General features: G+C 41.0%; 2 protein-coding genes, 3 long non-coding RNA genes and 1 pseudogene across 6 annotated transcripts; 2 read left to right on the top strand and 4 right to left on the bottom strand.

Moving 5' to 3' along the window:
- Positions 1–17,369: 17,369 nt before the first annotated feature.
- On the top strand, positions 17,370–75,645 carry LOC143854973 (protein HOMOLOG OF MAMMALIAN LYST-INTERACTING PROTEIN 5-like). Of its 2 annotated transcripts, XM_077365125.1 has the most exons (8): positions 17,370–17,529; positions 17,712–17,812; positions 69,724–69,833; positions 69,966–70,041; positions 70,245–70,385; positions 73,909–73,980; positions 74,237–74,308; positions 74,565–75,645. In XM_077365125.1, the coding sequence occupies exons 1-8, from the start codon at positions 17,436–17,438 to the stop codon at positions 75,375–75,377; spliced, it is 1,479 nt and encodes a 492-aa protein (XP_077221240.1). In that variant the 5' UTR covers positions 17,370–17,435; the 3' UTR covers positions 75,378–75,645. The 2 variants fall into 2 exon arrangements, with proteins under 2 accessions (XP_077221240.1, XP_077221248.1); XM_077365133.1 differs by lacking the exon at positions 74,237–74,308 and having other exon boundaries at positions 17,371–17,529.
- LOC143854987 (uncharacterized) lies at positions 17,821–30,609 on the top strand. The gene is made up of 3 exons (XR_013237648.1): positions 17,821–27,020; positions 28,156–28,283; positions 30,098–30,609. It is a non-coding gene; the product is annotated as an uncharacterized LOC143854987 (long non-coding RNA).
- LOC143862535 (uncharacterized) lies at positions 39,917–40,828 on the bottom strand. The gene is made up of 3 exons (XR_013240352.1): positions 40,719–40,828; positions 40,359–40,635; positions 39,917–40,279 (listed from the first exon to the last, which is right to left on the bottom strand). It is a non-coding gene; the product is annotated as an uncharacterized LOC143862535 (long non-coding RNA).
- Positions 40,918–41,493, bottom strand: LOC143862541 (uncharacterized). The gene is made up of 3 exons (XR_013240355.1): positions 41,407–41,493; positions 41,207–41,302; positions 40,918–41,125 (listed from the first exon to the last, which is right to left on the bottom strand). It is a non-coding gene; the product is annotated as an uncharacterized LOC143862541 (long non-coding RNA).
- Positions 75,646–76,554: 909 nt separating the features above from the next.
- On the bottom strand, positions 76,555–95,225 carry LOC143869827 (uncharacterized). Its single transcript, XM_077376385.1, has 6 exons — positions 94,947–95,225; positions 94,155–94,490; positions 89,082–91,653; positions 87,193–89,039; positions 83,757–83,887; positions 76,555–76,954 (listed from the first exon to the last, which is right to left on the bottom strand). The coding sequence occupies exons 1-6, from the start codon at positions 95,223–95,225 to the stop codon at positions 76,555–76,557; spliced, it is 5,565 nt and encodes a 1,854-aa protein (XP_077232500.1).
- Positions 95,226–116,357: 21,132 nt separating this feature from the next.
- LOC143862549 (indole-3-acetate O-methyltransferase 1-like) lies at positions 116,358–117,611 on the bottom strand (annotated as a pseudogene).
- Between the last annotated feature and the right edge of the window lie 14,183 nt (positions 117,612–131,794).

Raw genomic sequence — 131,794 nt, forward strand, 5'->3', positions numbered from 1 at the left:
AGGGACTCCTCAAAAAAGAAAGGTGGCCTAGAAAAAAAATACCCTAAAGAAAGAGAATGGGGGGCCTAAACAAAAGGAAGGAGGCCCTAGAAAAAAATACCCTGAAAAAAGAGAAAGGGGGGCCTAAAAAAAGAAAGGAGGCCCAGGAAAAAAATACCCTAAAAAATGAGAAAGGGCGGCCTAAAAAAATGAGGCCTGGGAAAAATACCAAGAAAAAAAAAGAAAGGCTTAGAAAGAGAAAGATGGCAAAAAAGGTTGTCTAAAAAATACTATTAGGTTCGAACTTCTTAGAATCCTTGATAGAGAATTGAAAAATATAGCTCGACCCCCGTGTGCGCCTGTGGGACCCGATCCCGCGAGAGGGGAATGGCCTGTGAGCCGCCTCCCTCTCTCTTGGTCTCTCGTACCCACGCGATCGGCGCATGTCTTTTATTAGTTTTATTATTGATTACCCAACCAAGCCGACAACAACCAAGCCAACAACAACCAAGCCATAGGGTGCAGACAAACGTGCAACCTAGTACCCATAAGGGCAGGGGTAAGCCGCCGAGCCTAGTAAGGTGTGATTTAATTCATCATTTCCGTGAACTTGGGTTCACTAAAAGAATCTGAATTTCACACAAAGGAGAACAACAGAGTCGCCACCTAGACGAGGGATCTAGGACCCGTAAATAACCAGAAATCTAGACTCCTTACCTGGTTACGAGAATGGAAGGTATGTGGAGTTATCACCACATGCACCATCCTCGCCCGATAATCCGGTATTCAATTCTAAAAGTTAACTCTCTTGAATTTCTTTTAAATGACGCATTTAACTCTTATTGAAGTGCGAACTACGTGACATGTATCCTAAAATTTATTTTTAATGTAACTCCTAAATGTGTATCTTGATTTTCTTAATTTGATTGAATTCAATCTAAGTGAAAGTTCTCCTAAAATTCTAATTTCATGAAAAGTTCTAAGTGATTGAATTACTTTTAAGTTAAGAATTAATATACAAAACCCCACCACTTATGTTTGGAGCTAACTCGGGCTTGGTATGCCACTCAAGTATCCAAGTTGCTTATGTATCCCAGCCTCACTGGAATCAGAGTCGATCGTAGTTCGGTGCACCTGAACTAAGCTACTTATGTCTAACTCATCTAGGACACCGATCTAGACTGGATTGACTGTTTTAACAGTATAAGAGAAATTATTTAATTCAAGTTGAAGATTTTATTATCCTAGGACTTCATCTAAGATGCTATATGGTCCTATCTAAGTGCAAGTCGTCCCTTAGACTAATGCAGGTTAATATACATCCTAGGTAACTAGGTTTGTCCTAGGAAAAAATTTGGTGACTAGTGTAACTAGATCTATGGCACGGTTGCTATCCATAGCAAACGACCGTGATGAGGCTGGACTCCTAACTCTAGGACTCCCAAAAACCTAGGACACAACGTGACGTAAGTGTTCCTAAGGGGCCCTAAAAGGTTCCTACGATGGGAGACCGCAATCCAACGGCTCCGAAGACTTTGATTAAGTTAATTCAATTTGTTAATATTGGTAATTTTTAGATTGAATGTTTTTTATTTTCAATGATTTTCGATTCCTAAATATCTAAGGGATACCAAAGGTTCCATCATTGGCCAGTTTCGGCCTCGAATCGTAACCATGGATGGGAATCGTGCTCTCAACCCTTGTATAATTTAGCACGTAAGTTATAGTATCTTATTGCATGGCATGTTTCTCAGGATTTTTGTGGACAGTGGACCTCGGAGCCAATATCATACTATAATTTACCCACTCCAATTATGCAGGATTAATCGCAATTAGTATACGATTGTGGTTGCGATCTCGGCACTTAGACTATCGTGGTATATAGAATTTACATGGGTGATCTATGAACCCTAAGGTTTCTGTTTCAAACAAGTTGAGGATTAAATTCATGATGTAAAGTTAAGATTTGTTGAATGTTTTTACTGACTTTTGTGTTGATTTGCTATTAAATTATGATTTATTAACATTAGGACCAGATTGCTAGGATTACACAGAAACCCTAAGCAATCGAACTCCAAATCAGTTGAAACTTTTTCAGTAACAAGATATGGATGATTGTGGCTTACTGAAAAAATTTCATGAATTGTCATTAAGATTTGATATCAGTTTTTTATTTCTCAAAATTCAAATCAGTTCATAGATTAACATAGTAACTATAGCATATCAATTTGAAATTAATCAAAACTTTCACAAAATAAAGATATAGATTATTATAGCTTACTGGAAAATGTTCATGAATCATCATTACGGTTTGATATCAATTTCTGATATTTTAAAATTCAAATCAGATTATAGATTAATACAGTAACCTATAGCATATCAATTTTAAATTGACTCAAACACTTATAGTATAAAGATAATCATGAGATTAGGCTACTGCATGACTTTCATGAATTTTTATTACGATTTGATACAAATTAAAATTCACACAAAAATCAGATGAAACCAAAGAATTACTTAAAAAGCAAATCTAATGCTATCCTAAAATCAAATAAAAAATTTCAGTAGATATATAATAGATTATAAAATTTTCTATCAAAATTTCAAAACTTAGAAATTAAATATCCTCCATAAAATCAATTTTTAAATAGAAAAGGAGAATTTGTTTCCAACGAATTGAAACCCGTTTATAAAAATAAATTACAAAACCATATTAAAACTTTGCAAAACCAATTGAAAATTTTTATCTAACATTCCAATAACCTAAGTTACTGGTTTGTAAAGAAAAATTTCAAAAATTTACTAATTTAATACGAAAAAGAATTACGGCACGTAAACCGAAGAATCGATTAGAAAATAGTAAAGAAATTTTTTTTTTCAAAATTGTATTTCATGAAAACTTCAATTTATAATTAAACATGAGTTCTGGAAAGTTTCAGCAATTTTTAAAATCGTTTGATATTTATTAAAAATAAACCAAAATTAAAATAAATTAAAACCAGATTAAAATTTTCCAAAAATTCCAAAAAGTTTATGGTGAATTGAAAATCCAAAAATCGGTTTGGACCGAAAGTTTCATGAAATTTAGACTTGATTTGACCCATTTTCCATTTTATTCTTCAAGAAATAACCCTTTGCCGGGTTATCTTTCGAGGAAAACTAATATTGAAGTTTAGACTTGAATTTAAACTCATATTGAAGAAGAAAGAAAGAAAATTAATATTTATATGGAGGAAAACTAATTTTTTGTTGAAATTTTAGATTTTGAAAGCCTTTAATCTATACTATAACATTCTAGAATTTCAAAAGAAAACTCATTGATTTGATATTTCAAAAATAAAATCCTAACATGCTTGTTCTAATTCGCAAAGAAGAGAGATCCTTACCGTTGATCGCGATCCTTGTCTCTAAGGTTGGTGATCCGAGATATACACTTGTCCCCTTTTATACGCTCAAAAAGATCCAAAGAACACTCCTATAATCCTTGATTATATGATGCCTTGGAGAAGAAGAAGTTCAAGAACCCCTTTTGTGAAGAATACTTGAGAGAGAGATGAACACATTTGAAGAGAGGAATGAATTCCAATAAGGAAGAGAGAGAGGGATGAATTTTCTAGAGTCCGGCCAAAGGTTGTGCTTGCTTTGTTTTTATAGTAAAAGTTAGGGTTAGATTGGATTTGGAAGTTTGCAAAGTGAGGACTCCTACCTTTAGTTAGTTTCTAATTCTCACCTATGGCTTGCTTTTTCCTTACCTTCTAAATTGTATTTACTTCTAATATTGATTTCTTGCAAGCCAAGCAATGCTAAATTACACAATGGAGATCTTTCAAGCTCAATCTAGAAGCCTTCTCACATAGGAAACTAGGTTTTATGAATGATTTTCGTCCAAAAAGGGCTGCCCGACGTTTGAGCTCATGTTTGACTTATTTAGAAGCTGATTCAGGAAAAGTCATAAACTAAAAAGTTGTAGATCTTTTCGAAACGTTCGGAAAAAGTATAATAAAAAAAATTTAGACAAAAAGGTAAAAAGTTATGATAGTTTTAGTAACCTGACCATACAAGTCATTTCTAATTATAACTCTTCCTTTCTTTATTATTTTTCTAAAACAAATATGATGTCACCAACCACCTCATCCCATGTTGGACGTTTTTGCATGTGGCCTCCTCATGTGGGGCGCTCACTTATGTGGCTGACCCACATGGGTAGGTCCACACGGACCCCACCTTGTGGGCTTTAGCCCAATAAGCCTTATGACATGTATTTTGGGGTTTTTTTTCAATGAAAATTCAATAAAATCTTTTAAATTTAAAATTTTTATTGATGAACCCAACACATATGATATTTATAGTGCACCTCTAACACGTGACCGAACCATCTTTTTTGGAAAAATAACTTTTCGGACCAAAATGCCCCTATTTGACCATTACACATCCAAATGCGACCAAAATACCCTCAAATTGGTTCACCCCTAAAGGGAAAAATATAAAAATGGAAAGTCGTTGTGGTCAAACTTCAAAAATAGAAACTTTTAAAGTTGGGTCCTTTCGGTGAGCAATATCAAACAGGATCATTTGGTATCCCCTGAAAATACCTAAAATGCCATCAACACTCAGAATTTTCAAATTAAACGAAACCCCTGAGAAATTCTAAATTTAGCAGGTTTTTCAAAATTCAGAAAATCATTCATAATCTCTCAGACACCTTTCGGGGATCAAAAGAATTACACAGGAAAATACCAAATTACCCCGAGGTGCAAGAATTTGGCGAGACTAGGGAAAACCCTGAGAAATTCCAAAAATAGCAGATTTCCAAAAATTTATGAACAGACTCAAGATTTCTTAGACACAACTTAGGGACCAAATATGACATGTTGAAAATGTCTAAAATATCCCCGAAGTGCAAGACTACGAGAAAACCTTGAAAGGTCTAAATTTAGCAGGTTTCCCAAATCTTACGAAATTACTCCTAATTCATCAGTCGTACCCTCAAGATGGTTCTGGATATATGAGAAATGATTGAAATATCCATAAGATGATGAAAATGTGGAAGCCCCATGAGTTTCTAAAAATAGCAGCTTTTTCAAAATTTGTAAAATCACTCAAGATTTCTCAAATATAACTCAGGGTCAGACGAGATACATCGGGAATGACCAAATACCCCTGTAGTGTAAAAATGGGCAAAATGAGGGAACCCCGAAAATTCTAAAAATAGCAGATTTTTTCACTTGCTTAGAAACTTGAATTTTCATTTTCTAGATATCATTGGAACACCCTAGAAACCTTTAGGATCACGAATCAACTTCAGAATTCCTTCAACGAGGTGAAATCTACCATAAAATGCACAGATGCCTAATCCTAGGTGGAATACGGACTCGAAACTTGATAAACTACCGAATCTTTTACTTTTTTAAAGTGTGGCAAAATGGGAGGCCTAGAAAAGGGGGGCAAAAAAAAGAATAGTGACCTAGGAGAGATGTTTAGTCCTAACTCCTGTGGACCCCGATCCGAGAGAGGCGGGGGACGAGCCCCCACACAAAGTCTCAAGATCATCCACGTGAATGAAGAGCTCTACCAAGGAACTCTCGAAAGAAGTGCCCCTCACAGCATGAGTGGCGATACAAAGGGAGATACCTCTCGATTCGGGGACTAACCCAGATTCGAGGCGTACCTTAAACAAAGAAGAGTCGCCATCCAAGGAAGTGGGCACAGGATCCCATACTATGCTCTGTTGCAACGGATAACCAGAGATATAAAAGAAGGTTCGTGCCTGGTTACGAATTTGGAAGGTCCGAAGAGCACCTCATCCGCCAAAGTGCAAATACCTGGTCTCTTATGCCATTTACTTATTGATTTTAAAGAGTTTTGGGCAAAAGTCATATGAAATGGGAACGAATATCTCCGAGAAGACGTTTATCTAATCATGCATGTCTCGGAGATGAATAATAAGCACACATAAAAGAAATGAAAGTAGTGTCGCCTAAAAATAGCTAGGTTATAAGTGTCATACCTAATTGATGTCTAAATTCTGGTGTGCAAACACATGCATGCTACAGCTAAAGGTATAGGATCTGTACATGAAAGTAAGAAAACACAGCAAAACATACAACACAAATCAATTCTATACATGACTGGACAAGATGAATCCTAAAACTCTAATGCAGGACTTGACTCAAACCAAGATGGCCGTCCATCCCAGCTGCTCTACGTATCCCAGCCTCGGGAAGAATCGGAGTCAACGTAGTTTGATGACCTTTTCTAACTACGATGCCTAACTATCTAGAACCGCTATCCTAGACTCGATCCACTAGACTCGACTGATTTTTAAAGTTTTTGCACAATTTACTTAAGTTCAAATGAATTGTAATTTTTAGGACTCTGTATATGCCCTAACTAATGCAAGTTGGTTAGCCTTAAGCTAATGCAGATGGGCCCTATACCCTATGTGTATCTAGGCTGTGCATTCTAAGGAAAACCATGGGCTGACTATATGCTTCCTAGTCTAGCCATCGATTCGACTAAATGTCTAACCGATCAACTTGAGGCCTCCTAACTCTAGGGACACTCACACGACAGGACACACCATATCAATACAAATCAGGACAATCTCCTAACTCTAAAACACCACAAACATCTAGGACAGATTCCTAACTCTAGGGAAGATCTTTTTTAAAAGGTTTTGAAGATTTTTGTATTTTTTGGAAATTTTGAAATGTTTATTTTTAAAGGTTTGGCTGGACTTGCGATATGAATCACAAGCTGCACTACGTACCTCGTGGAAGAGGATCAAGCCAACGTAGTTCGAAACAGAATTTCCTAACTACTCCTAATGACTCTTGATTTTTGAGATTTTTGGTTTTTAGATGTTTTTGAATTTTCAATTATTTTTTAATCAAAACGACAAATTTCTATCATCATAAGAGTATGACAGACTCCTGATATCCCGCAAAGGTTGGACAGCATCCTATGCTTTGCGGGGGGAAATGACAGAATCACGACTCCGCAAGGGTTGGACAGCATCCTATACCTTGCAAGAGCGGATAAAAATCACATGACTTGATGAGACGTTGGATGGAATCCTAACCCTTATGATGATAGGACAGACTCCTGAAAGAAGGACTGACTCTGAGAAGGGCTCTAATGAGACATGACATGTCTCCTAAAACAAAATGATAAGTAGGGCCAATGAGACAAAGCCTGTCTCCAAAAGGTTTGATTTTCTGCCGAGACATAGCTTGTCTCCTAAAAGAGGGCTCTAGATAGCTCTTTCATTGCCCTTGCCATGAATGGGTTTCTAATGTTCAAGGGTACATATCTAAAAAGACTGGGCAAGTCTTCTAAATGAGAGGGGAATGCTATCGAAACTAAGTAAGTCCCCTAAGGATGGGCTTGGGCTAGCGCCTTCATCGCCCTAATAAGAAGTAATTATTTTCTAGCATATGACATAACCTCTCTTTCCAACAATGCTTTGGAATAATTTTTTTATAACGCCAAGGATAACTTCCAATTCAGAAGAAGATCTTGAAACCACAACAATTGACTTGGCACCCCGCTGTCTTTTATTCTCTTTGTTCTCAAAATCTGATACATTCAAATTTTTCTTGGCATGGTCTAATGCCCTAAAGAAACATTTCTTGCAAAAAATTTCTTCGGCAAGTCTACTGCTGTAGACACCCCATTTTGACCGGACCATTTTCCCTAAAATCGAATAAATTCTCAAAATCGAATAAAATCCCAATCCCGAAGTTGAGTCGAAATCTCGAACCGAATCCCAGAATTCCTGAAGAGGGTGGGCCCTAAGTGCAGAGAAAACTCAAAAGTGTACCCTCCCACTGCAGTGCAAAGTCCCTAAGAGGCTGCTAATATCCCTAGGAGTGCATTTATCAAAGCGGGCGTGTGTTAAATCACTTTCCCATGTTAAGCAGGAGGGGAGTGAATTAGCCAGCTTGGGGTTGCTTAGAGAAGAGAGAGGGAATAATATACCATCCCTTTTAAGAGAAGAAAAGCCAAATAGAGTATAGTGGCAAGAAGGTAAAATTGCCTTCTCCTTGGGGTATTTAGTAAAATGAACATTTTCTTCCTTTGCAAGCAACAGGCATGGGCCATTGGATCAAGGAGGTGAAGTGTAGGGCTTAGATCAATTAGAATGTTCTAGGTTTTAGGGTTTCTAAGGGGGCATTAAGGCTAAAGAAGAGAGATGGATGGCTGAGATGAGAAGGGATGAAATGGATGGCTGAGATTAGAGGACGATGATAACCCTACCTATAAAAATAGCAAGTCTCGTGAGAGGCAGGGGAGGGGTTTTTTTTTTTTTTCTAAAAAAAAGAAGAAGAGAGAATACACAGGGAGAGAGAGGGAAGAAGAGAGCTTGGTCTCGGTTTCCATCGCCACCTCCAACCCCTCCATCGGCCGTCGCCTCTATCACCATTTGCACTACCTCCTCCAAACCCATCTCTGCCCTTGAAACCCATTTCTTCCGCAACCACCATGGATTCCGGCCACCCAGACTTATAAAACCCGAACCCATTTCATTTGCACCTTCTTCTCCACCCAAACCAGCCACCAACTACCACCACCATCCTCAAATCAGGCATCGCCACCACCACCTCCATTGAAATCCCTCCACCATACCCATTTTCGGCACAAACCCATCTCAAACCCTCTCTGTCACCGCCACCGACAATCACCACCACCATCACCGCTCGACCCCACCTCACCTTCAAAACCTATTTTATTCCCCCATACCCACCACCATCTCCACCCAAACCCACATCAGCCGGCCACCTCTGCAAATCTCACCACCAGCCACCGACTACCATTAACCCCATTTCGCCTAAACCCTCTTCCATCTCACCATCTCTACCCTCATTCCCGCCGGCCGGCCGGCCATCATCTCTGCCACCACTGTCATCCACCAACAACCCAAACCCTCTTTCTCTTCCACCCTTCTCCGACCAAATCTCCACCTCCGGCCAACATCACCACCCAACCTCCACTTCCTCTGCCAGGTGATTTCACAAACCCATTCCCATCTAGTCCGGTGGCCCTTCCTAAATCCGGCATCCCTGCCTAAAATTCGGAACCTGAACTTACCTCTATAGCTCACAACAAACATTCGAAGCAAAACCATCCCAATAAACCCCATTGCATCTTCTCTGGTCCCAATTTCCATACCTCTGCCAACCATTTGCCTCTCGTTTCTCAAATCTGACCCCAGCCGGTGAAGGTCTCGCCAGAATTTGTCTTCCCCAAGGTAAAAGGGAGTTGGAGAATTTCGAACTATTGAAGAGAAGGAGAAAAGGGAAAAGCACAAAGAGACCTCCCCCCCCCCTCTGATCTATATATTCAGGTAATCTTCCTTTTATTTCATTTAGTCCTTCATTTCTAAGGAGTTCTGTCTGTTTTGTTCGAATGGCTCCTAATACTTGCATGATGGTCATTCTTTCATTAATCTTAGATTAGTGGTAATTTCATGAGTTCCATCCTCGATTGGATTGTATTATTGTTTTGATGGTCATACTTCCAGTGATTGGGTTGCATAGCTGATATATTTGTTTTTTTTTTCCACTGGTTCTAGCTTGTTGAAGATTTTACAGATATTTCATTAAGGGTTGAGTTATGTGATGGTTATGATGGTTGTTCTTTCATTAATTTTGGGTTTATTGTTGATTCTATAAGTAGTACTCATCATTGATTAAGCTATATTGTGAGCATAATGGTCATTTTGTCATTGGTCTTAGCCTATTATATATTTCGTGTGCGCTAGTATCAATTGAGTAGTAACAACATTGATCTGATAGTTATACATTTGTCCTTTTCAGAAGTGCCATTTTTACTATTTTCAGTAGGCAAATAAGCTTAGTGAGATGCTGATTTTCATAATGAATCAATGCAAATATTGAACTTAACGATCTAACGATGGTGAGGCAATAAATTGATAGAGGAGTTATTGTACAGGTTGATGAAGAGAATGTTTTAAGAATAATTGCCTTTGTTGATTCACTAACCCAATATTTTTGCTTGATTATGGTTGATGGATTGATGAATTATGGTTGGCATATTGTACAAGGGAAGGTGTTCCAATATGTGGTGTTCAATTGTCCCATCAATGAGCTCCAAGTATGAAGTAATCGTTGATAACTACCGCTCGTTATTTGTATGGCTTGAGCAGTACGCAACTCACCCATTAGTTGTTGATACTGCTGCACTCTCCCTGTCCTGTCTCTGCCTCTCTTTACTGGGTTCTAAGTCAAGACCTAGATTACATCTTTCATTCTAAGGATTTTCTCCCATTTTGAGAATCTTCATTAGAATTTGGGTTATCATTTGTGTCCGACGTTCACACCCCCTCTCAGTCAAGGCGATGACAGAATGTTTCTTGAGCCACCCCTTTGCCCTTCATGTCCCTCCTCCTATCTCATTATTTCTTACAGGGTCTAAGGGTTTTCTTGTCTTCTTTCGGGACTACTCCCCTCATGTTCCTAGGGATCCTACTCGAGCTTCGAGATTCTTTCGACTATAGGGACATTCTCTTGGGTTTCTTTTTCATTCAGAGTCATTCTCCTTATGTTCCTCGGGATCCTTTTCGAGCTTCAGGGTTCCATCGATTACGGGAACATTCGTCGGGTTTAGGCGATGACGGGCGGCAACCTCTTGAGCCAAAAACCCCCTTTCAATCAAAAGGGATAAAAACAACTAAAAACAATAAAAATCCAAAAACAATAAAAATTCAAAAACACTCAAAACGTATTTCGAAATGCTGGGTCGAACTACGTTGGCTTGATCCCTTTTCACAGGGTACGTAGGCAGCTTGGGATCGTCATCCCAAGTTCAGTCAAACTTTTCAATAAAATCATTTAAACCCTTCAAAAAAAAATTATTTCAGCATCCAAAAATATCTTTCAAGCTTTTCTCAACAATACAAAAACCAAAATAGGCAAGGATGGTGATTGCCAGGTCACTCAGAGCCTTCTTTTTATCTCATTACCGGTTTTGATTGTGGTTTGCCGGTTTTATCGGTTTTCCGACGTTTTATCGGGTTTTGGGACGGGCGACGACGTAGCGTGGCCCCTTTACAGGGATTGTCCTCGCTGAGCCCAACGATAGGCTATGACGATCGCGAGACTTGTCCGATTTTAGCGGATCAGGATCACTGAGCTCGATTCCTTTAGAATCGCTCCCTGAGTCTATCGTATGTCCCATTTTCTTTTCCCTGGCATCCTGGGTTTGCGCATACCGTCTATTTTCTGATTCCTTTCCTTCCTCGCATCTTTTAGCTTATCATGTGTTTGTCTTTGGTTCCGTGTGTGTTTACTTTCAGCTTGCTTGTTCCTTGTGCATTTAGTTTCACCTGCTTATTTACTTGCTTAGCTGTGACATTTATTGGCTTACTTATCATGATCATATGCTTATTTACCGCTTTTCTGCTTATCATATCTGCTATTACTTGCTTAGCTGTAGTTGTGCATGCGGATGTTATTGCTTTCCTAGATGTGATGGGTTAGGATTAGATGCGGTGAGTTAGGATTTGGATGTTTATTTTCTTCTGCCCATCCCCGGGTCATGCATGCATAGATAGACGTTTTCTCGGGGATACTCGTTCCCATTTCACATGATTTTAGCCCAAAACTCTTCAAAATTAATTAAAAATGGCATAAGAGACCAGGTGTTTGCACTTGGGCGAATTGGGGGCGCTTAATACCTTCCCCATTCGTTATCAGGCACAGACTTTTGTATCTCTAGTTATCCGTTGCAACAGAGTATTTCATGGGATCCAGGGCCTCTTTCCTTGGATGGCGACTCTTATTTGTTATAGGTACATCTTGGTTCCGGGCTAGTCCTTGAATCGAGAGGTATCTCATTTATATCGCCACCCATGCTGTGAGTGGCACAATTTCGAGAGTTCCTTGGTAGAGCTCTCCTTCACATTGTGGAGATCTTAGAGAATCGGCGTGGGATCTCGTGTCCCTCGCCCATTCGTCCTCGAGATCGGGGTCCACAACTGCTTCTTCAGCTGATGAAATCATCTCTCCATTATGTCCTTTTCCCTTTTATCTAATGATCTTATCAGAGAATAATTCTACAAAGACACCTCTTCTTTTAGTGATGTCGGAATGCTATTCTTATTCCTAAAAGACTCATGGTCTAATGAAAATAACCAACCCTGTGTAAATAATTACACCAAGAATGACCAACATGCATGTATTGTTAATTCAAAGTTCTGTTGTGTCACTCCCAAATAAATAAACAACCATACGTGTGTTTATAAACATATGGAGCACCATTAGTTTATCAATTATCCAAAATGTAGTTTATCCAGCTACAATAATCCAAGAGTAATAATTCATCGAAAAACATGTAATTGCATATCTACCTAAGAGAGGTACAAGTCTAACAGTGACAACAAATGACTATGTGAGGCTGCATTCAACCTGAACTATTTTATTTCCTGTGTTAATCCATTCAACAAAGTTGAGAGCAACTACTTATTCAAATTCTCCGACACATCCTTGATAGGTATAACATTCACAACTCCAGTCATTAGTGTAAAATCCGTGTGATAAGTAAGAAAAAAAATCTACAATCATGACTGAAATTTTATAACTTCCAGACAAACATCATGGTTTCCTTATAATGCAAACAACTCAACATATGAACTGATTTAATAAAATGATGCTCATTTGATTGCAGATTATGTCCAGGAATCATATTTTTGCCTAAATAATTTTTCATACAAAACTTTAAGAAGTATTCTTAAAACAAAGACTCTAATTGTCTCAGAAAGAACTGGCCAGCTTCATATATTCGCTAAGAAAACCATCAAGATATTTTATACCATTTCGATCATATTAAATTAACTTTGCAAATAGCATTACATACACCTAAAAAAATGACCTTCAAGAATTGATTACAAAAAACATGACAGTGAAAAGTGATTCCTGTCATCAAAATATAGCAACATAGGTATCAGCCCATTTTATCTATATTTAAGAAAATGTCAAGCACATTCCTAATGGACTAAATGAGGACAAGATGTGTTCAGGTGTTTATTCATTAACAGGACAGTTAGAGAGCTTATTTTGAGAAAAATTGAAGCACATACAGGTTAGTGGAAACAAAATCTAACGAATATGGAGATGCAATGATACCACCAGAGTCTTGAACTAGGTACAATCTTACTCAATATGCATAATATTTTTAAACTAATTATTAATTACACATTCATTTTCAGACACAATAGAAATCTCAACTACATACAAACTAAATGTAAGAATCATGGGATTATGTTTCATCAGAGAATCTGTACACCAACCATATGATGTAAAATTGAGGAATTCAAACTGAAATAAGCATTAACAAAGAAAGAGGATCATGGCATAGAATATAATTAACCTGAAATGTGAAGAATATGATATGATCTATATCTCTATCTCACATAAATCCACCACTAGAACACTATATAACAGTGTAAGATACATGAAAATCATACAACAACTCATCATTTTACCAAAGAAAATCAGAAACAATCCATGTAATCCTCAGGAAATGAATGTAAACCTGAGAAAAGAAAAGAAACTCAAAAATTTAACAAGCACACAAACACATTCATACTCTGAAAAATAAAATACCTGATTTGCTAACAAAACAGAGCTTGAAAGATCTTCCTTCCTTTTTATACTTAATGAACTTTGATTGAATCAAATGCCCAAACTGAAATAGAGCTTTAGCAGATCTATCTTTCTCCTCTTTATTCTTCTTTAAATTGCACTTGAGAATCTCCAAATCTTGTCTAAGACAGATCTAAGATCGGAAGAAAAAGGAGGATCGAAGCTAGGTGATTTCTTGATCGGAAAATAAAAGTTGTAGGCTAGGGTTAGAGATCACAGATCTAAGGTCTAGGAGTATAGATCTAGGGCTTAAGGATAAAATCTAAGGTCTAAGATGGAAAAAGAATGAATGAGATCTAAGATTTGAGACTACAAAAGACAGATCTAAGGTTTTGAACAAGATAGAGGTGAAAATAAATGATCAGAGCACCGGCGAGTCTTGCCGGAGAAGATGATTGATAGAAAATAGGGAAGAAGAGGCTAGGGTTTTGAAATTTCTAGATAGAATATCGAATAATGAAAGGAAGAAAATGAGTAAATCTGAGGCTGAATCTCAGATACTCTAACTAGAATTTAGCTAGATCTGACCAGAGCCTAACCTTGCCGGAGTTCCGATCGGCTGAGAATTGGCCGGAACAAATGATCTTTTGTCGGAAGCTGCAGAGATCGATCGGAGAAGACAAAGATCGGCAAGATCTACTTCCTCTCACTAAAAAGGGATTTTCCTTTTTCTTTCTCTCTCTCTCTCTCTCTCTCTCTTTCTTTCTTTCTGCAAGATCGTTGTGACGATGTAGTCGGAGTCTTGACGGAGATCACCGGAGAAGATAAGCGGATTTGGCCGGAGAAGAGGGGAAAAAACAAAAGAGGGTTTGAGATCTAGATCGGCTTTCTCTCTCTATCTCTGCGAATTTTTTTTTTCTTAAGCTTTGATTTTCATATTTATAGAAAATTCTGGGAAATGATATTGGCACTACTAACTTGATGAGCGCGCGGTTGCGCAAAGAAAATGATAGGCGCGCGGTTTTGCGCGTCCTATATGGCTAAGTTCAACCCTCCCCAGGATAAACTCACCCCCCTTTTCTGGTTTATACTATGGCATTCTCTCATCTCGTTCGCTAAGCAAACGCGCTCGGAATTCGATGAAATTTTGTAGGGAGCTAAATGGGACCCTAACCTAGCTTAGGATGAAGTTTGGGACCCTAACTCAATGATTTGATGGGGGGTTTGCACAAAATTGGATGGTTTAGGGCACGGTCAAAATGGGGTGTCTACAACTCCAACCAGGAACATTTTAAGTCAATAAATAACTAGAATGTCATATCTCTCCTCGTCATGTTTGATTACTCCTAGTCATTATGCTCTTCAAAATAGAGGTTTCTTCAAAATACAGGTTTCTTTGACTGAAAAGTTGAAGTGTCCCATGGACGACACCAATTTTGTTGGTGCCAAAATCTGCTCCGTCTGAGGAGCTTGAATAGTACATTGATCCGTGCATGTCCTGTGCTCAGAGAACACACGATAGAGGTCCCGAAGTTTGGACTTTGGGAAGCCCCTCTGATGCTTAAGGCAGAAATCAGCATAGATAGGATAAATTCGAATAGCCAAGGAGCAAAGTAACTATATGCTAGAGATCATAGTTACTTTGAGAGTGGGGTTCTTTTTATAGATCCAAAGTCCTCTGCAGTTTCGAATATGAATACTTTCCTTATTGGTTGACTTCCCTAAGGAGTCGGTTTCTATGTTTATCTTGTCCTCTATTCCTTTCTCCTACTTCGGTGGAAAAAGAAAAGGAAAATGCTCCTTTTTTCCTAAGACACAAAAATTCGGTCATTTAGTTGTGTTACTTAAGGGAAGGAGCAACTGACGTGAAATCTCTGTCGGGTGGCATGGATTCTTTGTCGGCTCCCTTTTCAGTTTTCGTTTTCCATCTGTGAGGAATGAATTTTGGCATTTTCCATTAGAACACACAACACAAAATCTCTCTCTCTCTCTCTCTCTCTCTCTCTCTCTCTCCTGCAAAGATCATTACAGAATATCATCATCCAACTGAACCTGCTGGATGAAGATCATACAAGAAGAAAACCATTTCTTTTCATCACCGGAGATCCTCTCTCTCTCTCTCTCTAGCCTGAAGAACACAAGAACTTTCTCTCTCTTTCTTTCCATCACCGGAAATCATCATACGAGAAGGATCCCGCTTTTTCCCAGAAACCTGTGGAGTTATCAACACTAGAAGAGATGGGTTTAGAGATCACCTATGGAGCAGAAACAATCCTATGTTGCTAGTTATAAGGAGAAAACGTTGATTTTTCCTTAACCTTGACTTCTCTATGTTGCTGGCAATGAGAAGAGCAAAAGGCCCATTTCTCCCCTTCTTCCCATTACCAGAGATCATCATATGCACCTGGATCTTGCCCTAACCCGGTTTTGCCCTGACCAACGCCTGTAGTCGTCTGCCCTAACCCTAATTTTGCTTGGAGTTATGCATAGCCCGTGCATTGCAAGACAATTTTTATCTGAATCTTGTCGATTAGGTATTTGTGTTTATCTCTGGAATGAGTGCAGCGATAAATTTTTATCTACACCAGCACCTGCAGAAGCTTCTTTGCTGTTATGAGATAAGAACGAAGAAGAACGAATAAAAGGCCATTTCCATTTTCCCAATAAGAAAACACATATTTTCCTCTTTTTTCCTCGCTTTTCTTTTTCTTTTCTTTTTTCCTTTTGCCCGTCATTTCCACTTATTTTCAAAAAGAGGAATGCGACTAAACGGTGAGATATTCAAGTTTCCTAGTGGAGCTCAGTTTCAATTTATACGCCCGAACTTGTAGGAAGGTTGCCATGTGATGTTCGGATCTCCTACAAGGCGCTTTCCTATTTGTTTGGAATCACTTTTGATGGAGAGTGGGAGAATGACTTCCTTGCCCTCATTCTATAAGTGGCAAGTTGGGTTGATGCTACATGTCATTCGCTAGTCGGAGGACAAAATTTACACCTACCATAGGGTTCCACTAAGAAGCTAAGCCGTTGATTTGTTTTAAGGCCCAAATCTAGGATGAGCCTTTATGCATGAGACCAGAACCATGATGATCATCTTTGATCGGTAGGAGCGATCCAAACGCATTCGGCCCCCACACTCTTTTAACTTTGAAAAGGGAAATGATATATTAGGCTCTCTTTCTTCCTTCCTTCCTCCCTTCCTCAACCCCATTGTAGTGTAAAATGGTAGTCATACACATGGTTTTAAATTTCGGCACCAACTGAAACGAAATTCACATGAAGTCGTTTCTTTATAAGATTTTGCAGAAATTTTACCCAAATTTCGAAATTTCGTCGAAATGTCCTAGAAATTTTGGTTCAAATTTCATTTTTGGATTTTTTACAAATTTCCACTGAAATTAAAAAAATGTAAACCGAAATGTTATAATTTCCACCAAAATTTAAGAAATTTCCACCGAAATAGCCAAAATTTCAACTGAAATCGCTGAAATTGGCACCAAAATTTTAGACATTTCGGTCAAAATTAAAAAAATAAATGAAATCATAATCATATTTTTACATGATTTCGGCCGAACCGAATTTCGGTTTCGGTGGTGGCCAAAACTGACACCGAAACCGAAATTCAAAACCTTGGTCATAAATACACCAAATGGGTTGGCCAGGGAAAAAAGGGGACGGAAATATGACTTAACAAAACTTTTGGAAGTCATCAACAACAAGAAGGAATATATACTGTATCTTTCCGTGTAAGTCCCTCACTCTATCAACTTTTTAATACCCGTGAAAAAAGAATGGGAGTATATATACGGTATTCCTCCTCTTCAGTCTGTACGTTTTGAAAATAGGATCGAGATGGGGAGCGAGAACGAGCCAGCAAAGCTCCTCCTTCCGTACCTTCAGAGAGCCGATGAATTACAGAAACACGAGCCGCTCGTAGCCTATTACTGTAATCACCCTCCTTCAGAATTCCAAATTATTCAAAACCCTAACCCTAGCTTTCAACCCCACCTTCACTTTTCTTCTTTCACACCTTCCATAACTTTTCTTCTCCTTCTGCGCTTTTGATTTTATTGTTCATCTGCTGTAGTTCTTTTTTGTTTTCATTTTTATATTTTGTTTCCTTTTTAGGCCGATTATACGCAATGGAACGAGGGCTGATTATTCCTCAGAAGGAGCGCACGAAGACGACGAATTCACTCCTTATCTCGCTCATGAAGCAGCTTGAAAAGGTCCCAATTCTCAATTTCATATATATATTTTTTCTTTTTTTGGAATTGAATTTCATTTTTTTGGATTTTCTTCTTCTTTTTATTATTATTTGAAATTATGCTTCTAATGCAAAAATCTCTAGTGCAAATGGAGGGCAAAATTACCACTAGAACTGTTACTTCAATCTCTTATAACAACCCTTGTTAACACATGGAGGAGAGAAATTTGGTATTTTGGGCCTGCCCAGATGCCCAAATTGTAAAAAAAAGTAAAGAATCTACTATGGGCAATTCATCTTGTTCCATTATAACCGAGGCCACTACTTCTCTTCTATTACTACAGTTTTGAACTTTCAGCCAACACTTATTTTTGGCATTGACAATTCTCCATCAGTATTTTCTTAAAGGGAGGTTTTAAAGAGCTGATTTTTAAGTTATGGGTGTTCGAGTTGGAATTGGAATGTTGAATGAGATTGGGGTTGGCAGTTTGTTGATTTATCAACTTGTCATGACTTCCTGATGTTAGGATTGCAGCAATGGAGACAGGTGAAAGCATATTCAAGATATAAGGGTGAAGGCTCAACTGGAAGATGTTTTCTGCTGCAACATTGGGCAGTGCATTTGATTTTTTTTAATGGTAATGAATTTTGTTAGATAATGACATTATGTTGATAGGGAGCAATGACGGCGTCTTCTTCGGGGGGCTGTCGAGTGCAGGGAGCGCCGGAATGTTGTCAAGGTGCCACCTATAGTGGTGGTATCCCAGCCGGTTTAGGAGGAAGTGTTGTGGAGATCGAAGGTCCGGACGAAAACGAAATTTTAAGGGATGAAAGTAGGTGGGAAGTAGCTTGAGGAAGACGGGGGAGGAGATATGTAAGAGCTGCAAGCCTAATAAAAGATGGCAGAATGGGGGATTGGATATGTTCAAAATGTAGGTAGTTAACTTCAAAAAGGTTGGAATGTTGGAGATGCAAGAAGCTCTGGTCATCGTGTGAACAGAATATCCCTCTGGGAGGTCAGAGTAGGAGGATTCAACCAAACAGGGTCAAGCTTCGGAAGGAACCAATCTCCCGCCTCTAGCTCGAGACCACCACCAGGAAGGGTTGGAGGAACCATTTGCTGGAAATGCAGAAGAGCTTTCAGAGCTTCAGAAGGGTTGAAATCCAGGCGAGATTACCCTTCTTCTATCAATTCCAAATGCGAAGAGCGGCATCTGGGGAAAACTTGTTGCAAACTGGATGGAATCTCTTACGTCAACAGAGAGATGGCTTCACAGAGGAGGGTTTCAGGGAGACCATCTTTACCAACTTGACTTGAAAGAGGTTCTAATCATCCCTCTGAATGCAAATATGGATTAATTGAAACAAATATGGACATCTAGCGAGGGATCTCCGTTTGAGGAGTTATCACCTTCGTATATCAAATTTGCCTTCGCCATCATGGGCCCTGGCAACCTGGTGGGATATCAGCAAAGTTCCACCACATGCGTGGTGTGGGAGCAATTTCAGGAGGATCGGGTTCAAAGTTGGAACGGTGTTGGTGGTGGATTCATCGTGCATGGCGGGATACAGTTACGATAAAGGAGAGATCAACGGAGTTCCACACTTCCACCGCATGCGTGATGTGAGAGCAATTTTAGGAGGATTGGGTTCTAAGTTGGCAGGGTCTTGACGGCGGTTGCATCGTGCATGGAGGGATACATTTACGATAAAGGTACATTGCTGATACAGACTCCAGTTGTTCACTTAGTGTATCGGTGCCAAATTGCCAATGGTTGTAGATGGCTTTGTGTTCTGGGCGGAGGCGAGGCTTTCTCGTTCAATTGGAGAATGATCAACAATCAGCTTAGAAATTGATGCTGCTGGGGGTGGGGATACCTCCTCCGCAGGGAGGAGATGGTTTGGGGGCAGGGATTTCATGAGAGGTGGTGAGGAGAGAAGATTCTCGCCCAGTGGTGGAGTTCAATCGCTATAGACAGAGGAGCCCAACTAGACGGTCACCGAAGCTCAGGCAAACATTAGTGGGGAGGGCAGAGTTGTAAATTTTGAAATTCAAAATTTATTGTGCGCTGCTGTAGACTCATCGCATGCAGGGCAGGATCAAAGAAGGGCTGTGTCAGGATGGGGTCTTCGCCCCCGCGTAGGCGGCTGGACCCAGCGGAATAACTCTTTGCCTTTTTCTGTGGGGGATTTCCAAGAACCCATGGCCAAGCAGTAGGTTCGAGGGTGGTTTCAGTGTCTAGGGTTGATGATCGTAAAAGTTCGAAGCGGAGTGAAGGCTTTTACTCTCCCAGAGACTCGTTTCCATATTCAGGTACGCTATCCAGATTTCCAGCTAATGTACATGGTTTGCCCATCATCCCATGTGTTTGGCAGGATGCAGGATGCAGGATGCAGGGTCAGGACCTTAGCCGGTAGAGGATGAGACTCCCCCTCCTCCCTCCCCCGGGAGGGAGTTACCCATGATCCAAACCCTTTGGAAACCGACCTTGAGCAGTTTGAGGAAAGTCAATAAGTGTCTAAAGATCAGGAAGTTATCTCATGGTGACAAGCAAGGCTCTGGGGCTTTCTTATGTGGGCTTGGAGTCGAATTTGTGATGAATGTTCCACCTGCCAGAAATAAGGGACCAAAGTTACAAGATCAAGGAGAATGATCAGCGAGCTCGTCAGATTACAGTCTTTGATTAATTATGAAAGCACATAGGGCAGTAGATTAAGAGGCTGAGGAAGAGGTAGAACGGGTGGGATACAATCTTAGGGAGGGCGATCAAGTCAGATTGGTGTGTAATGGAGATCATGGTAAGGAATGTAAGAGGTCTGGGAAGACTTGATAAAAAATGCCCATATTAAGCAGCTGATGCGTAAGAATAAACAGTATATCCTGTGTCTGCAAGAGACTAAGATGAAATGCATGCATAGAACTGTTTTGAAAGCATTGGGTTGCCGGTCTTCTTGGGACTTCTCGACTATTGATGCAGTGGGCAACACTGGGCGAGTTTTAATGGCCTGGGATACAGTCGAAGTAGAGATGGTTGATAATTATATTGGGAGATTCTCCATATCTATTGTCATGAAGATATCCGACTACTTTTCCATGGGGCCTAAAGAGCAGATCTGCTACGTGATTGGTGGGAGTATTTTTTCTATATAGCTTCCTTCAAATTTAAAGCAGCTACATTCATCTCTTATTCATTTGGGGTCTCCATTTAAAAGAAAAAAGGGTATCCGACCAATCAAAGTGGATCTTTCCGGGTGTATACGGGCCAATCTCAAGAGCCGATAGGAGGTTGTTGTGGCAAGAACTTGACGAGATCAGGCTGCAATGGGCCTTTCCTTGGTGCATAGGAGGTGATTTCAATGTCATTAGATTGGTGGAGGAAAGAGCAGGTTGCAGCAGAACGACTCAATGCTTGGCTGCTTTTGCCGATTTCATAGGTAGACATGAGCTAGTGGATTTTCCGCTTAACGGGGTTTAATTCACTTGGGTGGGAAATGAGAATCGGTGTTGAATATATAGATTCCTTATTTGCCCTCGATGATTGTCTTCATTCTCAGATGTATAACGGAAGGGCGCTGCCTAATACGATCTCTAGATCACGTCCCCCTTTTACTCAACCCCAGGCTACAGTCTTGGGGTCATAACCCATTCCGTTTTTTAGTTAGTGTGCCTTCAGTCTCCCAAGATGGAGGAAAGGTTGCGAGGGTGGTGGAGCGAGGCCTCAGTTTCAGGTCCAGTAGATGTAAGAATAAGAAAAAAGCTACGCTATAAAAGGAAAGCTGAAGGAGTGGAATCAAAAGTTCAAGCGTGAGGGAGAGCAAAGAAAAAACAGGTTTCTCTGTTGGATCTAGGAAATCGCTATGGCAGATGAAGGTGGTCTCGATAGTCAAGAGGAGGTGGAGGAGATGGGTTTCTTGAAAGAGTAATTCAACCGGTTGGTGCTCCAAGAGGAAATTCTTTGGAGACAGAGATCTATAGCCCTATGGCTTAAGGAGTGAGATAAAAAAATTATGTACTTTCACGGAATAACAAGTGCTAGGAGGCGGGCTGATCGTATAAACTCATTGATGGTTGATGGGATACTTTGGGAGGAAAATGAAGTTATCATCAAGGAGATAGTGGATTTTTACTCGAGGCTATATTCATCATATCATGTAACCCGGCTAAAACTGGATGGGTTTCCTTTTGACAGGCTTGGGGAGAGAGACAATGCTTCTGGAAAACCCTTTTGAGGAGGAAGTGGTGAGATCGAGTCTCTGGGCTCTAGGTTAGGACAAAGCTCCTGGGCCTAACGAATGTTGCATCGCTTTCTTCCAAAACTGTTGGGATTTTGTGAAAGATGATGTCCAATTCTTTTCGGAATTCTATGAAGTCTTGGAGTTAGCCAGAGGAATTGGAGCCACATTCATAACACTTAACCCCAAGATAAAGGGTGCAGTGAGCCTTGGGGATTTTTGCACTATCAGTTAGTTGGATGCTTATACAAAATCCTGGTAAAAGTTTTGGTGGAGCGGTTAAAGGTGTTGCCAAAGATTAGGAAACGGATTCGGGAAACGAAACGTGAAACAGAAACGGGAAACGCATGAAAAAAAATATAGGGGAAATGAGAAATGAGAAAGTGATTTAAACGCATTAGAAGCGTTTTAGAAACAATAGAAAAAACACACATGAAACACAAGGAAAACACGAAATATGTGGTTTGGTAGATTTAAATTTTGTTAATTTCAAATTTCTATTTGAATTTTACTGGTTTTTATTTTTCTTACCATATATGCTATTGTTTTCTTTTTTATTATATATTCCACAATTTTTGATGTGTTTTTCCCAAAATGATTTTCGTAAGTTCCACGCATATTTCCTACACGTTCACATGCGTTTTCTACGAGTGTTGCATACGTTTATCATGCGTTTCACATATGATTTACATAAGTTATGTTTCCCATGCGTTTCGGAAACATTTCTCCAAATTTTTATCATATTTCGGAAACTTTTCCGAAACGCGGGAAATGCATTTTAGGGGAAACGAGTTTCCCACCCGCGAGAAACACTTTTCAGGGGAAACGGGTTTCCCACCTGCCCAAGGAGTTTCCGGCAACTACATATCAATCAATTAGTCGGCCTTCGTCCAAGGAATACAAATCCTAGAAATGTATTGATTGCAGGTGAGGTAGGAGATGTATATTGCCAAGCAAGGGGAGAAGGGTATCATTTGTAAGTTGGATATGAAGAAAGCTTCCGACTGGGTGGAATGGGACTGCCTTTTCTATTTATTGAGTAGAATGGGGTTTGGAGATAGGTGGTGTGCTTAGATTATGTCATGTGCGTCCTCAGCCTGGTTCTCTATCTTGGTCAATGGGCCGTCGAAAGGTTTCTTCAAATCTTCTAGAGGGTTGAAACAGGGGAATACTTTATCACCATTCCTATTTTTGATAGTAGCAGAGACCATCAACAGATTGATTGTGAAAAGGAAGGCCTAAGGGCTGATCGATGGCTTTAAGGTGGGATCCTCCAACGGAAGTGTCGCATCTTCAATTTGCAAATGACACGTAGCTGTTCAGTGCTCTAGAGGTGGATCATGCACTATTTTTTTTTTAATTATAATAAGTTGGTAAGTTTGAAGGCCATATTGAATTGCTGTTATGAGGTGGTGATGGGTCAGAGATCCAATATGAGGAAATCAACACTCCTTGGCATTAATATTCCAAACCACGATATTGAAGGAGTGGCCGGACTTCTTAGTTGCTCTGTAGATAGCTTCCCATCAAAATAACCTCAGTATTCTTATGTGCATAGGTCGGCTGAGGAAGAGGGAATGGGTCTCAATAGTGGAAAGAATGGAGAAGTGATTAGACACTTGGAAGGGGAATATGGTCTCTTTAGGTGGAAGAATAACTCTGATTAAAGTGGTCTTGGATAATTTACCATTTTATCAATTATCTATCTTCAAGTGCTCGATGAGTGTCATTAAGAGAATAAAGCAGATACAAAGAAGATTCCTTTGGGGAGGATCGAACGAGAAAAGAAAATTTCATTTGGTCGCTTGGAAGGAGGGATGGAGTCCCATTAAAGCCGAAGGTCTTGGGATCAGGAGCCTGAAGGAAATGAACAAGGCTCTGCTTGGGAAGCGGCCATGGCGGTTTAGGGGGCATAGGGATCACCTTTGGGCTAAAGTCGTTGCGAGCAAATATCGGGCTTTGCTTGGCCATTGGATTTCTGGTGATAATTATAGTCATAATGCCCTAACTATATGGAGAGAAATTCTCAGACAGAAGTATAAATTTATTGAGGGTGTACAAGGGGATAAATTATGTTCTGGCACGACATTTGGTGTAAAGATGCGCCCTTTAAGGTGGTTTTTCTAGCCTTATTCGTTGTGACCTCAGATTAGGATGTGTTTTTGAAGGACTACTTTGAGTGGGAGGGAAATATAATTTCTTGGAAACTTAATTTTAGGAGGAACTTTTTTGAGAGAGAAGTCGTTCACATAGTCAGATTGTTGGAGGTGGTTCAGTCTTGCTACATCAAGAGGAATGGGGAATATGGGGAAGATAAAAGGGTTTGGATCTGGTGATCCTCTTGGTCCTCAGCGTAAAATCATTCTACTGTCAGCTTTCTCCTTGCCTAGCATCTTCGCCTCTCATCATGATATGGGATGTACCTGCTCCGCCCAGCGTCCGGGCCTTTGGATGGACAACCTTCCATGACAAAATACTCACGGTGGACAATCTGCGTAATAGAAAAATGATAATCATTGATCGTTGTGCTTTATGAGTGTAGGTAGCTGAGTCAGTTGATCATATGCTTTTGCATGGGTTTTCGGTATATCATGGGTTTTCGCATCCAAGTTGGTTGAAATGTTGGATAACTGGTTCTATGAGCCATGGAGGAATGAAGGAAAAATTCTATGGCGGGTAGTTCTACTTGCCACCATTTGGTTTCTGTGGAAAGAAAGGGATGCCAAAGTGTTCAAGGGCCTTGTCAAGAGCTCTCATTTCATCGTTACCAAGGTGATATCTTTAACAATAGCCTGGGTGAACAGGTTCAGGCTCCTGGCAGTGTATGTATCCTGCCAGATCCGGGAAAACCGCAGTTGAATTTTGATGGGTGAAGCATGGGTAATGTTGGGCCAGCTGGAATGGGAGGCCTACTTAGAGATGATTTGGGGATAACTTTACTAGCCTACTCAGGTTCTTTAGGGATGGCTGACACTAACGAGGTAGAGGTCAAACCGGTTCTCCTGGTGCTGAAGCTTATCAAGACCATTTCCCTTGATCGCATAATAGTTGAGGGAGATTCACTAAACGTCATTATATGGATATGGGGGGCTTGTTCTCGTCCGTGGAGATTTGCACATTGGTTTGACGAAATTTATGATCGGGTTTCAGGATTGGCAATCTCTTATAATCATCTCAGAAGAGCTATAGAATCCACAAATTCTGATTCTGATAGTTATAGGCTTTCCATAGAAGGCGTTGCCAGAGATAGGCTAGAGTTATTTGATTTACTTCCCCCTCGAGGGTTTCATTGTTTTGTATTTTTCTGCTTCTCTTCTTGCATGTATTGACCATCTCGGTTGTTTTCTCTCATTTAATAAGTCTCCCATTATTTCAAAAAAGAGATTTTATTAGATAGGGAGAGAGCAGTGCATTTGATCTTATCTTATATACGAGAAATACAACATGTTAGATATCTGTCTCTTTTGGGTTTACATATTAATCTCCCAATTTAATTAGGTGGACCATCCTAACGCAGTAACTGTTGGGCAAAACACTACCTATCTATTATACGAGAAAGACAAAATATTCCATAGCTGTCTCTTTTGGGTTTACATATAATCTCCCAATTTAATTAGTTGGACCATCCTGACCCAATACCTGTTGGACAAAACACTACCTATCTTATATACGAGAAAAACAAAATTTTAGGTAGCGGTGTCTTTTGGGTTTACATATAATCTCCCAATTTAATTAGGTCGACCATCCTAACCCAATACCTGTTGTCTAAAACACTTTTCATGTACCCTTTTTTAAGATCCATCCCTAGGAGTATAATAATGATTTTAGCCACTTTTCCCTCACTCTTCCTCTCCCTCTCACTTCTCCACTCATTATCCCATATTCACATTATTTTAACTATATATTTATGCATAGGGATTTTCTAGCTTCCATCGCAGAATGCATTTCGCGGATGGGCTGTTGCATGTGAGAGCAGCCACACAGGCTCACTTTTCAGCAGATTTTGTCTTCATTCCCGAGGTCGCTGCTCTCACATGCAACAGCCCATCCGCGAAATGCCTTCTGCGATGGTTCCTAGCAAATCCTGCATACATTTAGGTGATCTTTTCTCACTTAAGTTCTATTACCTCATTCTCTTGTTTCATATAAACTTAAGATTTTGTGCATTTTTATCCATTTCCCAATTTTTCATTCGGCGTGGCAGATCTCTACGTTGACTTGGTGGAGTTGCTTGCCAAGATCTGTTGCTGATTTCCTAGTGAATGACCATGCTTTTAAATATTGTTTTTTATTCCATGCTCATGCCTTACATCCAAGTAGTTATTATCTATGGGTAATCAAGGTCGCACGTTTGATCCTAGCTTTAACCCATCACCTCCACCTCTGAAGTACTCCCACCCTTTCCATATATGTCTTAGACAAGTATATGTAATTATTATTACTGTTTTGTTTGACATTTCATTTTATTCTCTTGTATGAGATGTAATAGTGTTTTGCCCATTTTGGTGTTTCGTTTTGGAAAAGACGCTACAACCATATATGTTTTTTCTTAAATATTTAAAACTAAAAAAAATCAAAAATGAGAAAGAAAAAAAATATAAGCATTATGTCAACCAAATTTAACCAAAAGACACATTTTATTTCTTCAAGGGCAAATGATGAAAAAAATGCAATGTTTATTCGAAATTCTGAAAAAAGGGTAGCAATTTGTAAATTATAAAAAAAGGGTGTGAGGTGAGAGAAGATTTGCATGAAGACAAATATACCCTTATATTTGGTTTTTACCATTTACACTGTTTGTTTTTTCTTACTTTCGTTTTTAACATTTGACACTGTTTGTTTTTTTTACGTTTGTCTTCTCCGACGAGAGTTGTCACTGCCGGTGGAGAGACGACCTTTGTCACCGTCGTACGTCGGCGTGAATCTCGGTGACGCACGAGCTACTCGCCGGAAAGCTTCCCCTCTTGGCGGAAATCTGTTTCGTGCACTATTCGAAGGTAATTTTTCAACATTTTCATCTAGGGTTTTGTTAATTTGGGGTTTTTTTCGTCATGGGTTGGATCTCACATAGAAAGCTTCCCTTCTTGCCGGAAATCTGTTTCGTGCACTATTCCAAGGTAATTTTTAAACATTTTCATCTACTGTTTAGTTAATTTGGGGTTTGTTTCGTCATGGGTTGGATCTCACATACCAGGAACTAAGTTTGTTGGTATGTGAAGCTCTTTTAAGTACCTCTTTGGTAGTTTGTGAGAGGAATTTGCATGAGTATGTAGTTTTGAAGCCTTTGAAATGCTTTGCAAGGGGTTTCATTTGTATGGATTTAGAGAATTTTGGGTTTTAATGGGCTGGAACCATTAATTGTTAGAAAGAAAATATTTTGATATAGGGTTTATAGGTTTTCAATGGTTGGGATTTGATTTTGTGTTTGAAAGGGTTTCGTTGAGGGCTTGAAATGGGAATAATGAGTAGGAAAATCAGAGGAGATCTAAATCCCAAGGGGCATTGCCAATCTTCCGCCATTTTTCCTTCGCTAACGATTTGGGAGTATTTTTGAGAAGCAATTGCATTTTGAATCTGTCTCCTTGTATGTTCCTTCTCTTTTGCTGAATGAACTCAATACTAGTTATCTACAAAGCACGTACATGCAAATACATAGATATGTATGTGTATTAGGAATTTAGGAGTAATATTTCAGAGAATGTTGTTTCTTGATATGAATGGGTTCTGGTTTTTCTATTATTTATACCCAGTTGCTATATGATCTTCTGTAACTTGGGATGGTTTAAGGTTCTCTACAGAAGCACATACATGCAAAAAATAAAATTGCTTTTAGAGTTTCATATTGGAAATGTTTTTTTTTTTGGGCAAATGATGAAGAAAATGCAAAGATTATGCTAAATTGTTAATAAAGGGTAGATATTTAAAAATTATTAAAAAATGGCTGTCAGGTGAGAGAGTATCAGTTTTATGACAAATATACCCTCACTTTCATTCATTTTCCCACCATTTCTTAAGCTCTTTTTCTTTCTTCTTCCTCACCTTACCCAGGGAATGTAAAATATACAGAGCCATTCCCATCCTTTGGAAGGTCTAATCCCCACGTTTTTCTTGTTTCTTCCTCTCCTCACCCAGCCAAGCTGAAAAATACCAGTGCAGCCATTGTCATCCTTTGGAAGCTCTAGTCCCCACGTTTTTCTTTCTTCTTCCTCATTTTTCAGAGAATCGTGTAAGAGGTAATTTGCAGAAGAAATGGCTATCGGGTAAGTAATCTCACATACCCATTTCGTATTATATTTTTTTTTTCCTTTTAAGGTTGGTCGATTGTCTAGCTGCTGAAATCGATGATCGAGATACATTTAAACTAATTAAAAAAATAGATTTTGATTTTTCCGGTTCTTCCAGTATGTGAATTGCTTCTGTTTGGTACACAAGAATTTCAGTTCTTTCAGTAATGATAATAGATCTTTGATGGTCATATGTTCCTTTACAGCCGTTGGAATACATCGAGTATGTGCTGGTTTAGTATTAATTTGTAGAATCTTCCCCCTTTTCATGCATTCTTTTGGGCTTGCCTCATAGTATTTAAATTTTGTTTGATTAATCTCATTCTTATATTTTTCATGTATTTGTCACAAATTCATGTTTTTCTTTAGCTATCATTGGACTGCATTATGAGAGTGGGGTCTTGAGTTCATTGGTGGAAGAGATTTTAATCTCTTTTCTTTTTCTTTATTTTTTTGAAACTAAGCCTTTTCTTTTTAAAAAATTCTTTTTTCTGTGTTTCAGGATTTAGAGGAGGAAATAACTGTCATGTCTTATTGGCCCAAAAGAATTATGATATTCCTTCGTTTGATAGCTTTACCAGTGATTTTATTAGATGTTTCATAGTTAGTACTAATATAATTGATAGTTGTGTGCTTGAGTATATGATCCAGGTCTCTTTGATTCGGTAGAGCATCAAAGAATGGAATGATTCAACAGTTACCCTTATCACGTATAGATCCCATCATATCAATGCTGATATACTTGATAGTTGTGTGCTGAAGTCATGTGTGCCAATTTGTTTGGTTGTTGCCGTCATTCCTTGAAGGTGTTTATTGTAATTTGTTAGAGAAATCCATCTATCTATTGTGTTAGCAAATGTGGGGATGCTTTCGTCATATTAAGTATTGTGAATGAGGTGGGATCCACAATTGGATGATCAGGATCAGATCAGGATCAAAGATCATATCATCCATACAGTTGTTATACTAAGAATAGGGGAAGAAGAGATATAGAATGCCTTACCATTCATTTAGATAGTATTGGAAGGAAAGATGAAGAGGTGGGTCTGTTCTGCAGCTTCTCGTAGCATTGTTTTCGAATTTCTGTTCATAGTGCTTAATTGAATATGGGATTATACATATTAATTGAACAGGGAGTTTGGACTTTAATCTGATTTTTTTGCAAATAACAGTTATTATAGTTTTAGAAACAATATAGTTATTGCCTTCCAAAAAGGATTTATTGTCCCATTTACAAATAAGAACTAATTTTGGTGGCAGCCAAAGAGGTCCATGGAGTATGTTCATCATCTTCTTGTGCCTGATTGGATGATCTTAACCATCCAATCAATTGCCTACGAATGAACAGTAATAGAAATTTGATAAGTTTTGATCCATATTCAACAACTCAAATGCATTTAATCAAATAGTTTGAATTTTCCATTATATGTGATTTTGGGGCCTTGGAGGATCAGAGACGTACTCTGCCCGATGGGTGGTATGAAATGATCTACACTAGAGCTCGATATGCACTACATATGCACACCATTGTAACTTAATGAGGTTGCTGCTCAATCGATCTTTCCTCTTTAACCTTTAAACCTAGAAAAACTCTTCTTTCATATTAGTAAATGCATAGGAAAGGTCATGTTATTTAATATTCAAAAAAAAGAAGGAAAAGAATAGGCTGATTGAAGGAAACGATTATGGATCACTATCACCGGCTTGAATTTTAGATCCAATCATATTTTCCCCATAATTCCATTTTTTATGATTATTTATGCGTGGTTATTTTCTTATTGTTCTATTAGGCTCAACATACAAAATTTCACATATGGCAGTGAAAAGTAGTTGAAGCTGTGTGATCTTTTGTATAAGATTTTGAGGATGTTGCCCATTGACCCAACAAAGAGGAACTCTTTCCAGCGCTGCATATGCAATGGGGACCTGGTTCTCGTGTATGAGAGGCATGACATCATGAAGGCCATCAAAGTATGTGAAGGTTCAGAGCTCCAGAATTGATTTGGTGTCTTTAGGCATTCTGATTGGGTTGGGAGGCCTTTTGGATCCAAGGTGCTGAGCAATAAGGGGGGATTTGTTTATATGTTTCCTCCTACTCCTAGTTGTGGACTCTGGTTCTAAGCCATAGGACCCAGATTTTATATATTGCGAATTTTAGCTTTGTGATTTCATACTTGGAAGTTATCCCTGGCTGTCTGGTTCTTGAGTCGGGCACTGGAAGTGGTTCTCTAACAACCTCTCTTGCAAGGGCTGTTGCTCCTGTTGGCCATATCTATACATTTGACTTTCACGAACAGAGGGCTGCCTTAACCAGGTAATCCATTGACTCACTGGATGACATTGATAGAATAATGTTGCTGTCTTGTGAGACATTCGATATGCCAGTTTCTAATATGTATGTTTGTTTTTCTTATTCCCTGTTGGAAATATAAAGGATAGTCTTTGTTATTTATAGATCTTTGTTTTTCAGTAAGAGTTGAGGATAAAATGGAGGGAAAGAAGAGGGAATTTGTGGTTCATTTGGCGGGAATTGGAGGCGAGAAGACAGGAGCTGCGAGAGCCATTGAAAACTTTGCCTTTTCCCTTTTTTCCTGCTTCGGAGAAGACGAATGAATTGGGTAGTAAATGGAAGCGAATCTTTTCAAAGGAGATTATGTTTGGACCCCGTTGTTTTATGCAGGGCACCCCCCTCCTTCCTGTATTTGACTACTTTGTAAGGTAAATAAATGAGAAAATCATACATGTGCATAAGTTGGTGCTTGGTGGTTGTCAGCTATCCCTGCTCACTGTGACATTCCGTTTTTGGAATCTATAAGCGCTATTGAAGAGTGAACAACTCACTGGCCGAGTCATCGAGTCAATGAGCATTTGGACCTTTTAATTACTAGCATGTTTCATTGGATTTAGTATTGCCCAAAAAAGCCTATCGGTTCTTATATTTAGCTGTTTATGAATGCTAACCCAGTCATGATGTGAGTTTGGACCGTTTGGTAATTGGTTGAATAGTGCCCCAAGTTAATCGTTAACTTGAACGACTCGACTAGGTTTTACTTTGGCCATGTTTTTTCACTACAAAATCAATCAATTTTTTTTTCCTTTTGGGTGGCCTAAATTAGTAAAAGGTTGGCAATGTCAGTTCATAAACTCGTACAATTAGACTCTTTTCACCTGTACCGAGTTCTCATTAGGAGGAATGATAGATAGAAGGGAGCATACAATCATGTTTGGTTACATGTTAGAATGTAGTGGAAACGGGGTATAAAATGTGGTTCGAAAGGGGTTCCGGAGTAGAAAAGCCTAATTGTTTTGTGTTGAAAAAAACAGAGAAATTACCGAAGTTGTTGTAGGTTGTATAGTTGTTTTCATTCTTTTCTTGCGTTTTAAAAGAAAGTCAGAACCACCATTTTCTCTGTTGGAGAAAGACCATTACTTGTTTCTACCCAATTTGGTTCGTACTGGTTTTGGGGTAGAAAATGTCGCTCCGTACTGGTTCCGGCGTATAAAATGTGGTTCCCAAGTGGTTCCGAGTTATAAAATTTGGTTTCGTACTTGGTTCAAGGGTAAAAAATGTGGTTCCCTTCTGGTTCTGGGGTATGAAATGTGGTTCCCTAGTGGTTCCAGCATATAAAATGTGGTCCCGAAGTTGTTCCAGGGTTGAAAATGTGGTTCCCTAGTGGTTCCAGGGTATAAAATGTCGTTCCCTAGTGGTTACGAGGTATAAAATGTGGTTCCATAATGGTTCTGGAGTATAACATGTGGTTCCGTAGTGGTTCCGGGGTATAAAATGTGGTTCCCTAGTGGTTCCGGGGTATAAAATGTGGTTACCTAGTGGTTCGGAGGTGTAAAATGTAGTTCCGTAGTGCTTCAGGGGTATAAAATATGGTTTCGTAGTGGTTCCGGGGTATGAAATGTGGTTCCGTACTGGTGCCGGAGAATAAAATGTAGTTCCCAAGTGGTTCCGGAGTATAAAATGTTGTTCTATACTAGGTTCAGGGGTATAAAATGTGGTTCCGTGGTGGTTCTACGGTATGAAATGTGGTTCCCTACTGGGTCTGGCGTATAAAATGTGGTTCCCAAGTGGATCTGGGGTATAAAATGTGGTTCCGAGGTATTAAATGTGGTTCCATAGAGGTTGCAAGGTAGAAAATATGGTTCCGTAGTGGTTCTGAGATATAAAATGTGGTTCCGTACTGGTTACGTGGTATAAAATGTGGTTCCATTGTGGTTGTGGGGTATAAAATGTGGTTCCGTAGTGGTTCCATGGTATAAAATGTGGTTCCGTCGAGGTTCCGGGGTAGAAAATGTGGTTCCGTAGTGGTTCCCGGGTATAAAATGTGGTTCCGGGGTAGAAAATGTGGTTCGGTATTTCTTCGGAGGTAGAAGATGTGGTTCCGTAGTGGTTGTGGGGTAGAAAATGTGGTTCCCTAGTGGTTCCGAGGTATGAAATGTGGTTCCCGAGTGGTCCCGGGGTAATAAATGTGGTTCCGTAGTGGTTCCGGGGTAGAAAATGTGGTTCCCTATTGGTTCGGAGGTATAAAATGTGGTTCTGAGGTATAAAATGTGGTTCCGTACTGGTTGTGGGGTAGAAAATGTGGTTCCCTAGTGGTTCTGGGGTATGAAATGTGGTTCCCTAGTGGTTCCAGCGTATAAAATGTGGTCCCGAAGTGGTTCCAGGGTTCAAAATGTGGTTCCCTAGTGGTTTGAGGGTATAAAATGTCGTTCCGTAGTGGTTACAAGGTATGAAATGTGGTTTCGTAGTGGTCCCGGGGTATAAAATGCGGTTCCCTAGTGGTTCCGGGGTATGAAATGTGGTTCTCGAGTGGTCCCGGGGTAATAAATGTGGTTCCCTGTTGGTTCCGTGGAAGAAAATGTGGTTCCGTAGTGGTTCCGGGCTATGAAGTGTGGTTCTCTAGTGGTTCCGAGGTAGAAAATGTGGTTCCTTAGTGGTTCGGAGGTATAAAATGTGGTTCCGTAGTAGTTATGTCGTATTAAATGTGGTTCCGTACGGGTTGTGGGGTAGAAAATGTGGTTCCCTAGTGCTTCCGGGGTAGAAAATGTGGTTCGAAAGTGGTTCCGAGGTATAAAATGTGGTTCCGTAGAGGTTACTTGGAATAAAATGTGGTTCCATAGTGGTTGTGGGGTATAAAATGTGGTTCCCTAGAGGTTCCGGGGTAGAAAATGTGGTTCCGTAGTGGTTGTGGGGTATAAAATGTGGTTCCGTAGTGGTTCCGGGGGTATAAAATGTGGTTCCCTAGAGGTTCTGGGGTAGAAAATGTGGTTCCGTAGTGGTTCCGAGGTATAAAATGTGGTTCCATAGTGGTAGTGGGGTATAAAATGTGGTTCCGTAGTGGATAAGTGGTTATAAAATGTGGTTCCGAGGTATAAAATGTGGTTCCGTAGTGGTTCCGGGGTAGAAAATGTGGTTCCGTAGTGGTTCCGAGATATAAAATGTGGTTCCGTACTGGTTACGTGGTATAAAATGTGGTTCCATTGTGGTTCTGGGGTATAAAATGTGGTTCCGTAGTGGTTCCATGGTATAAAATGTGGTTCCGTAGAGGTTCCGGGGTAGAAAATGTGGTTCCGTAGTGGTTCCGAGATATAAAATGTGGTTCCCTAGTGGTTTTGGGGTATGAAATGTGGTTCCCTAGTGGTTCTAGCGTATGAAATGTGGTTCCCTAGTGGTTCTAGCGTATAAAATGTGGTCCCGAAGTGGTTCGAGGGTTGAAAATGTGGTTCCCTAGTGGTTCGGAGGTATAAAATGTGGTTCCGTAGTAGTTACGTCGTATAAAATGTGGTTCCATAGTGGTTGTGGGCTAGAAAATGTGGTTCCCTAGTGCTTCCGGGGTAGAAAATGTGGTTCCAAAGTGGTTCGGAGGTATAAAATGTGGTTCCGTAGAGGTGACTTGGTATAAAATGTGGTTCCATAGTGGTTGTGGGGTATAAAATGTGGTTCCGTAGTGGTTCCGGGGGTATAAAATGTGGTTCCCCAGAGGTTCCGGGGTAGAAAATGTGGTTCCATAGTGGTTGTGGGGTATAAAATGTGGTTCCGTAGTAGTTCCAGGGGTATAAAATGTGGTTCCCTAGAGGTTCCGGGGTAGAAAATGTGGTTCCGTACTGGTTGTGGGGTAGAAAATGTGGTTCCGTAGTGGTTCCGAGGTATAAAATGTGGTTCCGTAGTGGTTCCGGGGTAGAAAATGTGGTTCCGTAGAGGTTCCGGGGTAGAAAATGTGGTTCCGTACTGGTTGTGGGGTAGAAAATGTGGTTCCGTAGTGGTTCCGAGGTATAAAATGTGGTTCCGTAGTGGTTCCGGGGTAGAAAATGTGGTTCCGTAGTAGTTCTGAGATATAAAATGTGGTTCCGTACTGGTTACGTGGTATAAAATGTGGTTCCGTAGTGTTCCATGGTATAAAATGTGGTTCCGTAGAGGTTCCGGGGTAGAAAATGTGGTTCCGTAGTGGTTCCGAGATATAAAATGTGGTTCCCTAGTGGTTCTGGGGTATGAAATGTGGTTCCCTAGTGGTTCTAGCGTATGAAATATCGTTCCGTAGTGGTTCTAGCGTATAAAATGTGGTCCCGAAGTGGTTCGAGGGTTGAAAATGTGGTTCCCTAGTGGTTCGAGGGTATAAAATGTACTTCCCTAGTGGTTCTGGGGTAGAAAATGTGGTTCCGTAGTGGTTCCGGAGTGGTTGCGGAGTAGAAAATGTGATCCCGTTGTGGTTACGTGGTATAAAATGTGGTTCCATAGTGGTTGTGGGGTATAAAATGTGGTTCCGGGGTATAAAATGTGCTTTTCTAGAGGTTCCGGGGTAGGAAATGTGGTTCCGTAGTGGTTCAGAGGTGTAAAATGTAGTTCCGTAGTGGTTCCGGGGTATAAAATGTGGTTCCGGAGTGGTTGCGGAGTAGGAAATGTGATCCCGTTGTGGTTACGTGGTATAAAATGTGGTTCCCTAGAGGTTCCAGGGTAGAAAATGTGGTTCCATAGTGGTTGTGGGGTATAATATGTGGTTCCGTAGTGGTTCGGAGGTATAGAATATGAATCCGTAATGGTTCCCGGGGTATAAAATGTTGTTCCGAGGTATAAATTGTGGACCCGCTGTGGTTCGAAGGAATTAAAGTGTGCTTCCATGAGTGTAACTTATTGTTCCAATTGTGGTTGTATCATTGTAAATGGTTGTTCATATATTACTTTGTATTCTAATTTTATGGGGGTTTAATATTGGTTCTTATCCTAATAGGGTTTGCGAAAATGGTGGAAAGAATGGCTTCTTTTATGTTACACGTTGATGGGTACTTGAAGGATAATGTATCATTTGAGTATATTGGCGGGACGAAGATGTCTTTAATTGTGAATCGGAATATAAAATTTGCAGAATTTGAGTCTCTAGTTCACCAAAAAATCCATACCACAGCAACCGGTATCTCACAATCTATACAATGTCGATATGTCGTGGATCCATATCAAATCGTGTTGTACGACATTCGAAATGACGATGACGTAGCTATGGTGATGATGCTTTTTGAGAATAGCCTCTTCAATTGTATGAGCCTGTACATAACCAAAGAGTACAGAGTAGGAGGAATTAGTTCTGCACCGATCCCCATCCGGAGGTAAAATATTCAGTAAGGTGGAAATTTTCATTCTTTCAACTCATTCCATTACACTATTAGGTGATGTGAAATTTGTCATTGCTCAGAAATATGAGGGATCGAATTCAACATTATGAATATCCTATTTTATATGGAAATATTTGTGAACCTTCTTCTCGTCCTCTTGAACCGCCATTGAACCTCATAAATAAATCCATCCGTGCAGCGTCAGCAACACCTAATCGAAATGACGTTGGTGCTCCGAAGAACATACAAATATTGGGCAGAAACCGAGAAGATACCAATATTCCTCAGAATCCGAACAGATATTCCGTGGACTTGAACGAAGACTATGAGGACCCTATTTTTAATGTGGCAGACGAAAATACATGGTAACATATGAGCACTGCCATGTAATCTTGTAATTACTAATTACATTTACTTCGCCAGTTCTATGTTTCTCTCATACAATATTCATTCTAACGTAGTCCCTATTGTGCAGGCACGATGCAGAGTTCAGCAGGGATTTCCATAGTGATATGCATGTTAGTAATGGCATTGAATGCGAGGATGGTAATAGTATAAAGGGTGATGATTCATTTGGTGATGATGACTTCGTTGAGGACAGTGTGCGCGAAGGTGACTTTGGTAAGGAAGATGAGTGCGAAGCTGTACGCCCCCTCGTTGGTCTACAGAACATTGTGGGCGACCCGTTGTGTAATACATATAGAAGGGAGCGGTTGGAAGTAGATGAGATGGTTGTAGATGAATTAAATGAGGGACGTATAGGACTTGAGGAGATGAAGGTGGGGGGAATCTTCCCGAATTTGAAAGTATTTAAGAACAAAGTGAAAGAGTACGCAATTGAACGGAAGTTTGTATTCGTCCCAGTAGATTCAAAGCCTACAAAGTATGCTGTTAGATGCAAGGATAAAAGTTGCCCCTTCAGAATCAGTGGGAGAATTTGTTTGGATCATGTTATGGTAAAACGGTTTGTGCCAGAGCATACATGCTCAGGTACTATGAGGGGTAATGACCATCCCCTTGTCACAGCAGCTTGGGCAGCAGACACCTGTTTTGGGTTATTTCCCTGCCCAGGAGACGTGAGGCCTACTCTGATAAGAGCATACATCAAGGATAAGTGGGGTATAACCATAAGCTATGAGAAGGCTTTCAATGCGAAGGTCATTATACACGAAAAAATGTGTGGAAATGCCGAAGCGTCTTACCGCATCCTTCCTGCATATGCTGAAGAGATGGAGAGATGCAATCCTGGCACCATTATGTGTGTATATCGAAGTCGTCAGCTATGGACCGGTGGAGATAATACATTTTCTCGTTTATTTTGGTCATTCGGCCCTAGCATTCGCGCATTCAGTCGAACAATTAGACCACTGATACTAATTGATGGGACACATTTGCGAGGCAAGTATAAAGGAATTTTATTAGCTGCCACTGCAGTAGATGGTGACGGTGGATTATTTCCGTTAGCATATGCAGTGGTTGAGAATGAGATGTATGAGAGCTGGCTATGGTTTCTTTGTTTACTCCGCCAAAGGGTGATACCAGCCGAAAAAAACAACAACGAATTCACTATTTCCTCTGATAGGATGAAGGGTTTGCCTAGAGCTATAGACGAAGCATTGCCGGGATCATACCATAGCTACTGTATTCGTCACCTCAATGCTAATTTTCTGAAGACCTTTAAGAGTCAAATACTTTGTAAACTATTTTCGAGAGCCGCATATGCTTTAAGGGAGAGAGAATATAAGGAGACGATGGAATGTATTAAAGAGAAGAATGCAAAAGCAGAGAAATGGATATCTGAGATTCCTAAAGAAAAGTGGGCTAATGTATACTTTAAAGGGTCTAGGTGGAATATGTTGACAACTAATGCAGCGGAGTCCTTCAACAACGTATTAAAGGGCGCACGGGAGTTACCCATCGCGGCTCTAGTCGATCACACTAGATGGAAAGTACAAGAGTACTTCCACCTTCGCCGCAAGGCTGCTTCTGAATGGAAAATGCATTTGACCCATAATGCAGAAAAATGGTTAGCCAGATCATGTCTGTATGGCAGTAAGTTCACACCCCGGCCGTGTAGTTGGAATGAATATGAAGTTATATCGTCAACTAATACGGATCGTGTGGACTTAGAGCAGAGAACGTGTACGTGTGGTCTGTTCCAAATTATGGGATTGCCGTGTGGGCATGCCATAGCAGCCATGGGAGTCAACAAGCTGGACAAATATAGGTACTGTCAGGATTGGTTTTTGGCTTCAACTTATCGGACTACATATGACGACGTGATTCACCCTACTTTAGATCGCACACAATGGCAATGTTTTAGAAGTAGTGTTGCCATCACGAGTAAGAAGACAGCCTGGACGACCCAAAAAAGTACGAATGGAAAGAGGGCTACAATTTGGACAACATCACAACTGCAAATCATGTGGGGAACCTGGACACAACAAAAGAACGTGCAAAAATCCCCCCCTTGTAAATCTTCAGTTAAATATGACGCCCATCGGTCCATCCGCACCTACAGAAAATACGTATGTTCCATTATGACTCACTTGATATGATTTCTCTATCAAACCCATCATTTTATTGATTGTTGCATGTTTTTCTTGTAGGTCCGGTGTCTCATTCGCACCTCATTTCTTTGCTTAGGGATGGAGTTGTTGGTTTGTTTGTACAAAGTGGCATTGATTTTGGGACTCTTCATACTGCACATAAATATTTACTCACACAGAATTTGTATAAATTAAACGTTATTATAGACTTATAGTATTATATTGGTTGTACAGCTGACCGTGACTGTTGTAAAACTTATCATTAATGTATCATTGGTGTTGGCAATATCATTGGTTTTTACTCACTACCGAAAAGTCAGTCGGCCCACATTGTTTGGATCATCTAAATCGTTCATTTGATACGCCATCACATATATTGGGTGTGCTCAAATAATCAGGTCCATCGAATGGAGGTAATGCTTCCATCTGTGGACGAACAAAGTGTACATACGATTACTCGAAAGTCTGAACCTAGCGTTGGACTTCCCAATGACGAGAGCGAAAGCGCAATATCACTTCTTTCCCGTCCGGACGAACAGTAGAGTTGCAAAGTCTACTGGACTTCCCTCGGAAGTCCGGAAGTTGGTTCGGAATTTCGAGTCGGAAGTCCGAACCAACGTCCGAACTTCCGAATTATGTCCAGTAGAGTTGCAAAGTCCGGACGTTGGTTCGGATTTCCGACTCGGAATTCCGAACCAACTTCCGGACTTCCGACGGAAGTCCAGTAGACTTTGCAACTCTACTGGGCATCATTTGGAGGTCCGAGTGTTGTTTCGGCATTCCGAGTCCTTCGGACTACCGATTGAACTTCGGAAATCCGCGTCGGAATTCCGAACCAATTTCCGGACTTCCGACGGAAGTCCAGTAGGTTGGCAACTCTACTGGACATAATTCGGAAGTCCGGACGTTGGTTCGGATTTCCGAACCAGTACTCGGATTTTCGAATGATGTCCAGTAGAGTTGCAAAGTCTACTGAACTTCCGTCGGAAGTCCGGAAGTTGGTTCGGAATTCCGACGCGGAAGTCCGAAGTTCAATCGGTAGTCCGAAGGAGTCCAGTACAACAGCATATATGGTTTCGGACCGGGTTCATGTACGTTACTACACGAGGATCTACCAATTCAATGGGCTTGATCACATGTATACATCATTTGTGGCGCAAGATCATTCAGATTATATATTAATGATGATCATTTTGGTGATGAACTCGTAATGTTAAGAACTTGATGTTTAAAGCACATATCTTTTGTGTCGGATGGAGAAAAGAGTGGAATTGTGGAACATGTCAGTTTACCGGTCCCCACTACATTTTTCATCTTTACCTCACTAGAAAGAGCTTTTTCCCGATCCTGGTCACTCAGAAGCTTTTTTGTGTTTGTTGTTTTTTAAAATATGTTTTATGAGTAAGCTGGGGTTAGGCAGGACCCCGACCAGATATATTTATGGAAACCAAAGATATACATGAAGGAAGAAAACAACCTCCTTACATAAAAGGGGGGAACAAAAAGAGGCAAGAAGCCCAAACAACAACATCCAAACACAGGACAGAACCTGCAAAAACAGCCCAAAACAAAAAAACAAAGCTCGAAGTGATTTCTTTGCGTTTGGTAGGGGCAGAATAGCTTGGAGATGAAGGGGTGGATTTCTGATCATTGAAAAGATTTGCCCAAGGGAGACTTGCAGACCATATAGATCAATCCTCATCCAGAAGGTTGCTATTCAAGGACCAGATGTTGAAGCCATTCCTCATCCACGACTTCTTCAAGTTGCCACAAACGCTGAAGAGAGCCCGGATTTGGAACAAGCCTTACCTGCAAACAAGCACAATTATCATAATGAATAAGTAGAACATTTTGGTGTTTCCCAATTGTGTGCAAAATATCCACTCACCCTAGCAGGTTGATTTCCGCCACCTACTTCAGGAACGAGGAGAGCAAGTATCGGATCACCCGCCAAGCAATTGAACTCTAATGCATGTACAACCAACAACAATGACTCCCAGGTAAGAATGTGAACAACTTATAGGGATACTTTCCCATAGACCCCATTCAACATTTCCGAAAGTAGGGAAGCTCGCATAGCCGTAATATCTTTCTGGGTGAAATCGAGGCTAGCGTCACGGGTAATGTATTCCATCTCTTTCAAAACGAACAGCCCACAGTCGTGGCTGCAAAACATCAAGCAAAACCGAGAAGAAGAATTAATCGTTTACGGAGGTATCGTAAACTGAAGTAATTGCACGTAACATACCTGTTACCTTGTAGGGGCCGATCGACCACTACATCAATGGGGAATGCACTTATATCAATGTCTTTGACCATTCTGAACCATTTAACAAAGTAATCGACCTACAAATCAAGAATTCCGTACGTTAGGGCAGTAGTAAGAAAAAATTAATTACTAATTGCCATACGAATCAAGTAAAGAGTAGTACTCACAAGGGGTTGCACCTTCCTAGAATCTGTGTGACTGTAAAGAGAATCGTAAAGAAGGAAGGTACGATGCCCCATATCCAACACGAGAAGTACCTAATGAACCATATCAATGTTAATTGGAATGAGTACTTTTCGTATCTCTTGAAGAGGGGTGTTCTCTACACGAGTTACGAATCTGGAACATGCATCGGGACGTTCACATCTTTCGTCAAGAATAACTTGCTGCAACCAAAAAAAGAAATGTTAGAATTGCCCGCAGCTTGGGAAACAAAAATCACTACTTATAAGTTAATTTAATCTCACAGGTAGATGGGTAGCAAGGCAAATGCATGATCCCTTTTTTTTTGTTCGCCAACATTCGTCCCGCAAGTTCAAGTAATCCGTATATACATTAACAATCTACAGAACAGACCATAGGTCAACGAGAAGGAATTCTAAGAAGATATGTGTACCAACGCATTATTCACGCTTTACGTTACTAACTGAACCATATAACATCTTACCGGAGATGATATCCACCCTCTACGATCGGTTAGTATAAGCAAGTCTTCTTTACACATGTGGTACCCATCACTGTGAATGACTCTCTCACTGCAAATCGAGTAAAAAGTCACCTACCTCTATGGTCCTTTGGTCATATAATTGTACTTAAACAACCTATGTATGCAATTAATCGGAGATATTAGAATTAAAAAACAATGTAGGTTGTACGAAAATTTACCTAGGTGGTAGCGCTGTCAATGCATCCACCTTCATCGCTGCAGGCCCGGTGATATTGCGAAGAGCATACATGCTTTTCCGGTTGCTTATGACATACGGTGAACTGACTGCTCTACTAGGTTGTAACTTCCTTCGACGTTGCTTCACATTTTTTTCAATGCTCCCAATAACTTTTTCATCTTCTTTCTTATTTGATTTCTTACTCTTACTGAGGTTCAAATCAGGACTGTCAACCAAGATAACCATTTTAGCTGCAGCATCCCTGACATCCCTAGTAATTAGGCTATCAATAGAGATATGTTCTACGCTATCATCAACTATGTGTTTCCCCATATCATCTACAAAAACACCATCCCTTACTTCCCCCTTCGCAGTCACTATCTCGGCTTCCCCATCCATATTGTCGGCCTCTCGTTCCCTCTTTCTCGTTATCTTCGTTGGGATATTATTCCCTGACTCCAAACCTTCCCTCTTTCTGGAACCTCTCCCGAACAAATGAATTTTTACCTCCCTCATTTCACGTTCAACTTTGGTTAACCTCTCCAACAATGAACTATTTGTAACAGATTCATCTACTTCGGACTTCCCATGTTCCCCTCTTCCTCTCGTACTTCTCCTCCTTCGTTCCCTCCTCTGATATGTCGCAATTGGCCTCATTGGATCCCTCAGTACAGGCAGAGTTTGACCCCTGCAATCCCCCACTGGGACCACAATTGAACCGACTGAATCGCAAGGAATACTACCATCGTCGTGTTGATCATCGAGTCGAAGTAGAGATTCTTCCCTTGCCGTAGCTTCGACCCTCCTAACCACCTGGAATACATTCCATATTACTAATTACAAATACGACTGTAAAAATAACACGAAAGACATACAACGACCAACATGCATTATACTCTCACCTCTGCGGCTTTCACCGTCCCATGAATAATATAGTTAATCAACTGTTGATGCTCCATCTTCTTCGTATTCATCTGAGCGGTCCACTTAAATAGACGCGGATACGCATCAGGAGAATTAGGTGCTCATAAGGTGGTATGCTCAAATAGCCATACCTGATATCAAAGTAGATTAGATCCGCATAAGATAGAAAGAAAAAAACTATATGCAATGAATGGAAAATTACCTGTAAAATGATAGAGCAACCCAATATATGTCCCTTTCCACCGAGTGCAGCATGTGAATCTAATGATCTGACCAAGAACTCATGAACGGGAAAAGCCCATGCAACATTTCCTATAGTCTGCAGATCAATATACGGGAAGAGGCAAGAACATGCCTTCTGATCCCTCTGCGCAAACAAGACAGTGCTGCAGAATAACAATATCAAATGCTTCACAGTCGACTTCACCAAGTCTTCTTCGTCTGAATCCATATCGGCATGAATAACCTTGACCACCTCGTCATAGGTGGCGGTTGGACCCCCAAACCTCCAACCATCCACAGTATCACTGCTAGACCAATCAAATTGCGGCCTTTCCCCAATCATACTTAAACCTAATATTTTAGCTACATCACTAACTAGAAATGGGAGTACGATGCCGCCCAAACAAAAAGCTTTCCGTTTGGGATCCCATTTATTTACCATTGTCGTCAAAATCTTCTTCCGCAACTCGACATCTTCGAGGCCCTCATGCAGAACCAAATCTGTAAATGGGGTATCCTTTATGAAATCCCTATGCACATCCCGTAACCGAATATTTTGTAGGGACTCGTGAAAGCGTGATGGACAGCATCTAGATAAGACATATTTCGCCTGCAAAAATGGCACTATTAAACAGTTGAGCGAGAAACAGCAGGAGATGCAGACGGAAAATATAACAGTTACTCACCATCACGAAAAAGGAAACAATTGTTGGGAAAGATCAACAATTTTGTTTACTTCGTCTGTATCTGTCGAAACCACCAACAATCACTTGAAACACAATATTAGTCTATTCAAACACAGTATTACTCCATTGAAACAACAAGGATAAAGAAACCATATGTAATCACTTTAAACAACACAGGGCTCCCCAAATAACTGGAAACAACCAGACGTAAAGATCATGAACACCATATATGACAACCGTAGCTAATCCCTTCAAATTTAAACAATCAAACATCGGTTCAAACAACATATGGCTCCCCAAGTAATAGCAACCATAACAAACCGTACGAGAGTCAAGCAAAACCATTCAAACTTAAACCACCAAAAATCACTTAAAACAATCATAGCTATATAGATACTTGAATCAAATTCATAAGAACCATCATAAACATACCATGCAAGCAAGACACACAATATAACGATAATAACATTTAATCCATCCATCCATAATAACATATCAAACCCGTATATAACATAACATCCATGAACCATTAAAAATTTTTTTTTTTTTAAAAGAAACATAACATCCATCTATCCATAAATCAACCACAGCAACGCTCTAATGATCTGGGGGCAACAGATGGTGGACCAAGTTGGTCAGTGAAGAAAGCTGCTCCGTGAGTGAGGTGACCGTTGTGCCCAAGTCCTGGCGGAGGGTGGAGATCTCGGTGCGTACCCCAGTCAAAGCTTGCTGAGTCGCCAATTGCTCTTGATGATGGGATTGTAAAAGCTGATTAACCGCGGTAAAGTGCCCGTCAAGGTGCTGACGATGTGCACGAAGCTCCTGCGCAACAAACTCCTGTGATGCAAAACGCTGAGCCGGCTGACGAGGAGGGGGAGCAGGGCCCTGTATATGAAGCCGCATGGCCTTTATAGTTTTAGCATTGAACACAGTTGCGGGACTAAGGCGTTCTTCACCACCTTGTATCAACTTCTCATGGTTGAAGACATGCGTGAGAAGCATCCCGAATGGTAGACTAGCCAAGGCCTTTGTCCTCGTGTCCTCCATGAACCTAAGGAGGATATAGCCAAGGTGAAGGGGCGTGCCGCGAAGAAGTCGGTGCATAATAAAAGCCTCAAAAGGCCGGACCATGTCAGCATTGCCTCCGCGAGGCGTGATATTGCTCGTCAGAATCTTGTGTAGGACTTTGCACATAGGGGTCAGGGAATTGTAGGATACGTTGGTTGACCCGTCAGTAGGTGGGCCTTCGCAACCAGGCTCCCCATAGGCGGCGACCGGATCATCTATACAGGCACTAATGTCATCCATGGTTCCGGGCCAAAAGTAGATTTCGTCGCCTGTGGTGGGAAGAGAGACAACTTCACAAAACTTTTGAACTGTCATATGGATGGTTTTGTTGTTTACTCTGGATTGGAAGACCTTCAAATCTCTGTCGAATCTGTAATTGGCATAGAATTGCTTGACGAGAGTCGGGTACGAGTCACAGTGAATTTCGAGAAAATTGACCCATCGAAAGGCCAGAAATAAGGGTTTCACATTATAAACTTCGACATCTTTAAAAATGACTTTCCTACCTCGGAGTATGCCCTTCCTTTCTATACGACCGAGGGACCCAACCTCTACATCTGCATCCTCATTGCCCATATCCTCATCAGAGGCAGGAGGACTAGGGGAGGGCTCACGGATAGCCTTCCCATGCCGTTTGCGGGTGGAAGACCCTGCATCTACATTCACATTCTTCTTTCTTTGCTTCGCGCGCTGCATGACTATAGGGGTTTTGGGTTAGGTGGTTAGTGGGGTTCACAAAGTAAAAGGGGAGCCGCTTCCGGTCCTTATCTGCACAAAGCAGGAGAATAACTTGGAGGGGAAGATACTTTAAGTAGGAGATAGTTGAAAAGTTGAAATTAAAGATACTTCAAAGAAAACCATGTTTCAGAAAGTTTGTACAAACACACCATTTAGAGACTTCGAACCACTTGAAACCAATGTTAGGATAGACGAACTACGGAACCACATATTAGAAAGTTCACAAATATGATTAGTGGAACCACATATTAGAAAGTTCAAACCACAATAACTGGATAGATGAAGTACAAAACCACAAATTACACAGTTTGAACCAGTAATACTGGATACAGGGTCCATGGAATACTGGTTCCAACTTCGGCAGAATAAGTGGTTTCATGGATGCAACTTCCATGGAATAACGGTTCTAACTTTCAAACCCCTAATTGAAACCCTTCAAACAAATTCAAAACAATGCAGCCATTGAAAAGCATTGAAAACCATGGAAACCCCAAATGAAACCCTTGAAACCATTGGAAACCTATATGCAACCATTTAAACCCTAAATGAAACCAGCCAAACCATTGAAACCATAAATGCGAGCCTAAACCATTGAAACCCTTTCAAACCAAAAATTATACTATTGAAACCCTTTGGAACTAAAATTGGTTTGAACTATATACAAAAAGAGAAACCAGATGAACCTATTGAAAAATGCCAAAATAGAGGATCCTTGTTACGTGCAGAATTTGTACCACTTATTTAGTTATTTTCCTTTATGTTAATTTTCCCGTAGGGTCACTCCCATCTATGTAATGGAGTTGGTTTTGAGTGATTGTGGTGTCAGTTATGGAGAGTAAGTTAAATTTTGGTCCCATCCCATGTTTGGTTGCCTTTTAGCACTAGGTTTTTTTTAATCCCACTCTTCTAATGATTACTTCTGGGGTGAAATTTTTAATCCCACTTTTGTAATGATTGAAATGTCATCCCATCCCAAGATAACCCCAGGAACAAAAATAAACTCAGGAACCAAAAATAAGCTTCAGAAGATATTTTTTCTACCCAACAGTGCAACCAACCAAACAAAGGTTTTTTTTTTCCCAACATATCTCCCAGGGTATTTTTTTCTCCCACATAACCAAACATGGGATTTTTATTTTACCGGGATACTTCTACGACTTTTTTTTTCCCACCTATCTCCCAGGGTATTTTTTTCTCCCACATAACTCCCAGGAACAAAAAAAACCTGGCAACCATACAGAGCACAAAGAGTTCTTATTTTGGTGTTACATTTCTTGTTTTTGGTGGAGTTAAGACAGAAGCCTGTGGTTTGGCCATTTCCCACTTTTAACCTCGTGGTTTGGAAGTTACCAACGACACCACCAGGTATGTGGCATGCAACAAAAGCGAAGAATCCTAAGATCATCTCCTGCTGACTTACCAATTCTCCTATCAACTGTGGATGCACGTTATCAAGAGTTTTGGCATAGGTAGGGTATCTCAAGGATCAATCAAGAAAGTCATTCTTAATTGGAGTATACGCCCTTTCGGCGAAGCTGGTTGAATCACATGGAAGAATGTCCCATTTGTTTTGATATGTCAACTTTCGAAATAAGGAACAACTGAATAGTGAAGGAGCGCGAGAGAGAAATAGGAAGAATACTGCTAGATATCAACATTGTTATACTATGGGGAAGAGGGAACAAGCTCAAACCCACAAACACGGTGAGTGATATTCTAAGGGGTCGGACAACGAATCTCATGGAGAAGAGTGGAAAACCTAAAACCTCACTAAAGTGGTACACCCCACCCCTTGGATCAATCAAATTCAATTTTGACAGAAGCTACAAAGGAAGCCCGGGCTGGGTAAGGATTGGGGTAATCTTCCGTAACTACGATGGGTAAACAATCCCATGCCATTAAAAAAATATCTTTAAAAATCTTATCTTTTTCTGTATCACTGGGCATATGTGATGCAAATGAAGTAGAAGCCCATGCCTTAATTCTTCTTCTTTTTTGAATGTTGAAGCTTTCATTAAAAGGAAGAAGACCAAGATGGTCGAAACTCCAAAGATTACAAGGACAGAAAAACAAGAGAAGCCCGTGCCTTACTATGGGGGCTGAAATGGTATTCGAATGCTAGACTAGAGCCACTGATCATCGAAGGGGACTCCTCTAACGCCATCGCTTGGACTGCTACTAAATCGTCAGGACCTTGGAAGCAAGATGACGTAATAGCAGAGATTAGATATTTGTGCTTATTCTAGCACTTCCTAAATCTCATCTTACATGTCCAGCATTTCCATAGGTTTTCATGATTTTATCAGGATTTCCAGCAAAATTCCGAACCAAAACATTTATGTTTCTCTCACAACTGAAACCGAATTCAAAACTGAAGTTTATAACCTTGGTTGAGCCTCGTTTAGGCCTATAAAATGATATGAAGGGAGACCAATTGTCATCGCAGGACAATCCTCCCCTACCAAATCTCGTTGACGTCCTTTTCTTTCCTTCAGCATACCACCTCCTTCAACGATTCCTCCATCAATTCTTCCGATGAGGAGCTCGATCCTCCCATCGACTCTTCAACCGACTGGGACACTCCAAGCGCCCATTCCTTGTTGCCCATATTGCTCTTTCCATCATAGGGCCTTCAACTAATTGTAAGGTTGAGACTCTCCCATCCTTGCCATTCTTCGTATGTACAATGGGGAACATGTATGGGAACCACTCGCCCATGGTACTTACCACTACAAGATGAGGTATGGGAACTACCTACCTTTGCTGCACATGAGAACTCCATTCCTTGTATCACCTGGTAGTCGTACAAGGGCATTGTCGTGAGGTTGATGGAACTCTACGAACTTTACTTCCACACCTTTTCCACCCTAGGGTGGGCCTCCAAGTTTACGACCTTCACGGGTGTAAAGTCATTCGCAAATTGTAGGCCTAACGGCATACCATCCTCCAACACGAAGTTGCGAGTTATGCATATGTACACTGAAGCCTCGTGGTCTTCCCGTTAATGAGCACGTCCAAATATCATGATTTCCACAATTTTTTTGTTTTTATCAATGTTCTCTTTCTTAAAATGTGGGTTTAATGTACCCATGGGGTGGGGTTTCATTGTCTGTGGTGGAGGTGACGGCGGTGGCCGGAGATGGCGAAGGTGGCGGTGGCAAATGGCTTCAAACCACTGATAAGGGTATTTCTGTCCTCAATATATTAACCATGTTTAGTTTTACTCATTCCGTCAGGTTAAACTAACGGACCGTCAACAGCGGGGGTCTACTAAAAAATGTCATAAAGTTGAGGGGGTGTCATTGCTAACTTCCAAACCACGGGGTTAAAAGTGGAAAATGGCCAAACCACAAGGGGTGTATCTGTATTTTTCCCTTTTTTTTTTAAAATACATTAACTACATGAAAGTTTCATTATAGATGTTGAAGAACAAAAGGGACAACAAATATTCATCACAATGCCAATTAGAACTTCAAATCATCAACTTTGTTCGAGGCTAGCATTACCTTAACCAACAAAAAGAAATTCAAGAACAGGAGGGAATCTTAAAAGGGAAAAAATACAGCCAAAGTTGCTCCATGATTACCAGGTTGTTCTGTAACTCAGTATGGATCAGTTTTTCAAAATGCAGATGGGGTGAAAATGCAGCGAAAGTGAATCCTAGTCGACTTGGTTGATGCGGCTGAGTACTTGGTTGATGAGACTGAGTAATCGGTTGACTCCCCCACATAAATCAGGAGAATCAGAGGAGCTTTGATGGACTTTGTAGGACAAAACGCGGACTCGGCCAAGAACACAGCCAAGTTAAAAAGAGTTCAGTTGGGTGAGTCCATGATGATGTGGGGGAGTTTTGAAACTATGGCATGGATTAAACATTTAATGGAATTGAAGGGGGTAATACAGAACAAGTTTGAGAGGGGGTAATATAGAACAACTTTGACATGGTTCTTGTCTACTTCAGTTTCCATTTGCTAGAGTGCTAAATTGTTGCATAGGTTGTCATAAGTTTGAGATGGAAAATATTCCTTTTTTTCTTATATTTACTTGAAGCGTAAGCTAATCTTGGAACTGATATTAAGTGAAGACATCTCTCTCAAGAAAGTTTTGGTAAATGCTTCTAAAAGTAAGTAGGTCTGGGAAAGTTGTATTGACTTATAAATCCCTACAATTAAATATTGGGCTTTCATGATTTAACATTTTAAAAATAGCATTTCCAATATGAAACTCTAAAAGCAAACTTTTTTTTGCATGTATGTCCTTCTATACAGAACCTTAAAACATCCCAAGTTACAGAATATCAGATAGCAACTGGGTATAAATAATAGAAAAACCAGAACCCATTGATTTAACATATCTGTGTATTTGCATGTAAGTGCTTTGTAGATAACTAGTGTTGAGTTCATTTACCAAAAGAGAAAGAACATACAAGTACACAGATTCAAAATGCAATTGCTTCTCAAAAATACTCCCAAATCGTTAGCGAAGGAAAAATGGCGGAAGATTCACAATGCCCCTTGGGATCTAGATCTCCTATGATTTTTCTACTCATTATTCACATTTTAAGCCCTTACGCGTGTTTTTTGGGTTAGGTGGGTATTATCGGAAATTTATAAGGGATTATGGTAAAATCGCAGCACCTTTGACGGCTATGCTAAAGAATGATTCTTTCAAATGGTCCGATGTAGCAAGTGAAGCTTTTGAAGACCTCAAAAAGGCAATGGCTGAACCCCCAGTGTTGGCTCTATCCAAATTCTCCAAACCTTTCACCATTGACTGTGATGCTTCAGGAAAAGGGGTGGGTGGTGTCCTCATGCAAGAATGGAGGCCATTGACCTTCTTCAGTCAACCCAATATTTTCTTTTCATGTCTCTTTGGTCAAGAAGAAGTTGGGAGAGAGCATTCCAACAGAGACCTCGCTGCCACCAGTTACTGATGAGGGATTAATCCAACCTCAACCTCAAATCATCTTATATCGTCGAGTTCTGAACCGTGGGAATCGAACCATGACTGAAGTGGTAGTGAAATGGCAAGGAGCTGAAGTTGAAGATGCAACATGGGAGCGCTACCATGATCTATTGAAGAGGTTTCCAGATTCAAACCTTGAGGACAAGGTTGCTTGAAGTGGAGGGGAATGTTACGTGCACAATCTGTACCAGTTATTTAGTTATTTTCTGTAGGGTCAGACCCATGTATGTAATGGAGTTTGTTTTGAGTCATTGTGGTGTCAGTTATGGAGTCCTGTTACTAGTACGTGGAGTCAGTTGTCGCACTTGTCATTTGGAGAATTGTATTCTACTTAAACTCTTCTCTTATGAATGAAAGATATACAACTTTCTTCTCTTAAAAAGTATACTCTTTCGTGGAGGTTGGCTCCCTCCAAGTAGCCATTTTTCACCATAGGAAAATCCAAGAGAAAGACGTAACAATCCTTGCAACCACAAATATGAGGGTTCGAACCAGAAATAGTTACAACCACAATTGAACCAAAATTGACAATTGAGATAATTATTTCCACAGAAGGAATAATAGGAACCACTATTTTCAGACTTCGAACCACTTCAAACACACTATTAGACAGTTCGAATGAAAATCATTGCTTACAAGGATCCTTGGAACCATACTTACTGGTTTCAAGGGTTCGAAAGTCTCAAAAATCCCAAAATAAATGCTTATGCCTCTTTCCCTTCTGTCAAAAGAGTGCAAAACAAAATCGATAACGGTCCTTCTCCCAATAAAATCAAATGAAACCCTTTGAAAACAAAAATAAAACCCTTCACTACCAAAATGAAACCCTTCAAAACCTACAAATCCTGAATCAAATCCTAACAAACCACAGTTACACCTTTCAAAACAAATGGAACCCTTTTGAACCCTAAATGAAACCCTAATTTGGTTTCTAAAATTGATTTCTTTCAATCCATCAAAACCCTAACAAAACGAAAATCAACAAAATGAAACCCTTTGCAAACCATGGATAAACTAGAAATCAAATGAAACCTTTTGAAACCCTAACACAGGAACTAATTATAGCTTTATACAATTTCAATAATGGTTCCAAGTATTTCATCTCCAACACCCCAAGAAGAAAACCCAAAAAATGAAACCCTACATTAAATGGTTTAAAAAATACCTTGGAGAGTTGAAGTACTGGTTTTGGCAAGAGGAGCTACACTTTCCGGCGACAACCTAAACTTTCCGACGCGTATGCAACCTTCCCGGCAAGAATAGTATTTTCCGGCGAGGTCAAAGGGAGAGAACGAGTGAAAAAAACGAGTGAAAAAAAGGAGAAAAAGACTGAAAAAGGGTAAAAGAGGGTGAGAGGGTGAGAGGGTAAAACGAGAGGTTAAATGGATGGAAGGGTATTTTACTTATCTTCCTCTCCCAACCGTCTCTTTTCTCCACCGACGGTGAGAAGTCTCGTCTGAGAAGAGAGAGGTAAAAAAAAAAACAGTGTAAAAGATAAAAAACGAAAGTAAGAAAAAATAAGTTACAAAAGGGTATATTTGTCTTCAAACACATTTTCTCTCACCTCACACCCCTTATTTTATAATTTTCGAATCCCTACCCTTTATTAACAATTTCCATAAAACTTTGCATTTTTTTCATCATTTGCCCTTTCTTCAAATATTAACTTTATTGCAATAAATCAATGAAACTAAGAAAATTTAATCATATAAAATGCTAAGTAGCTAACTATAAATATTACAAATAAAAATGAAGATTGAGTTGTTTAAGGTTCTCACAAATCACATCTCATCTGTCAAGTATACTGACTCATAATATGTCATCTCCCAGAGGCTTTCATATGCCGAATCATCTTACTCAGTTAAATGGTATCCCTCATCATCACCACTGGTAGCTTTACAAATATCATCATCGGCATTGATGATCCCATCTTTGTTGTGCGCAACAACATGCTATTCCATTTGTTGCTAATATAAATCTTATGTGGTGAAAACAACCGGATCTTCATCTATTATCTAATCTATCAAGACATCTATGTTGTCTAGGCTGGCAGTGTCACTAGTGTTTGATGTCTTTTTCCGTAAATTTCTAGTGCAAACTTCAATTATTTGTAACGAGTCTAATGTCAAACAGAAAGTGATTTAACAACATGCTATTCCATTTGTTGCTAATATAACTCTTATGTGGTGAAAAAAAGGGGATCTTCATCTACTATCTAATCTATCAAGAGATCTAGGTTGTCTAGCCTAGCAGTGTCACTAGTGTTTGATGACTTTTTCCGTAAATCTCTAGTGCAAAATTTAATTATTTCTAATGAGTCTAATGTCAAACAGATAGTGATTTATTTTTGAAAAGTTCGAACATTAATTAAAAACATTATACCTTTCTCGAAACTTCAAATTATAATGGGCAAACATCATGCCATCTCCAACCCATTCCTCTTTGCGAAGTAGATATCTTCGAAAATACTCTAGTTTCTTTCATTGCCTTTTGTGCTACAATCATTTTTCATTTTTATGAGTAATTCATGCCTCACTACAAGGTTTTTTTTTTTTTTTTTTTTTTGAAACATAATGTCTCACCATAAGTTCAGCTTAGAATTCTAATTGAAAGCTTTGTAGTTCCTGTACGCCATTGTCAAACTGCGTTTACCCTGCAACTATAATGATAAAATAATAATGAGTTGCAAAGCATCATTAACTGTTGAAAATTGAAATGAAATGAACTCCATGAAAGAAAATAAGTACTTTACTTGGGACCCAATATAGTTTGGTTGCAGATTTTCATCGCTGTGTTGAAGTATCCTGAAGCTTTGAATTACTCCTCAACCTGAGTAGTAATGGTATCCTACATACCTTCATCAAATGCAATCTACTAAGTCTTTGATGACCTCATTATGTTTAGAGAGGGTGGGGGACTTAGAAATAAAGTTGGGTTAAGGAAGTAACCTGCTGCTTGAAGGGGACTGTAAAGCTGGTTATCCGATCTTATATCATTAACTCCTGGTTATACGATCTTATATCATTAACTCTCCAGCTAGACATGTACTCCGTCTTTTTATTCTTCAACCTCTACGTTATGGATACCCTATTTCAAGTTTGCCTTGGTGGTCTACCGGGCCCTTTCAATTATGTTTGATATAATTGGAAATTTGTATGATTTGGCTAGGTTTCTAGCATAAGAAGTGGGCGGCATACGAAGTCTAGTTCATAGTTTGATATTTAATCTCCAACATCCTCATTGTAGATTTATAACTTTTTTTTAGTGGCGAAGATATTTATTAAAGAAGAAAAGACCGAGATGGTCCATACAACTACACAGAGAAAGATGGAGAATATAGAAGTCAAAAATAAAGAGCAGCCCCATCTAGGTGAAAGAGAAGGAGAGATCAAAGGGGGAGGAAATCAAACAACTCCAAATCCTATTTATAGTCGCCATCCCTGGCTAGGTTATTGGCAACACTATTGGCCGTCCTCCTCACATGCCAAAATGAAATCCCCGTGCCTCCCACTCTATCTTGAATCTCATCGCAGATATAAGCAAATCTCCGAAGGGGAAGCATGGGAACCTCTAAGCCAACGATGGAATCATAAACTTTGTAATTTTCTTCCAATCTACTTTTGCAACAATGGAATCAAATATGGAAAAAGAAGGTTGGCTGAAAAGAAACTCTTCCTAGTTCCTACAAATCGGAAGGGAAGCCATTTCAAAAAAAAAAAAAAAAAAAAATCGGAATGGAAGCAGCAGTTGCAGTCTAATACCTTACGGTTGGGATCTCCTTGAGCTTTCTTCAAATCGTTGAAATTCCTATGGGGCTTCTTTCTTTAGGTCTTTTATATGGGAGTTGAGGGTCTTTTGCCAAGGTTCGTACTTACTAAAAATCGCAAGTGTACACTTATTAAAATAATAAGTTCATATTTACTAATAATAGTAAGTTCGTACTTGTTCAAAATATTATCTCCGTATTTTGATCTCGATGGGTAATAGGTATTGGTGGGCTATAGGCTGATTTGGACATCCCTCACATCTAGGCCTAATTAATGTCACTAAATTCAAAAGAAAATCCTACTTAAAGAGAAAATAACACATGTCCAATATAAAATATCTGAATCTAATTATTGAGACTATTGAATCACATAAGATTGAGACTGAAAGAGATATAATACCTCCCCATAAGCAGAAATAGGGACCTGCTTATCCAATACTCTTGGAGCTCAATCAAAAACAAATTTTCAGTCTGGATTTGTAGCGTAGAGTTTGGCTATTATACATTTCCAAAGAATATAGAGAGCAGGTCTCGTGGATTCCAAGGAAACCACAGCCCCCTCCCAATTATTGGCAATAAAAGAAAGGGTGGTGGCAACGTAGGTGACACCGGTTATAATCCACACAAAGGAATGCTGAAAGGAGCCTATGAACCTTCCAAATTCTCCGAGAAAGAAAGAGGAGCTAAGGGATATGAAAGCTTTGGTTCCCCGGGGATTAGGGCCTCCAATTCCCTGTAGATCGATGCCATCCACCATTTGATGCTAGCATTAACCACAAGTATGAAATATTAGGATTCAGATGGCGAGATGATGCAAACATAGGGTATCAGGGTTGAAAATTAATTTTCGAAAAAGCATGATGACGAAAATTAATGTGGAACAGAACCTGGTCAAGAGTTATGCTATGATAATAGGCCGTGAAGCTGGTTCTCTACCTATAACTTATCTTGGTCTGCCTTTGGGTTTCAGAATTCCTTCAGCAGCTCAGTGGGACCCGGTCATTGAAAGAATTGAATGAAAGTTGGCGACTTGGAAAAGAAGATACATCTCGCTGGGTGGAAGAGTCACATTGATAAAAGCAGCTCTAGCGAACATGCCTATTGTTGGATATATCTAATAAGCCTGAGGGCATAATTGTAATTGTGCTTATCTCTCTTTTAATAAATATATTAGTGAGGGGGAGTTTCATCTCTAACTCACTTTCTCTTCTCTAAATCCTCTCTTAACATGGTATCAGAGCCCTAGGGTTTCTGATCTCTAGGGAAACCCCGTAGCCTCCATCTTCTCTGTCTCTCCGTAAACCCTAATCCTCCCTATCATCTTTTCCGTCTCCCTCCTCACTATTTCTATCATCTACCTAACCCTAACCCAAAACCCAAAACCCAAAACCCAAAACCCACGCCCCTCCATCAGCCCCCTCCTCTTCCACGCCCCTCCACCAGCCGCAACCACCACCAGACCCCTCGCCTCCCTCTTCTAGGCCCCGCCCCCCCACTTCCAGCCCACTCCACTACCCATGCCCCTATCCAGGCCCCGTTCCCCCCGCGCCCCTCTCCAGACTGCGCCCCACCCTCCCAGCCCACTCCACCCCCCTCGCGCCTCCCTCCAGGCCCCACCTCCCTCTTCCAGACCCCCCATCCCTCCCGCCCCCACTTCCAGCCTACTCCATCACCCCCACGCCCCTGTCCAGCCCACTCCAGGCCCCTCAGCCAACCCACGCCCCACTCTAGGCCCCATCTTCCACCTCCTTCCCTCGTCCTCCTCCAACCCTCTTCCATTATATTCCTTCGCCCCTCCCTTCTTCCAATTCTAACCCTAATCTCTCTTAGTATATTTTTTTTCCTCTTCTCCTTTGTTATGTGATGAGTTATTTTTTTTCTTTCTTTCTTTGTTTCTCTCTTTCCCGCATCTTCCTATCTTCTCGATGGGCTCGTCTATGTTATTGTCCTTCACCTCCGACATCGTCCTATGAGCCCCTCCCTTGATTAGTTGGTTCTATCATTCTTTTTTTCTCCTTCTACTTGCTGTAGCCGTTGGCGGTGGTCTCTCTGTGTCGCTATTTGTTGTCCTTATGGATCTTCCTGTCATTGTTGATTCATCTGCTGGCATGACCACCGAGGTCGGTGCTTCTACCACACCCTCGATGTCTTCTTCATCTTCTACCTTGGCTCATGTGGAACACTCCCACCCACAGTTGAACATTGCCAAGTTTGATGGAACCAACTACTTACGCTGGAAAGTTGCAATTGAGACATACCTTCTTGGACGAGGTAAGGTCAGTTTTCTTCGACAGGACCCACCTTCACCCAAGCACCCTTTACTTGCTGGGAAATGGAAGATGCATTGATTCGTAGTCTTCTCTGGCAGAGCATGACGCCTGCCATTTCATCCACCATGATTCTCCTCCCTACTGCGAAGGAGATATGGGATCACACAGCTATCACCTACTCTAGGGTTGAAAACCTCAGACGTATCTGTTCCACTTACTCTGAGTGGATGCGTCTGCGACGTGGTGACATGTCCCTTGAGACTCATTATGGCCAGTTTATATCCTTTTGTCAGCAGCTTGACATTTTCTTACCTCTCACTTCTGATATCTTGAGAGCTTGGGTCCTGAGTTTACGCACATTCGTCAGCAGATCCTTGGCTCCGGCACTATTCCGTCATTCCGAGATGCATATTCACGAGCGCAGCAGTGCCTTGATGACTCATCTTCCAGCCTCCCTTCTGATAGTTCGGGTCTCGTATCTTCTGATAGTATTGGTGGCTCCAGGCCACCCAGAGGAGGTGGCTCCTTTGCCCGGGCTCGTGGGGTGGCCGTTGAGGTGGTCGAGTTGGTTGTGGACGTGGCCGTCCTTACTGTACTCATTGCCATCGGGATGGCCACCAGATCGAGACGTGCTACACGCTTCATCCTGAGCTTCGACCACCCCGATCAGCTCATCTCACTGCTCCTAGTCCATCTGACAGTGTGACTCCTACACCTAGCTCTACTTCAGTTGATGAGTCATTTACGTTCACGAGGGCAGATTATGAGGAATTGCAGCGGTTTAGACGGAGTGCTTCACAGCCCACTGTCGGGTTTGCCCAGCCAGGTAGCTCAACCACGACCTTACTTTCTAGCTCCGGGTCCTGAATTATTGACTCGGGAGCCTCCAATCACATGACTGGTAACTCTTCTCAGCTGTCATCTTTTCGTTCTATCCCCACAAGCTCTCAGACCATTACCCTTGCTGATGGGTCCAGTTCCTCCATCACTGGTATTGGTACAATACCCCTCGCCTAATATTTCTTTATCATCTGTACTATGTGTCCTTAAATCTCCATTTAGTTTACTTTCTGTTAGTCAATTAATGAAAAATCTTTAATGCTCCATCTCATTTTATCCATTGTATAGTGTATTTCAGGATCTTTCGACTGGGAAGACGATTGGATCGAGTCGTGAGATAGATGTCCTTTACAGCCTTGACTACAGTCGTTCTCCTACAGCCTTGCATAGCTCAGTTGACGCCTATCAGTGGCACTGTCGTCTTGGTCATTTGTCTCTTCAGCGCTTTCAACAGACGTCTTATGTTCCTTCTTCAGTCTCTCCATTCAAGTGCGAGTCGTGTGAACTCGGGAAGCACTACCGGGTGTCCTTTCCTTCACGAGTCCTCAGTCGAGTCGATAGTCCTTTTTTCTTACTTCATTGTGATGTATGGGGGCCCTCTAGGGTCGCGTCAAATAATGGATTTCGGTATTTCAGTCTTTTTATTGATGACTACTCGCGTGTGACATGGGTATATTTGTTGAAAGACCGCTCTCAGGTCTTCACTGCTTTTCAGAAATTTCATGTTGAAATAAAGAATCAGTTTAATTACAATATTAAATGTCTTCGCACTGATAATGCTCACGAGTTTTTCTTTTCCATACATGGGTTTCAGGATTATCTTTCAGGTCATGGAATTATTTACCAGTCTTCTTGTGCCTACACGTTGCAGTAAAACGGTGTCGCAGAAAGGAAATTGAGATACTTACTTGAAGTTACTCGCACAATCATGTTTCAAATGCGAGTCCCTAAGTCTTTTTGGGGGGAGGCTGTGTTGACGTCCTGTTTTCTTACAAATCGTCTTCCCTCTTCTGTCCTTCGTGGTTCTTCTCCCTTTTAGCTGCTATATCCTCAGCAGGATCCTTTCCCTCTCACTCGAGTATTTGGGTGCGTCTGCTTCGTCCACCTTCTTGGTCCTGTCGGGACAAACTCGATCCTCGGTCGGAACGTTGTGTCTTTCTAGGGTATTCTAGGACTCAGAAAGGCTACCGTTGTTATAGTCCTAGCTTACGACGATGATTTGTCTCATAAGATGTGACGTTTTTTGAATCTGAAGCTTTTTTTGGTCCTTCATCTCCACCTCTTACAAGTTCCTTGGAGAATGAGGTTCCATTATTTCTTCCTTCGTTTTCTGACTTTGCTCAGGTACCCCTACAGCCTGCTACGATCTCAGATCCATCGCCCTCTTCATCAGTTCCAATGGCTCGACCACCAGTTACCAAAGAATATAGGCGCCGCATGCAAAAAGTCGGACCTCCACCTCCTTCCCAAGATCCATCGCTTTCTTCCATCGAGGTCCCTACCTTGCCTACTGAAGTATCTTCTCTACCCTCCTCTGTCATTGCTTCTGATTCTCCCATTGCATCTCGTACTAGGTCTCATTCTACTGCACATCCCATTTTTCACTTTGTTTCTTATGACCGTCTGACGCCTTCTTTCCAAGCCTTTGTTTCTTCCTTGTCCTCTGTTGTGTTACCAAAGTCATTACAGGAGGCTCTTCAACATCCTGGCTGGTGAGCTGCTATGGATCTAGAAATGGGTGCACTCCGATAAAACCAGACATGGGACCTTGTTCCACTTCCTGCTGGGGCTCGACCAGTTGGTTGTCGTTGGGTATTCTCAATCAAGTATTTACTTCATGGGACAGTTGAAAGGTTGAAGGCCCGTCTGGTTGCCAAGGGTTACACTCGGACATTTGGGGTTGACTATCATGAGACATTCTCGCCAGTGGCGCAGATTCCTTCAGTTCGCGTGATACTATCCATTGCAGTTAATCATGGTTGGCCTCTACATCAGCTTGACGTCAAGAATGCCTTTCTCCATGGCGACCTCCAGGAGGAAGTTTATATGGAGCAACCTCCAGGGTATGCTGCTCAGAGGGAGATGTCCTCCTCCGTTTGTCGTCTTAAGAAATCGCTGTATGGCTTGAAACAGTCTCCGCGAGCATGGTTTGGTCGATTCAGTGAAGCTGTCATACGTTTTGGACTTAGACAGTGTGCAGTAGACCATTCAGTTTTTAGTCATCAATCCTCTGCAGGGTGCATCCTTTTAATTGTGTATGTTGATGACATCATCATTACAGGTAACAACTCAGGAGGAATTCAGAGATTGAAGAGTTTCTTATAGACAAAGTTTGCTACAAAGGATCTGGGTTGGCTTAGATACTTTCTTGGGATAGAGGTGGCATATTCCTCTCAAGGGATATCTCTATCACAGAGAAAGTATGTGTTGGACTTACTGGAAGAAACAGGGAATCTTGGAGTAAAACTTATATCTGCGCCTATGGATCCCAAAGTGAAGCTTATTCCAGAGGAAGGAGATCTGTTGGAAGACCCTGGCAGGTATATGAGACTCATTGGTAAGCTCATATATCTCACGGTTACTCGCCCAGCTATCTCCTATGCAGTTGGAGTAGTTAGCCAGTTTATGAGTGCTCCTCGTGCTTCTCACTGGACAACAATAGTTCAGATTCTCCGCTATTTGAAAGGGGCACCAGGGAAAGGATTACTATTCAAGAAAAATGGACATGTCAGAGTGGAAGGCTATTGTGATGCAGATTGGGCAGGATCTCCAGCAGATAGGAGATCAACCACGTGCTACTGCACATTTGTTGGTGGCAATCTAGTGTCATGGAAAAGTAAGAAACAAGAAGCTGTTTCGAAGTCTAGTGTCGAGGTAGAATACCGAGCTATGTCCCATACGAGTGGGGAGCTTCTTTGGTTACGTTCCCTCATGATAGAGATTGCTTTTCCTTCTTCTTCGTCAGCTCAGCTTTTTTGTGATAAAAAACTGCGATTCACATAACCACCAATCCCGTCTTCCATGAGAGAACTAAGCATATAGAGGTTGATTGCCATTTTATTCGCCAGAGAATCCATAAGGGCGAGATACATGTTTCTTTTACTCGATCTGGGGACCAGTTAGTAGATATTTTCACAAAACCCTTGCCTAAGTCAACGTTGAATGATATTTGTAGCAAGCTAGGAATGTATAATATCTACATTCCAGCTTGAGGGGGAGTGTTGGATATATGTAATAAGCCTGAGGGCATAATTGTAATTGTGCTTATCTCTCTTTTAATAAATATATTAGTGAGGGGGAGTTTCATCTCTAACTCACTTTCTCTTCTCTAAATCCTCTCTTAACACCTATATACGTTATGTCGTTATTCAAAATACCAATGAAAGTGAGTTAGAGAAAATTCAAAACACCTATATACACCCCCCTAGCAAAAAGGTCCGTCCCTGTTTAAACTTTTTGGATACATCGGCTGAGGATGGGTTTATGAGGGTTTATGAGTCTTTGGAAAGGTTTGGAGGTGGAGGTGGTTATTCGTGGCTTGGTTTTGAAGAATTATCGGATCTTTTTGCTCAGGGATATATTCCTGGTCTTTATCTGTTGACTCTATGTACTGTTTTTAGGGACTTCTGGTCCCCACTATAATTTTCATGGATTCAATAAAATTGTCATCTTTAAAATAAAAATAAAAAATACCAATGAAAGTGGCTCTGAGAATTGAAAGAGCTTTAGAGGGATTTTCTATGGGAGGGGGATGGCACCACCAAGAAGATGAAACATCTAATGAATTGGAAGAAGGTATCTATATTGAAGAAGAACGGAGACCTTGAAATAGGCAAAATTAAAGCCCGTAATACGTCGTTACTGGGCAAATGGTTATGGCGGTATGGAAATGAAAAATCTTCGCTTTGGCAAAGTCATCGGAAGGAAATATGGATCGGAATGGGGTGAATGGAACGCTAAAATCCTAGGCCTTGGCAAGGGGTCTGGGGCCTGGAGGTCCATCTGCTCTGTGAAGTCAGATTTCGAAGGTCTCGTTCGCTATAAGATTAGAAAAGGACTAGAGGTTCCATTTTGGCGTGACTTACGGGTTGGCGACAAAGTGCTTTGCGAGTCCTTTCCGAAGCTCTTTAGGATAGCTTTGAATCCTGAGGCATCTGTGGCGGATTACTTGGTAAGAGAGAATAACATGGGCAGGGGTTTATGGGATGTGAGACTGAGAAGGGACCTCAAGGATGAGGAAATCTTGGATCTCTAGTTGCTTCTCACACAATTAAACTCCTTATACTGCTCGAATTTCAAAAAATAGAATATGGATACCAGAACCGAATGGGGAATTCTTTGCTAAGTCATTTTTTGCCTCTATTAATAGTGGTCGGGCTTCTTCTAGCTGCTGAGTATGGAAGTCCATGGCTCCACCAAGAGTAATGGCGTTTGTATGGACAGTGGTCCACAAGCGAATTAGCACTTGTGACCGACTTAAAAAAAGGTGTTTCCATATAGCGAGTAGATGCTACTTGTGTTTGGAGGCGTAGGAAACCTTCGATCACCTAATGCTGACTTTGGACTAAGGCGTTTAGAATCTTTGGAATGTCATGGGTTTGTCCTAAATCTATCAAGAGAGTACTGCTAAACTAGAACTTTGGTCCTTTTGGGGACTTAGGATGATTACTATGGAGTACCATTCCGTATGCCGTTGTATGGAATGTCTAAAAAGAACGCAATCGGCAGATTTTTGAGGAATCGCAAAGGTGCGCAAGCCCTGTTATTGCGGATATTAGAGTGGAAATTATCTCCTGGACAAAAGCAAAAAAGAGAGTTCAATATGGATTATTTGAAACTCTACGTAATTGGTGGGCAATCATATGGGACATAACTATTCGGACGAAACCGATGCCAAAATGGAAACCACCTCCATCAGGCCGGGTCAAACTGAACTTTGATGGGAGCTCCATAGGTAATCCAGGTAAGGATGATGGGATTGGGGGTCTGATAAGGGATGAAAGGGAATCAACCATCATGTCCTAATCAGGACCGGTAGGAGAATGCGATGCAAATGAGGCAGAAGTAAGAGCCCTTCTTTTTGGTCTTCGATGGGCTTTTGAACATGATTTGAGGCATATAATTGTGGAAGGGGACTCATCTAATGCAATTAGTTGGGCTTCGAATGCTTCTAGGGGTCCTTGGCGAACTCAAGGGCTAATTGCTGAGATCTTGGACCTTATACGAATTTTGGAACCCAGGATTGGACATAGAAGAAGATCGGCTAATGAGGCAGCAGACATTTTAGCAAAGGAAGGAGTATTTAGGGACACCATGTTTGTCACTGCTTCTTAAAATTAACTAATGTGGCAGATTCTGTAATTGCTTTAATTTCCGCATTTGTACTTGGCGTGGGACATCTTGTCCCCACTTTGATTATTAATGAAATTGTCAATTTTTTAAAAAAAAGAAAAAAAACGTAGCGTTCGCAGGTTTTTTTGATGATCTTTAGGAGCAAGAGTGACTAACTTTCAAGTTAAATTAAGTGTCCTCAATTCCATATCAGATTAAACTTTCGCGATGATTTCACGTGTTAAGAGTCTTCTCATGGAATATTAGCCTTTAGGATAATTCATCACGGCATAAAGTTTATTCCCAAGAAGCCATGCAAGTAAATAGTCAGACATTAAGAAAATAAGGTTTTATAATAATGGGCAATGAGTCAAAATCATATATCTACAATCTGAAAATGGCTAGAAACAATTTACCAATAGGACCCAAAATGCCGCTTAGCTATAATAAAAGGCCTCAAATGGGAAACCGGGTAGGTAGGGCAGTACTAAGAGTGGGATGACAAGAAAAATCAGATCTGGGCAGTCAATTGCTGTGATGAAGTGGATCTCACCCGATGATGCGCGTATGAGCGTCAAATTCCTCTTAAAGAAGGCCCAAAAAGAGTGGTGGAGAGGTAGATCTCACAGTTATCATGGCAACAATATGAGAAAGAGCAACATGGAATGGATGGCTATCTTCTGAAAATCATCCGAACTACTTGAGATCGAGAAGCGGGCAACAAGTGATGGAGCGATGTGATGGTGGACAGCGGAGGGTGGGAGAAGACAACATTTTTTTAATTGAGAATAAAATGCTGTGGTGGAGAAATCTAGTTAGAGAAGAAAGCGGGGCGGAGAGGTGGGGGGCTGGAAGGTTTCAGTTGCATGTAATAGGTCAGGGAAAAGAGGGAGAGGGGGGGGGGGGGGGGGGGAGGGAAAGGGAAGGGTGGTTGAGATAGGGAAGGAAAAGTGGACTGGTGTGGTTGTGGACTGCAGTCCAGCCGCAAGGACTGATTAGGGAGAAAACCGTGAGTGAAGAGAAAGGAAAAAAAGAGAAAAGGAAATGGAAAGAAGAGAAATAGAAGAGAGATAAGGGAACGAAAGAAGAAGAGGAGGAGGAGGAGAGGAGAGAAAGGAGAAATGAGGAGGGGGAGAAGAAGAAGAAAGAGAAAGAGAGGGAGAAGAACGCTGTCTTTCTCCTTGACGGCTGCAAGGGGGGAGTGGGTTGCTTTGTGCTTTCTCACAAGAACTTAGGTTTTCCTCCTCCCTTGGGTTCTTCTTGAAAAATGTGTGGGTCCCTACCTAATAACCAATAGGATAAAAACTCTCTTAAGTCATTTAACTTAAGTGACTTAAAGACAAGACGTGGGCCATGGTATACATATATGGGTGTGACAAATGTAACATGGTGAGATGTGGGCCCGAGTTAATGTGGACAACCCCTACATCTTAGATGCCAAAAATTATAATAATCCTAAAATATATACTCCATAAAAATAGAAAGTGCTCACCATTCAAAAAATAAAAATAAAATAGAAAGTGCTAAAAAAGAAAAGTGTCCAAAAGTAGAGACTAGGCTAAATGGTAAGTAGTCCTGTCAGGATCACATCACGAGAGCAAGAAAGACGAGGATCATAGGAGGGTATTTCCTCTTTAATTTACTAGATCATGAACCAGAGAGAAATTTGGCCACTATGACTTATTCATGTTGCTGCCTTTGAGCTGATATATTACTTGTAAGAGGCTGATACACTCCTTTCACATTTCTTTAAGAACAATATAATATTCCCTAACACACATATCACCCTGTTGTAAAGAGAATATTTTATGATATAATTGGTAAATACGTGAACTAAGCATATCAAATGAATATATTTTACATAGTGATTCCCATATCCTTTTAGTAGTTTTCAAAAACATTGCATTAGTTCTAACAAATGGATCCATAGATCCATACTATTCTAGATGTATGCCGTCTTGGACCCATTCACCATAAGGTGTACTATAGGAAGGTTACTTCGTATGATCCATACTATTTTAGAGCTATGCCATAATTTGGGCATTTTCTTGGATCCATTCACTATAAGATGTACTAGAGGAAGGTACTTCATTCGTAAGATAGTTCATTCGCCTTTTGCGGTTAAGAAAACTTGAACTGCTCTGGAACATTGGAGATATTTTTATCCCTTCAGTAAATGGATTTCATCTAAAGTCCAAGTAACTATGAAGGACTAAGCATACCGGATCTTCCCTCTAATTTACTCTGCATTATAATCCAAAAAGAAAAATTAAATATGTAATTAAAGAACTTAGTGCAATTGAAACACACCAAGTACGATTTAAAGGAGTACATGCTAGCCAAAATCACTACTTCACTTTGTAAATCATTCAGAACAAACAAGCATACTCTCATTATTAAAAAAATAAAATAAAAGAAGGGAAAACTACTAGAAACCCCCTACATAAAAAAGTATATACCATAATCCCCCTAAATTTTCGTATTTACTAAGAATGCCATCTTGTGCCTTTAGTAACTTTTATTTTTTTCATCAACCATTTTACCCTTCTTTATATTACCCTTATTTATATAGATGTTTATTAAAGATGCAAATACAAATCCCTAAAACCTCTCTCCTACATCAATAAAGGAAACATTAGTTGTTTGAAAACTTATCTCCCTCCTACCATACCCCATAAGCATCTCTCTTTTTGTTTGACTCTCTCTCTCTCTCTCTCTCTTAATTGAATCCATCTCATCAAAGAAGTAGGTCTCTCTCTCTCTCTCTCTCTCTCTCTCTCTTTCTCTCTCTGTTCAAAGAAGTAACTCTCTCCCCTTCTCTCGCTCTCTTTTAAGTGGACCATGATTTCGTCTTTTATATTCACACTATTTCAAAATAAATCTAACAACAAGCCAATATGGTGGGGTCCTCTTGGTCAGATGATCTAAACCGTTCATTTATCGTGCCCGACTAAAATGCATTGTGTTCCCAAATTCATCTCCATAGGATGATCCTAACCATCCAATCTATATAGCTTTCGATAATGTTTCATTTCATTTGTACTTAATATTTGTGAGTGAGACATGGAGTTACTTACATTCATTTATGTTCATCAATTGCATTTACATGCATGTTTGTCGTTGAAAGAAACAGAGAAGACCAACGACTTGAGAGAGAGAGAGAGAGAGAGAGAGAGAGACGGGTGGGGGGAGTTACAACTAATGTTGGAGAGATTTTAGGGATTTTTTTATTACGCCCTCAATATCTTTGCTAACCAAAAGTAAACATTCTCTATAAATAAGGATAATATAATGAAGGGTAAACTGGGAAAAAAACTAAAAGTTATTTAAGGCACAACACATAACTATTGGCAATTAAGAAAATCGTGCGTCGGGTGGGGTAGGGAGTCTTGTAGATACTTTTTAAAGTAGGGGGTTTCTACTAGTTTTCCCAAAAAATAAAACAAATCAGCATCCTCTCATGAGTCGTGACAACTCTGGCACTAATTTCCATCCCGGACACATTTGTTCAGTAGACACAGTCCGTCGCCGCTTATATATTTCAATTCATTAAAAGAGGAACTTAGTATGCCGGAACACCATCGGACAATCAATAAAAAACCTTAGATTAGGGTATTACAATCTAGAAACTCCTAAATTAGGGCTTCACCAATTCAAAAAATAAAATAAAATAGAAACATGGACCATTAAAAAAAGAGACAAGAAAAAATGGATGTTTGAACAAAGTAGTCGAGCTAGAGAGGGGAGGTTTAAAATAGGATCATAATTTGCTCTGATAACATGCTACAAACCAAAGAAAGATGTAAACAAGAAGAGTAAAAATAAAGAGAGGAACAGGAAAGAACTCATTCGGGTTGAATTCTAAACTCACAACATTCATTATTTTTATTTTTTTGAATGGCAACCTCACGACATTCATCTCTTATATATATTTTTATTGTAAGTCTATCTAATTACATGTATGCCCTTATACTTTCTAATGATGGGTCCCATCCTATAGAAATAGAAATGTAAGTCCATCACTTACGAGAGGGGCTGATGGATGCCCTTCTCAATTCGCGGAATGTGATTTGGGACACGATGGGAGTTTGCGTGCCTCGGTAGGCAAGAGATCACCGGAGTATAGCACAAGATTGCCTTTTCTTGCTACGATGGGGTCAACCTGTGAATAAGGTAAACCCAATGAGATGGGAACAAAAGAACATGGGGGTACCGCATTGGGCAGAAGACGATCCAAAAGGTGAAGGCTCACCCTTCCAATTGTCGGGTGAGATAGGGGACAGGTAGCTTGCTTCCAAGGCGATAGGATACGCGGCGGGCCGAGCGTAGAAGCGAACCGCCAGAAGCTTTCGGTATGATGAAAATAATCTATTATCATATACTTGTGTTCTGCTGCATCATTTATTGAGTGATTAACTACACAACTTATAATGACCAAAATACCCTTAGATACAAAAATTACAGGTTTACAAATGAGTGTTCAAATGCAACTACAAGGGAATAAAAAATACAGTTACAGCTACTGTTGGCATACCATGCTTTGGCTATTGATATTGGCACTACCATGTTTTGATAAGTACACAAACTTAGCTTGTCTTTTCTGATTTATTGGGCTTCTAAGAGCCTTATAATAACTACCATCCAAAAAAAGAGCCTTCTAAGAACTGTAATAACCTCTGACGAATGTTTAAATTAATAAAAGATAAATGTTCCAAATTTTCCCATCTCCAAAAGATGGCATTAAAGCCTTGCATGGGCCTTCACAAACTCCGCCATATTTGTCTGTGCACGTTGCATATTTGCATCTATTTCTTCTGAAAAATCCACCCAAGAAGGAGGCAGACCCGATGTAACAGCACCCCGCACTGCAAGGAAAGCAATGTCTTAGTTTGCTCCTATAGCATTTTTTATTAAAAGATAAGCAAAATCGATCAGTACAGTTTCCAACTGAAGCACAACATATGATAAAGTAGAAGAGAGTATCAGAAACCGTACAGGGTAATGAACATAACAGAAAATGGACAACATGTACTACTATGATCTGCCTGCATGAATGAATTAGAAAGAAGGGAATCACCAACAAAGGTGAAAATGAAAATACAGAAGAAAACAAGATAACCAAGAGGCATATTCATTTAGCAGGCCTACACAACCCAAATACTTAAAACACAAGGAAAAAATATAATGAATTAGAAAGAAGAGAGAGCTCTACTAATAAACCCACTACCATTTTTTGAAATTGAGAAAAACTCACCTTGTCTTTTATTATTTAATCAGTCGTCAAAAGCTATTAAAATACCTAAAAAGCTCTAAGGAGCCAATTAAAAAGGAAAAGACAAGGACACTGTCTCATTCTCAAAACGAAATTTCGACCAAAATTTTGAAATTTCGGTCGAAATAAGGTAACGTTTCGGGTATGTGTCATTTCGGTTTCGGTCTCGACCGAAACCTGAAATTTCGGATTTCGGTTGAAAGTTAAAACAATACTTGGAACATGGGTATTTCTCAGAAGGCTATTGAGAAGGCTATTGATATGGGCATTGCACAAACTCAACTTGTCATTTCTTTTTTAATTGGCTTCTGAGAGCTTTTTGGGAACTGTAATAACCTTTGACAGCTGTTTAAATAACAAAAGACAAGATGAGTTAGTGCAATTAACAAAACAAGGTTGTGTCAATATCAGTAGTAGCATTCTCAGAAACACACTCAAAACTGTAGCTTTACCAACAATTACCCCATATCTAGCATTTGATTCGGAAAATAAGAGAAACCCATTACTTAGAAATGGGTTTTCTCTCAGAATCCTACTCTATCAGTAGCTTTGCCGAAGAGGCGAAGACTAATCAATCTCTTGCTTTTGGTTAAGAAACAAGAAAAGAAAAAAAAGAGGGATTTTTACATGAGTAAAAAAAAAAAACAAAAGAATTGGATTAATAATCTATATATATGATATGCTTACATGCACATAAAAAAATAATCTATCTATATGATATGCTTACATGCATATAAAAAAAATGTTCAATAACAGTGTTATGGAAAGCACAAGCAGAATGGCAAAATCTGAGCTCGTTTCTTTCCTAAATTCCTCAATTATATGGAACAGAACCCTTGTCAATTAAATTCCTTACCAATCCTTTGATCAGTGGTGAAATTGATGTAAAACTCAATTGGAAACATCAGAGAAATCGTTTTAGATGAGGAATAATTCAGATCTACACTAATAAAATCCATTTGCTCAAAAAAAAAAAAAAAAACCACCTTGGGAACAATCATTGGACAAGTTTCCGAACTTGTTAACCATTCCAACTCAACACTCACGAACAGTAATTGGCATAGCAACTCCAAACAGGACAATTTCATGCACTTCCACAATATTTATTAACGAAATTCAACGCAGATTCATGAGTTGTAGATCCACTTACCAAAAATGAAATAGAGGAAAGATTGTCGACAAAAACTCAGAAATTGAAGCACGTTCCAGCAGCTTCCAAAGTTTGATCTTCTTTTTCTCGCGCTATTCTCTTTCTCTGTTTAGGGTTTCGCAAGGTCTTTTTCGAGAGAAACTAATGGAGTTAGGGTTTCGCAGGTAGAGGAGAGTGTTGAATGTAAGATTTTTCACAAGGTCTAGGGTTTCTAGCGCCCATCTCTTTCTCTGGTTAGGGTTTCGCAAGGTCTTTGTTGAGAGAAAGTAATGGAGTTAGGGTTTTGCAGCTACGGTTTCGAAAGTAATGGAGTTAGGGTTTCTCGCGCCCATCCTCTTTCTCTCGTTCGCAAGGGATAGGGGGTAGTGTTTCTCGAGAAAGGGAATATTTAGATCCGAGTAATATTGTCATGTTGGAAATTATTTGAGGGTTTTATTGGAAAATGATTCAGAATTTGGGAAATCTCGACCTCCCAAACGTGCCCAATCATTTTATAATCACCAATTTTGGTGATTATACGGGTATGTGTATTTTATGACAATTGGATAATCGGATTATGATTTATAAGCGATTATTATATAAGTTAACAGAACACTCTTTTAAGAATAATCGAGTGTATAATCGGTGTGTTCTGGACAATCGATTATTAATAATCCCAACCGAACAGGGCCTTACATAGTTACATGTTCTTCATAACAGGTTGTAAATCTATATTCCCAAAGTTGTATAAATTGTAGGTCTTTTGTTATGTTCTTGAGCACTATTGTTTGTTGGTGCAGATTTGTTGTTGTTATCAATATAAGATCTTTTACATATTTGGCTGTGTACTTGTCTCCTCACTGTTGTGGATCTGTGTTTATTCTCACAGGATAAGAAGTCATTGAAGTTAGGGCCTGATGACTACCTGCATGTAGAAGGATTTGCCTCAAATGTCTTTTCAAAGGCAGATAAGCAAGACAGGGCTGGGCGAGCTGACCTGTACAGCAACATCCTTTTTTTTTATTTCAATTTTTTTATATGTTGAATTGATTGATGTTGTTGTACATTTGGCGATTATTTATTTCGGAATTTTGCATGGAAATCGGCACCTAATATCTGGACTTGTTTCAGGAATACTGCGAAAACCTTTTATGCGGCAAGCATTTTCTTTGAGATTCTTAATCAGTTTGGTGAACTTCAGCCTGATGTGAGTTCATAGTCACATTATCAGTTACAATATTGTTGATTTTGGCAAGCTGTCAAAAATTTTGAAAAGAAATTTTTCTGATGTTAGAGGGTTTTCTTGTTAACTATTCTTTGTATGTGATCTGAAGAATTGTTCTGATTTGATTTAGCCAAGTTGACTTTGTATCTCTTTTTGACATGTTTACATGCCCTTTTCTATGACAGCTTGAGCAGAAGCAGAAATATGCTGCTTGGAAAGCTGCAGATATAAGGAAAGCTTTGAAGGAAGGACGGAGGCCTGAGCCAGGACCTCCTGGCGGCGATAAAGATTTGTCAATTCCCTCAGATACACCAAAAGGCACATACGTATGTCTCTAGAACTGAATTTGGGACATACCTCAAAGACATCAAACAAAAAATCTTAATTTTCTTTTCTATCAGATCAATCTCTCTCTCTCTCTCTGTGTGTGTGTGTGTGTGTGTGTCTATATATATATATATATATATATATATATATATATATATATATATATATATATATATATATATATATATGAGAAAACGGTTTCTACACACAAGTGTAGATAAGTTATCTACACACTAGCTTAAAATACAGTGGAGGGCATATTGTTTGGGTGATCCAAACCATTCATTTGATTGATTGGCCCTCACATAGATAGGGTGTCCACAAAAAATCAGCTCCATAGGATCATCCCAATCCTACAATTTGTGGAGGTAAAATGGACGTGTATAAACCTTCACAAATCTGTCCATTTTTTGCCTCCACGGTTCGAAGGGTTAGGATGATCCTATGAAGCTGATTTTTTGGGCATACCCTATCTATGTGAGGGCCCATCAAATAAATGCTTTGGATCACCCAAACAATGTGGGCCCCCATTGTATTTTAAGCTAGTGTGTAGATAACTTATCTACACTTGTGTGTAGAAACCATTCTCTCTCTCTCTCTCTCTCTCTCTCTCTCTATATATATATATATATATATATATATATATATGGTGTAAGGGCTTACAACAATAAGGCCTTTGTAGGGTGGAAGTACCATCCTTGATATCTGATCCCACAGTACTACTCAACAAGTGAGTTGCTGTTGGATCAAATATCAAGGGCGGTACCCCTATCGTATTGTTGTAAGCCCTTACACCATATAAAATCTCTCTCTTTCTCTCTCTCTCTCTCTCTCTCTCTCTATATATATATATATATATATATATATATATATATATATGAGGAAATGGTTTGTGAGCAGCTTATCTGAGCAGAGCTCACAAACCATAGGGGAGGCCACTTTTTTGGGGGATCCAAATCATTCATTTGAAGGCCCTTCCATGGGTACGGTGTGTACCAAAAATCAGCCCTATAGGATCATCCTAACCCAATCAAAGGTGGAGGGGAAAATGGACATACACCTGTGTGTCCATGTTTCTGCCCATTTTTCCGCTCGACAAATGGCAGGGTTAGGATGATCCTATAGGGCTGATTTTTGGTACACACCCTATCCATGGAAGGGCCTTCCAAATGAATGCTTTGGATCCCCCAAAAAATGTGGCCTCCCCTATGGTTTGTGAGCAGCTTATCTTACCTGAGCAGGAGCTCACAAACACATGTGGCCCCACATTTTTGGGGGGATCCAAAGCATTCATTTGGATGGCCCTTCCATGGATAGGGTGTGTACCTAAAATCAGCCCTATAGGATCATCCTAAACCTGCCATTTGTGGAGGGAAAAATGGGCAGAAACATGGACACACAATGTCTGTCCATTTTCTCCTCCACCTTTGATTGGGTTAGGATGATCCTATTGAACTGATTTTTGGTACACACCCTATCCATGGAAGGGCCTTCCAAATGAATGCTTTATCTGATTTTTGGTACACACCCTATCCATGGAAGGGCCATCCAAATGAATGCTTTGGATCACAAATGGTTTGTGAGCAGCTGCTCAGATAAGCTTATTTGAGCAGGAGCTCACAAACACATGTGTCCCCACATTTTTGGGGGAATCCAAAGCATTCATTTGGAAGGCCCTTCCATGGATAGGGTGTGTACCAAAAATCAGATCAACAGGATCATCCTAACCCAATCAAAGTTAGAGGGGAAAATGGACAGACACTGTGTGTCCATGTTTCTGCCCATTTTTCCCTCAACAAATGGCAGAGTTAGGATGATCCTATAGGGCTGATTTTTGGTACACACCCTATCCATGGAAGAGCCTTCCAAATGAATGCTTTGGATCCCCCAAAAAATGTGGGGCCACATGTGTTTGTGAGCTCCTGCTCAGATAAGCTTATCTGAGCAACTGCTCGCAAACCATTTCCTCATATATATATATATATATATATATATATATATATATATATATAGAGAGAGAGAGAGAGAGAGAGAGAGAGAGAGAGAGAGAGAGAGAGAGAGAGAGAATAGAGTTCCTAAGGTGTCACCTCATATAGCTTATATGAGGTGGCGCTCACAAAACATAAGGGGCCCACATTTTTGGGGTGATCCAAACCACTCATTTGAAAGGCCCTTAGATGGATATGGTGCCTACAAAAAATCAGGTCCATAGGATCATCTTAACCCTTCCATTTATGGAGGTTAAAAATAGGCAAATTTATGGAGGTTTATACCCATCCATTTCAACCTCCACAAATGGAAGGGTTAGGATGATCCTATGAAGTTCATTTTTTGGGCACACCCTATCTATGTGAGGGCCTATCAAATGAATGCTTTGGATCATCCAAACAAAGTAGGCCCCTTATGTTTTTAAGCGCCACCTCATATAAGCTATATGAGGTGACACCTTAGGAACTCTATTCTAATATATATATATATCCAATCTCTTCGTCTGTTGAATTGTGAAATGACAAAATCATTGAAGGCACCTATGGGATCCTTCTTTGTCCAAATTTCATTTTTAACAGAAGGATCATTAGCAACATTTCTTGGATATGTGAATTCCATTGCTGAGATCTCATTTCGATTTTTCCGAAGGTTTCTAAATACACCATAGATTAGCATCCATCCTTTGAATCTGGATGTAAATACCTTCAATTTTGAGTTCTGGGTATAAGCACCTCAATTTTGAGTATTTCTTCCGATAATGCTTATGAGGAATTCTACTCCCACATCCTTTTCATTCACTCAAATATTTCGAGCCAATTACATGCGGCATGCATGTGGGATGATAGGGGCTGTTCTTCTGGTCAGCCCCATGGGGCTGCATACTGTAAGTTGGCCTCTTGACTATAATTTACAGTTAGCCAGCATTTTTTTCGGAACTTACCAAAATAACTGATTTCATAACTTTTTATAAAAACCAAAGGATTGGTAGTGCACATTGGTTGGTGGAAACAAGGTGGGTTCACAGAATGATAAGGAATCCCCTTGGTGGGTTCACACTTTGGTTGGTGGAAGGCTGGAAGCATTGGTCTCTTGCTTCCACCAATCATCCTTGGCTCAACAGAGGCACTCTACTGAAGGGGGAATCTTTTATAAATCGCTTCCTAAATAGACGGACTCTTCAATTGTTTTTACCCCTTTTTTTATTTTGCAACATTCTGATTCTTTTTCTTTGGTAAGCTGCATTCATGCCTATGATCTCAAAGTTGCGATATGTTCTAAGTTCTAACCACTGGCAAGATGGTGGACCCATCATGGTTTAACAAATAGCATAGCTAGATAATAACTATTATTTCTTCTATTCAGCATTGGTATCTCTTTTGTTTTGTAGAAGCTGATAGGCTGTGGTAGTCACTGGTAAAGTGTTTTTTTTCAATGGTTGTAATCACTGGTAAAGTAGAAACGACTTTTCCGCCTACCAGGGAGTGCCCCAAAAGATTCTGCGTCTCTTCTCATTTTTTTTTCTTTTTCCTGCAGGATCTGGGACCAAGTGAGGGCTTTCCATCTAGCCATCCAGGAGTTGATCCATCTTCTCGACTTGTGGACAAGGTTAATCATCAACCTTCTATAAACACTACACCTTGAGTATTCAGTAACAGTATCTCTTCTGTTTTCTAGAAGCATAGTTTAATAATAACTAACTTTAAGGTAATTGGAGTATAAGCTGATAGGTTGTGGTAATCACTGGTACGAGTTTTTTTTTAAATGGTTGTTATCACTGGTAATGTAGAAACGACTTTTCCGCCTAGCATGGTGTCCCCCAAAAGATTCTGTCTCCTCATTTTTTTTCTTCTTTTTCCTGCAGGATCTGGGACCAAGTGAGGGCTTTCCATCTAGCCATCCAGGAGTTGATCCATCTTCTCGACTTGTGGACAAGGTTAATCATCAACCTTCTATAAACACTACACCTTGAGTATTCAGTAACAGTATCTCTTCTGTTTTCTAGAAGCATAGTTTAATAATAACTAACTTTAAGGTAATTGGAGTATAAGCTGATAGGTTGTGGTAATCACTGGTACGAGTTTTTTTTTAAATGGTTGTTATCACTGGTAATGTAGAAACGACTTTTCCGCCTAGCATGGTGTCCCCCAAAAGATTCTGTCTCCTCATTTTTTTTCTTCTTTTTCCTGCAGGATCTGGGACCAAGTGAGGGCTTTCCATCTAGCCATCCAGGAGTTGATGAATCTCCTCGACTTGTGGCCAAGGTTAATCATCAACCTTCTATAAATACTACACATTCCTCATATGGAAGTGGTGATTACCCTTCTAATGATTTCCAACAACCTCCACCCCCACCACCTCCACCTGCCAATAGACCAGAAAATTCTGCTTATCCTCAGCCATTCCACCATCAATCTGACTCTAACGAGTCTTTCCCACATCAACCTTACTCTCCCGAGTCATTACCACATCAACCCTACTCTCACGAGTCTTTGCCACATACTTATCAGTCACATGAACAACAACGGTCCTCGCCACAAAGTTATCCTTCACATGATCAACAGTCCTCACCGCAAACTTATCCTTCACATGAAAACGGGACCTCTTACACTTTCCCTAATTACCAGTCTTACCCTAGTTTCAACGATAGCACCCTTCCAACTGCTCCTACACACTACCCATCATACTATCAGGGGTCTGATCCTCCTATCCCACATCAATCAAGTGCACCTTTGCACCATTCAAGTCCTCCACCATCAAACTACGTGTCAACAGTGCAATATAATTCTGGCAATGGGAGTGAAACTCGTCCTGGATCCGAACCTCCATCTACCTTTACATTCCATTATGACAGCAATTATCAGCCACAACCTGATAAGATCGCCGACGCACACAAGGCAGCGAGGTTTGCTGTTGGGGCTCTGGCATTTGATGATGTATCGGTTGCTGTGGATTTCCTTAGGCGCTCTCTTGATCTGTTGACCAATCCATCGGCAAGTTACTAAGCCTTACCCAAGATCTTGCAAATGTGAGTTACTTTCCTGCTACAATGGTATTTGGTGTTTAAGTTTGATTGGTTGTACAGGTTGATGTATTAATGCCTGCCTGTAATCTTACACAGGCATTTATTAATGGCATACATGACTAGTTTCTTACAAAGTTAACTTGAAAATATGCAGCCTCATGTTCATCTATTAGTATTTACACTCTTCCAAATTTGATGTAATTATGATAGTGACCGTACTTGTGTGAATGCCAAGCTTGTTTTCTCTACTCATAGTTGTCTCTAGAACAAGATCACCTATGTGAAGGACGAAGTGAGTTTGCTTGCTGTGTGTAAGCATAATTTCTACTAAATCAGCTAACATCGATCTCAGAAACAGGAAATGAGTGGCATGGAGATGCTTACAAAGTGTTACTTAAGCCCCAATTGCGAAGACGAATGGATTTGGACTGTTGATGTTGAAGGAGGTTTTTCTGTTCGCTCCTTTAAAAAGATCAACGAAGGATCTGGTTGGAACTCGAGACGAGTGCGGGTATGGAAGTCTATCCTCCCCCCTCGTATAGCAGCATCTGCTTGGACTTTTTTTTTTTTAAATTGACAAATATATTCATACTAGCGAAATTACTAGGGGACCAGTAGTCCCACTAGATTTACATAGTATGAATTGCCCAGGAGCATTCTCCTTAGCCCAAAAGAAAAACCCCTTACATTATTCCTTACTTTACCCAACAGCCTCAATTGAATCAAATCCAGCAAAAAGTGCCATATTTGTGGGACCCCCCCCCAAGTCAAGATCGTGACCTGCCACGTCACACCTATTTCTCCACTACAATCTGATGGCAAATTCAATTTTCAAAAATTCCGCTCGAAGGCTAAAGAGCTATTGTGCGCCTCTAACCGTGCACGCTAGCCAACCACTCAACATCATCATCCAATCTTCGGCGGCCTCCACCTTGAACCACCACCAAACACCGACGACTTCCCATTAAAAATATATCAAATCCTTCCACCATCTGCTCCAAAACCTACTTCCACTAACCCAAAAATCATCCAATCCAAAAGTATACTTCAAGCCTTAACCCTAAACCGTAATCCTAAAGACTATAGTACTCCTCACCTCCTTCCCCATTCAATCCTGACCCTAACAACCCTAAAACTCCCTTCCTCCTCGTCCTCCTTCAAACCTTAACCCTACAAGGTTCATTGCGGCTATCCATAACTTCCCTCACCTCCATATCCAAACTCCTCATTTTTTTCTGAATCCGAACATCATTTTCCTTACATCGGCCCCTTCCACAGCCTCCAACGACTCCCCACCCACTTTCTCCATCATTCCTAACTAGATCCGGCCCGTTCACCATTAAATCCGCCTTCTCGACCCCAACTTCGACCATTCCGCCCCTCCAGCCATCCACGGCTCCAGGTTTGGCACCCCACGACTTTTCATCCCCACCGGCAACCTTCACGGTTTTTTCCGGCTCCAGATTAAGCTTCATGGCCTCCACGGCTCCCAATCCGGCCTCCACAGCTCCCAATCCAGCCTCCACGGCCCCAGATCCTGCCTCCACAACCCTAGATCTAGCCACCACAGAAAGCCATGTTCCAGATCTGGCCTCCACGGATCCCGATTCGGCTTCCGCGGCTCATCTTTTGCCAACAATGGGAGAGACGATTTGAGGGTCAGCAATAGGGAAAGAGAGGGAAACGAGCGAGAGAGAGGGAGAGAGAGAGAGGGAGAATGAGCGAGAAAGGGAGAGAGGGGGAGAAAGGGAGATGAGAGAGAGGAAGATGTGGGAGAGAGAGGGGACGAGAGACAGGAAGACGAGAGGAGAAACCGCCTCCCTCCCTAGGTCGATGCCCTAGGGAGGGAGCTTTTGTTATCGCCCTTTTTTCAGCATTTGCGTGGACTTTTGCAATGCGATGCATTAAAACTTGCGAGAGACTTCAGTGGAGGGGCTTCCAACTTGCGAGTCGGTGTGCACTATGCCTTAACTCGGAAGAACATATTGATCACCTCTTCATTGAATGTCTATTTGCACATTGTAAGCCCAAGGGTACATACCTCTCTTGTTTTGATGATCCACAAACCCAAATTGATGGAGCAAGAAGAACAACGGCTAGTCTTGGAGAAAGTCAAGTCTCAGTGGTTATCCTTTAAGCCATATGGTGTATCGAAGAATTAAGGGAACCACAAGCACAAGAACATGTTCAAAGACTATCTCAAGACAAAGGAAGACTCGTGCAAGCACCCAAGAAAATTAAAGATCAAGAAGACTCAAGGTTCATATGTTTAGAATGCATGGGAGTCCTCTTGACATACTGTGTTTGCATGTTTTTGTGTTTTCAAATTATCTTTAGAACCATTTTTCGAAGTGCATTAATATATTTGAAAGCACATGTTTAAAGCCCAAAGACCATGGCCCAAAGTTCCTCACACAAATATTTCAAAACTAGATTTTTAACACAGTGCAGGTCGACCGGGCTAGGCCGGGCGACCCCGGGATGGAACCTGGAATTCCAGGACATCTCGAAATTTATCGGGCCGGTCGACCGGGTCAATACAGTCGACCGCGGATACGTTTTTAGAAATTCAGAAAACATCCAGATGGGTATTGGAGGACGATCGCTACCCCCTTGGTCGACTGCAGAACGTTTTAAGGCAAAATAATTTTTGGAAACAGATTGCATATGGCAGGCGACCGTGAAGGTCCGGTCGATCGTGTAAGTCTTTTTCGAGCCAAATAATTTTGAAACAGGTTACCCTCGCCGGGCGACCGCGGTAACCTCAGTCGACTGCAGCGATAAAGATTTTAAAAATAAAAAAAGGCGCCCGATAAGGGTGGACGACCGCGGCGGACTCGCCAACGAGTCGTTAGGGTTCGCAGTGGGTAGGTGCAACCACCCAGTTTTATTACAGTTTTGCCCTTGATTCTTTCCAAATGAACTAGGGCTATTTCAACCGCATCAAAGACCTTCATTTACACATTTTGAATGATTATAAAACCCTAGAGCTTTTCTCTTTCAAAATTAAAAGGATTATTTATCAAATATCTTGAGCATTCAAACTTGCATTCATGTCTTGCCAAGAGGTTCTCCCTAAACATTTAGTTTCAATCATTGGGAGTCTTGTGAGCTTTGAGAGTTATATTCGCCTTAAAGATGCTTGAGAGCTTTTCATTTTCTTTCTTCCTTCTTCTGTTTGTATTTGAAGTCGCAATAGGAGTTTCTTGCTTCAAGGCCGCGGTGCAACGAAGAAGAACGTCTTTGGAGGCGGATTTGTAATACAAGGGTATGTCCCCTTGTGTAGGCGGTGATCGCTTGTATACGTTTTGTGAGGCAGCGTTGAGGAGCCTTGTCATAGTGGAGAAAATCCCAATGACCAAGTACTTGGGTAGTGGAGTAGATCAAGTTGTGACCGAACTACTATAAAATCATTGTGTGGTCTCCTTACTTCCTTTACTCGCTCTTGTGTGATTGGTAATCTCTTTCCTCTTTCGATTTGGATATATTCTTGAACAAGGGTTAGAACTAACTAGGTTAATTTTACAAGCCCTAGCTTTTGAATGGACAGTTTTTAAAACACCCAATTCACCCCCCTCTTGTGTGTTGCCCTTTGGAATTTCATACATAATGTGTGGATGTCCATCATCTCATCCTTTGGAATGGTATGGGTATTTCAAAGGAGAATCACCAAAATTATTCTGAATTGGAGAGGGGTATATACTGGATGCCTTGGTCAATCACTATGGACTGCGATCCCCTTTACAGTTATATGGCATATTTGGCTAGAGCGAAACAATCGGTTTTTTCAAAATCGAATGAGATCATGGCAGCATTTTGTGTTGGAGGTCAAAATGTCTTTAATATCATGGACGCAGGCTAAAAAGGGTCTTCCATATTCTGTGGGAACCATATTGCGGAATTGGAACATTGTAATATCGGAACGGTCACCTAAAATCGGGATTACCCCCATATGGAATCCTCCTCCCTTGGGATTGGTTGAAATTAAATTTCGACAGCAGTTCTATTGCGAACCCGGGTAATGCAGGAATTGGTGGGGTAATTAAGGATTCAAAGGGTAGAATTATAATGTCCTATGCGGGCCCAGCGGGTATTTGCGATGCAAATGAGGCTGAAGCCAATCTTTGGACTACGATGGTTCGAGGAGAACAATCTTGGACCTCTGATTATTGAAGGTGATTCGGCTAATGTCATTGCTTGGGCGTCCAATCGATGCAGTGGTCCTTGGCGCCTTTATCAGACGATTGATGCGGTTAGGGATTTAGCTCGGATATTGCATCCCTAGCTTACTCATAGGCGAAGATCTGCGAACTCAATGGCAGATGCTTTAGCCAAAGAGGGGTTAATCTTTTTGAACCCCGCATTCTCGATCCATTGCATCCTGAGGCGTTTATTTCAACTGAACTATGGATGTAATTGTGAGGATGATTATCTTCTTCGGGTTGTATATTGTGGGACTTCTTGTCCCCCCCTTTTGATCTTAATAAAAGTTATTGTTACCTTTCAGCTTGCTGGATATCTCACCGGAGAACAACTAGAGCTTTCTGAGATTAAAGAATCTATCTTTGATGATAAGGATAGTACTCTCAAGAATCGATACTAATTACCTATTTCTTTATACACTTTCTGAATGCATCAACCCTCGTTTGTTTAGACTTCATAATCACGTCTGTCTGATATGGTGCTAAACCCGTTATGTCACACTTTGGCCTAGAAACAAACCTTGTATAAAGGGATGCCAACATACCGTCCAATTTAAAAGACATTCTAATTCGGGAAATGGTATTTCCACGACTTTTCCAGCAATCTCTTTCTCTTTTGTTTGTCTTTTCTTGAAAATAAAGTTATTTCCGAGAGATGATAGCAAAGGGGGTAAGCACTTTTCACCCCCTTTTTTTGTCCTTTGCTGAAAATAAAGTTAATTCCAGGAAAAGACAAATAAAGGAGGGTGGAAACATTGTAGGTTTTAGGAAAAGGCATAACAAAAGGTGTAGATATGCAAGAAAAGAGGTGGAACATTGTCAGTTTTAGGAAAAGACAAAAAAAAGAAAAAGGGAAATGATACCCTCCCCCCAACGGATAAAATCCCCCCTTAACGTTATCCGTTAACTTTCAAAGGTAAGTAAAAACGTTAAAGGTGGTGAATTTATCCGTGGGTGGGGGGTGGATTTTATCCGTGGTGGAGGGGCGGGGGGATATCACTCCCCTAAAAAAGGTGCACATGTGCAAGAAAACGGGGTGGATACTTATTTCCCCTAATTATTATAGGGCAGTGATAAATCGACTCCCCATGTGTCTATCTCTCTCCTCTTTCTCTCTCTAACCTAGAGGAGAGAGAAAGACACATGGGGAGTCGCTTTATCAATTTGGGGAGTCGATTTATAACTCCCCTTATTATATTATCTTCTATTAAGTCCAAGTTCTCTCACTGTAGGCCTAGTTTGATTTTTTCATACATAGATGTCCCCAACACAGATTCGAGACCAACATAGATCCACCTAATGAAAACAAGATTTCCTCAAATTCCTATGTCAAGTACTTATGGCCACTCTTGTACTTACAACCACAAGAAAAACTAAAACTCTCTCTGCTATCATCACCATTTTCGTCAAATATGATTAAGACAAATAGATTGAAAGGCTCAGTGAAGATCACACAAAACATGAATTTTTTAACTCAAGACATACATTAACAACTAAATCCTATCCACTCATCTAAATGGAGGTATTTTGAGATGCACTTATACGAAACAGCATGTAGTGGGCCCACACACTTTACATCAAACATGATCTAGACCGTTCATTAGAGGGCCAAAACATGGAGATGCAATGATCTAAAAGTCGCGCTAGTTGGATGATCGTAACTGTCTGATTTTTTGAATTGAATGTGAACAATTGCATTTTTCTTATGTTTCCATTTGCGGTTCCCCTTTAAGCTACAACATGAGCACTTTAAACAGACCCTCCCAAAATTTCACATCCAGCTAATCTAGATAATAACTATGATGTTTGTCCATAAGGTCTACGTGATCATGCACATCCATTCCTCTAGTGCTATCCGTCTCTATTCCTTCATAAACCCCTCAAAACACTAATCAAATTCATTTCTCAATCCAACCATTCATTGATTAGTTCTTAAGAAGAAAAAGTCATGGGAGGAAGCCTATCTAACCCTCGGCAATCGGGTTCGAATCCGTCCGGGGAGAATGGCGTCACAGATGTTCGAAGGCCGTTTCTCGAGTGTTTGATACCCGGGTGCTTAAAGACAGAAGAAGAAGATAGTGAAAACACAGAAGGTGAGGAAGGTGACTCTAGAGGAATGTCTCCTTGCGTCTCCTGCCTCGAAGCGAGATTTTATCAATGGAGGTGAAGTTCAAGTTTCTAGGCAATCTGCAAGGGTTTGTCCATGGACATGTAGCCCTACTACTGTGAAAATCCCTACTACTGTGAAAATCCTTCATCATTTCACGGGGGTAGGAGAGGCTGCCTCAACTGATAAACATGAGACTCTCCCCATGGATAGGAAACTGAGTCTTGATGAGGGGAGTGAAGGAGTCTTAGTTTCTTCTCTAACTAGAAGCCAAAATGGGAAGCTGCATAAGAAGAGGGTGAGTTTTAGATCGCCTGACGAGGCAGACATCTTTATATTTTATTCACCTTAGTATGGAGTTGGAGAGTGATTCAAAGGGCGAAAGATTGAACATTTTAAATTCTCTAAAGAGAGTTGGCTTAGTTGTGATATGTTTAGCTTGCAAATTTCTATCTATTTCACCATTGATGAATGACCATTAATAAATGAGGGATTGTGGAATTTATCGTCCTCTAGGTTAACTCTGAAAAATATTTGTTGTAAGATTATATGCAAATGGTTTTGAAATTAAATATGATTGTTTGCAGATAATATATGGTTATAATAGTTTTAGAAATGATATAGTTATGGCTTCCAAAGAGACCTTAAGGTCCCATTTAAGAGTAAGATTAAATTTAGATAATTTTATTTCAAAATAATTAACAATTATAGTGGTAAAAAAAAGGGCCCTATGTTGATGACTGGCTAGGTACTGAGCTAAACGAATAAATTTCTCATGTCAATCAAGAGAGAAATCTTGGTTAAACACATTGTTTTGGTAGAAATCGATGGTGCTCGATACCATAGGAGGACGAACACGGATCTACGCTTCCAACTTTAAAAGAAATGATAACAAGTATATTGGTTTTCAGAAAACGTGAAATCTGTACTCGTACCATTACTGTCGGGTTTCTGGTATGCTTGTCATCGGGATGTCGTCCCTGGTCGATCCTAGAAGACAAGAACATGATGGGGACCAAAGATCGACATTGCACTTTCCAGGGATCACATATGAGTTTCGGCCTTATGCGGAAATCGAGACTCAGATCTTTGGCGTCATAAACCCAGAGAAAAACAAACAAATAAGTTCTATTTGATTGACATTGCACTTAAGTCGGATCTTGATACTTTCTATCTTCCTCGGATTCTCCTTGCTCCATGGCAAAGCGGCGATGGGAGCCGTACAGACACACTCTCTCTCAAAGGTTGTGGATTGCTAGAATTTTGAAAGAGAAAAAGTTTCTCAAATTAACCGTGTACAAGCAGTGTCCAAATAGGGTATTTATAGAATTTCATAAGTCGTGTGGCTCACCATCACGCCCACGAGATCAACTTAGAATTCCTTACTTTTAGGTTCACAATACCTTAAGATAATCCAAAGAGATACGAGATAATCCTTATCCCTCTTTTTTTTTTTTATAGAAGAGTTATTCATTCGGTCAAATTAAAACTCTAGGCCATAGATTTAGCCTCGGCCACCTTCGGTTGGGGTTTCATCCTAACATTCTCCCACTTGGCTAGCGCAAATTCTCAGGCTTAAAATAAGGATCAAAATTTCTTTAACGGAATTCACAACTCACTTATCAACACTTGTTTTTTGTTCAATAAAAATACCAATAACAAATCATGTAACAATATGATCTTGATGTCGATCCAATAGCTGAACCCATGGTTATATTATTAGAATTTTTATGAACATGAACATCAGTCTCTAGACAGTCTGCTTCTCTTATTAATTTCCATACAGTGCACAAATAATGGAGTAGCAGATAAACAAAAAATGTCAGAATCAAAATAACTTAATGTGATCACAATGATGTGTATAGCTCACTAAACATACTCCCACTATCGCAGCCTATCAAAACTGTCCACCAATCCCACGTACGCTACGTGCTCCCTAAAGAGCTATGGTGACAAGCCTTTAGTCAGGGGATCTGCCAACATAAGTGCGGTATTTATGTGCTCCGCATATACTCGCTGATCTTGAACTATTTCCCTCAGAACAAGATACCTTAAATCAATGTTCTTCGACCCGTCTCCAGATTTATTGTTCTTGAAAAAGAAAACCGCAACGAAATTGTCACAAAACAACTTTTGTGGCTTCTCAATAGAGTCTACTAACTGAAGCCCAGACACAAAATTCTGCATCCACAAATCAGGAGCCAAAGCCTAGAACATGTAATAGTAGACACCCAATTTTGTCAAGGTGATACTAATGATAGGTTGTCGCGAGAATGAGTCCCATGACGAGCCCAAGGCGCCTGTTCTCTTTCCCTCGATCTCTCTCTGGTTCGCGAAATAGGAAATACTTCTCAAAAAAAAATTTGTTCCAAAGTTAAAACCCAAAAGCCCGTTTCTACATGGCACCCGCCTTTTACGGCACAACCAAAGAAGCCCGTTTTCACACGGCATTTACCTAAACTTAACTTTGAGTAAAAAACGTGCAAAATTGCATACACCATTTCAAAGCGTGTAACTAGGTTTATTGGATTCGCCTTCTTGCGAGGAGTCTAACGGATCTGATCGCGCGCGATTTGGGGTCCAAGCGAAGGAGTTTTGGTCTTTTAAAAGTTCCCGAAAATTCGCAAAAAACCAAGGGAACCTGATTTCAAACACACCGAAATTTCCTACACTACTTCAATGCATGAAATAAAGTTCATTAGTTCTTCTTGCCGCAAGGAGTCCAACGGATCTGACCGTGCGGAATTCGGAGTCCAAATGAAGGAGTTACGGCCCATCAGAACTCCCGGAAACTCCCCAAAATACCCGAAATACCCCCAACCGACCTACTGGTGGCCCAAAAATGAGAGGTACGATTCCCAAATCGTAAATTACGATTTACAATCTCAATTTGTGATTTTAAAATTACACCCTGCGATTTGGATCCGGGCCTTATAAATAGGGGGTAAGTGTCAAAATAAGTTTCTCTTTTAACCAAATCGGATTTCAGTAAAAAACCTCTGGCCCTTTGATTTTCCATTGTTTTTGAGAAATCACTATCCAAAAACCCTAGTTTCTTTGCTAGAAAGAGAGAAAGTACAGAACTACTTAGGGAGCTCACATTGGGCGTTGGCATTCTGCCGAATTTCCGAGGACTCGGAACGACAACCCTTTCCTAGCACTGTTGTTCTGCCGAATTTTGGAGAACTTGAGGCTACGTCACCCAATTAGCGTCGTTGTTCTGCCAAATTTTCGGAGAACCCGAAGCTCCATCGACCAAGTAGTGCTGTTATTTTGCTGAATTTCCAGAGAACCTGAAGCTCCCTCATCCGATTAGCGTCGTTGTTCTGCCGATTTTTTGGAGAACTCAGGGCTACACCATCCAATCAGTTTCGTTACACCGCCGACTTTACGGAAGACGTTCTCACTCCATTGGTAAAATTATATTTATTTCCCAGCTTTCCATATTTCCGTTGTAAACCCGGCATAGCGTAGTTATAGGGTCCAAGGTTCCTCTTGTCCCGGATCCTATAACATAAATCCCGTACCACTCTTTGTAAATAGGACTACATTCCCTCTCCTTATCCCGCCACTCCGAGTCTGGTCCTACCATAGACAAAAGAGATAGAGACGAGAGCCCTCACGCTCCGACGGTGTTGGGCAAACGGAGGGAACCGAAACCCACCCCTTCTTTTCTTATTTTCGTCATTTTCGTTACCCCTGTTAAGGCGGTTTGTAACGACCCGGATTCTCAGGCTAAATTTTGAGGCAATTCTGAGCCTAGCTCTTTATAAAACAGAGCAAACGAGCCCCAAAAATCCGGATTGCTACGCCTCTCAAAAAAAAAATAAAAGAGGCACAAAACACATTCATTCTTTCATACAGCGGAAGTCTTAGTTAAAAACAAATCTTTTATTTAATGAAATAGAGACAAAAATAAGGGAAGAGAATTTTATTCCAATACTTTCAATAATAACTCCACAAATTTGCCAAATTAAATATCCATGCCCCAAAGGACTTTGGAAAGAAAACTAAAAGAAATAAATAACTGCCTAAACTATGCCATCTCTCCCCATCCCATTGCCTAGGTCATCTCATCAGCAAATGCTCCTTCGTTTTGATCGATTTGCTGGTTTTCTGGATTTTCGCCATTAAAGTCTGTTGAAAAGTTTTAAAGGTCAGGATGCAAGAATAACGGTTATGCAGAGTAATAAAACTTAACTTAGGCAATTGAAGATGTAAAGATATAATCATCTCATATTAGAGGCATATCAAAGAAATTTAGCATATCAAGAAAGACATGGTATTTGGTGCAACAATAAGCAATAATATAGAGGTTTTTCTAATAACACCTTTGAACTTGCAAAATAGGACTCCTTGTTAAATATGATTGTTCATTAGAAGCTATTGCTCTAGTCATTAGAATCTAAGGTTCTAAAATCGTTTAGAGACTATGCTCTTCCCTTTCCTTCCCCATTAATTTCTATACACAATGATACCCATGTAGAATTATAACCTTCGAACTGTTTTTGTACGAAGATACCTTTCGCACTGTTTTTGTACGAGGAGTTCACGTAGTTCTTTTGACCTTCTCGCCCCTTTTTGGGTACGAGGGAAATGGTATCAAGGGTATAAGAAACTATGGCCTTTAAATCATCTCCATCATAGGGTTGTGGGTTTTCAATGAAAGCCATGAATTGGATTCAAGAATCAAGAAACAAAAACATAAGAGGTTTTATCTAAATTTTCAAGAACTCTAGTTATAGTGTAGATTACAAAACATAATCCGAAATCTTGCCTTTGCTTTTGAATGGATTGGTTTGATTGATGTGATTGATTACTTGAATGGAGAGAATTGAATGAAGCTTGATGGATCTTGGAGTTGAAAGCCCTTCCTTCTTCTCCCTTTCCTTGAATTCTCCTTTTCTTATTCTCCTTAGGTTTTAGGGTTTTGATTTTTGAAGAACATTAGGTTAAGATAGTGTATATATATGGTCATGAATCTTTCTAGGGTTTGTTTGGGTGTTAACTTACCAAAAAAGGATGGAAATCGGCACTTCATAGAGAGTTTGGAAACTCTCGGATTCTCAATCCGCGACGTTCTCGGAGTTCCGAGGCATTTTCTCGGAGTTCCGAGAAATGCTCTCGGAGTTCCGAGAACCGGATTCCAAAACTACTGTCCGATTTCTCGGAATTCCGAGGTGATTTTCTCGGAGTTCCGAGATCTCTCCAGTAGTTCTCGGAGTTCCGAGAATTATTCTCGGAATTCCGAGTTTTTTTTTTTTTTTTTTTTTTTTGAGGGTTGTTACACTCTACCCCCCTTAGAGGAATTTCGTCCTCGAAATTAGATCTCTCTCATAGGGTAAACCGAAAACAACCGATTATTATACAACAGATTATAAATGAGAAGTAAGGAATATACCTCCGAGCAAATGCGGATATTTCTTCAAGATTTCCGATTCGCGCTCCCAAGTTGCTTCTTCAATGCCATGATGTCGCCAAAGAACCTTGACCAACGAAATCGTCTTATTTCGCAAAGCTCGCTCTTCTCGATCTAAAATCTTCACAGGTCCTTCAGAAAAAGACCAATCTTCTTGAAGCTCGACATCATCCTCGGCCAAAACATGTGAAGGGTCGGGATGATACAATCGAAGCATCGATACATGAAAAACATCATGCATCCGCTCCAAATTAGAAGGCAACTTCAATTTATAAGCTCTTGCCCCAATCCTTTTCACAATTCGGTAGGGTCCAATAAAACGAGGAGTCAACTTCCCTTTCTTTCCAAAACGCATTACTGCCCTGAACGGCGAAATCTTCACAAAAACCATATCGCCTTCAGCGAATTCTAAATCTCTCCTCCGCTGATCGGCATAACTCTTCTGTCGACTCTGCGCGATCTTCAAACGATCCTTAATCAATGCAACTTTTTCAGTCGACTCTCGAACCAACTTTGGTCCGAGCAATTGCTTCTCACCAACTTCAGCCCAGCACAAAGGTGATCTGCAGGCACGGCCATATAGAGCTTCGAATGGAGCCATCTGAATACTCTGCTGGTAGCTGTTGTTGTAAGCAAATTCACATAGAGGCAAATGCTTCTCCCAATCTCCACCAAAATCTAGAACACAAGCTCTCAACAAATCTTCAAGGATCTGATTTACCCTTTCAGTCTGACCATCAGTCTGAGGATGATATGCTGTACTGAAACTCAACTTCGAACCCAAAGCAGAATGTAAGCTCTTCCAGAATCCCGAAGTGAAACGAGAGTCTCGGTCAGAGATTATGGTCGAGGGCACACCATGATACCTAACGATCTGAGCCACATATATTTCAGCAAGCTTTTCCAACTTCCAATCTTTCTTAATTGGAATGAAATGAGCCGATTTAGAAAGACGGTCCACAATCACCCAGATACCATCACAATTGCTCTTCGATTTGGGTAAACCCATGATAAAATCCATGGACAAGCTATCCCATTTCCACATGGGAATCTCCAAAGGATCCAATGTACCTCCAGGTTTCTGATGCTCTGCCTTTACTTTCTGACAAGTTAGGCATTTAGAAACATACTCAGCAATGTCCCTTTTCATTCCACTCCACCAAAGATTCCTCTTCAAGTCTTGGTACATCTTTGTGTTACCTGGATGGATGGTGTAACGAGACTTATGTGCCTCATCCAAAATGTCCCTTCTGATTTCTTCCTTAGCTGGCACACAAATTCTGTCTTTAAAGAACAAACATCCATCCTCTCCTACTGAAAACTTTGGTTTAGAATCAACTTCAGCTTTTAATTTCAAAATTCCTTCATCATCTATCTGAGCTGCTTTAACAGTTTCTATGATATTCGACCGAACTCGAATATTAGCAATAAAGGATTTATCGCCAATTTCGCAAGTTCCCAAATCTAAATCTCTGAACCGCTCAAGCAATTCCCATTCTTCCATCATCAGACAGGCCATCATAGGGTGTTCTTGTCGGCTAAGAGCGTCGGCCACTACATTAGCCTTGCCTGGATGATAACTCAAAGTGAAGTCATAATCCTTCAAAAATTCTACCCATCTTCTCTGTCTCATATTCAGCTCTTTCTGATCAAAAAGATACTTGAGGCTCTTATGATCTGTAAAAACCTCAAACTTGACACCATACAAGTAGTGTCGCCATATCCTCAAAGCGAAAACCACTGCTGCTAATTCCAGATCATGAGTTGGGTAATTCACTTCGTGCTTCTTCAACTGCCTCGAACCATAGGCAATGACCTTGCCTGATTGCATGAGCACGCAACCCAAACCTCGAAATGATGCATCACTATACACCACAAAATCTCCTTCTGCGGTAGGAAGTATCAAAACTGGAGCTGATGTCAATATTTTCTTCAATTCTTGAAAACTGCTTTCACATTCTTCATTCCAAACATATTTAACATTCTTCCTGGTCAATTTAGTCAAAGGTCCAGCTAAAATTGAAAAGCCTTCAACAAACTTCCTGTAATACCCGGCCAGACCCAAGAAACTTCTGATCTCAGTAACATTGGTAGGCTGCTTCCAAGAAGTAACTGCTTGAATCTTAGCAGGATCCACTTCAATTCCTTCTTTTGATATCACATGACCCAAAAATGTAACACGCTCGAGCCAAAACTCACATTTAGAGAATTTTGCATACAACTGATTCTTTCTCAAAGTCTCCAATGCAAGTCCCAAATGCTTAGCATGCTCCTCTTCAGATTTCGAGTAAATAAGGATGTCATCTATGAATACCACCACGAACTGATCCAAAAATGGCTTGAATACTCTATTCATCAAGTCCATAAATATGGCTGGTGCATTTGTCAATCCAAATGGCATTACGACAAATTCATAGTGACCGTATCGAGTACGAAAAGCTGACTTTGAAATGTCCTCGTCTCTGATACGCAACTGATGATATCCAGATCTCAAATCAATCTTCGAGAAATGAGTAGCTCCTTGCAACTGGTCAAAGAGATCGTCTATCCGAGGAAGAGGATAGCGATTCTTGATAGTCACCTTATTCAACTGCCTGTAGTCAATGCACAAGCGAAGACTACCATCCTTCTTCTTTACAAATAGCACAGGAGCTCCCCATGGGGATGAACTGGGTCTAATAAATCCCTTCTCCAACAATTCTGATAACTGCTCCTTCAATTCTTTCAATTCAGCCGGGGCCATTCTGTAAGGTGTTTTAGAAATAGGCTCGGTCCCTGGCACAAGATCGATAGTAAAGTCGATCTCTCGGTGGGGAGGTAATTCAAAGTCGTCTGGAAAGACATCCAGAAACTCCCTCACCACAGGGATGTCTGAAACAGACAACTCAATACCGACTTCTTCCTTCTCCATGAAAGCCAGAAAGCATTCACATCCTTTATTGATCAACTTCTGAGCTTTCACAGCTGCAATTACTTTAATCTTCTTCATAGGGCGCTTCACTCCCTCAAAAACGATTTCTTCTTCTCCAGGAATTGCAAATTTCACGATTTTATGAAAGCAATCCACATTAGCATGATAAGCTGCTAGCCAATCCATACCAAGGATAACTCTAAAATCGTTCATCTCCAGAAGCACTAAATCAGCCAAAAGCTCTCTACCACCTATCTTTATAATACATCCCTTACACACTAAATTTGTAATTACATCATCTCCTAAAGGAGTAATAATTCTCAAAGGGAAATTTAGAGTAATAGGGGTCAAATTCAGTTCCTTCGCAAAAATTGGCGATATGAATGACAAGGTAGAGCCAGAATCTACAAGAATATGCACAGATGTATTATTAACAAAAAGCTGACCTTCAATGACTGCGTCGGAGGCATCAGCGTCTTGTTGATTAAGCGCATAGACTCGGTTGACAGGTGCTTGAGATGCACTCTTCTCCGGATTCTGCTGGCGATTCTGATACCCTTTCCACTGATTCTGCTGCTGCTGCAGCGCTGGGGGTTTCTGCTGCAGCTGATTATTATTAATTCGGTTCCCCTGATTCATTGCTGGCTGAAAATTCTGCTGCTGCCTTTGAGGTCTCATGTCCCTAAATGTAGGCTTAGGACACTCCAAAATCTTGTGACTCGGGTCTCCACAGTTGTGGCAGACATTCATCGTCTTCCAACACCTTCCAGCATGAAATTTTCCGCAAATAGCACAAGGAACCCTTGCAGGAACTCCATCTTCCATTCTCTGTCTCTTAGGCGGCGGCACTTGATTCCTGCTCCCTGATGGCGGCATTCTGGCGGCCATAATCACTTTCTCACTACGCTCAGCCATCTCGGCTTTCGCGCAAGCTTCTACCAAAGTCTGAGGTTCATGAAGAACAACTTTCGCCATAAGAGATGGGCGAAGGTTGTCAACAAACTTCGAAACTTTATCCTCCTCTGTAGAGGCATAGCCAGGTGCATACCTCGACAACTGCCTAAACTTGGCTCCATACTGAGCCACAGTCAAAGATCCCTGCTTCAGAGACGCAAACTGAGATGCCAATTCCCTCTTAACATGGTTAGGAAAGAATTGGTTGTTGAACCGTACTTTGAATTCGGTCCACGTCTCATTCTTAGCATACGGATAATTTTGCAGTAAGGATCTCCACCACACTCCTGCTTGGTCCTTTAGTAAAAAGGTAGCCAAACGGATTTTCTGAATATCACTGCACTCCATCACTTCAAAAATTCCTTCCACTTCCAAAATCCAGTGGTCTGCAACCAAAGGGTCTCCCACTCCTGTAAACTCCGATGGCCTGTAGTCCCTGAATTGCCTGTGCAACTTAGTCGGATCTGCTGCAGGCGCATGGCGAGCTGCTAGAGTGGTTGCAATGTTCTGCAAAGCGGCCTGATTAGCTGCTTGGTTAGCAGCCTGTGCCTGAGCTTGACCTCTAAGGAGATCAGCAATCATGAGTAAAGGATCTGCTCCTTCACCAACATGGGCATCACCACGACCTCTCCTAGCATTACCTCGCAACTCTCTTTGATCCATCTGTCAAAAGAACACACAATTGTTAGTTCATAAAAATTCTAATTTACTTAATTTAATTATGATCATGTAAATTATGGTTAGGTTGTACTTTAGTTAATTTGGTTCAACTACCCAACCTTAGACATATACCCAGACTCGTACTAGGTTCCTCACTGACTAACCTAGATAGGCTCTGATACCACCTCTGTAACGACCCGGATTCTCAGGCTAAATTTTGAGGCAATTCTGAGCCTAGCTCTTTATAAAACAGAGCAAACGAGCCCCAAAAATCCGGATTGCTACGCCTCTCAAAAAAAAAATAAAAGAGGCACAAAACACATTCATTCTTTCATACAGCGGAAGTCTTAGTTAAAAACAAATCTTTTATTTAATGAAATAGAGACAAAAATAAGGGAAGAGAATTTTATTCCAATACTTTCAATAATAACTCCACAAATTTGCCAAATTAAATATCCATGCCCCAAAGGACTTTGGAAAGAAAACTAAAAGAAATAAATAACTGCCTAAACTATGCCATCTCTCCCCATCCCATTGCCTAGGTCATCTCATCAGCAAATGCTCCTTCGTTTTGATCGATTTGCTGGTTTTCTGGATTTTCGCCATTAAAGTCTGTTGAAAAGTTTTAAAGGTCAGGATGCAAGAATAACGGTTATGCAGAGTAATAAAACTTAACTTAGGCAATTGAAGATGTAAAGATATAATCATCTCATATTAGAGGCATATCAAAGAAATTTAGCATATCAAGAAAGACATGGTATTTGGTGCAACAATAAGCAATAATATAGAGGTTTTTCTAATAACACCTTTGAACTTGCAAAATAGGACTCCTTGTTAAATATGATTGTTCATTAGAAGCTATTGCTCTAGTCATTAGAATCTAAGGTTCTAAAATCGTTTAGAGACTATGCTCTTCCCTTTCCTTCCCCATTAATTTCTATACACAATGATACCCATGTAGAATTATAACCTTCGAACTGTTTTTGTACGAAGATACCTTTCGCACTGTTTTTGTACGAGGAGTTCACGTAGTTCTTTTGACCTTCTCGCCCCTTTTTGGGTACGAGGGAAATGGTATCAAGGGTATAAGAAACTATGGCCTTTAAATCATCTCCATCATAGGGTTGTGGGTTTTCAATGAAAGCCATGAATTGGATTCAAGAATCAAGAAACAAAAACATAAGAGGTTTTATCTAAATTTTCAAGAACTCTAGTTATAGTGTAGATTACAAAACATAATCCGAAATCTTGCCTTTGCTTTTGAATGGATTGGTTTGATTGATGTGATTGATTACTTGAATGGAGAGAATTGAATGAAGCTTGATGGATCTTGGAGTTGAAAGCCCTTCCTTCTTCTCCCTTTCCTTGAATTCTCCTTTTCTTATTCTCCTTAGGTTTTAGGGTTTTGATTTTTGAAGAACATTAGGTTAAGATAGTGTATATATATGGTCATGAATCTTTCTAGGGTTTGTTTGGGTGTTAACTTACCAAAAAAGGATGGAAATCGGCACTTCATAGAGAGTTTGGAAACTCTCGGATTCTCAATCCGCGACGTTCTCGGAGTTCCGAGGCATTTTCTCGGAGTTCCGAGAATTCTCGGAGTTCCGAGAAATGCTCTCGGAGTTCCGAGAACCGGATTCCAAAACTACTGTCCGATTTCTCGGAATTCCGAGGTGATTTTCTCGGAGTTCCGAGATCTCTCCAGTAGTTCTCGGAGTTCCGAGAATTATTCTCGGAATTCCGAGTTTTTTTTTTTTTTTTTTTTTTTTTTTTTTTTTGAGGGTTGTTACACGGTTGCTATGTGATTCAGGAGTAATCCCTAAGGATCTGGATCATGCAGTATATACCCCTATGCGGGATAACATCTAACCGATTTTTCCTTGTAAATCCACGTAGTTTTCTGAATGGGTGCTAAGCTTAAACACAATAAAGGACAAAAAGTTAATGTTTTTCTAATAAAGTTCTTTAAAAATGCAAAGTCAAGTCAAGAGACCGGGTTTACCCGGGCATGGGGGGTGCCTAACACCTTCCCTGAATGTAACCATATCCCTTACTCAGATTTTTGTATAGGCCATACCTTAAAAACAGAGTAAAATTATGGGTTATAGGCCCAGACCTATAGGACAACTTTGGTTACTGTTCCTCCAATGAAATTCGAATCTTTATCTCTATTTCATCGGAAAAGCAGACACGGGTGCTAGGCCCTAACCTAGGTGGCGACTCTAAGAGACTCTCTTCTGCGTGGAATTCGGACCCCGGTACCAAGTTCAAGGAAAACGCAGACACGACAAAACACCCATGGGAAACAAACCCCCGCGCACGCAGTGGCGCCCAGGAGCGGGATCAATAAACTCAGCTTCCATAGTGGATGAAGCCGTCAACTGCTACTTAACACTCCTCAATGATATAGGTCCTCCTGCAGGCATGAAAATGTATCAGGAGGTGGACCTGCAGGGGTCCCAACAACCAGCAAAATCAAAATCAGAATCAGAATAGCCAACAACCTCAAGGCTTTCTATCCTCTTATATATGAGCATGAAGTCCGAGGTTCCTCTCAAGTAACGCATAACTTTCTTAGCAGCTTTCCAGTGTTCCAATCCAGGATCACTTTGATATCTCCAAAGCATACCAAAAGCAAAATCAATATCTGGGCGAGTGCAGACTTGACCATATATAAGGCTCCCAACTGCTGAGGCATATGGAATGTCCTTCATCACATTTTGCTCCAATGCGTTCTTCGGACTTTGCAATTTACTCAATACATCACTCTTTAAAATAGGGGCCGGACTAGCGGAGCGCTTATCCATACTGAATCTCTTAAGAACCTTCTCAATATAGGCCTTTTGTGATAACCCCAACAATCCTCAAGTCGTACCGATATGGATCTCGATTCCTATCACATAGGATGCCTCACCAAGATATTTCATATTGAAATTTCTTGAGAGAAATTGCTTGGTTTCGTTCAGCATTGCCAAATTCCTACTCGCAAGCAATATGTCATCTACATATAACATAAGGAAGATGAAATTGCTCTCACTAGTCTTAAGATAGATTCATTGATCTACAACATTTTTTTTGAACCCAAAACTTGAAATTATCTCATAAAATTTTAGATACCATTATCTTGAAGCCTGCTTCAATCCATTGATTAACTTCTTAAGTCTACAGACTTGGTGTTCCTTTCCCTTAACCCAAAAACCTTCATGTTGAGTCATATAGACTGCTTCGAGCAAGTCACCATTCAAGAAAGCAGTTTTCACATCCATCTAATGTAACTTAAGGTCGAAATGGGCTACTAGAGCTATAATAACTCTCAAAGAGTCTTTCTTTGAAACAGAAGATAAAGTCTCCTTGTAGTCTATTCCTTCCTTCTGAGTGAAACCTTTAGCGACTAATCTGGCCTTGAATCTTTCTATCCCACCCTTAGAGTCACGTTTGGTCTTAAAACCCCATTTGCATCCTACAAGATTGACTCCCTTTGGTAACTCAGTGAGTTCCCAAACATGGTTTTCCTTCATGGAGCTCAACTCATCTTTCATGGCATTAATCCACTGAGATGATCTCTCAGTATTCATGGCATGATCAAAGGAAATGGGACTTCATTCATTTCTCCATCAAATCTCACTCATTTAAATAAACTAAGTAGTCATTTGAGATGGCTGGCCTCTTTTCTCTCTGTGATCTATGCACAACCTGCTTTGTGGCTGTCGCCATTTGAGCATTAGGAATGTGGGGCGGCTCGTCCATAGTGTCAGGTAATCTACCAATCTTTCCCAAAGGAGCAACTGGTATCACAGTAGTGAGGTCTCCTCTTCAAATTGTAGCTTATCTCGATCTTCCTAAAAAACCAAAGATCTAGACACTTTACTCCCACTGCCAAAAATACAACATATTTGGTCTCTATTATGCATGTAGTATAAGATGGACAATAGAATCTATAACCTTTAGACCTATCAGGGTAAACAATAAAATGACAAGTGGTTGTTCTAGGATCTAATTTATTTAAATGTGGGTTCTACACTTTTGCCTCTACAGTACAACCTCATACGTGCAAATATCCTAGCTTTGGCTTCTTACCAACCCATAACTCATAAGGGGTCTTAGCTATGGCTTTTCTCGGTACACGATCCAGAATATGCACCGCTTTCTTTAAGGCTTCTCCCCACAATGATTCAGGCAATGTCCCCACAATGATCCAGGCAATGATGAGTTGCATATCATGCTTCTCACCATATCCATAAGAGTACGTTTCTGCCTCTCAACCACTCCATTCTACTTAGGTGTACCCGACATTGTGTACTGAGTGACGATTCCGTTCTCTTGTAAGTATAGAGCGAATGCACCTGGACTTCGGCCTTTGTCAGAGTGTTTTCCATAATACTTCCCACCTCTATCAAAACCTCACTACCTTTATTGTCAAGTCGAGTTGTAACTCAACTTCCGCTTTATAAATTTTAAAGGTATGTAATGCTTCTAACTTTTCTTTGATGAGAAAAATATAGCTGAATCTAGAAAAATCATCTATGAAAGTGATAAAATATCTTTCGCCATCCAAAGTAGGAGTCAGAAAGGATCCACAGATATCAGTGTGAATGATTTGTAGGAGACATGTACTCCTAGTGGCTCTTTTCTTTCTAGTTTTAGTTTCCTTTCCTTTTAAACACTCCGTACAAATTCCTAAGTCAGAAAAATCAAGTGAATGGAGAACTCCATCCTTGACTAGTCTTTCCATTCGATCAATGGAAATGTGTCCAAGTCGCTTATGCCACAAATTAGAAGAGCTCTCATTCACTCGACCCCATTTATTACCGCGGATTCCAACTTGATCATTCACATGTAGAGATAATAAAGTACGAGAAAAAGAGTTATTTAAATTAATCATGTAGCGATTACCCACGAGCGTGCCAGAACCAACCACATCGGGACCATGGAGTAAAGAAAAACTATTATTTCCAAACTTGAATTGATAACCAGAAGAATCAAGTATTGAAACCGAGATAAGGTTTCTACTTATTGTAGGCACATAAAATGTATCCTCTAAAATTAAGATAAAACCACTATCTAAAATTAGACGAAAAGTGGCTATTGCCTCTACATATGCCTCTACTCCATGCCATACTTTAATGGTCCGCTCCCCTTCATGAGTTTCCGTCTTTGTTGAAATTCCTACAAGGAATTTGAAATGTGAATAATAGATCCTGTATCTTTCTACCAAGTATTTTTGGGAGCGTCAATAAAAAAGGATTCATGGCAAACAAAAACAGAAAGATTACCTTTCTTTTTCAGCCAATCCTCATATTTAGAGCACTCATGCTTTATGTGCCCAAATTTGCGACAAAAGTGACACTTTATGCCATTTTTCATTTCACCAGTCTGACCCTGCTGGGTTGTGCTCTCTACTCTGTTTTTTTTGCCTTTCTTAAAACCTTTCTTGCCCTTTCACTTGAATTGGTCCTTGGATGCTCCAAGTGTGGTGAAATGCATGCTTTCTAGATGTTCCATCTTCTGCCTCTCCTCCTCTTGAACACACATGGCAATTAATTCACTAATTTACAAATTTTCCTTCTGTGTGTTGTAGTTGATCTTAAATGAACCAAATTGAGCAGGAAGCGATGTCATGATAAAGTGGACAAGAAAACCTTCTAAGATCTCCATATTCTTATGCTTCAATTGACAGGTTGCATCTTTCATTTTCATTATGTGCTCTCGTACGCCACTTTGTCCATCATATTTCATGGCGATCATCCTCATCATTAGGGTGCTTGCCAGTGCTTTAGATGATCCTCTAAAGTGTTCCTCCAATGCTTGCATAAATTCCTTAGCCGTAAATTCCCTATCATTTTCAGAATCAGGAATACTGCTACGAATGGACGAAGATATTGTGCTCTTCATGATCATTAAGCACATGTGATTGCATCTTTCCCATTTTTCATAAAGGGCCTTGACCGAGAGCTCACTTTCAACCATAAGCCTTGGCGACTCGTCATGTCTTAGCGCATAGTCAAGATGCAAACACCCTAACACAATGTTGATATGATCTTTACACTTAGCAAAGTTGGTCCTACTTAGGTTTTTTATTCCAGACAGGTATCTTGAGATAGAACTAGGGTCGAACGTTGAAGGTACAAATTCAATTTTACAATTAGGCTCACATTCTTTAACACCATTTAAGTCTATAAGGAGTTTATTAGTTTAATCCACAATTGAAATCGATCCAACATATAGAGAAAATAGCTAGATTGTCCAGAACCATAGAGAGCATAAGTGTGAACTTATGAGTCACTCGGTGTGTCGTCGTGGGCTGTCCGTTGGGCCATACTATGACACACAGTTGGTTTAATCTCTAATAATCACATCACCATGGTTTTGGCGAAACACCATGTGTGCCACCATGGGCCGTCCGTTGGGCCAGGCCAAGCCACGGTGCATAGTTGGTTCTCAGTCCTGAGATCGATTAGGGCAAAGCAATGCAATATTCAGGGCGAACATCACCTTTCGGCAGAAGTGTCCCTGAATTACATTGCCCAACCTTAACCCTCTCTTTCCACCAATTTATACAAAACATCAATTGTCCTTTGGGCCAAGTGATGCCTTGTGCAAACGGACGAAACCTTAAAGTGGTTTCTTTAATGTTTATAAACATCACATACACTGTACAAATTAAACCACTCATCATCTAGTGATTCCATTCTTCCCAAAATAAAATCATGAGTTTTTCATTCTATTAAAAGTGACAATTTCAATGTAATCTTAATTACGAAGAACAAAAGGTCGAAACAAATAAATATTAGTAAGGAAAACCATACATCAAGCAATCCTCACAACTAAGTCACTAACAAACCTATATTGAAGTTAGGGTCAATCGGTCATTCCACTAAAAGCAAACATGGAAAAACTAAAGTAGGGAATTAAAGTGCCATTCTTATCATCTCTATAAAGCAAGGATAGATTTTCCAAGTTACTGTTGAAATAAATCATCAATTTTTTTTATTTTAAAGGAAATTGAAACACATGTTACATACTAATCTTGATAAATAGTATGTGAACATGAGGTTTGATATTTCCTTTTAAAATAAGTAATGTCATGATAAAAAATTGACACTAGTCTTTCTACCCAGGTTAAATTTTCAAAAAGAAAATTTGCATGTCCATGATACATACTGGAAGGCTAGGGGTGCCAAGACAACTAGTCTCTGTTTGACTGATTAAAATTGGTTGATGACTAGTTGGGTCCCACCGTTTCTGAGTGAGATGAATGTTTACTCGAACATGACAAAACCAAGCACGCTTGAATAAAATTAGTAGGTTCTACCATCTCTAGTCATCGTCTTCCCCAAAAAGAAAACATTCAGTTAGGGTTTCTTCAATATTTTATTTTATTTTTCTTTTGATGTACGCCGTTTGGGATGAGATGTATTTTTTTCTTTGATCAGACATGTATTCATTTGATATACGAGATAAATGGATCCAATTTATTTCTCTTATTTGCAATTGTGTGTTGTTGTCTGTTTTAAATAAAGTGCATTTTGTTTAAATGGTTGCAGTTATGCGGGTATTTACACAAAATGCCCCTAGTTTAGTTCTTTTGACAACTTGTTTGAGCGTTTTGCATTGTTAGCAAAAAGCTAATAATGCAAAATGCCCTTTCATGATTTCTTTAATGATTTGATCCAACATTTTGTATTATTAGTCATATCTTACTATGACTAACAATACAAAATGCCCCTAGTGTATACATTCCCACAGGCAAGAGAAACTTAACACATGATAAGAAATGAGGGCAATTTCATTGCAACAAGAAAAAGGGGGTACATTCTGAGCATCCCTGATCATGAGGTTACATCTTTCTGAACATTCTCGCTCTGTACACAAGATACTAGGCTGCATCTTAATTCCTTCTAATAGGAGAGAGATTTGATGTGTTTTTCCTTCAACGTATGATTACCTTTGCTGGGTAACGGCTTGCTGGGGAAAAGTTGGTCTCTCTATGGGTTTTCCTATGAAGTTTAGAAGAAAGGGAGAAGATTCGACTCTTACTGAAACAAATGCGTTTGATTTATTTAGGTGGGTCGAACCTTAGTAGATGAGTTTGGATGTATTTGTCCACGGGCAATGTTCCTTGCCCCTGGCTTTTCAATCATGGTCTAAAGACCCTTTAGATTGTTTGGAGTTTTAAAGCATTTTATTTTGGACCAAATAGTGCTCTGCCCCGATCTTTGTTAAAGGGATGCCTTGTCAACAACCAAGTCGCCTTTTGTAGGTTTTCGACTTAGCAGACCGATTTGCCCTAAGTTTTACTAGAAACGTCTCTTTAAGTTTTTCATTTCTACGGGCGCAATGACCCTAAATTTTGCCTAAGTCGCCTTTTCAGGCTTTCGACCTAGCGGGTCTTCAGACCTTCTGTTTTTCACTTTTTTTTCGTCCTATTGAATACCTCGTCTTGGATATCGGTAGGACCTCAGGGTAGAGTTTTGAGGATTTTGGGTTGTTTTATAGAATGTGACCGAACTTGCATTCAACAGGCTGCCTACGTACCCCAAGGAAGGTTGGGATCAGGTTCGAGTAGTTCGAGGCTTTCTTTGGGAATGTTAGAGAACCAAAGGGTTTTGTTGGCTTCGCCAAATGTGACCGATCCTGAATTTGTCATGCTGCCTATGTACCCTAAAGAAGGTTGGGATCAGGTCCGCGTAGTTCGAGGCTTTTCTGCTAGAAAAAAATGATCGAAAAGGGTGGGGCAGAGGATTTTGTTAGCCTCGCCAAAGGTGACTGAACCTGAACTGGTCAGGCTGCCTATGTACCCCAAAGAAGGTTGGGATCAGGTCCGCGTAGTTCAAAGCTTTTTCTCTGGGGAAATGGGTGTGAGTGAAGGGTTTTTGAATTAAATGTGAGTCATTTTAGTCTCTGATCTGCGCATGGAGGCCTTTGATATTCATGAGTAATATCTTTTGAGTTGATTGAGGTTGGTAGGTTCTGACATTCTATCTCAATTTTGGTTAAGAAGTCTGACGGCTTTTCCGGACAGGATTTCATCAACAATGTAGGAGCCAGACTAGTTAGGTCTAAACTTTTCCTAGGATCAAAGACAGGAGCTCAGCATTCTCTAAGCACCATATCCCCCTCTTTGAGTTCTATGACCCGAACCTTCTTGTTGAAAACACTTTCTATTCTACGCTGGTAGCCTTGTACGTGGTATACTGCTTTCAGCCTTTTCTCATCCATCATGCATAATTCTTGGTGATGGATATAGACCCATTCAGATTCTGGTAGATTGCTTTACATCAAAATTCCGAGTGAAGGTATTTTCAACTCGATTGGCAGTAAGGCTTCCATACCGTATGTAAGCCAGTACGGAGTGGCTCCTGTGGATGTACGAACCGACGTTCTGTATGCCCATAGTGTGAACAGAAGCTTGCTTGACCAATCCCGCCAGGATCGGGTCATTTTTCGAAGGATCAACTTGATATTCTTGTTGGCTGCTTCGATAGCGCCATTAGTCTTTGGCCGATACGGCGATGACTTTTGGTGCTTAATTCTGAACTCTTCGCACAACGAGGCTACCTCTTTCTTGAAGTGGGAGCCATTGTTTGATATCAGCTCATGTGGGGTACCATATCTGCATATGATGTTAGCCTTGATGAACTAGGCAACTACTGCTGATGATATTGAAGCGTATGACTGAGCTTCAATCCATTTGGTAAAGTAATCAATTGCGACAAGTATGTACTTGTATCCGCTAGAGGAGTTGGGAGAAATTTTGCCGATAATGTCAATATCCCACGCGGAAAATGGCCACGGAGATGTGAGAGAGTGAAGCTCTAAAGGCAGCACATGTATCAGATTTGCATGGACCTGGCATAGGTGACATTTCTTGACAAATGAGAAGCAATCTCCTTCGAGAGTAGTCTAGAAGTAACCAAGACAAATGATCTTCCGAGCTAACATTTTGCCACTCATATGAGGACCATGAACCCCTGAATGAACATCTTATAGAATTTTTGTTGTTCTGTCTTCATCGACATAGTGGAGCTGGACTTCGTCAAAAGATCTGCGGTAGAAATGTCCTCCACAAATGACATACTGAGATGCTAGTTTCTGTAATGCTCTTTTCTCCTTTGATGAGGCTTATGGGGGGTGCCCCCTGCCAGAGATAAGATTCTTGATATCGAAATACCAGGGTTTCCCATCTGGACATCTGGCTGCTATTTGAACCATGTGTACGTGTGCTGGGATCACATTTTGCTTTATTGCCAAAGTATGGGCCTCCACTCCTACTGGGATCTCAACCATGGACATGAGTGTGGCTAAAGCATCGATGAATCTATTTCTCAATCTAGAGATGTAAGCAAAGCTGATATTGTGGAAACTTTTCATCAGGCTTGTGAGATAAGTGTGATACGAAATTAGCCTATCTTCAAGGTCTTGGACCTCTAACGACGTGGCTGCTTCGAGACCAGCTATGCAAGCTTCGTACTTAGCCATATCGTTGGTATATTCAAATTGTAATTTGATTGAAATTGGTATGTGCTCATCTCGCGGTGAGGCAAGAACAATGCCAATCCCTCTGCCTCTGGAATTTGACGCACCATCAAAGTACATGGTCCATGTAGTGTCACTGCGTACATATCTGATCGTCATGATTCCTTCATCTAGAAATTTACGGTTCAACTCTATATCTTTAGTAGGTGCATCAGCTAACTGTTCTGCAACGACTCTGCCTTTGACGAATTTCTGGGTGATATACGTGATGTCAAACTCTGATAACAACAAAAGCCAACGAGCGTTCCTGCCGATCAGGGCTGGTTTTTAGAACAAATACTTCACTGGATCCATTCGATACATGAGGAGGAATTTCTGCGATAGCAAGTAGTGCCTAAGCCTCTGAGTGGCCCATACTAATGCTAAACAGGTTTTCTCCAACGAGGTGTAGTTCAGTTCATATTCCAACATCTTCTTGCTGAGATAGTAAACTGGCATTTCTTTTCTAGTATCAGGATCTTCTTGTGCGAACATACATCTGAGAGATATGTTAGTGGTCGAAAGATACAGAAGGAGTGGTCGTTCAGCGATTGCTGGTGATAACACCTGCAGAGTTGACAAACAATCCTTGATATTTTCAAATGCTTCTTGACATTTAGGGTTCCACGGTTTGGACACATTTTTTTTCAAAAGTTTGAAAATTGGTTCACAGGTACTGGTAAGCTGAGTTATGAAACGGCTTAAGTACTAAATTCTTCCTAAGAAACCTCTGATTTCTTTTTTTATTTTTGGAGATGGCATCTCTTGAATTGCTTTGATCTTGGCAGGGTCTACCTCGATACCTCTATGACTGACAAGAAAACCCAGTAGCTTCCCCAAAGTTACCCCGAAAACACACTTGTTAGGACTAAGCCGGAGCTTATACTTTACGATTCTTTCAAAAAATTTCCTTAGAGCTCGAACATGATCTACTCGAGTCTTGGCTTTGATAACCATGTCATCGACGTACACTTCTACTTCCTTATGAATTAAGTGATGAAAGAGAGTAGTAGCAGCCCTTTGATAGGTTGCACCAGCGTTCTTGAGGCCGAACGTCATTATCTTGTTGCAATAGGTTCCACACTGCGTAGTGAATGCTGTCTTGGTCCTATCTTCTGAAGCCATATTTATCTGATTGTAACAAAAAAATCCATCCATGAAGGAGAGCAAGGCATGACCTGCCGTATTATCAACCAGGATGTCGATTTGAGGCAAAGGAAAGTCATCATTTGGACTGGCTTTGTTCATATCTCTGAAATCAACACAACACCGAACCCTTCCATCTTTCATAGGTACTGGAACAATGTTTGCTAACCACTCGGGATATCTGACAACCAATAGAAATCTTGCTTTCAGCTGACGAGTTACTTCATCTTTGATCTGGAGGGGCCACTCTGGTTTTATTCTTCTGAGTTTTTGCTTCTTCGGCTTGAATATTGGGTAGAGAGGGATATGGTGATGGACAATTTCCTCACATAATCCTGGCATATCTTCGTATGATCAGGTGGAGACCTCTTTGAATTCTTTTAACAATTTGATTAATTACGCACGCTCTTCAGGGGGATAAGGTTTTGCCAATCTTTATCTCATGAAGCAGGGATTCACTGCCAATGTTAATAGTTTCAATTTCATCTTTTAAAGGTTCTGCTCGACGCTCCTCCTCTTGTTTCATTAATTCTTTAATCTCGAGGGTAGTTTCGTCTGCATCCTCATCCGAGGAGGTTTGTTTGTTATTGTTTAAAGCATTTATTTCAGAAGAATCGAGAGACTCAAGCGAGTACAGAGAAAGCTCTTTCATTGATTTGATAGCGACTGATACCTCAGAAGAAACATTGACTGACGCACAGAGGAATCAGAATCGGATCTGTATTCTGACTCAAGAGACGAGAAGTCCGTTTCTGAAGAGATAGTTGAAGTGAAAACGAGAATGTGGGTTTCGGACCAGTTGAACTCTGCACTGTTAGCGTTGGTAATCATACTTTGCAGGGAAAAAGGTAGAATAGATTCCAAAATAATGACGATTGGAAGATCTTCCAGGAACAGGGATTCTAGCAGCCCAAGGGCCAAGTTGTCACTCTGGTTAAATTCTGCCATTTCTTCGTGCTTATTCTGTTTCTTTTCAATGAGATCCTGGATAGCGTGTTTTAAAGCGAGACATCAATTGGTTAGGTGTCCCCTTCCTTGGTGGTATTTACAAAACTCTCTGTTGTTCCAATTCTTAGGTAAAGGGTTCGGAGGCTGACAAGGTGCAAGCAAGACCAACTTTTTTTTCGAAGAAGTTTCTTCATGATGGTAGAAGGACTAGCAGGTAAGGGGGTAAATTCCCTTGGAGGTTTGTTTGTGTTGGCAAGCCCTTGGGGTGCATCGCCATGTTGCCAGACAATAGGTGATTCAGAAGTTTCTGCGACTGACTTCGTCGCATTAACTTCTTTGGAAACGGGTGGCGTTTTGGGCACATAAAGATTCATATAAAGTCTAGCCTCGGAAATCCATCTATGAACCATGTGGGCCTCTATTTTGCTTCCAGTGTCAACGAAATATTTGAAACTTGCGAAACATTGAACGACCATGTGATGTAGGGAGAGGGGAGTCATATTTTGTTATCTCATCCGAATTCCTTCTTGTAGAAACAGATCTAACATTGGTGCAACTGGCTGGATTGCTGGTTGGATCCTTTGAATCCTGAGTTCCTGAATGGTTCCAAGATTTGGGTTAACTCGAGATGAGTTTTTAGCTTAGCATCCTCTTCAGATATTTGGTTTAGTCTAGGAAAGAGGCCTGTCACTGCTTGTTATAGATCCTGGATGACTTGGAACTGGTCCGTAGGTTCTACCATCCATGATGGCGAGAGGAGTTGGAGGACTAGAAGGTCCTGAAATGAGTAGGACTCAGAGAACGAGGTAGTTCTGAGGTTCTCACCAAACGAGAATCGGTTCGGGACCAGGTTTTTTCTCTCCTAGGTGCAATGTTTTTTAGTGTGTGAATTTTCTACCTGCAAATGGGAATATTCATACACTTTTTTTAAAGATTGTCCATGGAAGGAGAAAGAAACGCAGACATTAAAGAGTTTAAACAAAATTTTTCATGGAATTATCTTCTTTATTTACATATCTGACCAACTTTACAATTTTTGTACATGAGGCCTGTGATAGCCTTATTTCTAAAGCATTTTACAAGATTTTACAAAAAGGAAAAGAACTTGATATCTTTTGTATTGAAGTAGCTCATGGACTGGTAGGTATGAGCCGTGCGGATGACGTTTGAAAGCTGAGCAACTCTTATGCCTCGAAATCGGTAGAGAGGTCTGGAGGCTGAACATCAGAGAGAAGTCGCATCTGGAGTGCTAAGTAGTACTCCGGATGTATCTTGTATTCATGAGGAACGAAGATGTTGTAGATAGAGACTACTCTGCGCTTTTTCCATGCTAAATACACAGTCCTGGCTGTGTATGCATTGAATTCTTCTGGTGGGTGAAAGCTGAGAGAGGCTTACGTGGCCTTTTTTAACCTCCGAATTGACGCATGATCCGGTGAGGGGATGTAGAAAGAAGTATCTTGAAGGCCAAGGATGTGAACATAGTTGGCCTCAAAAGTAGTCGTGGTGGCAGTATCGGGACCTCGGAGTCTCCAAAGTATGTCTTCATTTGTATGGGTTCCTAACAAGTTAGACCACTCGGTTTCAGTATCGAAATGAACAACGCAGCTCCATGATTCGAAATTCAGAATGGAGGGGATTGTTCGAGGTCGAGGGGTTGCAATACGAAGCTTCAGGCACAACCAAATGTAGAGGAGGGTTGGACACCCTGTGAATGGGAGATGGGGATACTGGAAGGTTTCATCAAGCCCATTGAAAGTCTCAGCAAGTATGGTTGGTATAGGGTTAGCATCTAATGGCAACTGGTCAACCACGCTAAGGAGAGAAAGAGAGGTCGTGTTGGACTTCTGACATAGAAGGTACTTTGTATATACACAGAATGTATAGGCCTCGTGACGACGTTGTTGAAATAACAGGTCTTCTAAGTCTCCGACAGGAGCATAGGCTTCAATAAGCCAATCTACATGGACGCCTTCTAGTGTCATGTAGTTGTTGGGATCTTGCAATGGCATGCAGAGCAGTCGAAGACACATGAATTTGTTCAACTCATACCTAATCTCAGGGCGGATGAGAGGTCCGTCATCTAGGTACTGCAACAGAGTACAACCCTCTTCGATGGTAGGACAGATTTCCTCCAGACCCAAACGAAAGATATGGTACCGGGGATCCTAGTATTTTGCCACTGCTTTGAGGAGGTTCCAGTCTATTTGGATGGACTCATATAGGGGGAACAACTGTTCATGGTAGGACATATGGTAGAACAGTCAAAAGCTCTCAGGCTGGCTGTAACTTTGGATCCATTCGAACATCATTTCTGCAGTCATGGTCTGTTCCATACAGAAGATAAAAAGGAGATTTCAAAACAAAAGATAAATACAATACCTATGCACATATTTTTTTATTTATTCACATTTCTTTTCTTCTTTTTACATGGTCGGTCGTAGGCTGAACACAAAATACGATAGAAAGTGGTAAAAGAAGGAAAAACATTGTTCCCTATCTCCTGTGCGGATTGAGTCAAAGTTGTAGAGTCAACATTCTGCCGGCGACCTCCCTCTGGAGTGCCAGGTAGTAGTCTGAGGACACTTCTTCTTCTCGGGCTGCGTCGATGCCGAATAGGAGAATGATATCCATCTTGTTCCATTTAGTAGCAATCTTTCCAGCTGTCATACGGTTGGACTCTAGGGGAGGGAAATACTGGGTGAGGGGTCGACAGACCTATTACCTTGCTCCGAACTAACGCATGATACTGTTTGGGATATAAAAGGAGGTGTTTTCCAGGGTGAGGATTCGGACATAATAGGATTTGTGGGTTGCTAAGGTGGCAGTGATATATCCACCCAAATTCCACCATATGTATTCAGAGGTACAGGCACCTAACCAAGAAGTCCACTCTGACTGAGTGTAGCAACAATGACCATAAGCCCATGCATCAAAGTTATAGATGGAGACGTTTATCCTAAACCTGGGAATGAAGATACCGAGTTTTAAATAGAGCCAGATATACAGCAGGATGAGGCTCCCTGAGAATGGTAGGTTTGAGTCTTTGGCAACATCATCTAAACCATTGAGGGTTTCTTCCAAGATAATTGGAACAGGGTTTTCCCCATCGGAAATTTGATGCACAATGCTTAAGATGGAAGGAGAGGCTATGTTGGAGTTCTGACAAGTGAGATACTTGGGGTATACGCAGAATAACAGAACCCTATGCCGACGTATCTGGTAGGGAATGTTGTTGTAGTCTTCATCTGGGGCGGAGGCGCGGATGAGCTGGTTAACTTAAATGCCGTCTTGGACTACAAAATTGAGAGGGTCGTGTTGGTCTCAGCAGAATAGGTGCTTGACAAGTGTTTGGTAGCCGCCCTTGAGTATGGGCGTAACTATAGGACCGTCAGGTGACATTCTCAACAAAACACAAAATTCCTCAAACGTCAGGCACATCTCCTCTGTACTGAAGTGGAAGACATGATACATCGGATCCCAAAATGTGACAGCTGCTCTGAGCAGGCCATCATCTACCTGGACGGTGGGTAGTAGAGGGAAGAAATCTTCATCTGGGTCAATGAGCCATTCGAGATACTCACAACTCTGGGAATAGTGATAGTATTGGATCCATTTGGTTAGAATGTTCAAGTTCATGATCTACCTACACAGGAGATAGGAGAATAGAAAACATGCAGTAAATTTTTTTTTTGTCTTTGTGATTTTGTAATTTTTACAAATTTTCCTCAAATCTGGACAGAACTTTGACAGATCCTGGTCATGCGAGGGGTTGAGAATGAAGTCTGTCCCCATGGCTGCTGAAATGGGGGAATCTCCCATGACAATATTGAATTTGGTTGGGGATTAGAGAAATATCTAATCCTGTTTGAGATGACAGTTGGACGGAGGTCCGACACTTCGACCACGAAGATGATCGAGATGGGCACATCGCCACATGGGAGGACGCGAATGCTTGAGCAGGGCTCGGATGATTCGACCATGATGATGGTCATGAACGGTCTATCTTCGTAAGAAAGGATAGATTGATTTGAACAGAGTTCAGACGCTATGACCATAACGATGGTCAGAACGGGTCCAAACTCTTTTGAAAAGTAGCGCCTACAAGGGCCGTGACTAGGATGATCAAGACATGTCTATCTTTGTATGAAAAGATAGATTTATTTGAGTAGAGCTCCGCCGCTTTGACCATAACAATGGTCAGGAGGGGTATAAACTCTTTTGAAAAGTAGAGCCGGAAGAGGCTGTGACCAGGATGGTCAGGACATGTCTATCTTTGTATGAAAAGATATATTTATTTGATCAGAGTTCCACCGCTTTGACCATAATGATGGTCAGGATGGGTCTAAACTCTTTTTAAAAAGTAGAGCTGAAAGAGGCTGTGACCAGGATCGTTAGGAGATGTCTATCATCGTATGAGAAGGTAGACTTATTTTGAGCAGAATTGCGCCGCTTTGACCACAACGATGGTAGGGACGGGTCTACTCCTTTATGAAAAGTAGAGCCAACAAGGCTGTGACCAGGATGGTCAGGAGAAAAGATGAATGAAGGGTCAAGGTTTCAAAGAGAAATAATGACATTTATTTTGAAAAGATGAGACCTAAATGTAGGCATTTCGGTTAAGCATGTTAATCGTAAGACGGACATTCCTCCAGGGTCCATGGTTGTTTATCCAAGGAAAGTGATGGCATGGGTTTGTAACCATGACTCTGGACAAAACACAAGGTTTGAAATAACCCCCAGTTTTGGGTAAAAATGAGCTGCGGCCGATGTGCATCGGGCTAGGGTGATGAAATACCTGGCGAGACTTGAGGCAACCCGGGAACACCTTTCTAGACTCGCTAGACATGCCCTATGGCTCTGTTCACTTCTTTTCCCCGGAAAGGAAAGGAAAGGATTTCATTTTCCTTTCCTTTCCAGGTGACGTGGCAGAAGGAAAAGGAATCCAAGGAAAGTGTTAAGGAAAATGTTTCGTTTTCCTTGGAAAGCCTCTTTCCGATATATTTAATTGGAAACCAAATCTCGAGTAACAGGGAAAAAGTCAATTTCCATGTCATTTTCAACTTTAAATAAGAAATTCCACATCTGATAATATTTTTCCCTAGAAAAGAAGTGAACACAGAAATTCTGTCTTGTAAAGGTCTTGTCAGGGAAAAAACGGCTGTTTTCCAAGGAAAACAACACCAGGGAAAAGAAGTGAACAAAGCCTATGTGGGCCAAAGGTTTAGTGATTCCTATTTTGGGAATCTGCTCACATCTCTCGAGCGTAACAGGTTTTGGCTTTACCTAACTCTAAGCTCAGCATGCCCTATGTGGGCATGGTATACAACTACGTGCGTATGCTGGGCTTAGGCATTGTGATGAAGGCTTTGAAGGTCCCTTTTGCCGAGATGTATGAACAACCCTTACCAGGAGGCCCTGGTGTGGCAGGGGAAGTTCAATACAATCTCGTTTTAATGCCACCACAAGGGCGATGTGCAAAGCAGTGGTGCTTTCACGTCAAATAGTACCGTGACAAATAGCAATCTTGGTGATGAAATCCTAAACACCACCCATCCGAACCAAGCACTAATAACTCCCGAGGGTAGTACGTATGCAAAACATGGTGTGTGCAGTGTTTGACATAAATTAAATAGGTAAGCTTAGGTGCCTCCCTAGGCATTTTCCCGGGATTGGTCGCGGTTTTGAGCATTGGCTCTTGCGAACCTGTAAAGCAAGCGTATGGTACGGAAAGTAAACCTAACACTTGTTTTATTTTTCTTGTGAGGACCAGCCGCAACTTGCGAGAGATTCACAACTTACGATTGCCCTTGAGCGCACGTAGGGTTAAGATTAACCGTAATAAAGGCGGAAAAAGCCAAGTTTTTTGATGATTTTTTGAAAATCTGCCAAGTCAAGTCACTCTAGAGTTATAACCATCCTTTTCCTCCCTAGTAGAGTTGTCAGTTTGTGGGAGCCGGTTTCTTCCCGCCCTGATCGTTCATCTTGCGAGGAGTGGGACACCACATCGAGTGCTCTTTTTTGAAAGAGTGGGAGTGTTTGTTTGTCTGCGTTTCTTGTGAATTCGGGATCAGGGTCCGGATTTCACACGAAAGAGAATTTTAGAGTCGCCACCTGGGTTAGGGCGTAGGACTCGTGTCTGTTTTTCTGATGAAACGTGAATGGAGATTCAAGTTTCATTAAAAGAGCAGTAACCGCAGTTGTACTCTAGGTTGGGTGCCTAGAACCCATAATTTTGCTCTGTTTGTTAAGGCTTGGTCCTTACAGAAATCTGAGTAAGGGTTATGGTTACATTCGGGGAAGGTGTTAGGCACCCCTCATGGCCAGGGTAAACCTGGTCTATTGACTTGATTTGGCAGATTTGGAGAGATTTATCAGAAATCTTTACTGTTTACCCATTATTATGGTTATGATTAATTCTTGTTTGTAAAGTAAAGTTGATTTACAAAGAAAAGAAGAAAAATCAGTTTGGCGTTATTCGGATTGAGGTCGTGTATTGCATGTTTCGAGTTCTAGGAGGATCTCTCAGTTGACTTCAATCAGGATAACTAAAACAAAAGGAAAATGACAAGACATAAGGGAAAGAAAACATTGGGTTTATAATTCCCTCCGTATGTCCAAACCGTACAGCACCAGGGCTCTCGTCTCTGTCTCTTTTGTCTATGGTGGGGCCGAAGACAGAGTGGAGGGATAAAGAGAGGGAACATAGCCCTATTTACAAAGAAAGGAGAGGGATTTACGTTACAGGATCTAGGAAAAAAGGAGCCCTAAATCCCATAACTAGCCTGCACCGGGTTTTGTAACAAAAGTGCAAAAAGCAGGGAAATAAATGTAATTTTACCAAAAGTATGAAGACGTCTTCCGAGAAATTGGTGGCGTAATGACGCTAGTTGGATGATGTAGCTTCGTGTTCTCCGAAAATTCAGCAGAACAACGGAGCTATTTGGATGAAAGGGCTTCAGGTTCTCCAAAAATTCGGTAGAACAACGATGCTATTTGAAGGATGTTGCTTCGAGTCTTCCGAAATTTGGCAGAATGCCGACGCCCAGTGTGAGCTACCTAAGAATTTCTCTACCTTCTCTCTTCTAGAGTAAAGAAACTAGGGAATTTTGGACATAACTTTCTTTCAAAAGGGGTTTGAAAAGAGAAAAACTAGAATTTCTATAAGTAAAAAACCTAATTCAGAACTAGAAAAACTAAAAAAACTCTGGTGAAAATTCTCTCAGAATTCAATAACTTCTGAATTCTGATTTTACTTCTGCCTCCTATATAGGGGCCGAGCTAAAATTTCGCAGAGTGCGAAAATTTTTACACTCTAAGACATTGGAAAAGTCCAATTTCGCACTCTGCGAAATTGGACCTGACTCATGGATGTCAGTGTAAGGTCGGCAAGATTTCGAAATATGTGAAATTTTGTATTTTATGGGGGATTTTTGGGAGTTTTGGCGGGCCGCAACTCCTTCGTTTGGACTCCGAATCGCACGCGGTCAGATCCATTGGATTCCTCGTTCTGAGTATCGCAAGCTTTCAGGGCACGAAGTGTTTTTACGTAAAAAAATGTTTTTTACTCAAAGTTATCTTCTTGGATGAAATGCCATGTCAAAACGGGCTTTTTGGATGTGCTGTAAAAGGCGGGTGCCGTGTAAAGACTGGCTTTTACTGCAACTCTTGAATAAATTCATTTTTCGAGAAATCGTTCCTACTTCAATAACCTAGAGAGAGATTGAGAGAATAAGGGCTTTGGGACTCGTCATGAGACTCTTCCTCGCGACAACCTATTGTTAGTTCCACCTTGACAAAATTGGGTGTCTACTGTTAGTCATTCAGCCAAGTTAAAACTCTTAATGAAAGAGTGTTGATCTAGGCCATTGATTTCTCCACGACCATCTTTGGTTGGGATTTCATCGTAACATCACAAATACCTAGAGCTTGATGTTTCTATTACGTGAGCGCAGAGGTACCTTAGGGTTTGTAAACATAAGTTAGAGATCGAGATTACGAAGAGACTTCTCATTACGCCTCTCTTCTCCCCAAGTCTACCTTAAGTTTACATTTCTTTTTGGAAAATCCATTTCTTTAAATTGCCTTATCGCAAACCATTTCAATTCAATGTCGCGAGCCTCATAAGATTTGAGCCATAGATCATTGCAAAGGCCACTAAAGGTTAGGATCAATCCTAAAATTCTACCATTTAGCCAGGAAAGATCTTTAGGCCTAACATAATGATAAGAACTTAGGTGATACAAATTGTTCATCATAACCAAATATTTTGTTTACTAAAAGGGATTAGCTAGCGTCTATCGCAGAAGGAATTTCACAGATGGCCTGTTACATCTGACAACAGCCACATCATAAATGAAGACAAAATTTGCTGAAAAGTGAGCTGGTGTGGCTGCTGTCAGATGCAACAGAACATCTGCAAAATCCCTTCTACGATGGACCCTAGCAAATCCCTACTAAAAATTACCAATAATAAATCGTTTATCAACTCTACCCAATATCCTACCCTATGGTTATACCATCAACAATCCTTACCAACTTGAATATCAACACATACATGCAAGAAACATAAATATGATCCAAAACAGTCAATCAGACATTCTGCCTCTTATTACAATCCACATATAATGAACATATAACCAAATTGGAGCAGCAGAAAACAACCATAGTGTTAGAATTAACAATCCATACAAACTTTCACTGTCCAAAGCCACTATGCTTACCCACCAGCCATATGCATGCTATTTGATCCCTAATGGTCTCATATGGAAAGCTTTTGTCATGTAGTATACTCACAAAATGGAGGTACATATGTGTTCCGCAGACATTGTATGATTATTAACTCTCTTTCTCATGACAATATCTCAACACATTGACCCCTTAATTTTTCGTTCTTGAAAAAGTAAAAACCCGCAACAGAAGTATCACAACACATTCTTATTGACTTGTTGATCACCAACAATATAACATCCTAAGACTAAATTATGTAGTCAAGGCATAACACAAGGCGTTGAAACACACAATAAACTCTGCTCTGAAGGTGGAAGTAACCAATAGTGTCGATTTGACACTCTTCCACACTACAAGACTTTCTGAAAAATAAAATATCCCAAAACAGAACTCTAACTGTCCCCGACAACCACAATAGTCATATAAAATTATTGACTCTAGAGATATGGTAATGTGGAGAAGACAAAATTGTTTGAAGCACGGCCAGATGCGGAAGCAGTTCCTGTCCCAACTACTGAGGTGGCGTAGTTACAGGCGGGAGCAATAACAACAGAAGCTGGGGAAGATCCTACAGTAATAGATTCGCTTGTTTGCGGTGTAATAGATTCAAGCACTCTATTAGTGAGGGCCAGTAGATCCAGTTGATCAAGCCACCATCCCCCTCAAATATGGACAGGGGAGTCCTATGCATGAAAAGTCAGAGGCTGGAGATCATTTTAACCTATCACCTATCGTGGAGGAACCTGACTCTAAAGGGAAAGGAATTTCTCTCATTACAGCCCCCTGACTGAGATAGATAAGGGCAGCCAGAGAGGGAACCATTCCTTCATGCGCACTACCCGACTCACTTCTTTCTGATTCCGCAAGCCCCTTCCAAATTTTAAATGAGAAATCATTGTTGGGGTTCCGACGCATCCGAATGGACCCATCTAAGTGTATACAAGACTGATGGGTGGGAATTTCATCGATGACTCGAATCGCCCCTATCAATATGTGAGGGGGCATGAGCAAAGAACTTTTCATCTTTTGTAGGAAAATCCTCTTTTCTAGTCTTGGGAAATTAAAGCGCACATAAGCACAAATAAGATTTTTTCCTGAGCTTCATTGCATAAGCCCCCCTATTATTAAGGGTAAGGCCCCTATTAATAAGGCTATGCCAGATGCTTCTTTCGTAAGAGCATCTACTCGTCTACCCCAAGCGAGGGAAGAATAGAAGCTGAAACATATCCCGAATCTAAATCATCCGCCAGGTCGATCAAGTCTATGGCATCACCGACTCGCTCAGCTGCTGGAAACGGTTGCATGTGTCTCGCAGCTGCTGGAAACGATTGCATGTGTCTTGCATCTGGGACAGAAGGAAAATCTAAAACAAAAAAAGAGAGAAAGACAAAAATATGATAATGTATGTTATTTTAGATTAACCAATCACACTAAGGTTATTCGATCTCCTAAAATATAGCATAGGAACTTTAGTCCCTTAAAGAAAATTCATAAATTCTTGGTCTGGCATGTGTAGAATATATTATTCGTAAGAGTCCTGATTGCATAACCATAGGGGTTTCTCTTAAGTTGCTCTTATTTTGAATCTATCATAAGACCATGGAACTAATTGGATATATTACTTACTTATTGCCTTCCCGAAGAGGAATGTGTATAGAGGAAAGCTTCTATTGTTTACAAGATTAATTAGAAATCCTATCATAGGAATCCCAATGTCTTACTTTTATCAAGGCTCCCTCAATGTCCAAACCTTCCTATTTCCAAAAAACAACTGACTAAAAAAAGTTTATAAATGGAAAATAGTCACACGTAATCCACCTAAAACTTAGGCCTGTTCGTTTAAGATTATGACAACCGATTGTGAGTGTCTAACCTATTATTGTACTCAAAACTAAGTTTAAATTTGAGTCCAATAATCGGTTGGCAGTTACAATCAGTTGCCATAATCTTAAACAAACAGGGCCTTAGTTTTCTTAAGCCCTAGCTAATGGAAATCTCCTATAATCTATTTCTCATTCTGTCTTGCTCTTCCTATTTCTCTCTCTCTCTCTCTCTCTCTCTCTCTCTCTCTCTTTCGATCTCTTGCAAAAATTTTTTTTCAACATAGACCTTATTCCATAACAACAACCATATTTATAAAAAAAGCCATTCAAAAAACAACTACAACAACAACAACAAACTTATTTATCAAAACGGTCACACATGGTCAAACTATGTATCATATTTCAAATTAGAGAGAAGCTTCCCCTATTGTCAATAACAGAAGCCAAACTTGGTGATGCAACGATCCCATTTCTTTGGTCGACTAAAACTCAACAAAAGAATCAAAAGTTTTTGTAAACAAACTTACCTAAAAACCAGGTAATCAAAGGGAGAAAATTTTGACCAAAATCATATCCTAATTGACAAGTAAAACATCCCCTGAAATCTCTCTTTCCTCATCCTATTGGTTAATATTCATAACATCATATCCTTTTAACTAAGGAAAATAGAGTGTTAACAACATCTTAAGCCATTTTCATAAGAACACCCTTTATACAATTGGGCATCATGCCAAAAATTCCCTGGCTTCATTTTGATAAGGATACCCATCAAAGCTCTTAATGTATATGTGTGTGGGGTCGGTTGTTACAGCTTCCCTTCAATATTTCGTAATATCTCTATTCTTCTTAAAAGCATGGTTTCATCTGGATGATCAGATTTCTCACTTATAATTTTAGATTTACTTAAAATGAAACTAATCAATTTTCCTTTTCTTATCTCATGTGTGTTCTTGCTTGCGCTAATGTTCGTCTATATGGAAAAATCCATGATCAGAAAACTTTTGTGACCCAAACAAGCCGGACTATCTGGCCTAAGGATCGCAGGCTTTTATTTCCATTTTTTAATCGTCAATTTGCCAGCTACCAAAGGTTACAATCACCCAAAATATTTAATGTCTTTTTTAGGATTTTTCTAATCAGAGGCGCGGCCCCGTTGATAAACGGTTAAGATCATTAAAATATTGCCCCACAGCTCCACAGCTCCACTTCCATATCTTTGCTGCACCTCCAATTGATCTAAACCATCGATATCATATAAACACGATAAATAATGCAAAAACACCACTTCTTTTCAGTTGCTAGAGCTGGGGAAGAAATGTATAAACTTTGACAAACTGAGATTATATATCGATGTAACAGTCTATATATGACATTTCACTAGTATTTCAAAGAGCCCACCACATATGTTATTAGACATCATAAGAACTAAAAGTCCTAAAGTAGAAAGAAGGCTATTTTAAGTTATATGAGTAGAGGGGGAGGCAAGGAAACAAGGAAACACAACAATCAACTGAAAAAGAAGCACCGTGATAGCTCTTTATGTCTTTATGTCAAGGAGAGTGAGGCAATTATATGGTAGAACTGTAGTTGTTCTAACCGCTCCGCGGCGTGGCTTGTGGCCCACCGCTTGAGCAGTGCTAAGAGCTCGTTGCTGAGCTCGTCGCCGATCTGGGCGTCCACCAAGACGCCTGAGACAGTCTGACAGCTGTTAGCCAGGGCTCGGCCCACCTCCTTGGCATCGTCTGGACGGCTAACCACTAATGGGCTACCCCCTCGAAACATCTCGAGCTTGTTGATGGTAAACGAGCCATCGGCTTCTACCACTTCCTTGAAATCTTGTAGGCTTGCATCATAAAGCGGGATGTTGAATCTGTCACCCTTCTCGCCATCTACAAGACCCTGCTTCTATCAAAATTTTGCATGTAATTAGCGAATCGGTCATGGTATCATCTATATTACACTCTAATGCATGTTCTATGTAGGCTGTCTGTAGACTATAAATATGGATTTGGGCGCTAATTTTAACTTGATATATCCTTTACACATTACAGTCTGAAAAACAATGGATCCAAATTAGGATCCTTCGTACATATATGGATTCTATTGGGATCAGATAATTACACAAGTGACTTCACTTGTTTTGTTTTGTTTGATTTTGTATAAATTATAAGGGTATTTTCATATTTGTTAAACATGATTTTCTATGAATTATAAGGGTATTTTGGTTTTTTTAGAATGAGTACTAGGATTGACCCTATAACCTCAAGGTGGAGTTGCAAGGCCTCGATATTGAGCTATAAGCCCAATTCCTATTTGGAAAATGATATATGCACCTCCTTTTATTCCGCTGGCAACCCTTGTAATGTAAAAACTTTAGTTAGAATCATGAATTCAAATTTTGGTTTCGGAATGGATTTCGGTTCTCACTGAAACTGAAATTTCAAAATTTCGACATTTCGAAACCGAAATTTTGAAAATTTGAAAATTTGAATTTTGAAAATTTAAAATCCTATTTTAATTAAAAGTTTGTTATTTTACCTTTTGAACTAGGTCATTCCAAGCTTCGTGAAAGTGGGTCCCAAAGATGAGACCTGGGCCACCTTGATCGGTGGGGTCCATGGATGTTCTACCCAAGAAGACAAGAAACATGGAGCCCCCGGCCTTCAACTCAATCGATCGTGACCTTAGAAATGCAGCCAAATCCATTTGGAACTGCTGCTTATAAGTATTAGCCGTGCATTACGAGGCTTCGTGTATAAACACCCTTCCCTTATTGTATGCAGACGACTTGCTATCCATAGCAAACATGTAATTGTAGCTCAATGGTTGTTTTTCAATTATTCACCTTTCAAACCCTTAGTGACTGTATGTTGGACAACCCTTTGGATTCATACTGTGTATGAGTCTCTAACAAAGGGGGGCAATATATGTAAATATTTGTCCTTCTCTATCTTATCATATGTTGTTTGATATGTATACTACATTACATATGATAAGTATATTCATTTGGAGCCCCACTGCTCCATTTGTATTGTAGTTAGGGCTTGTCTTATGCCTTCACTCTGAGATCATCTCTCATTTATTACAAGTACCCTTAGCCTGAGCCTCAGTGTCACATCTTCTTAGGCTTCAAACTTATCTTGTATGGCCTCATGATAGTTATCTTATTTGCCATTGATAAGTTTCTATCCATGTGCCTTATCCTGCAAATCTTTGAATCTCCATTCATAGGATCTTATCTCACTTGATCAATCATATTGCCTATGAATTCATTCTGTTATCATGTGTTTTTGTAGTTAAGTACATCACTCACCATGATAAGATCCATTGGCTATGCAATCATTATCATATCTATAGCCAGTTTGTATTGTCATGCCTTGCCTTATTGGTTTTACCAAAGGCCAATGACAAATATTTAGCGGGAGAGCCTAATTGTCTTATTTTTATCTCTGTATGGACTATACTGATGTACTCACAATGTCCATTGCCTCATTTGGTGTGCTTAATATGTAAATCTGTTAGATCAAATAAAAAAAAACTGCTTATCATGCACTATGCTTAATTTTTCTTCTTAAATCTTTCTGATAAGCATTATATGAGCTTAAATGTCATATCATCTTTAGTTTCATGGGTCATAGAAGTACTTTATAGTATCTTGACATACCCTTCACCTATGCCCATCCACAAACATAGAAGTGTTTCACACTGTTATCCTACATGTCTATGTTTGAGTGTTCTTATCATGAATGTTTCACTTTAAATATATCATATCAATGATAAATAGATAGGGGGAGTCATTATGGAACTATAATTTGAACTTTATTTGTTAAATCCTTCCTTTTTGCTGTTGCCAAAAGGAGGAGAATTTCTGGAATTGATTAGGTAGTCGATAGGTTATATGCATCACTAGCTTTATATTGTTATATTACAATTGTGCATATAGTGAGGGGGAGCAATGCTTCATTGTTTGATGTAATTTGATGCTTATTCATCTAATAGTTTAATATCTCCTACCTCCTAATCAATTTGGTTTGCCATCATATAAAAGGGGGAGAATGTTAGCCCAAAGGTTCTCATGGGTTCAACCATTCACCTTTTTCTTGTTGTTTTGATGCTAGCAAATCTAAATTGATTAGTCTTTACGGACTAATGTGTTTCTTTGTAGTGTTGTGCCTTAGACATGAACTTTAGATGTCATATCGCCATTACACAACACAACTCAACACATGGCTAGCAGATCCCACATACACATGAACCAAAGAGCTTGTACATGCATTGAAGACATCATCCTTGGAAGATGTTCAAGTCAAGAGCTCAAATCAAAGATCCCACAAGCATGCCTAGCAAGTGCCAGAAGAAGCTTGGAGATGAACTAGCATTGGTGGCCTTCTCATGCAACATTGAAGATGTCCAAGAAATGGAGGAAGTCACATGACCCGAAGAAAGTTGAAGAGTTCTCTCGCAAGTTGACGATGTCCAAGAAAGTGCCAAGGAGCCACAACATCAATAAGACTCGAGGTTATATCATTTTTAGATTGTATTTGGAGTCCTTTTGTTATATGTATTTGCACTTTCAAAGGTTTTCAAAATGGTTTTCTTAAAATAAATTTGATATTTTTAGAAACCATCCATACTCCCCAAAACATGTTTGAAAACCTTGGACAAAAGCCCAAAGACCATGGCCAAAGTCCCTAAAATTTTATATTTAGAACTGAGATTTCAAAGCAGGGCCGGTCGACCGTGGTAAGGCGGTTGGAAATCCAGCACCTGTCGAAACATAGTGGGCCGGTCGACCGGGGCATCCTGGGCCACCGCGGATGTGTTTCTGAAAAGCCAGAAACAATCCAGCATGGTCGGGTCGGTCGACCGCCATAGGGCCGACCGACCGCGAAAAGGTATCTGGACAAAAATAAAAAGTCTAAGTTGCTCTCGGCGGGCGACCGCGATAGACCTGGTCGACTGCGGATTTCAAAATAAAAAAGAGAGCGCTCGATAGGGCGGGCGACTGCGCCGGTTCGAAAAAGTAGCCGTTGGGGCTCAAACGACTAGTTCTTTTTTTGGCCAGTTATTTATTGTTTTGGCCTCAAACTAAATAACCTTTTGAAAGATCATTTTCAAATCCTTTTGAGCTTACACCTTCAAATCTAAGATTTTTAGTTTTTCCTCTTCATTCTTTGATTTGTGCATTTCCATTCAACAAGAGGATCTCCATAGGGCTTTGATTTGCTTATCTTTTGGAGAGTTTTTGTGAGCTTCAACCATTGTAAAATCAGCCTATCAAGAGGCAATGAGAGTTTTCCTTTATTTGTTCTTCTTTGTATTGAGGGTCTCTGATTCGGCCCGGTAAGAAAGGTGAATCAACATTGTGAAGAGAGGCTTTCGCTTCGGCTTTCGAAAGGAGAAGCTTGTTTGTAAGAGGATCTACGATTCAGCCCGGTAACAAAGGAGAATCCGGAGCAAAGAGGGTTTGTTCCCTCGGAGGCGGAGAAGACGTTTGTAAAGCTTGGAGATTTGGCGTGAAGAATTTCACCATTAGTGGAATACCCAAGGAGACAAACTTGGAAGAGTGGAGTAGGTCTTTTTGATAGACCGAACCGCTATAAATCTTGGTGTCTCTTCTTCTCTTACTTGCCTTCTTGCATTTGGTGTTTGGTAACCTCTAACCTTCTTTATGTTTATGCTTAATTAACAAGGGTTAGACTTAAACTTGTAATATTTTATACATCCTAATTAAACTTATAATTACCAATTGTTAAAATTAGTTTTAACAATACACTTAATTAGGACAAAATTTTTAATTGACCAATTCACCTCCGCTCTTGTGTTGCCCTACTTGTATTTCACACACCCTATCGATGTCAGGGACTATGAAATGAATGGTTTGGATCTCCTCAAAAATATGGGCCGACCGTGCTTCTAGCCGGTCACCTCATATAAGCTTATATGAGGGGCCACTCATACTCACTTTTCCCTATATATATATATATATATATATATATATATATATATATATGAGGAATGATAGATGCAAGGGCTCTCTTTATGCAAGGGCCGGAGAAGGGCCTTTGAATAGATCCACGTCATTTTAAAATTCGGTTGAGAAAGTGAATTCGGTTGCACTTAATGACGGCCTTTGAATAGATCCACGTCATTTTAAAATTCGGTTGAGAAAGTGAATTCGGTTGCACTTAATGACGTATATCTATTCAATGGCCCTTGCATCTACATTCCTCATATATATATATATATATACTAGTAAAAACACCCGTGCGATGCACAGGGCGAGAAAAATATAAATGGTTAATCACTTTCCCATTTGATGCGGTGGAGTATTTCACACTCATGCTTTGACAGGTGGGTCTTTTAAATATAAATGGTTAATCACGCACCATCTATAGCCAAACCCATGCATTCGAGTGGGACCCAGAATATTTTGAAAGGTGGCAAAAATCGGTAGTCTTATGTACTAATTGAACACGTTCTGTATCAAAACATACTCGGGTTCGTCAATATTTTGCAAGGCGTCCTGAATCCGTAGTATTATATAATATGTTCATAAAAATCTGTACTATTATGTAACATATGTACCCAATCCATAATTTTGCAAAGACAAAACGTCACTATGTTGACTGTGTCCACTTTTTTTATTAACAAAGCATAAAGGAGGGGGGTAGGATTGAAATTATGTGGCTTTAATGGGTGCCTTTGTTAAAAAGCATAAAGTAGGGGGTAGGATTGAAAATATGTGGGTTGAATGGGTGCCTTTGTTAAAAAAGTCAAAAAAAGTGATGTGTAATTCTATTAGAATTTTGGAAGAAATTCAAATAATTCTCTCCTTTTCTCTTCTACTATATATATATAATATATATATATAGGAAAAGGTTTTTGAGGTATCACTCAGCCTGAGCAGCCCTTTAAATAGCCCATCTCCCATAGTTGGTTGACTCATCCACCCCATTAGTTTTGTAGGTTATAGGTAGGATTATGGTTATGGTTAGGGTTAGGGTTATGGGTTATGGTTATGGTTATGGTTTGTGGAGGTTTATAAATGGATGGCTAGAAATTATTTGGGTTATGGTTATGGTTAGGGTTAGGGTTATGGGTTATGGTTTGTTAGGAACACCCTATCTATGTGAGGTGCTATAGAATTAATGGGTTGGATGAGCGAAGCTACTTGGAGATGGTGTTTTATAGTGGGTTGCTCGCCCCCATATATATATATATATATATATATAAAGAGAGAGAGAGAGAGAGAGAGAGAGAGAGAGAGAGAGAGAGAGAGAGAGAGAGAGAGAGGGAGGAAAGTGTAGATACTCGATCGAGTAGCTAACTTATCCACTCTGTCGGCTTAAAATATAGTGGATCCACATTGTTTCGGTGATCCAAACCATTCATTTGATAGGCCCTCACATAGATAGGGTGTGCCCAAAAAAATCAGCTACATTGGATCATCCCAACCCTTCAAACAGTGGAGGTAAAAATGGACAAATTTGTTAAGGTTTATACACGTCCATTTTTGCCTCCACAAATCGTAGGGTTTGGATGATCCTATGGAGCTGATTTTTTTTGCACACCCTATCTATGTGAGGGCCTATCAAATGAAGGGTTTGCATCACCAAAACAATGTGGCCCCCCACTGTATATTGCTCCTTTGCCTATTTTATTACTATGATGTTACTGTTTAACTTTGAGGCTTTGGTGGTTTTAAGTAGATACCAAATTAAGGAGCTGCAAGAGGTTAAAGGGTTGGACAAGCTCGACAAGTTACAATTTAATCAATTGTGTATCTAATATTGCCTTATTTGTCTTCTTGTTTTGATAAATTGACAAACATAACTCTATTTATTAGACATGCAAATGTTGTGACAGGTGATAATGGCATAGGATCATTTAGTAGAATTCTTGGGATATTTTCTACTTTTCTTTCTCAAGACCTATGAGCAGAAGTTGTGCTCCATGTTCCAAAAGTTCTTTTATTTTCATTACTTGAGATAATTTTTATGAGACTTAAATAAGTGTGTAATTATTCTTCACCTTCAAAACTGGGTGAACCTCAGTCATAATGCTTCCGGGATAGTTCTTCTGACCACATGATTATGTAAGGTTTTTTATTTGCTATCATGAACAGATAGCTCATATCCATTGTCCTTATTTTCTTTTAACTTCATGTTGTATCCTATTTTTTCAGGGTGTGATCGTCATTTCATTCATTTAAACATTTGTATTTTAGCTATTAGCCCATGGGAGATAGATTACAAAAATACACTTTGCCATGTAACCATGCTTTGGGATTTGCTCTTCATTTTTAACTCTGTGCAAATATGTAATGCCTTTCTTTATTGTTATGATGAATACTTTTCATTCAGAACCCTTGCATGTGATTTTGTATTTTCTGTATGTTAGACCTAAAATCGGTAACAGGTACAGCAGTGATGTAAGAGCTGAGCTGGATGACTAGAGGAGCTGAGTCCTGAAGGACCGGAGTGAACGAGGAGTGAGGTGGTCGAGAGAGAGTCCTGCTATGAGGGCTGAGTCCTGCACAAGGCAAGCGAGGTCAGAAGACCAGACCGGGTTTTACTCCGGACAGGCCCTTCGACACTCAAGTCAGTATCAGCAGGAGTGAAGGGGAGATGTCTGAGAGTTTAGGGAGAGAAGGGATTTTCGCATTAGCCATTGGTTTGAGCTTTGAATCCCTTTTTATAGGGAAAACCTGGTGAGGTGTCCTGGACAGGTGTCCAGGACAGATGGTGGCCTGTAAGAGGCTGGAGTTCACCTACTCCAGGACAGGTGGCAGGCTGTGAGTGGCTGGAGTTTACCTACTCTGGGACAGGTGGCAGCCTGTGAGTGGCTGGAGTTCACCTGCTCTGGGACAGGTGGCAGCCTGTGAGTGGCTGGAGTTCACCTGCTCTGGGACAGGTGGCAGCCTGTGAGTGGCTGGAGTTTTTACACCCCATCAGTTGCCCCCCAGTTTTCCAAGTCATTGAGTGACTTGGGAAAGTGTGGTTGATCGCTTATCTGGATGGACAGGTGTTGTGTGGAAGTGAATCGGAGGGTTCAGTCTGAAGGTCCAGTCCGGAGTCCAGCTGGAAGTGGAGTCCGGAGTCCGACTGGAAGTGGAGTCCGGAGTCCGGCTGGAAGTGGAGTCCGGCTGGAAGTTGAGTCCGGAGGTCTAGTCCGGAGTCCGGCTGGAAGTGGAGTCCGGAGTCCGGCTGGGAGTTGAGTCCGGAGTCCGGCTGGAAGTTGAGTCCGGAGTCCGGCTGGGAGTTGAGTCCGGAGTCCGGCTGGGAGTTGAGTCCGGAGTCCGGCTGGAAGTTGAGTCCGGAGTCCGGCTGGAAGTTGAGTCCGGAGTCCGGCTGGGAGTTGAGTCCGGAGTCCGGCTGGAAGTTGAGTCCGGAGTCCGGCTGGAAGTGGAGTCCGGATGTGGACTGATTTTTGTCGTCTTGCGGCCAGTCCGGTTCGGACCAGACTGGTTTTTGTCGTTTTGTTGAAACGCGTTATATCCAGTTCGGATTTTCCCGGACTAATTTTTGTCGTCTTGCGGCCAGTCCGGTTCGGACCGGACTGGTTTTTGTCGTTTTGTTGAAACGCGTTATATCCAGTTCGGATTTTCCCGGACTGATTTTTGTCGTCTTGCGGCCAGTCCGGTTCGGACCGGACTGGTTTTTGTCGTTTTGTTGAAACGCGTTATATCCAGTTCGGATTTTCCCGGACTGATTTTTGTCGTCTTGCGGCCAGTCCGGTTCGGACCGGACTGGTTTTTGTCGTTTTGTTGAAACGCGTTATATCCAGTTCGGATTTTCCCGGACTGATTTTTGTCGTCTTGCGGCCAGTCCGGTTCGGACCGGACTGATTTTTGTCGTTTTGTTGAAACGCGTAATATCCAGTTCGGATTTAAAAATCCAGTACGGAGTGCGGAGCGTGGAGCACGGAGTACGAAGCATGAGGTGGAGCGGAGATGTGAATTTTCATGCACGTAGGAACACGCGCGTGCTTGATCGTATTTTTGAGTGGGAGAATGTGTCCGTCATAAATATGGGACACGTGGCGCCATTTGAGTGTCCTCGAGATGCGTGCATCGTATTTAATGCCCCACCGCCTCTGAAAAGCTATAAAAGGAGGTTTTACCCCCTCTCATTCTTTACTTTTTACTTTTCATCTTTTCTTCTTTTTCTTGCTCTGGGAGCTTCGACTTCTCAGTTCTCAGTTCGCAGTTCGCAGTTCCCAGTTCGCGGTTCCCAGTTCGCAGTCCGCAGTTCGAGTTGCGCAAGGACTTGACGAGCTCCACTCACCGGTATTCCTCTCAGCCCTTCTCTTTACTACATGTCTGATAGTAATTCGAGTTCCGAGTCCGGTACGGAGTCCTCCACTAGCAGTAGTTCAGAATTTAGGCCGCCGCAGGAGCCTGTAATGGCTAGGACGTCCGCTAGAGTAGATCTTGTAGATAGTGACGACGAAGGGGACAAGGAGGAGGTGTTTTTAGACTTAAACGCCACTCCACTCCCCACTGCTAGTCTCTCCCGAGCAGAAGGGAGTGTTGAAAGCGACGTTGCTGAGGCGTCTACAACATTCCCTCCTGGTCAGGCGGTGGAGGTAGTCGCTAGAGCGCGGATGGATGCCAACCCAAAATACAACCTGCGAGCTCTAGTCGAAGAGAACTACCTCACCAGGTCCATGCTAGGCGACATTAGGAATAAGTACTGTGTGCCTCCAAGATTTGAACTGAAGGCAGCTATAGAGGGAGACAGAGCCTGTAACGAGAGTCGAGATCTCTGTATTTATGAGGAGTCGATGAGGGCGGGACTCCGATTTCCTCTGCACCCATTCTTCGCAGCGGTGCTTCGATACTACGGACTGGCCCCAGCTCAAGTAGCTCCGAACTCATGGAGACTACTGACTGGGTTCTTGTATCTTGTCCACGGCCGGTTAGAGAGGAGCGTGAGCTTGTCGCTATTCCGTGCTTGTGCACATCTGAAGAGGCATAAGGAAGGGGGCTGGATCTACATCAGCCAGCGCCCTGAACTCAAAATCATCACCGGTATCCCCTCGTCAATACATTCATGGAAGAATAGGTTCTTCTACGTCGAGGATAAGGACGTCAGTGAGCCCTGGCCTGTCCCTCTAGTGTGGGACACTCCGGACACTTCCAAATTAAGTCGAAAGCCGCTCCTCGAGAGTGAGGACAAAGAGACTTTCGCCTTGATGCGGAAGGAGATTGAGCAATCAGGCCTTATCCGCTGTACAGAGTTCTCAAGAGAGGAGGTGCTAGTTGGACTGGGCGTGAGTGCCGCGACTCCAGAACGTATGTAGCTAGACTTGTCTTTTAAGATATGTTTACTTTTATATGCTTGCTTCTGACTGCTTGCTTGTCTGGCAGAAATGAAGAAACAATCGACTGTCGAGAAGATAAGACAGGGAGCCCAGCCACGGGCACAGGAGGGTGCTGCACAGGCACAACAGGAGCGCCAGAAGAGAAAGGCGACTGTACTGGGGAGTCCGGCCCCGTCACAGGGCACTCCACCCCCATCCCAGAGGCCCAAGACTACGGTGAAGCTAATAGGCCCCTTTGCTCAGGGCGGTGGCTCTTCTAAGTCCGGTGGTGCTTCTACCGGAACCGGTGGTCCTCCTACGCGGCTTAGTGAGCACGTCTTTCGACCCAATTGGGCCGTTCTGAAGGATGACACTGCCCTAGGCGAGAGCCGAGTAGCAGCAGAGCTCATGAGCAAGTGTTTGCTGCGGAAGGACAAGCAACAGATCCTTTACGAGCCGCCAGCTACAGGAGAGGAGGCTGTGCTATCCTCAGCTTACCAGGTAAGGAAGTGGTGATCCGTTTGCTAACTTTCTGCCCATTTCTTCCTTTCACCATACTGATGCCTGTTTCTTTCTTCAGATCTTGCTCTACTATAATGACCTCAAGGAGAAGAGTAAGAAGTTCTCCCAAGCCATTACTGCATCTGAAGAGGTGAACGGAAAGTTGGCCGCTGAGGTGCAGGAGCTTCAAACGAGCATCGGGCGAATAGAGGAGGAGAGGAGGTTGTTGAAGGAGGATCTGGCCGCAGAGAAGAAGAAACTGGCCAAGGCTGCTGAAGCCATGGAGGCTCAAAGAGGAAGAGCCACTGAGAGGCAGGAGAAGGCAGTGAAGGAGGCCACAGAGGCGAAGGAGGCTGAACTTTTCAGCCTGTCGAGCGAGGCTTATAGTCTTGGATACTACGACTGCCTCCAGGAGCTCCAGGCCTGCAATCCAAACTTATTGATGCAGAACATGACTCTCCCTGCCAGGCCGAAGATTACTGATGAGGAGCCAGATACTCCTGCTGATGCTTCTGCTGACATCACCTCTCTTCCAGATGCTTAGTATTTTTTATTTTTTTGTTTGTTTTGACCTCTTTTTGTAATGGTCCTTGAGACCCTACAGCTCTTACCAGCCTTTTTAAAGTGAATTTTGTATTGGCCCTCGAGGCCCCACATATTCTGATCAATGAAATCACATGTCTATCTCTGATACTTCTCAACTGAGTGATTTGCTTGACTGTCTTTTTAATTTTGATAACCTGGGACTGAGGCTGTTGATAGTCGAATTGTGACGAACTGGTCTTTTAACAAGTACCCAAGTTCAGGAACAACAAGTACCCAAGTTTTGTGAACTGGGTTTCCAGAAAGTACCCAAGTTTGAGAACTGGGTTTCCAGCAAGTACCCAAGTTTTGTGAACTGGGTTTCCAATGAGTACCCAAGTTTTGTGAACTGGGTTTCCAGTGAGTACCCAAGTTTAAGAACTGGGTTTCCAGTGAGTACCCAAGTTTTGTGAACTGGGTTTCCAGTGAGTACCCAAGTTTTGTGAACTGGGTTTCCAGTGAGTACCCAAGTTTTGTGAACTGGGTTTCCAGTGAGTACCCAAGTTTAAGAACTGGGTTTCCAGTGAGTACCCAAGTTTTGTGAACTGGGTTTCCAGTGAGTACCCAAGTTTAAGAACTGGGTTTCCAGTGAGTACCCAAGTTTAAGAACTGGGTTTCCAGTGAGTACCCAAGTTTAAGAACTGGGTTTCCAGTGAGTACCCAAGTTTAAAAACTGGGTTTCCAGAGAGTAAGAGTGAAACAAAGTCTGCAAAAAGATTATTTATTTATAACAACAAATTGACAAATTTACAAAGTCACCTTTTTACGCTGTACATTTTGTCTATTGATAATATCTTCTGAGATTTTTGGAGTTCCATGCGTGAGGTAACAAGTGCTCCTCCAGTGTCTCCAGTTTATAGCTTCCTGGCCGGATAACTTCTTTCACTCGATATGGCCCTTCCCAAGTCGGGGAGAGTTTCCCGACTTTCGTCGGTTGGGAGACGGCTGCCTTCCTCAGGACTAAATCTCCTGTCCTGAATTCTCTGGGGCGAATCTTGGAGTTGTGATAATTTGATACCCTCTGCTTATAAGCGGCGACCCGGATTCGAGATTCTTCCCGGATTTCTTCTAGTAAGTCGAGGTCGGCACGGAGCCCGTCGCCGTTAAGCTGCTCGTTGAAGCTGGTGATTCGGGGAGACGGAGCGCCTATATCGACTGGTATCACAGCCTCAGTACCAAAGGAAAGGTTGAATGGCGATTCACCAGTCGTCGTGCGAGGAGTAGTGCGGTAAGCCCACAGAACGTGATAGAGCTCATCTGCCCAACGGCCAGCTTTTTCGTCCAGCCTCTTCTTTATCCCCTGGAGCAGGATTCTATTAGTTACTTCCATTTGCCCATTGGTCTGGGGGTGTGCAACCGAAGTGAATCTCTGTTCAATTTTTAGGTCCGAGCAGAACTTTCGAAAGTTCCGGCAGTCGAACTGTTTGCCATTGTCTGTGATCAAGATACGGGGAATCCCAAATCTACAGACTACTGCCTTCCAGAAGAAGTTCTGCACATTCTGCTCAGTGATCTGGGCCAGAGGTTCTGCCTCCACCCACTTAGTGAAATAGTCGATCGCCACTACCACGAACATGCGCTTTCCAGAGGCCGGTGGGAAAGGGCCTAGGATGTCCATCCCCCATACTGCAAAGGGAAGCGGACTAATAATTGGAGCCATTGCTACGGCAGGCTGGTGGATGGTAGGAGAGAACTTCTGACACTTCTCACACCTTTTAACCAGATCCAGGGCATTCTGTCTGATAGTAGGCCAATACAGTCCTCTGAGCAGCACCTTTATCGCCAGGGCTTTGCCCCCCAGATGTTCTCCGCAAATTCCTTCATGAGTCTCTTGTAGTGCATACGCGGCGTCGCTCGGCCTCAAACACTTCAGATATGGGAGAGTATATGACCTTTTGTATAGATTGTCACCACTGAGGGAGAATCGGGCAGCTCTCTGTATCACCTTACGAGCTTCTTTCTTATCCTCCGGGAGTCTAGCATCGCGCAGATAACCCACGATCTCATCCATCCAGCACGGCTCATCTTCCACCTGCATGACTTCCATGGCTTTACTGTCGATGCTGGACCTCTGTAGAAACTCCATGTGTATGCTTCCGAGAGTGGTATATCCAGAGGCAGCCAGTTTTGACAGCACGTCAGCTTTGGCATTCTCCGTTCTTGGCACTCTGATGACCTCGAAACTTGCAAACCGGCTGGAAAGTTGGCGAACCTTGGCGAGGTACTTAATCATACGCTCGTCTCGGGCTTCGTAGACACCTTGGATCTGGTTTGCTACCAGCTGCGAGTCGCAGTATGCTTTCAATTTTTGGGCGCCGGTTTGAATTGCTAGGCTCATTCCGGCAAGGAGGGCCTCATATTCCGCCTCATTATTTGATGCACGGAACCCGAATCTCAGGGCGTAATCCGCAGTGAACTCATCAGGCCCAGTGAGGATGAGGCCAGCTCCACAGCCGTTTTTATTTGAAGATCCGTCGACATATACTTCCCAAGTTGGTGTGCTGGTTATGGAGTCCTGTCCGGCTGAAGGTGGCCTGATTTCTGTCCGAATTTCCTCTGCCATACGCTCTTCAGGGACTACTTTCTCTATAACTGGGAGCTGCAATGCTTCAGGGTCGACGACCTGCTGGGGGATAGTGCACTCTGCTACAAAATCTGCCAGTACTTGGGCCTTGATAGCTGGCCTGGGTGCGTACTGAATATCGAACTCGCTTAGCTCTACAGCCCATTTCACAAGTCGCCCGGAGATATCTGGTCGATGAAGAACTTGTCGAAGTGGCTGATCAGTCAAGACCTTTACAGTGTGAGCTTGGAAGTACGGCCTTAACTTCCTGGCGGCCATTACCAGCGCGTAAGCCAATTTCTCGACCCGCTGGTACCTTGTTTCTGCGTCGTGAAGAACCTTGCTAACATAATAAATTGGTTTTTGCTGGCGGTGCTCTTCACGGACGAGTACAGCTGCCAGAGCCGTGGAGCTGATGGAGAGATACAAAAATAGCTCCTCGCCCGGCTCCGGCTTTGTTAATAATGGCGGAGAGGACAAATATCTTTTCAGTTCTTCGAATGCGACCTGGCATTCTTCCGTCCAGAGCGCGGTCTTGAGTCCCTTGACCGCGCTGAAAAAGGGGAGGCACCTTTCCGCTGATTTGGAGATAAAGCGACCCAACGCCGCTATCATTCCTGTGAGCCGCTGGACTTCCCTGATGGTTTTTGGGGCAGTAAGCTCCATGACGGCTCTGATCTTTTCTGGATTTGCTTCTATCCCTCGCTGGCTCACCATGAATCCTAAGAACTTCCCCGAGCTGACACCAAATGTGCACTTGGTGGGGTTAAGTTTCATGTTGTGCTTCTTCAGGACCTGGAATGTTTCTCTGAGATCAGACGCATGATCCTGCGCACTCCGACTTTTGACCAGCATATCGTCTACATAGACTTCCATGTTACGGCCGATCTGGTTCTGAAAAAGTTTGTTCACAAGCCTTTGGTAAGTGGCTCCGGCATTTTTGAGGCCGAAGGGCATAACTCGGTAGCAGTAAGTCCCTTGATCTGTGACGAAGGAGGTCTTTGGTATATCCGACTCGTACATCCTGATCTGATTGTATCCGGAGAAGGCGACCATGAAGCTCAACAGTTCATGACCCGCTGTGGCGTCAATGAGTTGGTCGATCTTCGGGAGTGGATAGCTGTCCTTAGGACAAGCCTTATTCAGATCGGTGAAGTCGACGCATGTCCTCCATTTCCCATTAGTTTTCTTGACTAGGACTACGTTTGCCAACCAGTCCGGGTATCGAATCTCGCGAATGAAGTCAGCCTTCAGAAGCCTCTCCACTTCTTCTTTTATTGCCTGCCGCCTTTCGAAGGCGAAATGTCGTCTCTTCTGCTTCACCGGTCTGCAGGTTGAATCAACACCGAGCCTGTGTGTGCTGATCTCTGGATCAATGCCGGGCATATCAGCGGGAACCCATGCAAAGACATCTGCATTGTCCTGGAGAAAGTTGGTGAGCTGGTGATGAATGTCGGTGCTGAGGGAGGAACCGATCAGAGCGACTTTCTCACTGTCCTCTGGGCACAGTGGGATGGAGAGGAGGTCTTCAGCAGGTTGAGTCCCTCTGAGCTCGTCCCTTACATCGAGCAGTTCAATTGGCAGTGACTCAACTGCATTTTTGCCTTTAAGTGCCGTTGCGTAGCACTCTCTGGATTGAGGCTGATCCCCTCGAACTTCCCCCACACCATTGGGGGTTATGAACTTCATTTTTTGGTGGTACGCCGAGGCTACTGCACGGATGAGGTTCTGGCCAGGCCGTCCCAAGATAGCATTATAGACCGAAGTGGCCCTTACTACTAGAAAGTTGACCATGGCGAAAGCTTGACAAGGTGGATCTCCGACAAGAACAGGGAGCTCGATCTGCCCCACCACTTTCACGACCTCTCCGGACAAGCCAAATAAATCTGAGTTTGCCGGCTTCAGACGGTCGTCGCCTATCATCATTTGCTCAAAGGCGTGGTAGTATAGAATGTCCGCCGAACTCCCATTGTCTACGAGGATTTTCTTCACCTCCCAGTTGGCGACGAGCATAGTTAAAACCAGTGCG

Source organism: Tasmannia lanceolata, unplaced genomic scaffold (assembly GCF_043159265.1).
Source record: "Tasmannia lanceolata isolate RefF3 unplaced genomic scaffold, GAP_Taslan_0.1 ptg000003l, whole genome shotgun sequence".
NCBI lineage: Eukaryota > Viridiplantae > Streptophyta > Magnoliopsida > Canellales > Winteraceae > Tasmannia > Tasmannia lanceolata.

What these genes read in the sequence shown, in the direction of transcription:
- LOC143854973 (XM_077365125.1), top strand. Translation starts at nt 17,436, where the DNA reads ATGGGGAGCGAGAACGAGCCAGCAAAGCTCCTCCTTCCGTACCTTCAG. An exon ending in GCCGCTCGTAGCCTATTACT is followed by an intron (nt 17,530 to 17,711) that starts GTAATCACCCTC and finishes TTTCCTTTTTAG; the next exon opens with GCCGATTATACGCAATGGAA. An exon ending in CTTCTCGACTTGTGGACAAG is followed by an intron (nt 74,309 to 74,564) that starts GTTAATCATCAA and finishes TTTTTCCTGCAG; the next exon opens with GATCTGGGACCAAGTGAGGG.
- LOC143869827 (XM_077376385.1), bottom strand. Translation starts at nt 95,225, where the DNA reads ATGAATACTGAGAGATCATCTCAGTGGATTAATGCCATGAAAGATGAG. An exon ending in TGAGAGTTATTATAGCTCTA is followed by an intron (nt 94,491 to 94,946) that starts GTAGCCCATTTC and finishes TTATCACAAAAG; the next exon opens with GCCTATATTGAGAAGGTTCT. An exon ending in AGAGGATAGAAAGCCTTGAG is followed by an intron (nt 91,654 to 94,154) that starts GTTGTTGGCTAT and finishes TTCTTTTGACAG; the next exon opens with ATGGATCAAAGAGAGTTGCG.